The sequence below is a fragment of the Bactrocera dorsalis genome, chromosome 5 (assembly GCF_023373825.1).
Source record: "Bactrocera dorsalis isolate Fly_Bdor chromosome 5, ASM2337382v1, whole genome shotgun sequence".
NCBI lineage: Eukaryota > Metazoa > Arthropoda > Insecta > Diptera > Tephritidae > Bactrocera > Bactrocera dorsalis.
In genome coordinates, this window is record NC_064307.1 from 40,969,732 (window position 1) to 41,092,131 (window position 122,400).

General features: G+C 35.8%; 8 protein-coding genes across 10 annotated transcripts in view; 3 read left to right on the top strand and 5 right to left on the bottom strand.

Moving 5' to 3' along the window:
• The window catches only part of LOC125778640 (uncharacterized), a 24,614-nt gene extending 4,436 nt beyond the window's left edge, over window positions 1-20,178 (bottom strand). Inside the window, exons 1-6 of the mRNA XM_049457360.1 lie at window positions 19,942-20,178; window positions 12,061-12,184; window positions 11,878-11,963; window positions 11,631-11,789; window positions 7,918-7,995; window positions 3,106-3,271 (exon numbers count right to left, since the gene is read on the bottom strand). Of these exons, the coding sequence (XP_049313317.1) occupies window positions 3,106-3,271; window positions 7,918-7,995; window positions 11,631-11,789; window positions 11,878-11,963; window positions 12,061-12,184; window positions 19,942-20,046 (718 nt within the window). The 5' untranslated portion in view covers window positions 20,047-20,178. The remainder of the gene's footprint in view (window positions 1-3,105; window positions 3,272-7,917; window positions 7,996-11,630; window positions 11,790-11,877; window positions 11,964-12,060; window positions 12,185-19,941) is intronic.
• Window positions 20,179-34,428: 14,250 nt separating this feature from the next.
• On the bottom strand, window positions 34,429-35,142 carry LOC125778728 (N-acetylgalactosamine kinase-like; the record flags this gene model as incomplete). The annotated part of the gene is given in 1 exon segment (XM_049457863.1): window positions 34,429-35,142. A coding segment is annotated over 1 exon segment (714 nt), but the record flags the coding sequence as incomplete, so codon positions are not given.
• A 4,222-nt stretch (window positions 35,143-39,364) lies between these two features.
• LOC105229013 (xenotropic and polytropic retrovirus receptor 1) lies at window positions 39,365-51,547 on the bottom strand. Its single transcript, XM_011209053.4, has 6 exons — window positions 51,344-51,547; window positions 49,597-50,785; window positions 49,335-49,529; window positions 42,786-42,955; window positions 42,309-42,551; window positions 39,365-40,417 (listed from the first exon to the last, which is right to left on the bottom strand). Exons 1-6 carry the CDS (start codon window positions 51,410-51,412, stop codon window positions 40,280-40,282), a joined length of 2,004 nt encoding a protein of 667 aa, XP_011207355.2. The 5' UTR covers window positions 51,413-51,547; the 3' UTR covers window positions 39,365-40,279.
• Window positions 51,548-55,446: 3,899 nt separating this feature from the next.
• Window positions 55,447-77,705, top strand: LOC105229014 (motile sperm domain-containing protein 2). Of its 2 annotated transcripts, none has more exons than XM_011209054.4 (7): window positions 55,447-56,257; window positions 62,999-63,487; window positions 63,564-63,808; window positions 75,185-75,269; window positions 75,590-75,699; window positions 75,768-76,139; window positions 76,234-77,705. In XM_011209054.4, exons 1-7 carry the CDS (start codon window positions 56,167-56,169, stop codon window positions 76,426-76,428), a joined length of 1,587 nt encoding a protein of 528 aa, XP_011207356.2. In that variant the 5' UTR covers window positions 55,447-56,166; the 3' UTR covers window positions 76,429-77,705. The 2 variants fall into 2 exon arrangements, with proteins under 2 accessions (XP_011207356.2, XP_049313303.1); XM_049457346.1 differs by having other exon boundaries at window positions 55,475-56,257; window positions 75,185-75,275.
• LOC105229015 (regulator of chromosome condensation) lies at window positions 77,702-80,029 on the bottom strand. Of its 2 annotated transcripts, none has more exons than XM_011209056.4 (3): window positions 79,746-80,029; window positions 78,879-79,640; window positions 77,702-78,803 (listed from the first exon to the last, which is right to left on the bottom strand). In XM_011209056.4, the coding sequence occupies exons 2-3, from the start codon at window positions 79,558-79,560 to the stop codon at window positions 78,049-78,051; spliced, it is 1,437 nt and encodes a 478-aa protein (XP_011207358.1). In that variant the 5' UTR covers window positions 79,561-79,640; window positions 79,746-80,029; the 3' UTR covers window positions 77,702-78,048. The 2 variants fall into 2 exon arrangements, with proteins under 2 accessions (XP_011207358.1, XP_011207357.1); XM_011209055.4 differs by having other exon boundaries at window positions 78,879-79,645.
• A 307-nt stretch (window positions 80,030-80,336) lies between these two features.
• Window positions 80,337-83,522, top strand: LOC105229017 (transcriptional repressor CTCF). Its single transcript, XM_011209058.4, has 6 exons — window positions 80,337-80,457; window positions 80,524-81,025; window positions 81,087-82,029; window positions 82,097-82,836; window positions 82,908-82,963; window positions 83,046-83,522. The coding sequence occupies exons 2-6, from the start codon at window positions 80,722-80,724 to the stop codon at window positions 83,109-83,111; spliced, it is 2,109 nt and encodes a 702-aa protein (XP_011207360.2). The 5' UTR covers window positions 80,337-80,457; window positions 80,524-80,721; the 3' UTR covers window positions 83,112-83,522.
• Window positions 83,523-84,979: 1,457 nt separating this feature from the next.
• Window positions 84,980-115,748, top strand: LOC105229018 (alpha-tocopherol transfer protein-like). The gene is made up of 2 exons (XM_011209061.4): window positions 84,980-85,283; window positions 114,478-115,748. Exon 2 carries the CDS (start codon window positions 114,517-114,519, stop codon window positions 115,492-115,494), a length of 978 nt encoding a protein of 325 aa, XP_011207363.2. The 5' UTR covers window positions 84,980-85,283; window positions 114,478-114,516; the 3' UTR covers window positions 115,495-115,748.
• Window positions 115,749-115,754: 6 nt separating this feature from the next.
• Window positions 115,755-121,671, bottom strand: LOC105229019 (peptidoglycan recognition protein 1). Its single transcript, XM_011209063.4, has 5 exons — window positions 121,203-121,671; window positions 118,664-119,062; window positions 116,471-116,658; window positions 116,268-116,415; window positions 115,755-116,207 (listed from the first exon to the last, which is right to left on the bottom strand). Exons 1-5 carry the CDS (start codon window positions 121,207-121,209, stop codon window positions 116,002-116,004), a joined length of 948 nt encoding a protein of 315 aa, XP_011207365.2. The 5' UTR covers window positions 121,210-121,671; the 3' UTR covers window positions 115,755-116,001.
• Between the last annotated feature and the right edge of the window lie 729 nt (window positions 121,672-122,400).

Genomic DNA, 122,400 nt, shown 5'->3' on the forward strand with positions numbered 1-122,400 from the left:
AGAAACTTATGTGCTGGCAATATTTTTGCGAATAATCATTTTTCATTGCTAAGCTCAATATGTACTTGAGATCATACATATGTATGTAAATAAATTCGAAGGCAGAGGCACAGAAAGGGATTATTTGACGGTCGTTTCATTTAATCGCAAATATTTAAAATCCGCTTGGGGCACATGTGTGTTGTAGTTTTGAATATTAATATTATAAGTATAAACCCATATAGCAGTATAGTATATGTCTACATGCCGTAAGACGCCAAAATATCATTTGTAAAAATTTTTATTGGGAAATTATATAAATTTCGGGTTCATATTCGGGTTCATATTCAATTTTTTATACACTAAAACTATTAGTACCAACGGATAATCGTTGCAAAATATTTTACTAAAACCACTTTTTATATTATTGATAGCTTTATGAATTAATTTGGTTCACATAATTTTTTGGAGTAAAGACATAGTCAGACAGAATTAGTAAAACACATATCTAACATGTACACATGGATAGCAAAGTCATTTATTTAATAAAGGAATTACATCTGTTAAGCGCTTACGAAGAAATTATTGCGCAGTTATCCCTTCCAAAAATATGTCAGCTGCTTTTCAGTTCGCATTAAGAGCATTTGCTTTTGCTGTTTTCTCAACTTCTCCACACGTGGAGAAAATATATAACGTTTGGTCGTAAATTAATTTTAATTTTTTTTTTTTTTGAGTGATTCGGTTGATTTCAAGAGAGTTCATTCGAATTCACTCAGAAATTGTATACTGGATTGCGAGAAATATGTAAAAATTACACGCTTGATCATAACTTACAGCGGTTGTTTTTCACTGTACGCAGATATTGTTGGGAAGTGAAAAGCGGTAAGGAATGATCAACATGAACAAAGCGAACTTTGTGTATAATTACAGCGATTAATGGAACTCAGTAATTTCCAATTAATTTTACTATTTCAATACACATGTTAAAATATAATAATATAAGGAAGCTTTCTATGACATCTCGAAGTACCTTCTGCCCAAAGTTGACCAAGACTAACAAAAGTGCATTTTCATGCATTTTAAGAATTTCTTAGAAGAATATAAATGTACAATTGGACTTGCCACCAACTTTATACCGCCTCCAACTTCAGGACGCGGTTATAAGTAAACCCTTATTGTCAGTTACGAAAAAAAACTTTCGTGTAACTTCACATAAACTAATGTTAAAGATTTCTCCAATGCCTCTATCCTATGCCAGATATTACCTCTACTTGAGCAGTTTTTTTTAATTATTTTTTTAAGCTGGTGGTTAGAAACCTCAGAAATATATCTCGCAAACATATTTTTTAATCGGTTTGGTTTGGTGCCTAATAAAATGCAAAATAAAATATGTTTACATTTTCTATTGAAAGCCTTTTTATGAAATAAGTGGAGACCCCAAGCACCAAAACTCAATTGCAAATCTTCTTAACTAAAATTATTTATTTTAATATGTATCGTTTCATAATTTAAATTAAAATATTGAATATAATTTTCAAACAAATGGAGATAATTCACAACTAAAATTTCTACTATAAAATTTTTTGAGTCTTTTAAAATTTGATACACAGACAGTATATTTATATATATTTATCCAACGCGACGTAATTTGGGCGTGAGATATGTTGAGATTAAATGGTACATATTATTATTATTATTTCACTTAAAAAGAGCTTAAATGAAGGGCAGCATAGAACATTATTGCGGTGAGGTTTAAAATCACACTGAGTGAATTAACCTTAATTAAACTCATATACGGCAAAAGAGTTGTATTCCCAGTGGTCATTGTCACTGTGTTTCGAAACCAGTGAGATAGTCTGCAGATTAATTTTATTGTAGGCTGTAGTTAAAAAAAAAACAGAAAGTTTATAAAGATCGCAGTACTGAAACTGGAAAAATTATCAATACCTACTAGCGATTTAATCAGTGCTGATTCGAAAATGTTCATGGATTTTATAATTTCTTCGATTTTTCTTCGCTTTGAGTAGTTTTAGGTATCAACTTCGTCCTCATGGTTCACCGAATTCACAATAAGCACAATACCAAAGAGCAAACAACAAGTCAGCGATTTTTGAGGGTTTTTAATTAAGTTAAAACTTGGAATGACCTAACCTAACTTTTTATGTATATTTTAGTTTTGCAAAAATATAACCAACGACAAACAAAGCAGTCAATGATTTTTGAAAAAATAAATGTCATAATATCAGTCAAAATCTTAATCTAACTGTTGAACAGATATCGTCATATTTATGATAGGCACTGCGCTCATTAATAGGTCTATTTTATTATAACAGTATTAGTTTTTATACATCTATGTATATGCAAATATACTCTCCTAAAATATTAGTAGCATTAGTAATTCGCATATTCGGCATGATTTTACAGGTTTTCCCTTCACTTGCTTTTATAAAAATGTTTAGCGTTGGGTGTAAGAACCACAACTTAACCTTTAGCCATGAAATTTTCGCAAAATAAATACCAATACTTATTTACAAGCCTAAACGCAACAACATGTTTGAAAATTGTCCTAGTTAATACTTCGGAAGGATACTGGCAATCTGTCATGCCCATACTTTAAATTTCTGCGGGCGATTTGGTACGTGCCTCTTTCGCACGCAACTTTTTCCCAAACAACAAAGCAAATCACTGCAAAAGCGGCTAATGGTTTGCGGCAAAGGATGTGGCCAACTTTTGTTCACGGACATTTATACGTAAATTTATGTACATATGTATCTATTATACGGTTGTATACACCATATAAACACAATAACAATACTGTTTGTTGTTGCTTTGGCGTTTAAACGTTTCGACCTTCGCTATGATGTGTTTAACGAGACCTTTTATCAGCGTGAATCAATTATGTGAGTAGCGGTCGAATAGTTCAAGTTTAACAAGACAAATGACAGCCGCAAAACATATTTGAGAAATTACAGGCCTAAACCACTTAAATCGGTGATACTTACAGCTCATAGATATAATATAAATATATAATATAAGTGTATTCGCAATCTCTTTCTGATCATTTCGATGTATACATATAAATCCATATATATCTTGATTAAGTTTAAGGAAATAACCCTTTATTACCTGAATCCGTAGGAATTTTATGATTTTGGTCCATCTCCTCGTGTATCGTCGAAATATGTGTGTGTGGATTTGTTGTTACGTAAGGACTGGCTATAGATTTTTGTATTTTCGTTGCACGCTGACTCGTGCCGGCTTCACCATCAGCTGATTGTATCAGCACTTCGGTCTGTGAGAAGCAAAGAATTTTAACTTTACTTTAAACGCTTTTATTTGTGAACAATGGATAACAGTAAAATCAATAAATGTAAGGAATATTATTTTATGTTTTCCTCTACACGCCTTCGTATTCTCGTATTTGGGTTTTCGACTACATTTGACCTATCTCACATATTATATCTCTCACAAGTACCTTAATTGCATTCAATTAGTACCATTCCGCTTTTGTAACTTCTAACCCCAATGAATTTGCTTTTAAAATATTTCACTCACTTTACAATGACGCACAGGTATACAATATATATAAAGGGTGATTTTTTAAGAGCTTGATAACTTTTTTTTTAAAAAAAAACGCATAAAATTTGCAAAATCTCATCGGTTCTTTATTTGAAACGTTAGATTGGTTCATGACATTTACTTTTTGAAGATAATTTCATTTAAATGTTGACCGCGGCTGCGTCTTAGGTGGTCCATTCGGAAAGTCCAATTTTGGGCAACTTTTTCGAGCATTTCGGCCGGAATAGCCCGAATTTCTTCGGAAATGTTGTCTTCCAAAGCTGAAATAGTTGCTGGCTTATTTTTGTAGACTTTAGACTTGACGTAGCCCCACAAAAAATAGTCTAAAGGCGTTAAATCGCATGATCTTGGTGGCCAACTTACGGGTCCATTTCTTGAGATGAATTGTTGTCCGAAGTTTTCCCTCAAAATGGCCATAGAATCGCGAGCTGTGTGGCATGTAGCGCCATCTTGTTGAAACCACATGTCAACCAAGTTCAGTTCTTCCATTTTTGGCAACAAAAAGTTTGTTAGCATCGAACGATAGCGATCGCCATTCACCGTAACGTTGCGTCCAACAGCATCTTTGAAAAAATACGGTCCAATGATTCCACCAGCGTACAAACCACACCAAACAGTGCATTTTTCGGGATGCATGGGCAGTTCTTGAACGGCTTCTGGTTGCTCTTCACCCCAAATGCGGCAATTTTGCTTATTTACGTAGCCATTCAACCAGAAATGAGCCTCATCGCTGAACAAAATTTGTCGATAAAAAAGCGCGAAACACATTTCGAACCGAACACTGATTTTGGTAATAAAATTCAATGATTTGCAAGCGTTGCTCGTTAGTAAGTCTATTCATGATGAAATGTCAAAGCATACTGAGCATCTTTCTCTTTGACACCATGTCTGAAATCCCACGTGATCTGTCAAATACTAATGCATGAAAATCCTAACCTCAAAAAAATCACCCGTTATATATATTAGAGTGGGTCAATTTTTTTCTTGACAAAGCGGTTATCAAAATCGTAAACTACGATGAATTCTAAGAAAATTTGCCCAAGAAACCATGGGTCTAAAATGAAAATCGAGCCTCCGGTTTTTAGCGAGAAAATTTGTATTTTGTAAAAAAAAAAATCCAATTCCTATTCCACTGTCGAATGTTTGCTTGTTTTGTAGCTATCGAAGCTAATTTGCTCAAATATGGTATGTGATGTTGTATTTAAGCAGAAAATTCGACAGTACAGAAATTTTTTATAGGGGGCGTGGCACTGCCCACTTATGAGTTCATATGCATATCTCTGGAACCACCCCACCGATTTCGTTCAAATTTGGTATACATAATACACAATGCCTACTTAAGAGATATCTGGAAAATGATCGAAATCGGATAATAACCACGCCCACCTACCATATAACGGTAATTTTTGAAAACACTAAAGATCGGAAATTTTAATAACTGTTGAAGGGAAACATCTTGAGTTTGGTATTCGGTGTTGTATTGCAGCCAGAAATTCGACAATATGAATAAAAAAATAAATAAATTTTGACTGCACTGATTATGTTGAGATGATAAACTTAGATAACAATAGCATTTTGTCGGAGCCGCCCTTCACTGCAAACATACCCTATAACCATTTGCTCGAATACATAGAATTTGACAATCCTCCACTTCCGGATCCACAAATTCCTCCACATATTCAAGGAACCGAGCGCTTTGTGCAACTGCTGACTAGCGTTTCACGTCGAACTATAGAAAAAAATCGCGATGGTGTTATGGCAGTCACGGTTGCAAGTCGAAACGCAACATCTAGGATGGACAGCAAACAAGACCTTAAAACTAATTAATTCTGAACTTTAGAAGTATATTATATTTTGTTTGGCCCTTAACAGTTAAGTTTTTGCTTTATATATAGATATAAAATGATATTGTTAACTGCAATACGATTTCGCGGAAGATGAAAGCTATTAAAGTTTGAATTTTATTTATTATTATTTTAATTTTTATGGGTGGATAGGTAACATATACACACACCGACCACAGCGGCCAACGATCATACCACGCTGAATACATCGGTTCTCGTCCGATCACCGAAGCTTTTTAAAACCCGATCTAAATAACGGGTGATTTTTTTGAGGTTAGGATTTTCATGCATTAGTATTTGACAGATCACGTGGGATTTCAGACATGGTGTCAAAGAGAAAGATGCTCAGTATGCTTTGACATTTCATCATGAATAGACTTACTAACGAGCAACGCTTGCAAATCATTGAATTTTATTACCAAAATCAGTGTTCGGTTCGAAATGTGTTTCGCGCTTTTTTATCGACAAATTTTGTTCAGCGATGAGGCTCATTTCTGGTTGAATGGCTACGTAAATAAGCAAAATTGCCGCATTTGGGGTGAAGAGCAACCAGAAGCCGTTCAAGAACTGCCCATGCATCCCGAAAAATGCACTGTTTGGTGTGGTTTGTACGCTGGTGGAATCATTGGACCGTATTTTTTCAAAGATGCTGTTGGACGCAACGTTACGGTGAATGGCGATCGCTATCGTTCGATGCTAACAAACTTTTTGTTGCCAAAAATGGAAGAACTGAACTTGGTTGACATGTGGTTTCAACAAGATGGCGCTACATGCCACACAGCTCGCGATTCTATGGCCATTTTGAGGGAAACTTCGGACAAGAATTCATCTCAAGAAATGGACCCGTAAGTTGGCCGCCAAGATCATGCGATTTAACGCCTTTAGACTATTTTTTGTGGGGCTACGTCAAGTCTAAAGTCTACAGAAATAAGCCAGCAACTATTCCAGCTTTGGAAGACAACATTTCCGAAGAAATTCGGGCTATTCCGGCCGAAATGCTCGAAAAAGTTGCCCAAAATTGGACTTTCCGAATGGACCACCTAAGACGCAGCCGCGGTCAACATTTAAATGAAATTATCTTCAAAAAGTAAATGTCATGAACCAATCTAACGTTTCAAATAAAGAACCGATGAGATTTTGCAAATTTTATGCGTTTTTTTTTTTTTAAAAAGTTATCAAGCTCTTAAAAAATCACCCTTTACTATTATTTTATAAATATCTAATTTATTTTTAAGGGTCACAACGTTTTATTTCTTAAAATTACAAAACCCATGAGCTTTTACATTTCTTGTGTATTGATGATTTAATGGCCAATTTCATAAAAAACTTTTTTAACATTAAGCTAAACATCAAAATTAGACCGTTATCTATACAGCTTCTAAAGCTGTTGGAATTTCATTTCGAACAAATCCAGACATAACCACTACTGTTAGTTTTCTTAAAAGATTCAATAACATTTTTGAATGTTTTAAATTTGTGTAGAGCACTTTCTCAAAATTGCAAGTATATAGAGATCTTAAGATCAACTTGATATGCATCACAAAAAGAACGCTGCTGAGAAGGTGTAGCAGCACCTGTACGGTCATAGCTTGATGTTTTCGGCTCCAGTAGTTGTTACTATTTTCCATTTCATTTATTGAAAAAAAAAAAAACAAAATGAAAAGTTTCTCGTTAAAAACCGGAGGCTCCGTTTTGATTTTAGAGCCATGGTTTCTTGGGCAAATTTTCTTAGAATTCATCGTAGTTTACGATTTTGATAACCGCTTGGTGCATTTTTTTTGCTCCATACAAATTGACCCACTCTAATATATATACTATATATTTATGGACAGCCTCTTTTATATGTCAATACAGTGGTACTGAAAAGTAAAGAGTTTCTACTTTTCTACCAATAACTAATTATATACCTTCCAAGGGAATCGTAGTATTTAATGAATGTGGTTTACCTTTCAGTTTGTGATTTTCTGAATGTATAGAATTCCCTAGAAAATTAACTGTCAAAAGATAATAAAATCAGTACTGATTTTCTCCTAGCTCCAATATAAACCACCCAGAGACGACTGACTTTCTACCTGTTATGTTCTTAATTTGGTTTAGCGCTGAATATAAATGAAATGGATCTGAATCTTTAATCTAAGCTTCATTGGCCCGATTTAAGCCATTTTTGATACACAGAACTACTTTGCCAGGAAAGAATTATCTCTGAATTTCAATTATATATCTCATACGTTGACCCATATTTGCCGTAAAAAGTCAGCTCTAGACACTACAGTCCACATATTCCAAACCTAGGGGCGTGAAAAGTTTTAGTTTGATTTCAATAATGTTTAGTCATGGGATGGCATTATGTAAAGGCATTCTTCTTGCATAGATTATCCCTTTATATTAATTGCTTCTTGATTTATACACTTCAACTAGAAATCTCAAGTTAACTGGTAATATGTATGCCTATGTGTTAATAGATATATTTATATTGATTTGGAAATAAGACCCGTAGAAAATTGCTAATTCTTACCCGTATCTGTTGATTCCCGCAACCAAGTCCTTGCAGGTAATTTTGATATTGCGATATCACGCACAGCAAACAGTAAGACTAAGTGGCGATAAAATAAAGAAGAAACAATACGAATAAGGTTAAAATAGAAAATAAAAGGCAATAAGATATAGCATAACAATGACAGCAGATAAACGGTTGACTTATACTTATGGTGTGTGTATGTATATATGTATATGTATTTATGTCCACGTGAATACAATGCTACTTGCGATATATGTATGTTAGTATAGTGTGGATGTTTAAGAAATATTTATGCTCACACTTTTGTCCAACAATACAAAGCAAATGTGTTTAATATTTTTCTAACGACACCAGACAGCTGATGCCAAACAGGTGGTGATTCAAGAGGTCAAACGCAGCTAGTTTGCGCTAAACAATAACAAAACTAATGCGTCAACAAATATTAAATGTATTTGTTTTTTTCCCAAGCTGTGGTATATCTGTCAAAGCACCTTCGTCTGTGTCAAGTACAGTGTATGTGTGTGTATATATGCAGAGTTCTGCATTTAAATATTCGTGGAGAAATTCATAGGGAAGGAAATAATAATAAAATAATAAAATGCGAAATTCTTAGAAAAATTGGATTTAGAGCCCCGTACTACCTCGCCGGTGTGAGTTACGACTTTGTTGCACTGGACACTTTTTTAGAGTGAACAATTCTGAGAAATATTCTGAGAAATATGCGTCTAAAGTCAAAGCGATGCCATAAAATACCTCTGAACTGTACGTATTTAAAGAAAAAAACTCACGATTGAAGTGTATTTTCTATGGAAAGTTTTTACAGGCCTTGGTCCAGTTCTTAATGTTAATATTAAGAGCTAAAATATTCAGGCAATTTTTTTTAGGGTATTTCCAAGAAAATTTCGTGACGCGACTGAAAAAAATGAATAGTTTAATAAAAAAAACACCCTAATGTATACAGTATTCTCTACTTTTTTAGCTTGGCGAGTCCGGAAGTGAGCAGAATGGAAATATTTGCTGGACGAATAGTTTTGAAGAGACTCTCCAGGCACTTTTGCATCCCAAAATGTATATTGTTTGGTGTGCTTTACATCTTGGAAGCAGTAATTGGGTATACATCTCTCAAACAGAACTTACGGTGCCGTTAATGGTGAGCGTTACAGGGAAATTACTTTTTTGGTTTTAATTTGATTAACAATATCAATAATCTAACTGTCAACTCGATGCTGTTCGACAATACAACCAATCACCAACGAAGAATTAAATTTTCAAACTACTTTTGTGGCAATAAGATTGGATAGAACCCAATCCCCGTCGCCAAAAACATAGAATTATATACTGTCCAAATATAAAATTGAAAAATAATTGAGAACTCAAAACCAAAATAGTTTTTCATTTTTACGATTTTTCTTAATTGCCCGATAGAAAAAAAACTAAACTAATAAAAGTCAAGTTTGAACATATTTTTAAACAACATAAAGTAAAATTTGTTTGGTCAAAACCCACTTTTTTCAATTTTTAAACATTTTTTTAAAATTTTACACTTCTTTTTGAAATTTTTTTAGTTTAACTAAAAAATAAATTATTAAAAAACATGAATATTTTGGAATTTTTTGATTCCGATAGAAATTGCGATCTGCATCCTGCCCGCCGTCCGACAAATGCATGCGAAATACATCGGGCAATTGCTTCCAAAAGGCAGAATATCAAAGATTTCGTATCCAAAAAAGTTTGTGAATGATTTTTAAATATATAACTATAAGCCCTAGAAGTTTTTTTTAATCACTTATTTCTTTCCTGCGCAAAAAAAAATCCTTAAAAAAATTGATGTTTTGAAGCCTCTTAACCAGGCTCCCCTCTTAAGTGATGCGATTCAAAAAGGTAATAGGCGGCTTGAGACTTATCGAACTTGAGGGTGTTGAAGCTTATTACTAAGCAAAGTATATTATTTTTGCTTAGTAATTTATTTAAAACAAAAATGTTTAGTTAAGAAACATTACGATAAAATAAATATAAATTTGTAAATCTAGTCCTCTCATAAGAATTCGATTTTTATACTCTCGCAACAAAGTTGCTAAGGAGAGTATTATAGTTTTGTTCACATAACGGTTGTTTGTAAGTCCTAAAACTAAAAGAGTCAGATATACCAAAGTGATCAGGGTGACGAGTAGAATTGAAATCCGAATGTCTGTCTGTCCGTCCGTCTGTGCAAGCTGTAACTTGAGTAAAAATTGAAATATCATGATGAAACTTCTCTATAGAGTTTGGTTGACATAGCTATAGTAGTTTCCGAGATATGTACAAAAAACTTAATAGGGGGCGGGGCCACGCCCACTTTTCCAAAAAAATTACTTCCAAATATGCTCCTCCCTAATGTGATCCTTTGTGCCAAATTTCACTTTAATATCTTTATTTATGGCTTAGTTATGACACTTTATAGGTTTTCGGTTTCCGCCATTTTGTGGGCGTGGCAGTGGACCGATTTTGCCCATCTTCGAACTTAACCTTCTTATGGAGCCAAGAAATACGTGTACCAAGTTTCATTATGATATCTCAATTTTCACTCAAGTTACAGCTTGCACGGACGGACGGACGGACAGACAGACATCCGGATTTCAACTCTACTCGTCACCCTGATCACTTTGGTATATATAACCCTATATCTGACTCTTTTAGTTTTAGGACTTACAAACAACCGTTATGTGAACAAAACTATAATACTCTATTTAGCAACTTTGTTGCGAGAGTATAAAAACGATTAAATGGATTTTGCTTGGGTCATCAAAAATATGTAGCAACATATACAGCGCATACGAGGTATGACAATTAACTAATGAGACTAATTCCATAAAAACTGTATATTTTAAAATTATTCTACAACTCTGTCATTCCCTTCAAAGCGATTCCAGCGCGTTTTCCATGCTTCGTAGCATTTCTGGAACGCTTCGACTGGGATGTCCGCGGTACCCTCGTCACGGCTGCCTGGATGTCCGTAATCGACTCAAAATGATTTCCTTTGACCACCGATTTTATTTTAGGAAGCAAAAAAAGTCACAGGGCGAACCCTTTATAGACCTAATTCTGGGACACGCTGAGGGCGGTGTGGCACGGCGCGTTGTCGTGATGAAGGATCCAGTTACGAGCGATGTCTGGGCGCACCCTATTGACTCGTTTTCGCAATCTTTCGAGTACTTGACAATAGTAGACTTGATTCACAGTTTTCCCCGGTGGAACGAATTCTTTTTAGACGATTCCAAGAAAGGCAATAATCATCGTTTTCACCTTCGACTTGCTCATGCGAGCTTTTTACGGGCGAGGAGCGCGCGGAGACAACCATTGTGACTGAGAACACGACTAGGAGCACTATCAGCATACACCCTTACAATTTTAGCGTACGTTTCCGAAGCTGTTTCGCCAAATCTGGCTCAAAATTTTATCGCGACACGTTGCTCTTGATTTCGTTTTTCCATTTTCGTGACGAGCACTACAAACACACGTCTACTCAACTTGACGCAGCAGGCGAACTAAACAAACTAGAGCGATGGCACATACATATATTAATGGAGAGGGAAGGGGTGCCGGAAAAAAAAGGAATGTCACAGGTTTACCAGAAGCGCGGCAATAAAATCAGTCTCATTACTTAATTGTCAAACCTCGTACATACTAACATAAATATATTTTAAATAATATTGTATTCTTTAAATACTCACATTTAGACACATTATAAAAAAGTCGATAGTGAATATAAACCCAACTACGGGATCGAAGTTCACGATTTGGGTAAATGATAAATAGACCAAATGAACAATCTCAATGACCACATCGCAAAGCATGAAAACTATCCAGGGCAACAGAAGTTGACGACGATTCTGTGCATGAAATAAATATATTATCCATTAACATAATTTTATTAATGTTTTCTGTTAAAAGCTTAAGTTACAACCAGTTCACACTTACCTGCTTCAGCCCCACGAACATTAAGAGCGACGATATGACGATGAAGAACGAGCAAATCAGAAAGAGAATATTAAACACAACAATAGCTGAAACAACAAACACACATTTTCAATATATTATTACTAAAATTACATAAATTTTGATATTGATAAACTATTTTACTCATTTTAAACACACACTCACCTTGTGTTATCTCTCCCTTAGCCAAGATGCTTTCCCCTAATGGTTGCTCTCTGCTGCCAGCCAAAAACTCCTGTTCATCGTAAACGGTAATGAGCATAACAACGGTGGAAAAACCAAAGTACACCTGTATTATAAAATATTAATCAATATTCTGGCACTGACATGATTAATAAGAAATATTTCAGAGCAACTGTTACTTATAAATGTGAGGTAATATGGACTTCTGTTTTGCTTTTATAAATCTATATTTGTTTAATCAATAAAATTGCTGTAGCGTGTACAGTAACTATACATTAAGTATGACATATGTTTCGGTAGCAATCTATAGGACATTATGTGTGCGAGCATGTCTCCAACTACTAATAAATAGAAGCCAAAACCTAAATGTCCCTAATTGAAAGAGAATCAAAGGCAACACACCGGTCTTTCACATATCAGATTGAAGAAAACAAAATCAAAAATTAAAAATTCAATAAATTCAAATTCAAAAAATAAAAACATCATAAACCTTAAATAAATCTGTAGCACCCAGAAGTACCCACCCAGTGACCTTATAAATTATAAATATTTGGGTAGAAATGATCAGAAACTTTGCACAAGTCCTTTTCTCTTATGAGAGCCACTCAGTTGTCGGAACCGCCGTTATCGTTATCGGTTTAATAATAGAGAATTAGTAGGCTGATACTTCTTCCATTAAATGAAACGTTAATGTTTCCCCTTTATTACCCATTGATAGTTAATTTCAAGTACTTGTTAACTTTGTACAACTTTTGAGGTTCTTTTGCTGGATGAAACAAATTTTTAAATCGTGGAAAGAGAACACAGACTAATATTTTTACTCCTGCAACCAGTTGCTACAGATTATTATAGTTTTGTTCACCTAACGGTTGTTCGTATTACCTAAAACTAATCGAGATTGATATAGGGTTATATATATAAATTAATGATCAGGATGATGGGAGGTTAAAATCCGGTTAATCGTCTGTCTGTTCGTCCGTCCATGCAAGCTGTAACTTGAGTAAAAATTGATCTCGATGAAACTTGGTATGTGGGTCCCTTGTTTCAACCCCACATAACTAACAAAGCCTTATGCACCTGAAAGTATTTCCCTGGCTTTATTTTTATTGCAAATTGCAAGAATGTGAAATGTTCGATCTTTGACTTTTGTACTTGTTGTATTTAAAATTATGATAACGTAGACATTTTGGTAGCGAAACTAAGCAATTTAGTTACTTGTCATTGAGTTCAACTGATTTTCCAAGAACTGTTGTGTTGGAGCTAATTTGAGCAAGACATGTTCGCTGTTATTACAAGACATATTTTTCTTTTCCAATTTTAGGCATCCATGTCACGTTAACTTCCACGAAACATGTATTTTTAAGCTTCTTTATTTCGCCAAAAATTTGGTACTTGAATACCAACATGTATACTTTCTCGTTTATTTAAAATCAATATATGTGAATGCATGCATCTGGTGTACACTGCGTCTGAGTGCCCTTGTTTCAATTATGCACAACTGCACGTTGCAAGTCTGGCGTAGACAAAAACAAAAACATAAATGAAGAAAGTGCCATAAAAATGGACGTGTTGACAGTCTATTTGTGTAGTAGGCCTAAAAGGAAAGCAGTGTCACGAGCAAACGTTATTTCTCCGTAAAAAGCAAAATACTCTCACCAGAGAGAAGCTATTCCGAAGAATGCAGTGAAACTGAGCAATGTGTACATTGATATTGCAATTTCACATTTTTTGAGGCGGTTATAATGATTTTTCATTTGTCACTGAAAGCATTGCAATTTTACTTCACTCTTTTGCAACAGGATGGTTAATATTAATCGTAGCAGAACTTTTTATCAGCAGTCGGTCGTGTAAAAATGGTTAACATGCGTCACATAGAGGATTAAGTCCAGTTCATGCTATGAACAATAAAAAAATACTAAATATAAAAGTTTTGTTTGCCAGTACTATCGTCAGAGTATTACTTCCGACAGAAAACGCACATAATTTTTACTCTACAAGCAGAGATCTGGCTTTTTTGAACTTAATCGTCTTTAATAGAAATCTAAATTTCTATCTTATAAGCTGGACCAAACTCTTCCTTTGTAGTTATTAAATGAAGAATATCTTATCTTTAATTTCTGAGATACCATAGAAAATGTCGATTCCTTACTCCCGGATAATAAAGTTAATCTTTTTCTAGTCTGAACGAAATTGTTTGACTTAAATCTCTGAATATGGAATTCATCTTTTGATTGTAATGCCTATCACCCTAATAACTTTCTTGTATTGGCCCAAACGGTGTAAAGAGTGTATTTTAAGAGCTTTTCACTTGTTCCAAAACTTATTATTGCTCTGAATTGATTTTCTAAGAACATTAAATGGGTTTTTCTGGTTGCCCTAAGAACTCCTACGTCTATGTTCAAGTATATGCAGCTAGATAATCATGAAAATTCTGATTGGGAACACACTGGAAGCCTGATAAATGTTAATGGTGAAAGAAAAAGGAGACGTGGCAATTTCCAAAGAAAGGGTTAATTTAACGCGTTAGCTGGTTAAGATACATGATGAACTAAAATGATATCTTATAACAGTCAATGAATTATAGAGTTTTAGTTTAGTATTAGTTTGTGTTGGCCAAATCTTCAAAGCGCTTGTTCGATTCTAATATTTGACACACGTAGCACGAATTCAGACCATCTTGAATTTTTATCTCTACTTCTATGTCTGGGACTCATTAAGCAAAAATATTCTGGAGTAATTGCCGGAAAAATGCCAGTATTTTGGAGTTTGAGTTCCATGATCACTGAATATTGGAATCCTGAATATTATTTGGTTATCAGAACAAAAATTTTAGTCTGTTTATTAGTAAGTCACCGTATATCTGTGATAAATATAATATATATTTGATATACATATATTATAACGAGTGATTTTTTTGAGGTTAGGATTTTCATGCATTAGTATTTGACAGATCACGTGGGATTTCAGACATGGTGTCAAAGAGAAAGATGCTCAGTATGCTTTGACATTTCATCATGAATAGACTTACTAACGAGCAACGCTTGCAAATCATTGAATTTTATTACCAAAATCAGTGTTCGGTTCGAAATGTGTTTCGCGCGCGTGTTTTGTTCAGCGATGAGGCTCATTTCTGGTTGAATGGCTACGTAAATAAGCAAAATTGCCGCATTTGGGGTGAAGAGCAACCAGAAGCCGTTCAAGAACTGCCCATGCATCCCGAAAAATGCACTGTTTGGTGTGGTTTGTACGCTGGTGGAATCATTGGACCGTATTTTTTCAAAGATGCTGTTGGACGCAACGTTACGGTGAATGGCGATCGCTATCGTTCGATGCTAACAAACTTTTTGTTGCCAAAAATGGAAGAACTGAACTTGGTTGACATGTGGTTTCAACAAGATGGCGCTACATGCCACACAGCTCGCGATTCTATGGCCATTTTGAGGGAAAACTTCGGACAACAATTCATCTCAAGAAATGGACCCGTAAGTTGGCCACCAAGATCATGCGATTTAACGCCTTTAGACTATTTTTTGTGGGGCTACGTCAAGTCTAAAGTCTACAGAAATAAGCCAGCAACTATTCCAGCTTTGGAAGACAACATTTCCGAAGAAATTCGGGCTATTCCGGCCGAAATGCTCGAAAAAGTTGCCCAAAATTGGACTTTCCGAATGGACCACCTCAGACGCAGCCGCGGTCAACATTTAAATGAAATTATCTTCAAAAAGTAAATGTCATGAACCAATCTAACGTTTCAAATAAAGAACCGATGAGATTTTGCAAATTTTATGCGTTTTTTTTTAAAAAAAAGTTATCAAGCTCTTAAAAAATCCCTATATAACAGACAATTTTCTTACTTTTCTCGTTATGGCCACAAAGTACTACATACATATATACTATACATAGAAATTGAATGTGATTGTTATCTCATGTTATTAGCGCCAACAACGATTTTTTAATTCTAATTTCGCGCGAAAACTCGTTCTTCGAAATATTTTTGTATCTTGTGATGATCAACTCTTCAATAAAATAAAGAAATTAATACATGAGAATCGACGATTAACAATCAGAGATCTTACTAGGATCGTTGGAATATCGGTAAAATTAGTAAAAGCTATTTTGTACTATCATTTTGACCTCAGAAAAGTGAGATCATGATTGGTTCCAAATTCACTAGTTTTTTAGAAAAACAGCGTCGCGTTAACGTCTGTGAAACAGTGTTTTCCGACTACCAGAATGTTATAAAACGCATTATTTTTAGTGGCGATGAGTCTTGGATTTATGTTAGCGACTCGGAAACAGACGATCAATGGCAAAAGTAAGCCGAAGATGAAACAAGAAAAAACGTTAACTTCGGCTGCACCGAAGCATTTCTTTTAGTAACTATGAGTTCAGTTTGTATGGAAGCTATATGCAATAATAATCCGTTCTGGACAATTTCTTCGGAGATTACATTGATGCCTTATAATTTATACCAAATTTCGTGAATATATCTTATCAAATGCAAAAGTTTTCCATACCAGAATTTGATTCCGATCATTCAGTTTGTAAGGCTGCTATTTCTTCCGATTTTACATTATTTCCATGAACAATAACTCACACCAAATTTCGTGATGATACGTTGTCAAATGTGAAAGTTTTCCGCTCAAGAACTTGATTGCGATCGTTCAGTTTGTATGGTCCGATATCGGCAGTTCCGACAAATGAGCAGCTTCTTGAAGAGAAAATGATGTTTGTAAAATTTCAAAACGACATCTTAACAACAGAGGGACTAGTTCATATATATACAGACAAACGGACAGACAGACAAACGGATATGGCTAAATCGACTCAGCTCGACATACTGATCATTTATATATATACTTTATAGGATCTCCGACGCTTCCTTCTGGGTGTTACAAACTTCGTGACAAACTTAATACATATACACTGTTCAGGGTATAAAAATCACGTTAAAGGAGGTAAAAAATCAAGTTTATGTTGACAGTTTTTTTCGATTATGGAGGTGTGCCGACCCCGAATTCTTTCCGTCCGGCGAAACTGTCAACAAGAAATACTATTTGAGTGGTATGCGTTGTGTACGCGAAGCTATTCGGCCGGAATTATGGACCAATAACTCTTGGTTGGTTAATGCACATATACTTGTACGTAGGTATGAGCATGTTAATTCACTCATAAACAATATCAAAGCATCTGTCGTAAAATTTCTTGATTACCTCAGGGAGTTAGATTAACATAAAATGTATAATTCCATAAAAAATATCTCTAAGGAGATCTTTATTACTGGTTTGGTTAAAAGCATAATAAAATTCAGATGTTTAACAATATTGTGTTTATTGTGTTATGTATAGAAACTTTTTTTTGTGTTTTTTGGTGGTTGGTAACTTGAATTGAATTAAAGCCACAATAATACATCTCATGAGCTGCAGGTAAAAAAAGCAAGATATTTCCAGTAATCAGAATCAGATACTCAAACTAACTCAACAAAATCTGGATGTTCGAAGCAATTTCATACTGACGTCAATAATACAGTAAAATATTTTAAATCCTCACAATCATATCCCATCGTAAATTAACTATAATTCTAAAACTTATTTCATAAGCTAAGTTTAGGATCTTTCACAGCTGTTATTATGAATTTTCCATTATTGTCTCAAGTGTCTCATAGCGCTTTCTACGAAATACAATTTGCAGTCGAAGAAATAGAAATAAATCACAAATATTCCTTTTAGTATTGTTCGCGTGGAATAAAAAGTACATATTTATATATTTAGAAAACAAGAAATTAAATTTTTTTTTAGGATTAACTCGTGTTTATGGTTTTGTGAGCATGACAGGGATTGGTTTCATGAATCTTTAGCATCAGAAATACAATATTTCTAGGCTACCATGCAAATATCTGGCAAATTCCGTTATATATTCGACACACAATCGAAATAGGAAAAATATCGAAGGTCAGTACTTTATGTCTTGTGGACAAAATTTTTACGTTAGACGCGCCACTACATCCCTCAGAACAAATTTAAAATATAATAATTTTTTAAATGACTCCTAAAACGATAACCAACGAAATAACAGGAAAACTCGCAAAATATAGGTATATATTTTTACACTCTTGCAACCAGTTGCTATAGAGTATTATGTTTTGTTCACCTAATGGTTGTACGTAACACCTAAAACTAAGCGAGATAAAGAGTTGTATATGTATGAATGATCAGGATGACGAGAAAAGTTGAAGTCCGGGTGACTGTCTGTTCGTCCGGCCGTGCAAGTTGTAACTTGACTCAAAATTGATGAAACTTGGTATGTGGGTTTCTCCATACAAAAAAATTTCGAGTTCGTAGATGGGCGTAATCGGACCACTGCCACGCCCACAAATCGCTATTAACGAAGATCATACAAAGTACCACAAATAAGCACTAAATTAAGATATAAAACTCAAATTTGGCACAGAGGATCGTAATAGCAGGAGACGCTTTTGGGAAAAATTTTTGAAAAGGTAGGCATGTTCTCGCCTTCTAATAAGTTTAATGTATAATGACAGTGTACAAATGAATGAACGCGAATGATAACCCCGCTCACTCCCCATATAACGGTGTTAAAAACTACTAAAATCGCAATAAATCAATAAGTAAATACGTCAGAAATATTAAATTTTACGTCCGAGATTGTATGAGAGATGGGCGCGGCACCGCCTACTTTTTTATGAAAGTCCATATCACGGGACCCAACCGACTGATTTTCATTTTGTAATATAGTACGTGGCACTGTTCGCTTACTCCTATGTCATATGCGAAAATCGGACTACAACCACGCCCATTTCCACTACAACACAGTTTTAAATTCCATTTGCATCTTTCCTTTTGCAGTTTACAAATCAGCAAATATTTAATATATCAGGATAAAGTTATGCACAAATAGTGCCTTTGAGGTATGCCACCCTGTGACTAAAAATGTTCAAATTGAACCAAAACTGTTCAAGCCGTTAGGTATCGAATATGTGGATCTCAGTATCTATAGTAGATTTTATACCGCATATATCGGCCAATATGTGAATTATCTTAATAAAATTAAGAGATGGTGTTCTTTTTATAACGGTGCATCTTTGTGCTTGTAATAAATAAAATTGGGTGAAAACGCTAACAAGCCTTATGTGCCTGAAGGTACTTCCCCGGCTTTAACCTAGCAAGATGCAAGAATATGAAATATTCGGTTATACGCGAACTTAGCCCTTCCTTACTTGTTTTATTGTACTCTTTAGCATATGTTGAAATGCTAAGATGCAAACGTTTCCTTGGTTCTTTCGTTTTGTAAATTTAACCGAAGTGGAAACCACAAAGCCAACTGTTGTTGGGATTGTTTTTTTTTCGGCAGAATTCATATGTTACAATGATCCTCGGATGTAGAACTAAATAGCACTCAACTGATTGTTGAAAGTTTCTAGCGAAAATACAGCATAAAAATCTCTTATAACGGTCTTTTTTCTATATAGGGGAGCTTAAACTGCGATATGTGTATATATAAATGTATAAACACACACTGGCAATATTATGTATAAAAAACGTAGTGTTGATAAGCGTGGCTCGCTTCGCAGAATACCAACTACTTACTATAAGCTTTACATTTTTTGAAATTCTATGTAAAATCGCAAAGTCCTAACAATAAAAATATTTACTCCTCGTAAGGAACATCAAAAAGAAAGTTATGATATTCGCTTATCATTCTTAACATATCTAAGATATAATAATATTCGTCGCCACACAAATATTCATTTACTTCTATATATACATATATGTACAACTTGTGTATGTAAGTAAATACGCCAGAGACCAGAGATACTGTATATGTAGAGACTTAAGTACTTACCAAAGTATATGCGGCGCTTGCCATGCTGCCGGCACGCACTGTCTTCCAACAGCAACAAGATTGCAGTATAGCCATCTTCGTGTGGTTTCTCGTGTTCGTTACCATTTATTCTGCATACGCACAACTTTAAATCCACTTATCAGAAAGTGGACGGCGTCTTAATGGCACACAAATGAATGTTATCAATGTGAACAGATCAGTCACTTTTAAGTTTTCATTTTAAGGGAATACATTAAACGTGAAGTATGCGTTTTATGATTTAAAAAAAATTAATTTGATTTCCGTATGTGTTTCTGTTCGTCTGTATTTAACATACAAACAAATTTGTAAAATTTACGACATAATAAACAGCTGTAAAAAGTTGAATGTGTCAAACAAAACGGGTGAGTACATGACGTTTTACCATTTCTTACTATACTGTACATGGAGAGATAACATCACGCTCATCACTCATATAACAATTATGTTTGAAACTTTTAAAATATCGTACGTTTGTCCTTATGAAGCGAAATTAAGATCTGTTGCATATTTTTCAAAAATTAATTAATGTGCGCGATACCGCCTTTTATGTAAAGTACCATCTCTCTCACAAAGTAACTTGTGCGATATGAACAATTTTTTGTCGAAACGTCTATCATACAAACTGGTCAATCAAAATATAGTCCTTACAAACCTTTTTTTTTTGACAAGATTATTTCAAGAAATTTTGTAAAGCTTTTTACCGAAGGCAAGTCTAACATACAACCTCCAAATATATTGCTAAGGTCGCGCAGCTTTAGTGTATATAAAGAAAAAGTAAACAGGACTTTTTCAATCTAGCGCTACCTGGTAGCGCCATCTACAGTGCGCGAACTTTGGTTAGCCGTTTTTTGGTGGTTTAACAAAAGAGTTATTGTCAGAAGTAACTGAATTTAGAATATTTTCAATACTTCTTTATTTGTAAAAAAAGAGAAAATAGTTTTACATTTCAAATGTATTACAGAACCAAAAAATTAAAATATTGAAAATACAACTTAACTATACCCAAACTTTACTTAGTCGTATTACAAAAATTCAGATAATAAATAGGTTTTCACAAAAATTTAGCAAATTTTCCGCTTTTAATATGAAGTTGCACCCCTATTCTTATTAATTACTTGGAAAATTCAGGGTAGGTGCCTGCAAATTTGCTGTTTTTAGCTCCTGCGCGGCTAAGTACTGGCGCCCATTCGCATACACAGCATTTACAATTATACCCCAAACATTTTCAATGGGGTTTAAATCCGGACTTCTAGCTGGCCATCCTAGCCACGGTATAGAGCGCGAAGCAAAACATTTTTTTGCCTTCTTGGAAACGTGGATGCTGGCATTGTTCTGCTACCAGGTAAACGTAATTACGACGTTATTCTCTAAATACTCAATGAGCACATCATCTATTATCTCAATATAATTTTCTGAATTCATTTTCGTCGTAATAAAATATAGTTTGAGCTTTCCATGGTAGGAAAACCCACCCCACACCATCACAGATCCATCCACGAAATTACGGCTCATTCTAGGGGGATTGTTTTCGTGCAGATCATGCCAATAATAACTCAACCCATCATTTTCGTTTAAACTAAACTTTTTTTCATCAGAAAAAATCACATCGTGCCAGTAATCGGTCCAACTCATTTGCTCCTTCGCAAATTTAAGTCTGACTTTTTGTTTCTGTCTGTAGCTTAAATCTTCTGAACTGAAGTGAAGTTATTGCGTTTTAAGTGTCAGTATGTTTGTGTTATCGGTGCGAAAATGAGCTTCGAACAAAGAGCCAACATTAAATTTTATTTTAAAATTGGTAAAACTTTTACCGAAACGTTTCAATTGATGATACAAGTTTATGGCGATGATTGCGTATGCCGTAGCAGAGTTCACGAGTGGTTTCAACGTTTTCAAAGTGGTCGTGAGGACATAAATAACGATTAACATGTGGGTCAATCAAAATTCGTGATCACCGGAAATTCCATCGAAACTGTGTGTGAATTCATCAAAAATCAGCCGAAATCATGACTTAAATTCATGGAAATGGAAATGAACATCTCCAAAACATTGATTTATCGCATTTTGACCGAACATTTGGGTTACAAAAGGTGTTTGCATGATTTGTTCCGCACCAATTGTCTGACAACCAAATATTGCTCAGGATCCAACATTCGACCAATATCACATTTCAACCATTAACCACTCCCCCCGTATTCACCTGATATGGCACCGTGCAACTTCTTCCTTTTCGGAAAAATGCATTTGACCATGAAAGAAAAGCGTTATGTAGACGTAGAGGCTATTTGAGAGGCTTGCACCGGCATACTGGCGGCCATACCGACCAACGAGCTAAAACACGCTTTTGGACCGCGCAAAAAGCTGTATTGAAACAGAAGGAGACTTTGAAAAAAATAAATTGATTTTGCCGGAAAACCATTTGTTCTGTTTTTTTTAAGTCCACTTTTCTTTGGAACGCACCTTGGAGACCCATTATAACAAACAAACCTTATGTACCTTAAAGTATTTCCTGGGTTTGATTCTATCATGTTGCAAAAGTATACAAATTTCAGTTACATCCGAACTTAGCACTTCCTTACTTGTTTATTTTTTCTATTCTCTATTACAATTCTTTGCTTATCGTATATAGGGATATATACAAGGGATATATATAAGATTTAAAAAAAAATGTATGTTAATAAATACGCGCTAAAAATGAATGTATTTTAAATAATCATCCAGGGGCTTAACTACATATTTCACAAACTACCTGGCTTAATTTTCTATCAAAGCTATAACCACTATACTCGTATTACCATGTCAGCGACAGAAAAAATATATCACGGCTACTCAACCGATTTACCAGTCTTTAAATCCATAAACATGTCTCGTACCATGCAGACTAACACCTTCCTTGACTTTTCAATAAATACCTCCGACATTAAGAAAGATATTTCAACAAAATATTCTAATAGCTGAAGGCTCTGTTTAAAAAGTGGTCTATATCTTGATCTCCATATACTGAACGAAATCATTTTCTTCTCACCGATTGACAATTATGCTTTCCTCATTTGATCATATGGAGATGAATACCTATCTTAACTTATTTATTGACCCACAACTATTTTTTGGGGAACAAATCCTTTTTTGGTACAAATTTTGCATTAGCATAAAAATATAATAGAAAATTTAATACTTTCAGTTTTACACAAAAAGTAATTAAGGCCAGAGGGAGAGAGAAATCTAATTACTTATTAAACTAATTACGCTTTGTGTACGATTTTAAATCTTACAAGCTTGTCAAACACCAAATACCCGCTTATTAAGTAAGTAAGAGTAAGGAGTAAGCAAAGGATGTACTAAGCGCAGTTTTTGTTAACAAAGTATAAAAACAACAAAATCAGCAGGAAACCAAATTTATATTTCTGTGTATTTTCCGCACAGTTCCAACTTTATTTATTTACACATAAATTATGAAGATCTAAAATTACACAGAAACACTATTAGCCATATATCATTCCCAAACAGCACTTAAAGCAATGTTAGTATACACTCTTTTTGTTGTTGTTGCCACAATTTATATGGCAATAAAATTTTGGAAGCCTTATGTTTTAACATATTCACTTGCAGCGCCTGGCACAGACACACTGCTTTGTCAGTAAACTGTTGCCGCGTGTCACTTTCAATAAAAACACTGAACAAACAAGCAAAAAGCACTCTCATATATAGACCTCAACGGCACTTTTTCATAAAAGAGTAACAAGACTAATAGACGTCATAGTCGCAACGTTTGAATAAATCATTCAAGCAAAAACCGTTCCGTCACTTTCGTCTACCTCTTTGCAGGAGAACAAAAAGAAATTCGAAAAAACTATACGACAACGCAAACGATTATTCTGCGTGCTTCCGACTATCACGCGGTACGTCTAAATCGCACAAAATCAACGACAGGACTAACTTTCGATGACTCGCAACAGCGTTGTTTTATGCAACCCTGGTTGTTGTTGTCGCAGAGGATTTTTGTGAATGAAATCTTGTGTTGTGAAATGAGCAAATGTAAACAAATGCGTAAAAGCTCTCCGATCGGTGGATGTTCGTGCGTTGTCGTCCATCGCTGGTTGGAGCTTTCACTTAATTAATTGCATGAAGATGTATATACAAGTATATATACCTTTGCGTCTAAGTATCTTCGAATATACTTGTACTAAGCTTGTACTAATGGCTCTTGTACATATACCAATGAATATAAGCATGTCCTTACACTCTAATCTAGCGATGTTGCGGTTTCTACACAACGACTGTTGGGACTTTAAGTGCATACACTCGGTAGAAAAAGTTTGCGTGCCTATTTACATATGTACATATGTCTCTATTTTCGTTCTGCCGAATAAAGCTGTATTAAGTTTTACGGTAAATCAGATTATTTGCTAAGTATATTTATCAATTAAGAAGGTATTCTAATCGAGAGAACATAATTTCTGTACATTAAGCGTAAACATAAGGAATTATAATATTTAAAAAATGTTCTATGCCCTGTTCAGAAGATTTTCAATCTGTGCAAATGTCATTGTGGCGGAAGAAACTATAGAAAGTTTATCGTAAAATGGCTGCTCTTAAAATAACGATATTTCAGTAATTTGTTTAATTAATCTGAGTCAAGTCAACAAACCTTTAGTCACCTAGTCAACAATCTGAGGACAATGACCGCTTTGTTTACATTTCATAAGATTAATTAATCCTTTGTTTATATTAAGCCAGGTCCACAACCTTTGTTTACATTTAGCCAAGTCAGCAATAACTCTTGAGGTCAATGTCTCTTTTGTTTACACTTAGCCAAGTCAACAACCCGACCTAATTTTTGTTATTTGTTGCCAAATAAAAGCTTGAACAGAAATGCACAAACAGGATAGTTTAAAAGGCGTGATAAAGCAGTTGAGCAACCCTCTTTTTAATGGAGATCATTGTATCTTTCAGCAAGATTCTGCTTCATAACATAAAGGCAAAAAACATTAAACAGTGGCGTCAGATAAATATGAGTGACCAACTTGAAGTCCCGATATAAAGCCAAAGAACTACGGTTTGTGTACGGTGTCGGAGAAATGGATTTGTGGAATACCCATAGAAATTTGAGGGGTCTCAAAAAATGTTTGACTCAAGCAACATCATTAATACCACTAATGTGCCCTCCTATGACAAAATCTTCTGAGGCAATGTGAGAAAACAAATTATGATCATTTCGTATACAATTTTGTATTTCGCTCAATTAATAAATTTGAGCACTTTTGGCTTGGAAAGTTGTGATAAAGAAAAACAATTTCAAATTTCGAAATAAAAATTTTCTTTTGGGATGTTTAATGTATATGAAGTAGTTATGTATGAGTCGCCCTCTGCTTATGAAGCAGCTATTTTGTTGTTTTTATGTTGAAAGACGTTATATCAAAAAAGTTAACGTATTTCTCAACTCTTGCCGAAAAGAGGTTGTGAAGAACGTTCTTTCCGGGCGAAATGACGCTTATAATGCTTTGTCGATATAGAATTATAGGTTATGTTCCTTAAAAAATCGTACCTAATTGCCTTAGAACTATAATCAATTTCCACAACTTAAAAGCTTAATGTATTCACTATTTGCAACAGTAGCAAATCATGCAAATTATATAATATACAAGTACATACTTCCGAAAAATCGTTTTATTGCAAACCTAAATTAATATTTATTGTTCTACCTAAATCGAAATATAAATTGCGTTTATATAATCCGTTTAAAAGCATTAAAGTAATTAATTATTAATTGTGCAAAATGAAATTCAATTAAACTATTTTGATGGCTTTATTGATTTTATAGTTCTTTACGAGAATATATGAGTGTATATGGTACATTACCCATATAACACAAAATTATATCCCAGTCTGTTTCCGCGTTGTAAGTAACGAGTGGGCCATCTAACGTTTTAAATTTGAATTATCTATATTTCGACATTGGAAACGTCAAATACCATTCAGAAAGTGACAGATATTCCTTAAAAAGTCTTAAATTTACGAAATGGGTCGCTATTTACTAGAAGAAAACTGGAAAATATTAACAGACTGGGCAGAAGATCGTTTGACCGAGGATGGTCAATTTAACCGAAAAATCATCTTTTCGGACGAGGCTCATTTCCACCTCGATGGTTACGTTAACAAGCAGAATTGTCGCATTAACCGCCGTAACAATCAATGGTGAGCGATATCGCGAACCGAAATAAATTTTTCTTCAAGCAAATTGAAGAGGAAGACTTGGACAACATTTGGTTCCAACAGGACGGCGCTACGTGTCATACAACAAACGCTATACTCAATCTTTTACGCCCTATCTTTAAATTTAAAATTTTATATGGCTCGCCCTATATAAAGTATATCAAAGACTCATCTCTAGTAGTTTCAGTAGTCGGAAAGCGTTGTTTCACAGAGGTTAACGCGACGCGGTTTTTTAAAAAAATTGAGTGATTTTTTAATCAATCGTGCTTTCACTTTTCTTAGGCCCAAATGATCTTTCAAAATGGTTTCCACTGATTCTTTCGATATTGCAACGATGACAGTAAGTCTTCTGTCTGTTAATCGTCGATTCTCAAGCACCGATTTCTTTATATTATTGACGTGTTGATCACCAGTTGATCTCGTTGTCAATGCGCCCTCGAACCTCTTTGAATAACTTGTTCCGAAATTGTACCAAAAAGACTTGCTCGCAACAATTATCACCGATGGCCTTTTACAACTTTCTTTGGCACGAAACATTTAATTCCACTCTCAAAATTTTATCGAACTTTTTTGTTGAATAAGTTTACTCATCGTAGATCAATCGCCGAATGCACTTTATGTATTTCAGAAAGACAAGCGATACTAACAGTCACACCAACCTAAAAAAAAATAGTTCGAGGAATAAATTTTCGGTCGAAATTTAAATTAAAAAGTCTTGCTATTTTTTGCCAACAATTGTATTTCGAGCGACCAGAGATATTTCGCTTGCTGGGTTGTAAGGCACAAATATACTTTCAGTTGTACGAAATTTTGAATTTTGTAAGCCATTAACTAGTTCAAATTAAATTGTATTTGATTCTATAAATTCCAATGAAAATCCGCAATGAAAGCGACACTTATTTCCAATTTAAGCCTTGAAACCCTTTTCGCATTGCCAATATTATGTGACGCATATTAATTACTTGTAAATGTGTGTATGTGTGTGTGTGTGTGTAAATACAAGCTAAACTAATGGAAACAGGTTTAATTTGCATACAAATTTTGTGTGTTTGTATGGCTGAATAACTCTCTGACTTCACCGAATTTCCATTACAGTTATATTTTAGGCGCCTATACAAAAACACACATGCTTCCATGTGTGGTTATGCAGCTTTGTATGAAAACAAACTACTCACAAAACTAGAGTCTAATTATTATTGCTTACCTATGTATTAAATTAGTCAGTATGAAAATAAGCATATAACATGGGCTTATTCTCATACTAACTAATAGAAATCTTAATATAAAATTTATAATTGAAAGAAAATGAGTTGTTTTGGTAATTATATTTTCTCTACAGAAACTAATTTAAATAAAGCTGACATTAAAATTGTGTTGCGTAAGTTTTGTGTATTTTAATAATCAGAATTTGTATTTATTCCTAATTAATTTATTATAAGCAAGTGTGAAATCTAATAAACTACTCTTGGCTGTTTTCAGCTTAGATTTTAAGTTTTATATACAATATAATAAACTAATATTATATTAAAGATAGAAAATGAAGAAGAACATAATTATTTCCTTCTCGTATTCAGTATATCTAACCAATAGGTCGACATTTTTTATAACATAAAAGGATATAAAAAAATCCATGTTTTGATTTTGATAAATTGCTTTGTAAGGCAGCTTAGTGGCCTGATCTAAAAAATTTGCACAAAGAGCGTTGCTTTGGACAATAATTTGTTCCAAATTGCATGAAGATATCTAGAAAAATTAACATATTTTCTATAAAAGAACTTGAACTTCATCGTTCAGTTCGACAACAACTAAAAAGTTCTATAAAATCAAGATTTCTCAAAAAAAACTTTTGGTTTTAACGATACTAACTTTTCTGTCAGCTGGTAGTCTTCAATATAAAAAAATAATGTGTCAATTCCGTTCGATATAGTAATTTTTTATTTCATTATATGTATTACATTATAGATATATTAATAATGTTAGAAACATTTTATTATCTGATTCTGTGGCAAAAATATACGAACTGACCCGTCTGATAAAATTAAGACATTTTTACTATTAAATATTTTATTTTACTTTTCAAATAGTTTGCAATTCATCTGCAACACGAATTAAATATTATAAAATAGATCAATTTGTAAATTTGTATCCCTATCAGTAATAAATATAACATAATTATTAAAATCGTGTTGTTTAAATACAACATTTTTTATAGCTTAAGTACTCCTCTCCACAAAACATCAGATATTATAATATGTATAAGTAGAAGTAGGTAAATCTTTCAAAACAATACCCAAAAATAGTTTTAATACAAAAGGGTGTATGTGGTACCATATAATACTCAATAAATCACTAAGTATGTTAAATGTTTTCGTATAATTTAAACTCTCTTGATTAGTCTGAGTGGAATTAAAGTACAAGCAAGTCGAACTTTCAAACTTCTAAATTGACCTTTGGTCGAAAATTGAAGCGCGAGTGAAATTAATTTCCCAGTAGCACACATGCAAACACATATTTTTTGGTGCAATCTCACTCAATACCTGTAGCTTTTGTTTGGCCAGCACTCATACGCCCTGGTGGTCAACCACTAACCTGCCGTGGCTTTTGTGGCTGTGGTAGATAACTAGTTTGGCGAACCGGGCTGGCACAAAACGGCCACGGTTTATTAATGTTAAACAAAATGTGTGCAATAAATTATGAATATGCTCTCTCACGCACAAAACTTTTAGCCGATTTTAAGCGGAAATGTTCAATGAACAGAGTTGAACGTGCAACGTAGCGTATACGCGACATAATAGACGACGGTTATTGTATGCTTGAATGCAAGCGAGCATCCAGTTTCGAGTAGACAGCTACATTTGTATGTGTGCACAATTATGTATATATTTGCGGTTTGTGTAAAAGCGCATTCGAAAATATCTAGACAATCTGTTGCATAAACAATTCAAAGGAAATTTCAGGTCACTGAACGGTTATGTTCCCAGTGAAATTTAATCCATATGCAGTTCGCTGAAATGCTGATTACGAATGTTGTTGTTGTTTTTTGTTGTAAAAAAAAGTTCGAAGATTATGCCAACTTTTCTTTTTTTCCACTGAAATTGCATTTGTTTGCTTGACCTTCAGCAGCTTAGATCGTTTCAATGCAAAAAATGGCAAAACAGTTTTTTCACATATAAGCTCCAATCATCCAAAAGCACACAACATGTTAACTTCCAAGTGTTAAATCATTTTATATTATTCTTAAAACGTAAAGATTTAGGAGAAATAAGAGCGCACGCTACTGACAAAAGTTAAGGCCTGGCCAACATCTAGGACACATCCATCAAATAGAGGGAAAAGATTTACGAATTAGCCAATACTTCGCTACTAGAATGGTTCCTGAAGACTTTCTAAACTTATGTGCCACTTTTTTTACGCAACCGACATTATCTTTGCAACAATCCGACTAATGTTGTTATCAATTTATAGAAGCAACTGTTATGAGAGCAAGATCCCTTATATACGAGTACATAAGTCTATATTAACCACGAACATATTTAACCTGGAGCCAGCCTTCACTAAATATGCAAGTCAACCTTTCGCGGTGTTTACATTAACTGAGTCTATTAAACTGTTATGATGTGTCAAACTGCATTAGCTTAATGCATTTTTAAGTAACGTTAGCGGAAACATGGCTGAACACTTACCAGAGGTGCGGTTACAATTCAATGAAAAATAATGCGAAAAAATTTCATGTTTCATTGCATGTGTACTATATGCAAACAACAGTTATTAAATTTCGAAGTGAACTACAGCTTACTTTAGGGCTTGTGTTGCTAAGGTATTAGCTTCAATAAATATGCAGTACATTTACGAGTATATTATAAGGTCTTAAATGTATTGCCTGAAAGCATATTTCTTTACAAAATTTATTTCTCAGTATGCGAAAAAAGCTCGTAACAGATGTTTACACACTACTGTGACATATGAAAAATTCTATGTATTTGTAACAATTTCTTTTCATATCGCCCAACAATCTGTTATAAATTCTTGCTATCACTGAGGTGGTTTTGTAGTCCAATAAAACCCAGCTTAACTTCGTCTGACTATGTGGGTGGAATTCATCAAAATTCTAGACGATATTTGTGCATGTAAATATGCATATAGACTTTAAGATTTTCATATCCATTCCAAAAACCTTTCTCCTACCTTTTCTATCGAAAATATAAGCTTACGCTTGTATGTATGTATGGTATATTGCTCGAAAGTTCTATGAAAAGCTGTGATAGTACATTAATTTTTTTCTATAAAATAGTCAACTGCACGCCAAAATAACCCTTTCTAGCTTATGTAACCGAACATTTGGGCTTATGATTTTGTTTTCTGAGCAAACTTGACAGTTTAAGCGGCATTACCTTATTGAAAAAAACACGAGTAAATTCAATAAACAATATTAATTAACTGCAATATTATATCCAATAGATTAAGTAGCATCTACTGCAATGCAATTGACAATCAAATATATTTAATTAAACTTTTAGCAGCAGCTATCAATCATCTGTCAAATCTGAAAATTTAATAACTTATGCACCCCGCGCTAGAGTTGGGATTCCACCATTGTTTGAGTGAAAAGTCAATTTTGACTGATAATCCAGTTTAAGAAACTGTATGCTAGGTAAATACATGAGAGATGAAGCTTAGGTGTTCTAAATCTATTTACTTATATTCTTTTGAGTTAGGAATAATAAAGGGTTTACAGACTAAAAGTATCTACACACGACCCACTTTGGTTTTTGTTTGATCTTCTTTGATTAAATAGGTGCCAGAATAAAGTGGATGCTTTAGGTTTTTAGTTCTTGTGATGAACTTTATTATAATCATATTTATAATAACAAGCAAGAAAGGGCTAAATTCGGATGCAATCGAACATTTTATACTCTTGCAACTTGCCAGAATCAACGGCACGGAAATACCTTAAGATGTGTAACGTCAAACAGAGGATCGGAATCTAAGCAACCTTATATATACATATACTTTATAAAAGTCATACTCCGGCCGAGAAATTCGGCATAAAAACGCAAATTATTAGTATATGGGAGTTGGAGGAGTATCGTTCGGGGTTAATCGTATTTGTCGAAATGTATAGGTCGAAGATTTGGAATTTCACCAAAAAGTGGTCTGCGTCACCCCCATTGTACAATTTCCACACCGGCCCGCATAAAATCTTGTCATAGGTATGTGGGGGCTCAGGGAACTTTTACCAGATTCAACCCATTTTTGATTCAAAGAAATATTATTGTCAGGAAAGATTTCAGTCCAAATTTGAATTGTATATCTCACACATTTAGCGGGGCTATCTTTCGATTTCATTCATTTTCACACTGTCGGTAGGAATTAAAATATTTGAGTCCAACAGATTTAGTTGTTGTAGCTTTAGTAGTTTAAGAGGTATGTGCATTAATCTTATTAGAAAGCAGCTCCACGCCCACTTTTTCAAGATTTTTTGCCCCTTGCTACTGTGATGCCTTGTGCCAAGTTAGAATTTAAAGCTATCACAACATATATTTTTTATGTCCTGAGATATATGATTTAATTTTTCCACTTGATTACTTTAATTAACATCGGAATGGTTATTATAAATTGCACTGAAAAAAAAAATTACAACAGTTTGCACTAGCTTTGACTATGATTATCATTAAATTTGACCTAATAAAAGTCACATATTTAAGAAACTTAAACGTAGTACTGAATTTGATTCGATTCGTACTCTACACCGCTACAATAATATACATATTGTATATATAGGATACATTTTAGACGTGTGGTTTTCAAAGCGGCAATATTGTGAAGCAGAGTATCGAAAAAAAAACCAAAATGAGTCCATTCGCTTTAGCGAGCAATAATTGGAGCTGTCTCCGTTCACTTTTTAGGAGATCTTGCGGAAGGATCTTGGTTTGCGGGCTTACAAAGCCAAAGCCTACCCTGATATTCACAAAAAAATTCTAATCAACAGTGAAGCTGAACTTTTGATTGAATAGGTACTTGAATAAACAAAATTGTCACATTTGGAATGATGATAATGCACAAGCTATTGCTGAGGGAATCATTGGTCCCTATTTCTTCAAAAACCAAGCCGGTCATAATGTTAATGGGGAATGCCGTAGAGCCTTTAGAATTATTTTTTAATGCCTGAATTGGTGAATATTGAAGATTACCGCATTTGGTTCCATATGGCCAGCGAAACAACCAACTTATTAAAGGAAACTTTTGCTGATCGCATTATCGCGTGTCGTGAGCCAATAGCGCGGCTTCCAAAATCGTGGGATTTAACATCGCTGCACTATTTCGTGTGGAGTTATGTGAAGTCAATGGTCGAATATTCATCTTTATTTCACATTATCCACTGGCCTTACGGAGTTTAAAAAGATGTCGCAGCTGTTACTGGTACTTTCTATGTAATATAAGTATATTCAATATTTTTGTAGGAGCTTCTCAAATTTAATTGGGGTAACCTCTATTTTTAAAGTATCATAATACTGAAGTTCATATTATGAAATTTCAAAAGATTTTATTCATAAAAATTCAATGTTCAATTCAAGTTCCTCAAGATATTGAATAACTTGAATGTCTTTCACAGATATTTCACTTCAGGCGTTGCGTGTTACATAATATAAAATACAATAAACTACACAATAAAATGCTCTTACATTACATACATATGTAAACAAGTATTCAGCTAAGCAATGAGAATAAAGTCTGGTAAGAAATTAGATCGCTATAAAATATGTGTATATAATTTCTATTATTATCGCGCATTTAGCTATGCATGGGTATAATGTTGTCATTTGAACCTGTAATAGTCACGCAACTTATGGCACAGAGTTGAGTACCACCTTACACACGAAGACTTTTACCGCCCGAACCATTATTTGGAAACTTGGAGATGACAAGAAAAGACGAAAGGATCGTGCCACTCGAACTAGAGCGCCACGGTTTTTATAATATAATTTAAATATTTTAGAGAAGGGTTAATAAGGATAAAAATTAGCTAATCGATAATATATTTGTGCATCGGGTACATGAAAGGTACAAGAATTTGAAAATATGATATGAAAGGGAGTGCAGAAAATTGTTCGGCTCGAGTTGTTAAAGGCCTGTCTCTCGTGTGTATAACCAGTTTAACTTAAAATTTGCTTATAAAATTTAAAACTCCATCGCGATTAATAAAAGGTTAGCCCAAAAATAATTGATTTACGTATTTATGTTCGTCTGCCAGCTTTACTTTCAAGTGACATCTTAGTTCTGTTTGGTAGATGAGCAACATATACATTTGGTATTTATTGTAAAGCATTTCCAACAGGGTCATTATTTTGCTTCCAGACAAGTATATTGCTACATCACCTGTGAGTGATGTTCAGTGTTCAGGGATTTGCAATAAATTAAACATGTACTTGTAGCTGTTACTCCTGCGGCCACACTATAAATTAATAGAATGGCCTGGAAAGCAATTTGATGTTTTGACGACCCAATACCTGGTAGAAAAGGAAATATATTTACAAACATTTTCTATTAATCGAATTTTACTCTTACTATACGGCGTTTGGTTAGGACTAAACTATTAAAAATATATTTACCAGTAGAAACTATTAATATACAAACAAATTCATACACAATTTTAGAATTCGGAGATGCGTTTTTTACTATTCTTTTGTTTATTTTTAGTCGTTATTATTCGTTTCTCTCATATTTCCATTGTCCACGTTTTGCTGAGTCAATGTGTTACAAATTTTTGGCCCCATTAACAATTCTCTTCTTTTAAATAGCTGTCAATAAAGTGATAAGAAAGAAAAGAGAAGGTCCTTCCTCAACTAAATCGACAACAGTATACAATACGCTGACCAGACTTCGGACGCAACCAACTTCTGACATGCACTGACCACCATTCACAGTGGAGCCATAAACATCTTTACCGACTCCCACTCAGTGAATGGCGTGACCACTCATTGCAGAAAACGAACTCGGCGTGAGAATCGAGAGTGGCCCTTGCGCAGCAAGTGGTTCTGGATACGGTAGCAAGTTAAATTCCTACTTATTCAGAATCGACCCTGACATATAAAATATTTAAATATGCAGAATGGAACAAGTTCTGCAGGACACTAACTACTCTTTCCATGCCCAGCTAACCCTACACATCTGACAACCCTCTTTTTATGGTTCGACCAGAACATTTCGACTTCGAAAAATGGGGAAAAGAAAAGAACTAATTAGTCCAATACCCAGTCAAATGTCATATAGCGTTATGGAATACTCGGTGTGCGAACACTCGTAGAGCTGCTAAAGACTTTGGTGTGATTGAGGCATCAATTGTAACAGCAAAGTAAATAGCTTTGCGGCATCATTGACACCGTTACCGTTTGACTTTCCGCTCACGCCATTGCAGATATATTGTGGTATGGTATGGTGGCGCTCGCATATTTCGCGAAATTTCGCCGCACACTGTGAATCTGTAGTAAGATTAAGAAGAAACAGAGATTAGCAATTGCAATACAACCATTGTTGTATAACGTGTTGAGCGCGTTGTTTCAGTTTGAATTGTTTCATGTGCCGCGTATTGACGGTGAGAAATTTCCTCTCGAATTCCTCAGCGTCGACCTCCAACTCGCGCGCACACAACTCTGCGCGTGTGTAAATATCCTTTGGCAGCCATTTCAACACTAGTTCTTCCAGTTCGCCGAGCGTGCAATGCAACGCCTCTTGCAACTGCACAAAGCGCAACATGCCACGCCAATTGCTGAGCTTCATCTACTTGGCAATAATGCGCGCAGCCAAGCGGCATTCCACAACGCGTTTATTAAAATCCGCCAGACTGTTGGCCACAATGAAGCACACACCAGCCGGCAACTGTATGGGTGTGGCACGCAGCTCCGGATGGAATTCGATGAATTGTGCGCAACCAGCTTTGGCCAGGTAGGAGGTGTACCATTTTGCGGCAAATCAGTGCTATTCGCGGGAGGTGTGAGAATTTTGGTTTGTAAGTGAAATAATAAAAGTTGCGGAGATATTGCAGAAAGGCTTACCTGAGCGCACTCAAATCACATTTGAAGTTTTCATAACGCTTTGTTTCTACATTGCGTGGATATAGAAATATATTTTCTTCATTGCGGCCGACCGCCAACAGTATGTACTAAGCAGTAGCCATTGGTAAGACAGAGTAGCCGCCACGTGCTCGCCGATTAACTCCTGCCAACAGGTACAACTTCGGTCGCCTACTTAGACCGAGAATTGAGAAGTTAAGTCCTTTCTAGCCGAACAAAAACCAAACTGTACAAGTCACTCATTATTCCCGTCCTGCTATATGGTGCGTAGGCATCGACGATGACATCTGATGAGTCGACGTTGCGAGTTTTCGTTAGAAAGGTTTTGTGGAAGACTTATGGTCCTTTGCGCTTTGGCCTCGGCGAATATCGCATTCGTTGGAACGATGAGCCGTAGAAGATATACGACGACATTGACATAATTAATTCAGCGAACTAAAAGACTGCGGCTATGCTTGTAATGTCATCCGAAACTAACTAAACTAATATAGATTTCAATATTGATCTGACAATTATGTTGAATTATTAAGAAAAATTCCTTACTATTTGGGTGATTGTATTACATATCACCCTAATAACCTTATGTATTGGCTCACACACTGGATTGAAAGAGCTTTTCATATTTTCATAACGATAAAAACATTGCAAAATAGAACCACCATAAGAATATCTTTTATACGAGTAAGAATAAAACTTTGCAGAAACAATGTTCTCATTATAAGATGGTCGAATGTAGACCATGATATCTGAAGCTCCAGATTTTCGGTTAAATTTAAGATGCCATAATAAAAATAGCTCTTGTTTACTCAATATAACATACTATTGATCTTACCATCTACCGTAAATATTCGTCGATATCATAACTAAACATATTTTATTAGGTATACTAGAATTGTAAAAGAGAGAAGCCGAAGTACGTGTGTGCGAATAGCTTGACAAGCTCGCCGACAGGGGAAATGCTCGAAAATTTTACGAAACGAAGCGACGACTAACAGAAGGTTTTAAGATCGCAGCATACCCTCGTAGACCCTCCAAAGGTTATCTAGTGACTGATGCCCAAAGTATATTAAAATTTGGAAAGGAACACTTCTCCCGCCTGCTGAATGGCAGTGAAATTACAACGCCAGGAGAAGGCCTCAAGAATATTTTCCTAAATTTTCAAGTTGATCAGAGTAATATTTTCGGAGATAGGGCCTTGATAACTTGTTCAATGCAATGCTGCGAAATTTTAATTTTTGTGTAAAAGTGTCTGCCAAAAATTCAATTTTCACTTTTTTTTTTCATCCAAGTTCAATATTAAGGAAACAGGAAATTTACTGTTAAAGAAGTAGACTTCGTATCAGAAGAATGGGCAATAAGGGCTTGTGTACCTCAGGGTAGCGTGCTAGGCCTAACTCTGCACACAATATATACAGCAGACATTCCAACAGCTATTAACATATTGACATACACTTTCGTGGATGACACAGCTCTAGTAACCCGTAACAAATGCCCCATCAGAGCATCAAGAGTATTAGAGGAGCACTTAACTTTTGTCGAAGAATGGCTAGCCAAATGGCGTATAAATATTAATAAGCAGAAATGCAACCATGTTACATTCTCGCTAAAACCAGAAACGTATCAGACAGTTAAAATAAACAATGTCCTTGCAGCCCAAGCGAATAAAGTAACTTTTAACTTAAGATTCACCTGGATCGAAGGCTCACGTGGCGAAAACATATAGCGAGTTAAATAACTTGCATGAAATTAAAAGCTTAAAGTTTAAATTGGCTTTTAAACAAAAATTCTAAACTTAACCCAGTCAAAAAAACCTTATTATACAATGCAATCATAAAACCGATTTGGATGTAAGGCATTCAACTGTGGGTACGACCTGTGCAACCAACATTGATATAATACAAAGGTTCGAATCCAAAATGCTTAGAAAAATCATCGATTCACCATGGTACTTGCGTAATTAAAATATTCATAAAGTCTTAATATTTTTATGGTAGAGAAGGAGATAGAGGACAGCAGAATGAGATATATTTCCAAACTTCGCGAACATTCAAACCCATTGGCTAACGCCTTGGTAAATTCTGCAATCAAACACGCCTAAAAATAAGTGATCTACCAGCCTACTATAGAGCAACGTTCTACTAAAAAAACTCAACCAAATACTTGAGCTTCTTTAGATTTAAGATTTGAAAACTTATTGTTAAGCTTTACCAAGCAAATCCAATAAATAAAGAAATATTGTAAAAAAATGTTAAGGTTTTAACTAAAACAAGTATTTTTTCACTTTAGATGATCTTCTAAGGAGTTATCCTGACGCATATTTTTTCCGAGGGGTTAACGGAAATGGCGGCGCAATGGCCGAGTTTTAAATATTTTTTTCCAAAAATTTCAGAATTTCTTTGTAAATAGTAAACTTGTAAATAGTAAGTTGATAACAATAAAAAATACGAATAAAATATTTCATTTTTTATATGAGAAAAAAATTGTTGAAAAAAGGCTCGAGCAAAACCATGTAACCCCTTAATGAAAGCGAGGGAACACTTTTTTAGTATGTGTCGTGATAACAGTATAAAATATTCGCTTGCAGCCGAACATAGCCCTTTTTTCTCGTAAAAAATAAATTTCAGTGACCCTAAGACAATCAATAAAACTTATCTCACTTTTGGATGCAATTTAAAAGCTTTGATATTATAGTTTAGTAGATAAGTTATTCCAAAGTCAAACCATCTATCTGTTCAATATTTATGTACTCTCGCAACAAAGTTGCTAAGGAGAGTATTATAGTTTGTTCACATAACGGTGTTTTGTAAGTCCTAACCTAAAAGAGTCAGATATAGGGTTATATATACCGAAGTGATCAGGGTGACGAGTAGAGTTGAAATCCGGATGACTGTCTGTCCGTCCGTCCGTCCTGTCCGTCCGTCCGTCTGTCCGTCCGTCAAGCTGCAACTTGAGTAAAAATTGAGATATCATGATGAAACTTGTACACGTATTTCTTGGCTCCCTAAGAAGGTTTAAGTTCGAAGATGGCAAAATCAGTCCACTGCCACGCCCACAAAATGGCGAAAACCAAAACCTATAAAGTGTCATAACTAAGCCATAAATAAAGATATTAAAGTGAAATTGGCACAAAGGGATCGCATTAGGGAGGAGCATATTTGGACGTATTTTTTTTGGAAAAGTGGGCGTGGCCCCGCCCCCTACAAAGTTTTTTTGTACATATTTCGGAAACTACTATAGCTATGTCAACCAAACTCATTAGAGTCGTTTCCTTCAGGCATTTCCAAATAAAGTTTAAAAATTGAAGAAAACGGATAATAACCACCCCCACCACCCAAACAAAGGTTATGTTTAAAAAAACAAAATGTGCGTTAACCGACTAACAAAAAACGTCAGAAATACTAAATTTTATGGAAGAAATGGCAGAAGAACGCTGCACCCAGGCTTTTTTTTTAAATTGAAAATGGGCGTGGCGTCGCCCACTTATGGACCAAAAACCATGTCTCAGGAAACTACTCGACCGATTCCAATAAAATTCGGTATATAATATTTTCTTAACACCCTGATGACATGTACGAAATATGGGTGAAATCGATTCACAACCACGCCTTCTTTCAATATAAGGCTATTTTGAATTCCATCTGATGCCTTCTCTCTATAATATATACATTAAGAACCAATGATGATAGCGGAATAAAACTTTACACAAATACGGTATTTGAGCTGAGATATCCCTTGTGGAAAAGTTGTGGTGATCGAACTATAACTTTTCAAGGTCCCTGATATCGAACACGAAGAACTCAGTGCCTAACCTAACCTAAATTTTCACCGAAAATATCAGTAAATCTCTCAGAATTTAATTCTAATTAATTTTACAGTAAAATAAAAAAATATATAAATGACGGATAATGAAACTCTCGATTATAGTTTAGTAGATAAGTAATTCCAAAGTCAAACCACCTCTCTATTCAATATTTTTTTTTCGTTCACTGGCAGCCACATTTAAAATAATATTTTGCGCTGCATTGTAGATAAATACGTACTTGTACATAACATAAAATTAGTATTTGCTTACCTTTTACCTGCGCTCATCGAAGCGAAAAGAAGAGTCAAACTCTGTGAACAACATTTGGCTAAACATTTATTTAACATGTAAAGTTCTATTACATTAAATTGGTGTAAACAAACAATGTAAAAAAGAAGAAAAACAAACAAAGGAAATAGAATTCGTTTTGCGAGTACAAACAAATGCAAAGTATAAAAAAATATATAAATACAATAGATAAAAGTTAAATTTGTGCGCACCTTTCGATATACATAAGTGCCTATGAGGACATACATTTAGACAGTCACAAACTTACATGTACTTTACTTTACATGTATATGTATGTATGTTTACCATGCATGTTTCAATGCACACATGGCTATGTATGTCCAGTGTAAATATTCTTAAAAGTTGGACATGAGTATTATAACTTTTGTTGTATTAATTTCTATGACTTCCTTTATTAAATTAATTTAAAAATAGCAGATGTAACACTGATGAGGATATGTATTGCCTGTGCGACTTATTTTTTCGTTCGTTCCACTGTCACATGAACAGTATTTAAAATTTAATTATACTTTAATGTTTTGGCATATAAGAAATTTACATAAGTACATAAACTTAAATAAAATATGTGTATATACATATAAATATGTAAGGATATTTTGGTATATATGTATAAATATGGCTTTATATGTACGTAACTCGTGGCTGAAGCATGAAATTTACTTTCTTTCTGCCATTTTCGCTTCACATTACATAGACATACTATATGTACATATATAAATATTTTGTTTCCCCATTAATTGAAATTAATGACATCTCTAATATTACAACTTTGCTATCCAATTGCTAAGCTCCTTGTTATTTTATACACTAATTATATATATAGCTAAGTATATACTTTAACAAAACGTTTATGCTCTTACAATGATATGGCAACTACATACATACATAAATTGAATTTAAAACAAAATGCAAAGCCATTGGCCATTTAAGAGCATAAATCTTCGACAGATTCGCCTTGTAAAAGCAACAAGCGTTGCTGCTCCTTCTTCTTCGATAGGCCTTTAGTCTTGCCTCGTCGGTTGACTACGCCGTCCTCCTCATCCATCATGCGTAAAATTGTCGTCTAGCAAACAAAAAAATATATTTATATATATTTGCATACATATGTACACCATATAAAATAAGTTCAAGAGAAAGTCCAATATTGTACACAAATTTGGAGATGACAGCTTAGGAAAAAGATATAAGTGATGCCGAAATTGATAATGTTATGTAAATCGGTAAGTGAACTTCATAAAGAGTATTCTTCTTAAAGTATTTAATTTACAGGTTTTTCAGGAAATTAATAGGACTGAGTCGATTTAAAAAAAAAATTATTGGACCGATTGTAGCAATTCTTTAAAAACTTTCGAAATAGACTCCTTCTGCCTCGAGCGCGATTTTAAAGCATTGAAGGCAGCACAGAGGGACTCTCCGGATTAGCCTTGAGGGCCGAGGTGCATACTGCTATTCTCTCTGTCTTCTCAAAATGCTTTCCTTTCAACAACCTTTTCAGGCAAGGAAACAAAAAAGTCCGGGGGGACCACATCGGCTGCGGAAGCATTGGGATGCCGACCTTGGTTAGGTAGCTGTTCACAAGAAAGGAGTTGTGAGCCGGGGCGTTGTCGTAGTGCATCTCCCAATCGGCTGCTATGTCTTGTCGAACTCAATTGACCCTTCGTTTGAGTCTTTTGACGACTTCCATGTAAAACTTGGCATTAATGGTTTGTAGTGGACGATTCCTTTAATATCAAAAAAAAATTAGCATGGTTTTCACTTTGGATTTGCTCATTCTTCGGGTCTTCATCAGTGACCTCGTGTCACCGAAACACACCACTTCTTGCTAAAACAACATCTGGGTAAGCCTGCTCGATCATATCAAACGTCTCTGTCGCAGATTTACCGAGTTTCACACAGAATTTTATCGCGTACCTCTGCTCTAACGAACGCTCATTTTCGGCTTGCACCACTCACAGAAACACGTCGCGCGAAATATTTGTGCTGCCTCTCCAGCTGCTCGGAGACAACTGATCAGTCGCTCGTTCGTTAGCTAGGAACGTCCTCTACCGAATCCAATCGGTGCGCACACGCCTCGAAGTACAGTCGCGGTGGAAGAAAATCAGTCCAATTACTTTCCGGACAAACCCTGTACAAAAAACTTTAATTTTGGGAAAATTATAGTTTTTATCTCAAGACAGTTTCCTTTCGATAGGCGAGTAGTAGACTCCATGACTTTTCAAGCAATCTTGAAAAATAACTTTTCTTCAGGAGGCCTGCATAATAAAAAAATTCTGCCCAGTGAGCGACCTCTTCCAGTGTACAAACAGAAATAAATCGGGTGGAGAGTAATTCGGAGGATACGGCGATTGTGGTAGCACTTATAGTCTAATTTGACTGCTTTGGCCGTAGTGACGGCGGAGATGGAAGCCAGTACGTTGCCTTGTTAGACTTTTCTTTTCTTTCTACAACTTTTTCCTGAGCTTTCTTTTTCTGACGTCGAATCCGTTCTTACAATATTTCACGCAGAATTTAACCTACGTGGTCTTTAGAAACAGCTCACTATCTCAGTGATATCGCACATACAGTTTGCCAATACGAGATGATGTTTGTCATCAAAAACCAACGTACGATTTCATTAATATTTCAGATCGAATCACCGACAGATGTTGCTCATACACCGTTTTTCCAAAATCAGCAAACATGACCTCTTTCACAGGCTGTCAAAATGAAAATTCGGGTCTGCTTCGGCTTAAGCGTCACCATGGTAAACTTCTCTTGCACCTCGCACGGTGCTACGTATCAATATTGACTTATCGGAACGGCCTTGCAAATCCCTACCCCAAACTTAAAATGATTCTTCATAAATTTTTGTTTTTTCAATCTGAGTAACAAATTACTTTTTCAACTGTAATTTATTATCGTTCCCTGCATATAATAAATTATGCAATTAACGCACAAAGCCAAGAAGCACTCACCTGATCCGAGCAATCCATGGGCGCCACCGAAATATCACGTACTGCACGAAATTTACCGCAATTATTCAAGTGTTCGTTTTCCAAACGAAAATAGTTCCAAATGAAACGACGAAACACCTCCAATGGGCTGAGTATGGTCATCATTACGTCACCCTCCATATAACCCGCCTCAATTAAGCTCATCGATACGGTCCAACCGAAACGCAGCACTAAATCTTCCACAATGCCAAAGTAGTAGAACCACTGAGCAAGATAAATAAGTGGAAAATACAACATTAGAAACAAAGGAACGGTACAATACATAAACAATAAGTAAATAGCTGCCTAATTGGGCAAAAAATCATGTCAATTTACAACAGTGAAGTGTTTGGGGTGTAACGAGCTGTTGTCAGCAAATGACTCCAACTTGAAATATCTCTGCATATTTTTATATGAGTGTGCGTGTGTGTGAGAAAGCTGTAATACCAACAAACTTACCGTCGACGAGTAGACAATTTCTTCACGCAAAAAGCGATTATCACCAGCCTTGGCATCAAAGAGGCCCCAATCCATTTTAATGTCCCACGTGTAAGCATAACATGAGGACACAATGGCCGCCACTATCCAGCAATAAAACCAGGGATTATCCTTCGATGTGAAGTAGCCGTCTGTAGAAAAGAGAAAAAGAAATAAAGAAAGTGAGGAAATGAGGAGATGAGAGAGGTGGTAAAGTGTAAGGAATTATGTATGAAAATAAACTGTTGCTGCAAGCACTGGTTAATGTTGGTGCAGAAACGTTATTAACAGTCAATTAAACTTAGTACTGGAGAGGTCAATTGTATTTATTACTTATGTTTATTGTGAAGCCAAAGTAGACTTAACAATATACTTGAAAATATGTTAAAACACTTGATTATTTGTGAAAAAAAGTAACTCCATTGACTAAACAGAGGCATACATTGTGACAAAAGGCAAATTGGATTTAAAGTCAGTATAAATGATTTTTCAAAACAAGTAAGGAAGGGCTAAATTCGGGTGTCACCGAACATTTTATAATCTCGCATGATAAAGTGATAATCGAGATTTCATTATCCGTCATTTACATATTTTTTTTATTTTGCTGTAAAATTAATTAGAATTAAATTCTGAGAGATTTACCGATATTTTCGGTGAAAAATTAGGTTAAGTTAGGTTAGGCACTGATTTCTTCGTGTTCGATATCAGGGACCTTGAAAAGTTATAGTCCGATCACGACAATTTTTCCACAAGAGATACCTCAGCTCAAATACCGTATTTGTGTAAAGTTTTATTCCGCTATGATCTTTGGTTCCTAATGTATATATTATACAGAGAAGGTATAAGATGGAATTCAAAATAGCGTTATATTGGAAGAAGGCGTGGTTGTGAACCGATTTCACCCATATTTCGTACATGTCTTCAGGGTGTTAGGAAAATATTATATACCGAATTTCATTGAAATCAGTGGAGTAGTTCCTGAGATATGGTTTTTGGTCCATAAGTGGGCGACGCCACGCCCATTTTCAATTTAAAAAAAGCCTGGTTGCAGCTTCTTTCTGCCATTTCTTCCGTAACATTTTGTGTTTCTGACGTTTTTTGTTGGTCGGTTAACGCACTTTTAGTGATTTTCAACATAACCTTTGTATGGGAGGTGGACGTGGTTATTATCCGATTTCTGCCATTTTTGAACTGTATATGGAAATGCCTGAAGGAAACGACTCTATAGAGTTTGATTGACATAGCTATAGTAGTTTCCGAGGTATGTACAAAAAACTTAGTAGGGGGCGGGGCGACGCCCACTTTTCCAAAAAAATTACGTCCAAATATGCCCCTCTCTAATGCGATCCTTTGTGCCAAATTTCACTTTAATATCTTTATTTATGGCTTAGTTATGACACTTTATAGGTTTTTGACTTCCGCCATTTTGTGGGCGTGGCAGTGGGCCGATTTTGCCCATCTTCGAACTTAACCTTCTTATGGAGCCAAGAAATACGTGTACCAAGTTTCATCATGATATCTCAATTTTTACTCAAGTTACAGCTTGCACGGACGGATGGACAGACAGACAGACATCCGGATTTCAACTCTACTCGTCACCCTGATCACTTTGGTATATATAACTCTATATCTGACTCTTTTAGTTTTAGGACTTACAAACAACCGTTATGTGAACAAAACTATAATACTCTCCTTAGCAACTTTGTTGCGAGAGTATAAAAAATTAAAAGTTAATAAAACTGTTTTTAATTACTATACCAAATATGAGCGCGATCTATCAACCAGTTTGTTTACAGTAGCTGCTTAAGTCGGTACACCTCAGTAGTGCGTTGTGATTTTTACAATGGATAAAAATATAATACAGGGTAGGCCATTTAAAGTTGACCCATTTGTTTCTAAAAAAAAGAACAAAGAAAACAATGTTTTTTGTTCATTTCAAAAATAATTTATTTTGGTCCAAGGGGATTTGTTTCAGCTAATATTTAAAAATTAGATCGCGTAAATGGGCACCTTTAGCTTTGACAGCTAAATGCACTCTTTTTTCGACATTTTCCATGACTTTGGCCAATGTTTCGGATGATATGGCGGCTTTCAGTTGAGCTAAGGTCTTTGCCTTATTAGCGTATACCTCGGATTTCAAATAACCCCACAAATAAAAGTCTGGTGGCGTCAAATCTGGTGATCTCGGTGGCCAGTCAACATCACCATTTTTCGATATCAATCGCCCGATGGCCCATTTGCCAAAATTAAGGCGTCGCGGATAATCAGCTGGGTTTAGTTTTTGTGCCATTTGAATTTTATATGGAAACATCTTCAAATCTTTATGAATTATGCGTCGGAGAGTGGTGCGAGAGATGTCTAATTCCTGAGAGCGGCGATAACTCGATGTCGATGGAGTCTCCTCAATACTGGCTCGTACAGCTTCGATATTTTCATCAGAACGTCTTGTGCGTTGACTGGCATTACTGAGATTACCGGTGTTCACAAATTTTGCGTATAAAGAATTAATTGTGTTCTTAACTGGAGCACTTTTCACTTTATTTTTTTGCGAAACGCACGTTGAGTTAACACAATTGAAAAAGTTATTTTGAATATAAAGCTGAACAATTTCAGCGCGTTCTTTTGGAGTGTACTGTTCCATGGTATAAATTGTCTTCGAATGACGCTTCTAACGCGGTATGACATTAGCCGATTTGTCAGCGCTGTTAAAAGTTACAGCGTTGCCAGATGGGTCAACTTTAAATGGCCTACCCTGTACAATATCAAGCACGGAATTTGTCTCAAATTTTGTATTTCTAACTAAATTTCATATGCGGAATCATTGCGAGTATTGGAAAAGGCTTACGGCGATTCAGTCAAGCCCACGAGCCCACGAGCCCAAAGCCTTCAAAGACGGTCGAAAAATCGTTGAAGACATGCCTCGTTCTGGACAACCATCGACCACTGCAACTGATGAAAATATTAAAAAAGTGAAGGATATGGTGCTTGAAAATCGTCAGGCAAGTGTTAAAGAGATGGCAACAGAGCTCTTCATCTCTCGCAAGTCCGTTCGAATGACTTAGGGGGATATTTTGGGCATGAAACACGTTCTTGCTCAACTTCTCCCGATAGATCTAATTTTTTTCAAAAAGAGTACCATAAACAGGTCTCTTTGGACATGCTCGAATTCCGACTCCACATTCATGGGCGGCATTATAACTGTCGATGAAACATGAGTTTATGAGTTTGACAAGCGAACAAGTCAACAAATATTGGAATGGAGGGAAAAACGAGCCGGAACCAAAAAAAACACGCCAATGCCGCTGAAATATCAAGGTGATGCTCATTGCTTTTTCAATATTCGTAGGTTGATGCATTATGAATTTGTTCCGTAGAGACAGACGGTGAATAAGGAGTTCTATTTGACCGCTTTGAGGCATTTGCGTGAGAACATCTGTCGAAAACGGCCGAAACTGTGGAATAACAGTTCATGTATTTTACACGATGATGTTTAGAGGACTGGAAAAATCATTGGCATAAGTGTATTACATCGGGTGGGGATTACTTTGAAGGCGAAAAACTAAATATTGATGAATAATAAATGTTTTGTGTTTTATTTACAATTTCCGAGTACATTTTTGTCACAATACACCATACCATAAGTAAATTCTTTAAGAGTTAATGTTCCTTTATTAACAGTATGTTAACTGTATCATTTGACATTTGAGACCCAAGTGATCTTAACACATTACGTTCTTGCATTTGATATAAATCTCAAAAATATCCATAATTCGGAGTAATTTTCTACTAATTGCGATAAAGCGGTTCAAAATTTGTCAACTAAAATAGTTCAGCGATTAAAGGTATACAGGTGACGTATCATCCATTCATATTTAAATGATATTTTTGAGAGTTATAAAGCTTTTTTCCAAAACAAAACAGAAAATCTAATAAAATTGTCATATTTTGACAGTATAAGAAGTAATCATATTTAATGACATTAGGTTGCAATGTCTTGTGCAGACATTTAGTGTAATAGTTAACTAGCTCGTCTTAACTAGTCAGTATCCTACACAATTTAAGTGTCCAACTCATACCTACAAATTTTAAGTCCCTTCGATAGATAAGTAATTTTACGGGCAGCCTGTCTCTCGCTAAACACTTGCTCGGTTATTCAGCATTTCCTGTCGAGGGATGACCGTTATTGGGAGGAACTACATACAAGCTACTAATACATATTTTACGCACTCGTTGCCGGTTGTAATTTCGCACACATGCAAACATACATTTATAAGTAAGTGTACACAAAGTATATGGGTTTCCCAGCTTCAATTATTGCAACCAAGGCAACAAGATGGGGCACGCGAACCCTGTGAACTTTTGATTTCGACATTTCGTTCAACATTTCCATAATCCCAATGGGACATCTTCCTCCAAAGCTATGCTTTGTTGCCATTTTTATGTTTATTTTTAAATATGCATAACGGTTATGCGATGTTATTTCGGTTAATTAACATTTTTATTTAAGTTTTGTTTGTAAATAATGAATTAAAAAGGGGAAAAACGGTGAATTTAAGCACCAACCTTTCAGATACAAATGAAATTTTTAATTTCCTGAATATTTCTTATTTATGCATTTCTTGCCTTTCGCATTTTCACATTTAAAGAAATGAAATACTGCTGTGAAAGTCAGCAGGTGATTTCTTCCGAGAATTCCATTAACTAGAAACATACATAAATATTTATATATCTATAGGGTGTTTCAATTTGGATAAAACTATATTGGCAACTCTGCCAAGTTTTGTCCGCGTATTTAGAAAAATACAGCTATTTGGTTTAATGGACAAGGTCCGGCACTCGAAGTGTAACCAACTTCACCCCGTTCGCGCAGTTGTCGCACAGGAAATTTAGCTGGAAAATCGCAGCCAGTAATTGTTCGTGAGCACCTTAATGTCAATAAAGTTTTTGTTTATCGCACCATCACTCGTTACAATGATAGTGGTAGCATGGCAAAACGCCATGGGGGTGGTCATCAAAAGACTGAAACGTCGCGTGAGATGGTTCGGAAAGTGAAGAAGCGACTTGGGCGTAATCCACGACGTATCAAATGGCTAAAGAACTGAAAATATCAGACCGCGGCATCCGACGCATATTGAAAAATGAGCTCAAGGTCAAGCCTTACAAGTTCCAAAAGGCCCATGATCTCACACCGAAGCAGCAACAAGTAAGACTTGAAAGAGCGAAGTAGTTGCTTCGCTTGGCCGAAAGCGGTCAAATTCCGAACATTGTGTTTTCTGACGAAAAAGTTTTTTCAAATTGAGCAATTCGTAAACTCTCAAAACGATAGGGTTTACTTGACCGACCGTTCTTACGAGAATCTATGTCATCGGTTGGCCACCAGCAGGCAGCACCCGCCGTAAATAACGTTTCAACAAGACTCAGCACCGTCTCACAAAGCGCGAGTGAACCAAGGATGGCTGAAAAACAACGTTCAGAACTTCATTATGACCACACAATGGCTCTCGAATTCACCAGATCCGAATCCAATGGATTATTCTCTCTGGGCCATTTTGGAGGGCAAGGTCCGAAGGAAGAAATAACCAGTCTCGAGATGCTGAAGAAAGCCATTGTCCGTGAGTGGACCAAAATACCGGCAAGTCACATTCGGGCAGCTTGTAATTCGTTTTTTGACCATCTCAGGGCCATATTAAGGCAAAAGGTGGTCATATCGAGCAAAAGTGAATTGGTCCCGTATTTATGATTATTTTCACACATTTTGTACTTTAAAATAAATAAAAATTATTTTCCAAAGCGAATTTATGGTTTTTTTAAATTGCACTTCGAATGCCGGATATAACGAAAGAGAATATGTTTGCATACATATGTACATATACGAGTACATAATCGAAGTCTGATGAGGTAATGTTTTAGATACTACTTTGAACTATGTATGTCATTGTTTGGTTCTCATAAACAGTATTCTTTAAACCATCATTTCATATACTTCTTCATAAATGAACGTTTTATATTTCATATAGCATTTTAAGCTTTCCTCCTTTCCTCACACGTTCATATAGGAAGTTTTAGAAACGTACTATGAGCTTCGCCACAACTCTGTTAATTCCAAAGAAATCCCTTTCTAGTAACACACGTACCACTTCCAATATGACAACATAATAAATTCGTAAAGTTCAGAGTAATACCGAAGTATAGTCTCTACATGTGTGAAACTGTGGTGTGAAAATGGTCGATATTTCTTGACAGAAGAAAACTCCCGAACCTATGATTTTTCTTATAATATATGAAATATTAGTCAATTTGCGAGACGCTTTAGGGACGTTATACATACATTTCAAAGATATTTATATACATAACTACATATAACTTATTCGAAATCGAGAGATTAACAAACATACCGATGATACATGTTTCAAATATGTACCTTTGTTGGAGTTCAGTTTAAATTTACACACATACATACATACATACATATTTTTTTAAACCTTTTAAAAGTTCTAAAACATTTGAAATTCAACAATGCTTTCCACTCACCTGAGGTTATCTGAAACTTGTATGAGAATATCACCACAAAAAAGGATGTTGCGTACTTAGCAGCATTAACCAGATGCGGAAAAGCTTCGCGAGTGTCACGATAGCGACGAATACACTGAGCGAAGCGCCAATAAGCCGGCAAGATAGCGACAATTGGACGCACCATAGAAATATCCCGCACACAAGTGCTGCCACCTGTTTGAAATTCAATAATAATATAAAATAAAACTTAATTTTTTGTGAGAACAGGACACCAACTCACCATAACTCGTTTTGTGCCAACTGGGATTCTCGCCGAAAAAGCATATAATGAAGGGTATATCGAGGAAGGCTGGCACAATGCTGTTCAACTGGTCGGCAAGCCAAAAGTCGGCAAAAGTCACAAAGAAGAATGGTGCCATTACCACACGACTCAGCACGCGCACGGCCCAGTAACGCGCCTCGTGATGAAATGTCTTCGTTGGATTGAGCAAAAATGCAAGCATCAAGGTGTAAAGAAAAATGGGCGCCGAATATTGTGGTATGCCCAAAGGGTCACAATAAATATAGCAGAGCACACAAATAGCCCAAATTACGCCAAACACCGAAGCCACTTCCATTATATTTTGCTCGGACAAGTGATTACGTGGATCCAGTTCAAAGATGAGCACATGATTAACGCCTGACGAACGCCAGCCATACACATTGACGCCCCACAAGAAGAGAAATTCAATAATGAGAAAGGGACCACGAAACATGCGCAGACCTACGCGCCAATCATCGCCAAAGCCATGAAATATTGCCGACAAGATGACTGTAAGGAAGAGTACGACAAAAGCACCCGAGAAAAGACCAACTTTGAATGTGGTCCACGGGCTTTGTTGCTCGCCCAAAGGCGGTACGCGCAAACGTTTCATGGCCTTCTGTCGATCGCCGCCCTCAATGTCGTTGGTGAAAGCGCGCTCAGTTTCCTGTATCAGACGATCTATATCTTTGTTGACATAGAAATGTGCCGCCTCCACATACTCCTCACGCCACTTAACGCCATCGCAAACACTCAAGAGCTTGTCGTGTTTCTTGAGTATTTTGCGAAAACCGGTGAAGTTCAAATTCTGGTAGTTTTGTAGTAGAATGAGACCCAAATAAAATTCACTAAATGCTAATTTGAGATCTTGTATTTTACGCGCTGGTACATTCTTCTTGCCCAAGGGCGTTTTCGACTTCCAAGCAGGTTGTTTCTTGACCGCGCCCATCTCTAGCGTTTCGCTAAGTTCACTGCGGAGATTACCATATTTTCGCGTAGCCTCAGCCATCTTTTCAGAGTAGAATGTGTTGATTTTTGCCAACTCTTTGTCGCAGTAATGGAAGAATTGTTCGTCAAATTTGGCAAAGTAACGTGAGAGCACCTCTGGATCGACGAGCTCAGCGGACGGCGCTTGCTCCACGGCCGCGTACAGCATTGCCTTCATTTCCTGCAGAAACAGCAAATATTTTTGGGTAAAATCTAACCTTAATTACTTCTAAGATATAAAAGCTATATATAGTATAATAACAAACAATGCTTTTATAACACACATGACTGTATTATCAGAAATAAATTTGTATAAGTAACTGCAAAATCCACAGCGCTTTATATATACATAAATACATATGTAAAATAAAACCAAAAACCTCTCTCTCTCTCTCATATCCTATTCAAGTTGAAAGCTCACTCTGTTTACATTGATTGTTTATAAACAATCCACACCACAACACATGTTTTTCATTTTGTTTACATCTCCATCTTCTAAACACTCTGTAACAGGTGTCTGTTTGCGATCATGCGCACTACGCCCACCACATTTTCCCGCCAAAATAAAAGCTCCTCACTTTGACAGCTGCCCAACGAGCTTTTTGTGACGTCACCCACCCAACTGACAACAGCTGTCAGTGAGCTCCCACCCGCTGCCGCAGTATCTACAAGATTTTCACTTTTCACTGGCCGACATACCGAAAACGCAAATAAAATGCGTCGAGAATACCAATCATACCTCGTAATTTATGTACTGTTTCCGCCATTCCGGTGTTATATGTGCGCTCAAGTGTTCGGCAAATTTCATTTTAACAACCGCAGCGTGTTAATTCACTACAATTTCACTAAATAATTTAACAGCAAACGCTGCACACGCATCATTTTCACAATCACATTCAATACAAATACACACATTGAGTCCAAAATAGATGAAAAGTGAAAACTGTCGGAAACATATGGTCAGGGCAGAGCTTTTGTGCTTCGCATGGCGAACTTGCATGGCTTTTTAGTGGCGTTGAAGCTTTTGGAAAACAACATATTTGGTTTTAAATGTGAAAATTATTCATTTAGTGCAATTACGAGTTTCGAATCCTGGATATGTACTCATTTATAAAATTGTAAAAAAAACACTGGTCAACAGTAAACTCAAAATTTGAAGTTTATCGAATAAAAATTGTCGAAACTATTTGTCTAGCCAAATGGAAAAAAGTTGTTTTGAGGAAAACGCGGTGGTAAGCTGATATATACGCTTTAAGTAGTTTGAAAAAATTTCCTCAACACAAATGAACTTAGAATTTAATTTTAAATAGTGATCCATTTCGAGGTTCTCTTCTTTTTTCAAGAAAAAACACAGAAACCTCAAATTAATGGGGAATGTTTGTTATAATTCAAAAGAACATTCTTTGGCATTCATTTTTTGATTATTTCTTTCAAATTTTGGTCATGGCCACGTCTCAGATGGTCCATACGTTGAGTCCAATTTTCGATGACTCGTTCGAGCATTTCGACTGGTAACTGTCGAATGACACGCGTAATGCTTTGCTCCAAGGTCTGAATCGAAGCGGGACTGTCCGCATAGACTTTAGACTTTACAGATCCGCACATGAAAAAGTATAACGGTGTGACACTATACGATCTTGATAACCAATCGACCGGCCCAAAACATGAAATTATCTGCTCACCGAAGTGTTCTCTCAATGAATCCGTTGATGCATGCAAAGTGTGGCAAGTGCAGCCGTCTTGTTGAAACTAAATGTCGCCGAGAACACGAGCTTCAATTTCAGGCATCAAATAGTTGGTTATCAGTAAATTACCTACACACGATGACTTTTGCAATTTAAAATGATTTCATTGTGTTGTAAAATTGAAGATAAGGTCTTAAAAAGTAATCAAACTTCGACCGTTAATATCTTCGAGGTATGAATTTTTCTATCGGACAATACGAAAAAATGGAAAAAATGTAAGGCGGAGAACCTTTCCAATATAATTAAGAGCTTATACTTGGAGAGATTTTCATAGAGGTATTTAAGAACCTTTTTCTCAGAGTACCAAGCGAAAAAAATAATAATATTTTAGACCCAACCTGCTACAACATACATACATATGTAGCTATACTCACGAAAAGTGGACAGTGGTGAATCGCACAAACAATTGGTATAAATGCAATAAATTGGCATAATTAAATAGAGATAGAAAACACAGCGGCTATACACTCTCGCTTGTTGTAAACCATTCGAATAATTTTTATACTCTCGCAACAAAGTTGCTAAGGGGAGTTTTATAGTTTTGTTCACATAACGGTTGTTTGTAAGTCCTAAAACTAAAAGAGTCAGATATAGGGTTATATATACCAAAGTGATCAGGGTGACGAGTAGAGTTGAAATCCGGATGTCTGTCTGTCCGTCCGTCCGTCCGTCCGTGCAAGCTGTAACTTGAGTAAAAATTGAGATATCATGATGAAACTTGGTACACGTATTTCTTGGCTCCATAAAAAGGTTAAGTTCGAAGATGGGCAAAATCGGCCCACTGCCACGCCCACAAAATGGCGGAAACCGAAAACCTATAAAGTGTCATAACTAAGCCATAAATATATATTAAAGTGAAATTTGGCACAAAGGATTGCATTAGAGAGGAGCATATTTGGACTTAATTTTTTTGGAAAAGTGGGCGTGGCCCCGCCCCCTACTAAGTTTTTTGTACATATCTCGGAAACTACTATAGCTATGTCAACCAAACTCCATAGAGTCGTTTCCTTCAGGCATTTCCATATACAGTTCAAAAATGGAAGAAATCTGATAATAACCACGCCCACCTCCCATACAAAGGTTATGTTGAAAATCACTGAAAAAGCGTTAACCGACTAACAAAAACGTCAGAAACACTTAATTTTACGGAAGAAATGGCAGAAGGAAGCTGCACCCAGGCTTTTTTTTTAAATTGAAAATGGGCGTGACGTCGCCCACTTATGGACCAAAAACCATATCTCAGGAACTACTCTACCGATTTCAATGAAATTCGGTATATAATATTTTCTTAACACCCTGATGATATGTACGAAATATGGGTGAAATCGGTTCACAACCACGCCTTCTTCCAATATAACACTATTTGAATTCCATCTGATGCCTTCTCTGTATAATACGAGTATACACATTAGGAACCAATGATGATAGCGGAATAACACTTTACACAAATACGGTATTTGAGCTGAGGAATCCCTTGTAGAAAAATTGTCGTGATCGGAGTATAACTTTTCAAGGTCCCTGATATCAAACACGAAGAACTCAGTGCCTAACCTAACCTAACCTAATTTTTCACCGAAAATATCGGTAAATCTCTCAGAATTTAATTCTAATTAATTTTACAGCAAAATAAAAAAATATGTAAATGACGGATAATGAAATCTCGATTATCACTTTATCATGCGAGAGTATAAAATGTTCGGTGACACCCGAACTTAGCCCTTCCTTACTTGTTTTATTGTTGTTTTCATTTGTTTGTTTTTCACAAGAGAACAGTGCTCAAACAAAGAAGAATAGCAAATGAAAAACGATCTTCGGCTAATTGATTACGATTTACATTTTTTATGTATATATCTTTGATGATTTTACATTGAAAAATATCAAACTATCATTTATTATAATTTAGTTATGATACTCTCTTGAGTATCATCAACACATTACCTCAAGTCACTCAATGCGAAAATAAAAGTCCATAATCGTAATTTTATAGCATATCATTAAAAACGTAAACAAAGCAGACAGCCGGCATGGATATTATTATAGATACTTGTATACATACTTACATATATGAAAAATTTATCAATAAAACCTTCGAAACGAACCACATGCAACCATTAGCACACCTGCTGATTGTTTAGCATGAAAGCATTTCAGCTGAAACACGCGATGGATGCGGCGTCCAACAAATCAAGCCATGTATGTGAGCGAGCAAGCAACTGGGCGCATTCACAAATGCAACGGGCGCTCACTGGGCGCGCAGAAACGCTCAGCAGTGACGGCGCTTCATAGACAACCGGCTGATTGCTGTGTCAAGCAATCGCTTCGGCTGCAACGGTTATCGCAAAATACTTGCATACATACAAACAAACAGTTATATTATGAGAATACACTCAACCGCTGAGACAGCGCGTCAGCTTTGCTGTGACTCTTATATGGCAAACCGGTAAAGCGATCATCATGTTGATAGCCGTGAAGGCCAGCCGGAGAGCAAGCGCAAGCGAACCACACCGTCAACTGTAGAACGCGACTCAGTGGGAGCGCAGGTTGTCGATATGTATGTATGTAGGTATGTATGTAAGGGAGAGTATGTGATTATGTATGCGTGTATGGCATGCTCGGAAGCGGGTCGCTGTACCGATTCTAATTGAAAATTCAAAACATGTTTTACGCATTTTGCCGTTTGATCTATTTTCGAAGCTTCGCAGGCCATATCAGCTAGCTTGCCATATATTGCTTGTGTATGTGGGTCGCATACATTGTTTTACTATTTTCTAGTATTTTTTAATATTTTTATTTTCATTTTTTTTATTTTTTCATTTTTTTGATTTTTTTTTTTCGAGCGCTTGTTTGGCCTTTGGATTCTCGTTAATTGTTTTTTAACTTTTGATTATTCATTATTGTAGCGCATCACCCAATGCCGGTGACCTCGAAAATGGATTTGGTATACAATTAAGCTTTTTTTTGTCCATATTTTATAGTTTGCATTTATAAATGCATACATACATACTTACGCATATACATATGTATGTAGCTTCTTCATTTGGTGTCTACCGCATTCGCATGGCATTGCATTAATCAAAATCCAATTTGTCGGCAGTTCGGTTCTTGGCAGCAAGCGGCGAGCAGCGCGATCACGCGTCCGTGCAGCTGCACCATATATTCATTTATACATACTTGTATGCATACATAAGTATACATGTATATTGAAGCTCACTATATCAGTAGCGCGATCTTATCAAAAAGTGGTTTCTTTAACGATTAAATGCAAAGGCAAATTTAATGCACATTCGCACACATACTCGTACACATGTATTTAGAATACATATGTATGTACATACCAACATATGCTAAATTAATTTTCGATTAGATTTCGAAGCAGTCTATTATCGCCCATTGATAAGCGCGCGCTTTTCGCCGCCGTCAAACTGAAGCCTTTGAGTGAATTTCGGTAGTGCATACATACATGTGAGAATGTTTTGCGCCCTTACATATGTATGAACATATGTTCGTGCAATATACAAATTTGTTTTATGCAGTAAACACTCTTTACAATCAAATAGAATGGAGAATACAATTGAGTTGTAGCGATTGTACGTCGACACGGCGTAGTGCTCGCCGCCCCAGTACAATTTCGGCGCTGAAACGGTACGGATACGAGTAACGGAAGTGCAGTGAAATTCGTTTTTTTATGATCGACTAATTATTCGTTGTGCTCATTTATCATACAAAATTAAGCGCTAAATCCGCAAATTGTAGTGATTAATTATATTTTATAGTACTTGCTTGCTAAGTTTGTGGAAAAAATAAAACGAAATTAAAAATGTCAGTCAAAGCGCCAACACCCACCAAAAGTCAGATCGACGAGCTGCGAAATTTATTCAACGAAAAATACGAGCAAAGTCCACCCGCAGGTAAGCAAAAATGCAGTGACTTAATTAGCTTGCAATGCGCTTGTCAACTTGACGAAATTTCATGACTGAATATCGTGCTTTTGTTGTAAGAAAATGCTTTCACGTGCTGAATTATATAAAAGTCCAGAAAATAAATCAAATAAGTACACTTTTGTTGTATTAAATTGTAAGGTCACTTCCATTATTCAGCTAAAGAGATTTGTGTACGTATGCCAACAACAATAGCATAAGCGGATTTTTTTTTATCAAATATGAATGCAACACCTTGTCTCAGGGGGTCTTTCTCCTTTTAAGTCATAATGTAAACAGATAAATATAATAATGCATTTCATTTTTGTTCATCATAAATTTAAATTTTTGTATATGACAAGTAGCCACACAGTTGAAAAGTTACTTAAGTATGTGAAGCTTACTTGGTACTTTCTAGGTTCGTTCCGTACGTGAGAATAATATATCTAAAAATTACTTAGAATAATTATACATATTATATTACCTATATGATATAAAACCTTTAAGTATAGATATGAATTTGGGGGCTTGAAAAAGCTTCTCACAAAAGTTAAACAGCTTTTCAAATCTGGCTTAAGAAATTAGGTCAGTCTCGAATTTTCAAAACATCGAAATTTTTCAAATAGACCTCAAATATTCAATTAGACGAATAGTGAAAAAAAATGTTTTACATGTCTAAACCACCAAAGTGGGCTTTAATCTTTCACACGCTCGATAGTACCAGAAATGCGATGTTGAGGAGTCTTACCTTACGGTAGTTGGCACAGATTGCGAGAGCTCCCTTTTTGTGGATTGGGCAGAACACACTTAAAATCGAATCGTCGGGCATGCTTTCGTTCGACCATATTCTACAAAGAAGCTGATGTATGCTCCTTATCACGTATTTGAATAGCACGGCCGACAATCCATCGGCCCCTGCCGCATTGTTGTTCTTCAGACGCCTAATTGCTATTCGAACTTCGTCATGGCTGGGTAATGGAACGACTGCTCCATCGACATCGATTGGGGAATCGCTTTCAATACCATTCAGCAGGCTGGCGAAGTGTTCTCTCCATAATTTCAGTATGCTCTAGGCATCAGTCACTAGATCACCTCGGTGGGTTAAAATGACATAAAATTATCTGCAGAACAAATGAACACATAACCAATTTTGACCAAATTTGAGATTTTTGTTTTGTTTTAACTTCGTTCTTATTGCTAGACCCTTTATTTGTGTTTGAATGAGTAATAAACTATTTGCAGATAATAATTAATTATTAGAAATTTACTTAGTAATACAAATACTGCAGTATGTTTATAATTCTAAGTAAGGAATAGTTTCGTTCACTGCACAGTGGGCTTGTACTAACAAAATTGAATAAAATAAATACTTTGAAATCGAAAAAATAATATTCACCGTATTTTACTTTGGAGCATGATTCAAATAGTCAAAATTTTAAAATTAATATTTATTTGTACATTACCCGTATACCATGCGGGCTACAAAACAATTTTTTGGCAAAATTCCATTTTATTATTTACTAGAGTTAATGGTGAAAATGGCTATTCTCAACAAACCAGGCAGATATTGGAACTTTATATATTAACTTCGGATCCAGAGCAGGAATAGTTGGTACATCCCTTACAATCTTAGTCCGAGCAGAATTAGGACCCTTGGAGCTTTAATCGTAGATGATCGATTTATAATGTAATTGTAACAGATCATGCTTTCGAAAAAATTTTCTATATTTTCAAACTTTTCAATAACATGTCTGTTTGTGATACGATCGCATTTTGCATGAAAATAGGCCGTAGTCTCGGCGATAATCTTCTCAGTGTAACGAAATTTATATCTAGCGATTATACTCTTATGGTTTGAGAACAGAAAAAAAGAACAGTATGCTTAGTCTTTTTTAAGCTTTGTTTGTTTCGGCTATTGGTGCAGTTCTAGTTTTAGTTTTATTCCCCTAAAGGTTGTTTGTATCACATAAAACTAATCATATAGCTCAAGAGCCGCCTGACTGAATTTAACCGAATTCGACACATGCCATTTTTTGGACAATTGCGAAAATGAGCGCAATCGGGCTACAACCACTCCTCCTTTACTTATAACACAATTTTAAACTCCATCTGATCTTTTCACTCTTCAATATGGAAATCAAGCAGTAATACTTATTTTAATAGAACATAAAAATTCAATGGAAACAAAAATTATCCAAATCGGACTAAAATTATTCTAGCCCCCAGATACCGCATATGTAGATCAAATTTCTAATTCCCAAAAATTTTATAGAAAATATCTCTCTTTCTGTTAGATATATATTTTAATTTAAGAAAAAATCCTTTTCTAATTTAATATAAATGGTTTTAATCGGATCAATAATACACTTAGCCCCCAAATACCTAATATAAAGATTTTCGAACTTCCGGTTGATTTTATACCGTCTATATCGGCAAACATGTGAGTTATCTTAATAAAATTAAGAGAGCGCGTTTTTTCTAATAATGATTCATTTTTATGCCTAAAATGCATAAAATCGGATGTATACTTGCCCTAGACCACATATAACTAACAAGTCTTACGTACCTGCAGGTATTACCTTGCCTCTAATCCTGGCAAGTTGCGAGTGTATGTAATATGCGGCTACCTTAGCCGTTCTTTACTTCTTTTATTCATCATTTTATTCTCGTATCGCTTGGAGGTTATGTCTAACTATAAAACACGTACGTCTTTAGATGTCATAAGAAAAGTTCTTAGGTGCCTCAATTTAAATACATATTGGACGTTAAGGTATAGAAAGGTATAGAGTCTCTAAAAATTTGCACGTTTAGGTGTAGAGTTGCCACTTATAACAAAAGCAAAGCTTAGTAAATGAGAATTAAAAACAACTAAAAAAATGTGATGCATTTAATAAATCCTAATGACTCTATTCTTTAAGCTTTATTTAATTATATTATGAATAAATGAGTATGGGGATATTTGATGTTAAAGTATTTTTATCTGTGTGTTTACCATGTCCCACTTAAGAATTGCAATATAAACACTGACCATTTTTTAATATGCCGGCCGATTATATGTTGATCAGTTTCTTATTTATTAATCTTTAAATTAATTCTCATTTTATTTTTTCTAAAAGCTTTAGCGTATCTCCAAGCAAACAGGGTGGTTGCATAAACAGTTGGTCACTCTCATCATTATTCTCATTATCATAAAATGTAATCTTATTTATTATTAAAATAATATTTTAACAATAAATTGTTTTTTGATACCACTGTGCAGTTGATTAACTGAGTGTGAGTCAAAGCAGGTGCTACCACAAAGCTATTCCCAAGCTTATCTTTGCTAACCTGTTGTACTTTCTTTGTTAGGGGCGAACAAATAATTTGCATACATTTTTTTAGAAAACGATATGTTGAACTACAGCTAAGAGAAATTCAAGTAAAATTGATTATCATTTCATATCAAACCTTAAGTGATATGTGACAGCAATACGAATTTACTCTATCATAATTTAAGAAGAAAGAGCGCAGCTAAATTAGGCACCAAGTTAAGTCTAAAATCAAATACATGAACTTTCTAAATACGATGAAGCCTTGAATCCCACTTTAAGTCCAAAAAAATAAAATTCTTTATTTATCCAGATGTTATGAATATACCATGTGCTTATTCTCTTATGGTAGATATATTATCATGTGCTATCACAAACAATCGATAGGCAATCAAAACTTCTCGTAAACATAGGCGTTACTATTGAAAACTAAGTGCCTTCAATTCATTACTCATAACGAATCATTGAGTAAAGCTCTTGCACTCAAAAAATCATCCATGAAGGCTTTTATAAGTACATTGCTAATTTATCCAAATATTATACATTTATCTGATGATTAGAATAGTCAGCTACACGGCACACCCCTAATGGAATATTTATGTTTGTTCCATATGTGCTCAAATAAACAATTTGCGGGTTCGCAGTTTAAAAGTCAATCACACTTGCTTTATGGATTTGTCGTCTAACCCCCTAAACTTTTGTGTGATCTCCAACACATTACCTTGATGATAATTTCAAGCAAACAAATTATGAACTAAAGTGCATTTGTACGTGTATGTACTAGGTGTGTACCTAGTAATGGCTGTGTATTCAATTTATGAGTGTTTAAATTCTGTCATTAAGGAACTTATTGTTCAGCAAGTGCTCAGTTGTGACATTAGTTAATACGCTTTTTATTATCGTATTTTCACATATACATATGTACATAGATAGATAAGATTAACAGGTGGTTGAAAATGACATTCTGTTATTGTTTCGGTTTTGATGGACTTTGTATTGTTATTGCCACTAATTGGCGCTATAAATTATAGAGATACAATGTTAGAATGTGTTATTTTCAAATGCAAATTTCCAAATTTTAATGAGAGAGTAGAACTGGTCGAAAAAATTGTTACCGGTTAAAATATTCGATTTTTTCTACTAGTAAAAAGGAATACAAGACTAACCTTCAGTGACTGAATGATTACAAGTGAACTTTCTCAACCCGACAAAGTCCTTATTAAACAAGTAAAGAAAGGCTGAGTCACTAAAAGTACATTTCATACTTTTTTCACTCACCCGAATCAAAGCGAGGGAAATAACTAGCTTCAGATGTATAAGGCTTGTAAATTATATGGGGTCTAGGCAAGTTTTAACCTAATTTTATACATTTTAGATGCAGCGTTATTTGAAAAACACGCTCTCTCATTTTTATTAAAATAAATTACACACTTTCCGTTATAGACAATTGGAAGTTCGAAATCGTTCTCCCAGCTATATAGGGGCTAAAGAAATACTGAATTGATGTGATTCAACCAATTTTCGACACATATTATTATTAGAAAAAGACTCCCTCCGAATTTTTATAATATGTCTCATAGATTGACTGGTATTTTCGATAAAAAGTTCACAATTGGAACTTTTATCCACATTTTTGGTATCTGGGGACTTGAATCGTTTTGGTCCGAATTGTACCATTTTGGGTAATAAAGTGGCCTACTTTGAACGCACTATTTGATTTTATCCCGACACATTCAAAGGTGGTTAATTAGCAATCTAGTACATGATCGGCCAACTGGGCGAACTATTCGCCACACCACAACCCATCTTGAGAACCAAACCAAATAGACTAGGTCCAGCACGCAGTGAAGAAAATATAGCAACCGTAACTGAAAGTGTACACGAAAACCGTAGAGAATCGATTCGATGCCTTCCGCAACAACTAAGACTTGCGTATGGAATGACTTGGCGCATTTTACTTCGAGATCTTAAGTTGAAAGCATACAAAATACTGCTTGTGCAAGAACTGAAGCCGCTCGATCTTCTCACGCGAAATCACTTCGCTCTATGGACTCTTGAAAAGTTACACGAAGATCAGACGTTTTTGAGCCAAGTTTCGTTCAGCGATGTGGCCTATTTCTGGCTCAATGGGTATGTAAACAACAAAATTTCGGCATATGGGACGAGAAGCAAACTAAATAGTTTCGAGAGCTACCATTTTATACAGAAAAAACAACGGTTTGGTGTGGTTTGTGGGCCGATGATTACGGTCCATATTTCTTCAAAAATGATGCCGGTAAGAACGTAACCGTCAATGGCGACCGTTATCGCGCTATGATAACCGACTCTTTCACGTCTGAAATCGAAGCTCGTAATATCGGCGACATTTAGTTTCAATAAAACGGCGGCATTTCCCAAACATCGCATAAATCAATGGATTTATAGAGATAACACTTCGGTAATCGGATATGTTCATGTTTTGGGCCAGTCGATTGGCCACCAAGATCATGGTTCTGTGGGGATATGTAAAGTTTAAAGTCTTTGGGGACTATCCCACTTTGATTCAGGCCTTTATGCAAAACACCACGCGTGTTATTTCCCAACTACTAGTCGAAATTCTCGAACGAGTCATCGGAAATTGGACTCAATGTATGGACCCTCTGAGACGAGGACGCCGCTATCACTTAAATGAGATAATCTTCAAAAAAGAAACGCGAAATAATGTTCTTTCGAATGATAATCAACATTTCCATTAAGCTTGAAGTTTCTGTGTTTTTTCTTTAGAAAAAAGTAGGGAACCTCGAAATGGATCACATTTAAAAATGTCAGGGTAACAATGCTTTATACATATAGCAAATTTGGTCGATATTGAAAAATGTCAGGCCCATCGTCCCTTTTTAACCCCTGCTTCTATAAACTACTCTGGTATCAGTAAGATATGTGCGAAATGGCTGAATCGATCTCATGACCTTCTTAGATACATACTTCTTGATAATAATTTCGTATGATCAAAAGAATAACTTTTGAAAAATAATTTCGGCTTTTCACGCAAATCTTAATTATATTCATATATTGTTATAACTAGTTTTTTGGATTTTGGATTTGAGATAATTTTAAGCAGAGAAGTCTTCCTCATAACCAGACACATCTTTTCGGAGGTCCTCCTGGAAATCAGCTACGAGTACACAAAAAACTGTTTTTTTTTTTTCTAACTCCCAAGTTGATATATATATAATCCCATAAGGGAACAGATGGTGTTACTGTGGTGTGCTGCTAAATAATTTAAAATATCAGACTATAGTATGTTCCCTTAAACCCTTATACCCAATACAATATTTCCCGTCCTCTGTACCTTTAGAAAAAAATGATAATATCGTCAAAAAATCACTCAATTTGGTCGATAAAATCTCTTAAAACTTCTTGTCTTTCTTAATTTATTTCACAGTACCCTTCCATTACCGGGATCTCGAACGGATACGCGATGGAGATAAGTGGCTAACACGATTCCTCGAGATGTACGATTTGAACACGCAGACATCAATTGAAAAGCTTTGGGAAACTTGTATATGGCGGCAACAGTTCGGCACAAATGAACTAAACGAAAATAATTTGGTTAAGGAATACTTACACGATGGAGTAGTATTTGCACACAACAAAGACGTGGATGGCAAGGCGTTGCTCATATTCCGAACCAAGCTACATGTAAAAGGCACAAAGAATATGGATGAAGTTATTCGCGTTGTGGTCTATTGGATCGAGCGAATACACCGCGAAACGGATTTGGACCAAATGACAATTTTCTTCGACATGGCCGGCACCGGCGTAACCAACATGGATATGGAGTTTGTCAAACGCATCATCGAAACATTCAAACTATATTATCCGAATGCGCTGAATTATATATTGATTTTCGAAATGGCTTGGGTGCTAAATGGTAGACGCCAATATTAATTTTTTACTTCATTTTTTAAAGTGCACAAGTTCATAGTACAAAATTTTGCTTTTTGCAGCGGCTTTCAAAATCATAAAGGGTTTTCTGCCAGCCAAAGCGCTGGAAATACTCAAAATGATATCGAAGAAGGACATAAATCAGTACATCGACAAAGCGAATTGCCTTGCCAGTTGGGGTGGCAATGACCTGTACGAATTCAAATTTGTGCCTGAACAGTTGAAGCGGCCTACTACATTGACTGTGAAAAGTAATGGAGCGCTGCCAAGCGAGCCAACCAGCCCCGATTCGCCGAATGAAAAGAAGGTGAGTGAGACTTTGTAGTTTATGTTATATGAACTAAGACGTGCTGGCAAAATAATATTACCAAACTTCGAAAAAAAACTAATTTAGATAAGAATTCATATATTTAGTTTGTATGTTTATAAGTATAAACGGGTATAAGTCATCACAATGCATTAGTATTTGACAGATCACGTGGGGATTTCAGACATGGTGTCAAAGAGAAAGATGCTCAGTATGCTTTGGACATTTCATCATGAATAGACTTACTAACGAGCAACGCTTGCAAATCATTGAATTTTATTACCAAATCAGTGTTCGGTTCGAAATGTGTTTCGCGCGCGTGTTTTGTTCAGCGATGAGGCTCATTTCTGGTTGAACGGCTACGTAAATAAGCAAAATTGCCGCATTTGGGGTGAAGAGCAACCAGAAGCCGTTCAAGAACTGCCCATGCATCCCGAAAAATGCACTGTTTGGTGTGGTTTGTACGCTGGTGGAATCATTGGACCGTATTTTTTCAAAGATGCTGTTGGACGCAACGTTACGGTGAATGGCGATCGCTATCGTTCGATGCTAACAAACTTTTTGTTGCCAAAATGGAAGAACTGAACTTGGTTGACATGTGGTTTCAACAAGATGCGCGCTACATGCCACACAGCTCGCGATTCTAGGGCCATTTTTGAGGGAAAACTTCGGACAACAATTCATCTCAAGAAATGGACCCGTAAGTTGGCCACCAAGATCATGCGATTTAACGCCTTTAGACTATTTTTTGTGGGGCTACGTCAAGTCTAAAGTCTACAGAAATAAGCCAGCAACTATTCCAGCTTTGGAAGCCCGAAGAAATTCGGGCTATTCCGGCCGAAATGCTCGAAAAAGTTGCCCAAAATTGGACTTTCCGAATGGACCACCTAAGACGCAGCCGCGGTCAACATTTAAATGAAATTATCTTCAAAAAGTAAATGTCATGAACCAATCTAACGTTTCAAATAAAGAACCGATGAGATTTTGCAAATTTTATGCGTTTTTTTTTTAAAAAAAGTTATCAAGCTCTTAAAAAATCACCCTTTATAACGGGTATAAGTCATCACAATTGATTGCTATTAACAATGCACGTGCAGATGCATGATTAAAGCAAGGTGGTTTAGCAAGTTTTAGCATACTTTTAGGATGACTAATTGAGGTTCATTGCTGGGTTAGGTTGGATTAGTACAATACAAGAGTGCTTTTTAAAAAACTAAAAACTTCATTACGTGTACATTTATATCAGGCCATAAATAGTTATAACTCTATTTTAGTTGTGTGTTGATTGTAAACACTAAAATTAAATGCCTTGCTAGCCAAAACAGCAATAAAAATACACGCTTAAAGTTGAATTTGAATGGCCTGTCGGAAAAACAACAGCTTTTCAAGTAATCATGTATGTCTAATTTCACAACATATCTGTGTAAGACTTTGGCATTAGGACGGATTACATTACAGGGAGCCAAAAGCACGGAAAAATTGCGTACGCAGGAAATGTTCTACGGACCATTCTAAAAAACTTTGCCTAAGAGAGAACGGTCTGGAAGCGGTGTAAGGTTTTTGGTTTTAATGCGAAGTTTTTTTGGGATCATGGAACATTGTTCGTCAGTTTTTGATTGAACATCTATTATATATCACATATCTTCAATACAACCGATTATTCAGATTTAATATTTATTTATTAAATTTCGTCATTTAAATCGCTGGCTCGAAACCGTTTTTAGACACATACTTGTAGTCTCTTCGGCAAAGTTGCTTAGAATGATCCGTAGAACATTTAATTATAGAAAAAAAATCAACCCGCTCTACTGTATGTACATTTATATCACCGAAGTTCTGGAATGGAACCTGCTAATGGCTTGAAGATTGTCGGCCATCAACTTTTTTCTTTACATATCCCTCAAAGGAATGGTCTCTGGAAAGAAATCGGCGAAACAAAGCCATATGTTTAATCTGAGTTCGAAACTTCGTACTTAATGATATCGAAAAACTTAAATATCACTATAAACGGCATCGCTCTTAATGCCAACAGAACGATGGAATGGTAAAACTAAATTTTTCCGAAAAAGTGTAATTTTCTTTGAAGCAAATTTTCAAAAATTACCTTTTTTAAAATTAAACATTATATTCCGCCTAAGAGCAAGGGCATATCTATACATATATTGGGTAGTCGAAGAAGTCTTTTCGTATATGCAGATTTTAAGCATCATTTAACCAAAAAAAAATTAAATTCGAGGAAGTTGAAAAAAAGTTACAGCTGTTCAAAAAATGAAAAATTAATATATTTGTATTTTTTTGTATAAAAGGGAAGAATTCTACGCAAGCCACCAATGAAATTTGTGGTCTACCAAAATGGCACATATTTGTTTATTTATTTATTATTATAAATAGAAAAAAATATGTTGAAGTTTGATCAGAAATACGAAAAAAAAATTTTTCGACTACCTAACATTTCAGTTTGCACTTCATTTTTCCTACTGGTCATCCTCTTGAAATCAGTAGTCGGAGAAGCGCGTGCACTGACCGCGCCTAAAAGCTATCAACGCAAAGCATTAACTAAACACTATCGGATTGTGTGCGGCATATTGACAATAAGCAGAAACCAAAAACCGGAAGGGGACAATATTTTATGCGTAGCTCTGTGTTGCATGTTCTACATAGATTAGTACAAACAGAAATATATTGAAAAGTTATTTTCAAAGCAAAATGAGGGCATGCTTGTCGCTATCGTGTGCCACGAAGTAATATATGTATGTACATATGTATGTCTGTATATAACTGCAAATATTGCTCAGCTCTAATGCCAAATGACCACTGATTGCGGGGATGAGAGCAGCGACTATCGCAAGCCACGAGATAGTGGCTCCATTTGAGCACACAGCTCGGCAATTATCGACAATATATACAATGGAATCCATAATTTTTGTTGTTATTGGCGTAAAGTTGACTTAACTATTTTTGACACGCATTGCAATCGTTTTCGTTCTCTAATTGATTTTTGGCATTGAGCTAAAGTTATATAGATTCTTTGCAATGAATTGGTTTGAGTTGAAGATAGAGTATGTGTAATCGTATATGTTTGTAAATATGTGCTTGCATATAACTAATTTATACAATATATATTGGTCAGCTGGGATTGTATTCAACATCAACTCAGCATGACACGATAGCTTGATAAGAATTTGGAGCATGGAGTATCAGAGAACTTTTGGGTAATTGTTGCAGCGTATGTCGTTTTTTGTTGGAAGTGGAAGCTTTTTGCAATTCATATCAATTCAACTGCTCGGTTTTTGATAACAATTGTGGAGTATGTGACACTGCAATTATCATTCCGTTTCATTGCTAATTCACGGATAAAAGTATATGAAAGAGAATTATGAAAATCATTTCTGTAGGCATTTATTTGCCACTTATGTTTGGTGCAGCCTATACGGAATTTAATGGCAATTTTAAGCCACTTGCGAAGCCGATTGGTATTGAAAGTAGACGCTAAAATCTCATGTATATACTGTGTATGCACACAAAGTTTGGTTAAATTTTTTTTTAATTTCTCAAAACTCACTAGTGTATGCGGTTACTCGACAACCACACGTGTTCAGTCTACGACAGTCACTTGATGGTCGAAAGTATATTTCAATAGAGACCAATTTTAATAATAGAGAGGGCTCACAGTGAGAAATTAAAAAGAGTACTATATGTCATCTGATCAAAATTGACCCGGACTGACAAAAAAACTACATTTTCATTTATTTTTATACAAATCATTATTATCGCTTTCGAAATAGGCTCCAACCATCGCTTAATACAATACAATACACTTGTTAAAAGTTTCGTCTGGGATGGTCTTCAATGCCTTCTGCGAATTTTGGGTGTCGGTCCATTTTGAGAGTGCATTTCGCTAGATTGTTGGACAGTTTCAACGTTATATTCATAAAACTACGTTTCGTATTTCGTGTATTAAAACATCTTTAATCGGTTTTTGCAAAAGATTCAAATCTTTCGGCACGAGTCTGGCATTGACGCGTTTCGCATCTAAAACGTTAATAGAAATGTTTTGGATGGATGTATATAAGATGTTGGGATCTTTGGCTATTTTGCTGATACCAGCACGACGATTGTAAAACACTTTTTCTTTAGTGGGTTACATGGGATTTCATTGAGGCAGTTGGCATGTTAACTCCTTACAGGATCATTTAAAGTGAAAAAATACATGTTTTAGCTAAAACCTTAACTTAGAACTTGGACGAAGAAAAAAATTATTAGATTTGATTTTCCAGTGACCAAAAAAGAGTGTCAAAAAAACTCTTTTAGGATTATCTAAATTGAAATATACATGTTTTATTATTATTTTAATTTTTGTAGAAAAATTGAGACATTTTTTTTTGTCAAAAAATGGTTATAGCCCAAGTTTTTAAGAATTGTGTCTCCAAGACTTGTGTAAAATTGCATGAAGATCGGTTAAACAGTCCTCGAGAAACCTTGTCAACCGACTTCAAAAACACAGTTTCGAGATTTCGAAAGATTTGAGTGACAATAAAAGTGGAAAGCAAGTGCACAAGTTTTCAAGGCTGTATCTCCGAAACTATTACTCGGATCATCTAGAAAATTTAGATCTTCACCATCACTAAATGCTTTGTGCCACTCAAATACTTGTGTTCGCGTTATAATAGACTCCCAAAAACATTTCTGTAACATTTTTAATAATTATTTAGCCATGAATTCATTGGAAACTCAAATTGGCAAGCAATTTTGCAGTTCCATTTTTTTTTTTTAAATCTGCAGACAAACTTTTCAGGTCAAAGAGTTCAAACTCCATATGGAGTTCAAAATTCTCACGAACATAAAAAAGAGTTTACCCAACTACCAAGAAAATCTTATCAATTCGGTTTGCGCGAGCAGTTTAAATGGTCCAGTCCGAGTCAAATTTGATCAAATGAAATTTGTGTGACATTAGTCGTGAGAATTTATTAGCTCAGGTAAATCAAAAAATCAAAATGTGGCAAAGTTGCGCTTTTTATGCAAAATCCCTCGTGACTCTACGTAGAAAACCCGTTACACTTAGTCTAAAACCAAAATTATATACTTATGTACATATGTACATAAATATTCAAACGGTTTTATGTTAAAATTGATATTTTTCTTCGAAACACAACCGCAATGTGAGTACTTTGCATTCTTAGACTTAAAATATTAGAAATTTATGTTAATGATCCCGTTAAAATTTTATTTAAAATATACGAACCTATTTTTGTGTCTGCCCTTGCCCAAAGATAAACATATTAGAAGTATGTGTGTATGTAATTTCAAAATTTATTGATGCCAATCGCATTAACGCTTTGTAGTTCAACAGTTGGTGAACTGCAGAAAAATTCCCTAAATAATTTAACATACTTACATACTTATGTATGCACATATGTACATATACTCATATTCCACTCTGTTGTTCACTTTGTTAATCAATTAATATATGTATATACATATGTATTAACATACATACATACATATTTGTATCTTATTCATAATTTTTTTACATTCCAACTTCAATTCACAATTAATTGGTATTTAATGTTGGCTAATCTATACATACATATGTATTTATGTAGAAATATCATTTGCAAATGTTACCGCGGCTGCGTCTTACACAATTACAAAGTCCAATTTTGGGCAACTTTTTCGAGCATTTCGGCCGAAATAGCCCGAATTTCTTCGGAACTGTGTCTTCCAAGCTGGAATAGTTGCTGGCTTATTTCTGTAGACTTAACTTGACGTAGCCCCACAAAAAATAGTCTAAAGGCGTTTAAATCGCATGATCTTGGTGGCCAACTTACGGGTCCATTTCTTGAGATGAAATTGTTGTCCGAAGTTTTCCCTCAAAATGGCCATAGAATCGCGAGCTGTGTGGCATGTAGCGCCATCTTGTTGAAACCACATGTCAACCAAGTTCATTTCTTCCATTTTTGGCAACAAAAAGTTTGTTAGCATCGAACGATAGCGATCGCCATTCACCGTAACGTTGCGTCCAACAGCATCTTTGAAAAAATACGGTCCAATGATTCCACCAGCGTACAAACCACACCAAACAGTGCATTTTTCGGATGCATGGGCAGTTCTTGAACGGCTTCTGTGCTCTTCACCCCAAATGCGGCAATTTTGCTTATTTACGCCCATTCACCAGAAATGAGGCCTCATCGCTGAACAAAAACGCGCGAAATACATTTCGAAACGAACACTGATTTTGGTAATAATAATTCAATGATATTCCACTCTGTTGTTCTCTTTGTTAATCAATTAATATATACATATACAGATGTATTAACATACATATGTATTTGTATCTTATTCATAATTTTTTTACATTCCAACTTCAATTCACAATTAATTGGTATTTAATGTTGGCTAATCTATACATACATACATACATATGTATTCAAGTAGAAATATCAATGTATTTGCAAATTCAGCTTACACAATTGCAGCCAAACATACACACAATCATATATACATAGATACATATGTATGTACATATATTCAATTGTGCGGCGCGCCAATTTCTAGTTCTCCTTCAAGCATATTCGCCTAATAGAATGCATAAATGTAGGTATGTAAGCATGTACGCATGTGTATATATTTGTAATACTAACTTTGTATGTCAAACCCTGCAATCTGCCTCCATATCATTCCCATTTATTCATCTATTTCTTTGTGTGAGCTTTTCACTCCGTATGAAATTCTTTATTGTTTTGTTTATTATATCTTTTGATCGTCGTTTGCGTTGGATTGCGTTGAGTTACTGGTTTAAGCTTGATATGGATGTGTGTAAGCTAACCCAGTCGACAATTTGTGAGAGCAAGATTAACAATACGAGTATACGATTACCAGTCTGTTTTTTGTGGTATAAATTTTTTAATGTTCGAAGCTTGATTTCCATGTGCTAATTGGTATAGTGTTTACTACGCGAAAAGTTAGTCTAGCCGTTTTTTGACACGGTTCCCATTGAAAATATTTCGGAAACATTTTGAGGAGTCAATTTTATCATTAAGACACAATCGTCGAAAAATGCGAGTTGTCTATCCACCTCTGTTAGTGACGATAAAATCGAAAAAGCTAAAGAAACAGTGCTTGAAAATCATCTTTTGGAATACCAGGAATATATGTAGCAGAGGATCTCAACATTGCTTAAGGATCTTCTTAAGACATTTTGGTTAATGTCTTGGATATGAAGCATATCAATGCCAGACACGTACCAAAAGACCTGAATCTTTCGCAAAAACGACGTCGAGTAGAAGTCGCAAAAGAAATGCTAGACAACATAGCTGAGAGTCCTACATTCATCAGACGCTTCATTACTGGTGATAAGACGGGTTTTTATGAATATGAAGTCGAAAGCGTACAACAGTCAAGCGAATGGCGTTCCAAAATTGAGCTGAAACCGCAACAAACAAAATTCACTGAAGGCGCTGAAGGTCATCCCGGGACTCTATAACAAATGTGGGCTAATTAGATTTAGCATTGACATGGTTGTATTGGCGTAAAAGTATCCAATTTGAAGGCGTTAAAAAAGATTTGTATTAAAATATAAGAAAATGTAATTTTTTTGCGTTTTTTTATTAGTCCGGGTCAAATTTGATTTTCTCTCAAACGATATGTACAATATATACTAAATATCAGAAATTATAATTTCGTGAACTATATATCGTTACCTGAAATGCAAAATAACGTAACAACATTTTCGGAAATTACAGTGGCATGAATGAAACACGAAATAAAATGGAACATGAGTGAAACAAAATTTTAATATTGGTTAAAACTGATTTATATGTGACCGCAGAACCTGAAAATGTTGACCATATGTAATATTATGTATGTAATTTGAAGTAGTGAAGCGTAATCAATAAGACACTCAATTTCGAATTTTTTGATGATACGTTATTTTGCATTTTAGGTGACGACATGTACATATATATATTTTTTTCAAATAATTATTTGAAATTGAAATCCCAGACAACACAATGAAATAATTGCGGTTTTCAAGTGGCACTCACTACCTATCTATTGTTTACCTGAATCCATTTGTACCTGGTTGAAAATGCACCTGGCCATTTCACTGCTAGGCAAGGCTGTTTCTGTGTGTGCACACACATTATGAGATATGTATTGTTCTTGTTATTGGCATTAATTCTACTGAAGTGTTTAGTATTGTTGGTGCGCGTATAGCTGCTGGTGGTTTAGTTGTTGTATTGGCATTTGAAGCTTCTTGTCTTTTGTTTTTATTGCTTCATTTTCACATAGCACATATCAATGAATATATTTGTGTGTGTGTATTGTATATATTTCGTGTTTAAAAATATGTGCATACATATGTAGGTATCTAGTATTTACTCAACATGTTGGCCACTGGCGACCCTAATGCCGACGCTCTGGTGTCGTTTGTCGGTTGTTTTCAGTTGATTCTCGGTTGCCGCGCCGCTTTCATTAGTTACTCGTGAGTGGTTTGTGCCTTAGTATTATATTTATGTATTAACGCATGTTTTTTTTATAATTTTATATGAATAATTTTTTAAATAAATTCATAGCTTTGAGTGATAGAACGAGTTTCGTGTAATGCAAGTAAGAATCGTGTAAATTACTCGCCTTCATTAAATAATACTTTAGAAAAACGTAAAGTGCGGGCCAGTGTTCGAAACGCGATCGACTGAATTTGTGAAGTGTAAAAAAATTAAGAAATTATTTAAACGCTTCTATACAAAGTGTTCTGCGGTAAATAAAAGCACATACAAACATAAGAGGAATAAGCAAGCAGGCAACCAACTGTTGTGCGAAGAATCTAAGCAGCGTGTATAGAATAAGGAAACGAGAAACAGAAAAAATTAATATTCTGCCAAGATGCCCAGGGTATGTGATCACGTATATGCTAACTTTTTTAGCAATAAGTGCGGCTTAAATATGCTGACCTTGAGAGCTTATTTACATGGCTACATAGTATATGCATACCATTTGTATGTATGTATGTATATATAAGTACATACTTCCTTATGCTCCCCGATAAAGCTTTGTATAACTTCATGCATATTTGTAGGTATAAATCATATAAGGATTAAGATCACTAGAACTTAAAATTAGGAAATTTTTTAATAATAAATTTTCCAATAATGAAGTAAATTAAAAGGATAACATTTTCGCACCATCTGATCAGTTTTAAGAGACCGCTCGTCATAAAAGACAATGTCAATAGGTTACAGCACTCCCAAAACTATCTGGCCTGCCACATAGCTAGCGCAACTTTACATTTCTCTCGCCACGACCGATAGCTTTACTTGTGTAGGATGCTCTAAAACTAGCATAAACTTATTTTATGCTGTAACAACCATAACAACGCGCGCTGCATAATTCTCTAACTAAACAAGTTTACTAATATCATATTTTGATTTGGAAATTAAACAAAATTAAGAATTAAAAAACAGCTGATCTGAAAAAATTGACAGCTGAAGCCTTAAAAATGTACAAGACCCAAATTCACCATGAAAATATCCATAAATGTTGACTGGAACTATCATCGAAGAGTCGTTATGTATAAAAAAAGCGTAAGCACTATATAAAGTATATATATATATAAACCGTTAACTTCGTTTCATTACTTTGCAATCAAGTTTAAATAAATTAACTGAAATAACTTTCATACATCTGGCATTCTGTCTAAAATTCGAATTACTAACAGCTGTTTATTTTACTTACCACAACTATTGAGGTGAATATTGGAGCTGTAAAATTTTCTCGGCAAACATATGTGTGTAGTTTTTAGTATAATAATTTGTCGTCTTTTGCAAAAAATGTATGTTAAATAATTTGTAATTAAAAGTTAAATAGAGAAAGCTCACGACAATCAAACAATTTTTAAACAAATCAGACCAATTTATGTAGAAAGAAATATTTCTATTGCATTTACAAACGTTTCGCCGTCCTGACTACTCAAACTTTGCAGGACGTTTATTGAAAGTTAATTTAATACCGGTGCGTAGAAATCAATCAAAAGTAACTGAAATACTAAAATAAAAAGTTATTTTTCTTTAAAAAAATGTGTTGGTTTTTAACAATCAAGTTTGATTAAAATACATATATATTTCTATATAAAAATGTTGAAAATCAATTCACCAATTCATAGAAAATTCAATAAGGTGACCAAGTGCAGCTGTGGATTTGTAGAAAAAAGTGTAAACAAAATTACATTACAGCATGTAACATGTTTTTGACAAATATGTAGTTTCTTTGTTTCTTTTAAAATTTTCAACCGTTTCGACATTTTCAAAATTTTTGCGAATATTTTCAATTACAATTTACAAAACAAAAAAATTAAAAAAAAATATAAATACGAATAAACCACAATTTCGTGTAAAAAATACAAAAGGAAAAAATCATTAAAATAATGATTTCACTTAAACGTATGGCGTCCTCTCGCTGTGATATTACCAATGTACATTTTATTAGCAACCGGAATAGAAAAAAGAATAAAAACAATTTCCAGCCGTTTTGGATTTTTGGCAATGAAGATAATGAATGGAAGGGAACGGTAGCGTTATTAATACCTTATTAATTTGCTGTTAACCCCTTTTAATAGCAACTGAATATTATGTTTTAAACTACATGGAAACATATTTTATAAAAACGAATATGTGATGCAGTCAAACATAAATAATGATTTTATTATATTTTCTATATAAAGAAATAACCTGAACTACGTTATGACATTGATGAGATTATATATCAAAATATAATATTATGTTATCTGCTTTAAAAAACTTATACTTGCAAGTATTTCCTTGCAGGGATACCATACATGCCGTTGTTGTGTTTAGTATTGGTGTATCCATTTATACATACTTATGTGTATTTTATACTTGTAATAAAATTAAAAAAGCAAACTATGCCTAATACAAAAATAGAAAGTGTAAGCATTTAAACGAAACGTTTGAGAGCTCTTAACACAATGATGAAGAGTTCATTGAAATTGAACTAAAAAGACTGAGAGCGACAATGCACAAATTTGTAGATAAAAACCTACTTACATGTACATATAACGAATTACAAGTCTTTGCGCTGTTTTGCTCCTCAAGCAAAGTCCTTTAAAAAGTGTTACAACGTACAACATTATGCACATATGTATAATCTTACAAATATATGAATACACTGAATCGAACCCAATGATTTAGTAAATTGTCGATCTTTTAGCATTCAATCGCCGACAGTTGTGGTGGGTAATGGAAAGTTAATATGGTTAACAGATTATTTTAATGATACCGAATAGAAAAAATGTTTTACAATAATTGCAACAGTTACCTAAATATTGATTGAAATTATTAAAAAAAAAATTGTTTTCATTAGGTACATTTTGCCAACAACAACCGGATGTACGCGGGATCTGAAATGCCGGAGTGCGAGCGAGGCTATCAAACCTTGGACCCAATGAGTAAGTGTAGCCAAATGTTCTTATAAAATAGTATATATATTTTTAGTATATAACCCATTAAATTAAAAAAAAAAATACACAAATTATAATAAATTCTGCTCACTTTTATACTAATATTTTTTTTATATTAAATGCTTATGCAATTCCATAAAATAGTTAAGGTATTATTTTTACAGCGAATATTACACTTAAATTTGATTAATAGGCCATTGCCTGTAACTTCAAATAATCAAAAAATATACATAAAATTTGTCAAAATTGAACATACAATTTAGAATTTCTTCATTTATTAAAATTCAACAAAAATTCTTAACGTTTAGGCACAATGCTGCGAATTTCTCCAAACGATAATATATACTTCAATCGTGGCGAAAATAGCGAGAGCATAATAGAACTCACATGCATCGGAAAACAGGCTATAACTTATAAGGTAAGTTTCTTTTCCATTGACTAATCAACCGTCCTTAATGATATACACACTTATGTATGTACACGCAGATTCAAACAACTTCGCCAGAAAAATTTCGAGTGCGTCCACGTTGTGGCTATTTAGCGCCGTCTGAGACGGTTTCGGTGAACCTTATGTTGAAGCAGGACTATCATTTGGGTGAGTCGCCGAAGGATAAATTTCTCGTCATGTGTATGCCAGCACCTGTGGGTATAGAGCCGTCGCAGCAAAGTATGAGTGAAGCTTGGAAAATGAAACCTCAAAATGGCAATGATGTGGAGCAACATCGCCTAACCTGCAACTATAGAAGCAGTGCAAGTGCAGCAAGTACACCGGGTACTTGCGCCTGTGGAAAAATTACCGTGTTCAACGGTGGTCCGGATGAGGGTTTTTCATCCACGAAGAGTACCAACACTTCGGATGTGAGTAGAAATTTTGTAAATATAAGAATACTTCTGCATTTTATATATATACATATGTATATACTAATGCCATGCATCTACATTTTCTCAACAGCTGTCAACACAAGCTAAACACCTGGAGAGTCAATTGAGATTTACACAAATTTTACAATGTATTACGCTAGTATTTTTACTGGGACTCTGTGTCGCGGTTGTTTATCTACTGAAGACACAACTAAATCACCTGCCCGGCTGCATCGGTGATGAAGAATGTAGTGTTTCAGCCAATTGTCAAAGCCGAAATCTATAATATTTACTTTCAAAATGCAATTTGACCAAGCAGCACCTACTGGTACCCACTGCCGCGGAGAAGCTACGTAGACGAGGCCATGGTGGTAGCAGTGGCGAGCAGACAACTGCTTGTGACTGCAATACAGCAGCTGATGGCGACATTGACTGCGGTGATTTTGTCATCGATGACGATGCCATCGATTATGACGAAGCTGCTTTTGATAAGGGCGGTGTGGCTGGTGGTGGCTACCTGCTTGGTCTAATCGCATTTGCACGTAAATTTGCGCGTATCATAATTACAATTTCGATGCTCTTCTGTATTATATTCATCTCGTTCTATTGCTGCTCCGAGTCGAGGACAACAATTACTGCTTTAGCGCCGCCAATGACACCTCCAGCAACAACCATTGAGGTCCATATGAGAACACACGCGCAGCAAGCACACAGAAGTTGGCCAACAAATTGATGTAATAACGAACGAGCTCAACCTTTTTGAATATATATTTCTATATAATGCACTAACTTAAATATTTAACGCGGCAATATAAAAATGTCTATGTATGTTAAGTGTAGTACGTGGAAAGATTTTATAAATGCCGTCAAAATGTGTGCAAAACTGACATGCGTATGTAAACATTACATATGTGTGTATTTAGTATTGTGCCACAAACAGAAAAGTCATCGAGGGGTAGGTCTTTTGCATTTCAATATAAAGTGGAGCGAAATCATGCACAAATATTTTAAATTAAATAATATTAAAATTTGTAAAATTCTTTAGATTATTTTATGTCCCCAGACAATAGACTAATGTATAACTTAGTTTCATGTTTAACGTGTACCAACATGCGTTCACCCTTCCAAACAACGCAAAGGATTGCTATTTTAAATCTAATTATAGAAAATCCAAAATACCGGCAGCCAATTTTATATACACACGTTCATATATATAATATATACACATATTAACTGCTGGAATTACTCATATTATTGACTATTTAATAACTATACATAACATTGTACATACAAAATGCCAATATATACAAAATTTTATAAATACATACATACATACATATAAATGAACATTTTGCATAAAATCGAACTTGTCACACCACTATGGTTTATAACACTACACATGTATGTACATACATACCCATAAACGTTTTTTAGGGGGTTTATTTTGCGAAATTCTCCAGCTGTGGAGACAAACAACAACAATGAAGAAGCCAAATGAAGAGTAAATCGAAAAAATAAGCTAAAATAAATGCAATCTTTACAAATGTGAAACAAACATATTAATTACTCATTTTTTTTATTCATGCTTTATTAAGTATCCCAAATGAACTTACATATGAGATGATGTACGTGTAGTACAAAAAGTGTATATTGTTCTTCGAAATATATTATGTTCAATTGCATAATTGTAAGAGAATCAATCAATTTATATACCAATTTAAAAAACAATAATGTAGAGGCACACCAGTACGTAAGTGTGTGTGCGCTCTAGTCAATAACTAATTAATTTACGTTCTATTTTATTAACAGTCAACAGACGGAATATTAATAATTAAACAAAAAATATACAAGAAACAAATTACTTATAAATGATTTGTATTCTTGGGGAGTCTTTTTAAATAGTTCCTTATTTCTTTTTACGACCACGCTTTGCAGCACCTTTCCCAGTTTCAGTGTTTTCGGCAGTCTCCTTTTGCTCCACCTCCTTGGTACTTTCCGGTTCGTTGGTTTCCTCCATTTTACTGTCGCCATTTGTTTCAGCATCTGCGTTAGAATCTGTTGCTGGCTGTAACTCGCTTTCAACTAGAAATATACTGTGTTGACCTCCACTGGAAACACGTATGATTCGTTTGCCTTCAGTTTGTTTGCTAATGATTTGTACAGGCTCCAATGCGTCATCATCCGATCCCGTACCCAATTGGTAATTCGAACCCATGCCCCATGAATACAGTTTACCATCATCGGTTAACGCAAATGATTGCGCTTCACCACATGACACACAAACTACAAACTTATCGGACAATCCTTTGATTGATTGCAGTTCTGTGATATCACCCTTTAAGGTTCCGAGTCCAAGGCGACCGTAGTCACTGCGTCCAATAGAATAGCAAGAACCATCATTTTTAAGTACTAATGTGTGATGCTGTCCACCGGCAATTTGTTTAACGTTCTCAAATTTCGTATCTACTGGATTTATAATTGTTGCAAGATCTTTGGCATAGGCCAACTGCTTGTAATTGTTCAGACCGAAAGCCCAAATTTTACCCGTCTGTGACTCGCGCAAAAATGTACAGTAATTCGTAGCCCAAATAGCTTCAACGGGCTTACCACGTTTGATTATGACCTCACCTGGGCGCAGCAGCTCTGTTTTGCCACGACGACCTATAAAATATTTAATTTTATGTCAATAACGAATTTATAATTGATACATAATGGCAGCTCATTATAAATACTTACTTTCTCCAGTCGCCGACCGCAAGGACACACGGCCCAATTGACCTTGTTCAGCACAGCCTACGGTGAATACTTTCCCGCTGCATGTAAGTATAACTAAATGATCTGCTCCGGAAGCAATGTCGCAACATACCATGTCAGGTAAAACGTTTATTGGAAGTCTTTTATTTCCTTCTAATGTCAGACCCATATTTCCATGCGAGTCGCGAAATGATCCCCATGCAAAAACACGACCATCTTCCAACAAGCTAGCCGAATGTGAATCACCCGTTGATATTTTTAGCACTTTTCCTGGTAATTCTACTGGATGCGGTTCAAATTCTGAACCATCTTCACTGCTATCACGTCCCAGTGCACCTTCGTCATTACAGCCGAAAGAGTAAACCGTCCCCTCGAGTGTTAATACAAGATTATGCATGCCACCAGCTCTGACATCAACAACATTTTCTATAGAATCCACCAAAGCCGGTCTTTTACGTTCGAATTTCGACTCATCATCGCCTAGACCTAACTGGCCCATATCTCCTTGTCCACATACCAAAGCACGTCCCACCACGTGTGGTCTCTCAGGTAATGGCAATTGATAAGCGGTACGCTGTAGTTTACGTTTTGGAGCATCTAATTCTTCATTGTTATTGTTGCCAATTGGTGTGGAGGCCTTCCGACGTACTGCGATTCGCGGCATTTTTATGGGTAATTTATTTCGTTCGCTGGTATTATGTTTGTGGTCTTGCAGTTTTTACTAAACTAAATCTTGGATTAAGACTTTACTGAAACGAATTTAATACACTTTAAAGGTTAGACACGATCAAAAAGTCCCATTTGAAGATAAAAAGAGCATGTATAACACATTCTAACTAAACTACTTACAAATTTGGTCCCGTAGTAATAAAAAAAATTGAAGTTGACACCGCAATGATAATTTTCAGATAATTTTGTTAAATGGTTATTTGATTTATAGGAGTGGTGTATTGGTATTTTATATCAAGCAAATATTTTAAAACTAGAAACAACTTCTTGTGGCGATCTCGGCAGACTGCAATTTAGGTATTTCTAAATTTCAACGTTAAGTCTACACGCGCGGGAAAAACGGAAAACGGCCGGGTGTTGCAAAAAAATTCGGAATGCGGAATGCGGCTGCTGTTGTTTTTCATACACAGCCATACACAGGTACCAGAGAACGTATAATATATATTATACGTTCTCTGAGTCAGGGTTGTCAGTGCTTTGTCCCAAAAGTTTCTATTACAAATTGTTAACGATTGTAATAGAGTGATATGAGCTACATTCGGAAAATTTAATAAAATATTGCAAAGTATACGGCATTTTGACAGCTTTACCAAAAAATACTATTAAAATATAGATATTAAAAAAAGATAAATGTTAACAAGTACAGAAGGATCAAGTTTGTAGTTAAATAAAATCTGAAATTTAAATGTATCCGAGTGCAACCATGTAAACTTTGTACGCCATCTTTTATTGAAATTTAACTGCAGCTGTCAAAATGAAGGAACACTCATTTTTCCTCTGACGGCAAAAATATAGGATCTATATTTCATCTTTGTTAAAATTTGTGTAAACTGTATTAAATCGCATATTGATTTTAATGTGGCTACCAGTTATTAATTACGCATCGTAATCTCTATAGAAATCAATAAAAGGCAGTCATCCCCACCGACTAACCGAAGGCGAGCGTCGTTCTAGGGATCTTTGCTGCTGACCGCTGTGTGTCGCCCGAAAATCGGCTCAAAGCCTATAAAAGTACTTAATATCGCGCCAAACTCCGGGCGACCTCTGTGAAGAAAGTTTTTGAAAATATACAAGATCGTCAATAAAAAATTGAAGGATGTCTGCAACAATAGATGAAGATTCAGATGGACAAGATTTGGACACCATCATACACTCAATAAATAAAGAAATTGAAGAAGTAACGCTTTGCTTAACTAATGGGTTAGGTGGTGATGAGGAGGCTGAGGAGTCAGTAAGATTATCTCAAGATGGAGATAATAAAGAAGGTGAAGACAAACAATACTACCTGGATGAGGGCGGAAATTTGTTTTTAACATTAACTTCAAGCAAGTCGGATAATGTGCCGAGCAGCACCAAAAGAAAGGCAAAGCCTTTACTGGGAATGCAGACTAAGCGAAAGGGTAAGTTGCATTTTCAACAAAAGATTTTCATAATGTTAATTGCACGAAATTATTTTTTTAGCTGTTAAAAGCAGTACGACTGTCAGCAGTGGCAAGCTTAATATTGAAGAAAAATATATGGTTTATATTCCATCTGAGAGTATTAAAACAGAAAATGAGCAAACTGTTGACGATCCTGCTGCGGTTGATGAAATCTATGAATTCGATGAATTGGAAGAGCAAAGTGGATCTCAAGAGGAAGAAGGTGTGCAGTTGTCGCTATTAAAAGTGTTCCCGGTAAAAAATAAAGATTCTTCCGCTGGTGGTTCAGTCCAATACTCATGTCCACATTGTGATAATAAATTCGATAGACGATTTTTGTTATCCCGACACATGAAAAGCCATTCAGATGATCGTCCATTTATTTGTTCTGTATGCGATCGGGGTTTCAAAACCAATCATACCTTACAAAATCATATTAACGTGCATCTTGGCAAGAAACCACATGCTTGTTTGTCATGTGAAAGTCGTTTCACGACAACCGGCGATTTGGCAAGGCATGTACGCTATAAACACACGCATGAGAAACGTCACAAGTGCACCGAATGCGACTACGCTACGGTTGAGATGAGTAAGCTGCAGCGGCACATGCGGGCCCACACCGGCGAACGTCCATATCAGTGTCCACATTGCACTTACGCTTCACCGGATAGCTTTAAATTGAAGCGACACTTGCGTACACACACAGGTGAAAAACCATATGAATGTGATATTTGTAAATCGCGCTTTACGCAATCAAACTCATTGAAATCGCACAAACTCATACACAGTGTGGATGATAAGCCAGTCTTTCAATGTGCATTATGCCCAACGACTTGCAGCCGCAAAGCGGATCTGCGGATACACGTTCAAAAGCTGCATCATTCGGATCATCCCATACCATGTACCAGATGTGGCAAAGAATTGCCCGATCGTTATAGCTATAAGATGCATGTAAAAACGCACGAAGGAGAACGCTGTTACAGGTAAGCAAACGCACTTTACAAAGTAAATAAAGAAAAGCAATAACAATTAAATATTCTAACTAAACAGTTGCGATCAGTGTAATTACAAATCGATTTCCATGCGTAATCTGGAGATGCACAAGCAAATACATAGCGATGTCAAACCATTTGGGTGTGATGAATGCGGACAAACATTCCGACAGAGGCAATTACTCAGTCGTCATACAAATCTTTATCATAATGAAAACTACACACCGCCACCAAAGCTCAAAAAGACACATAATTGTCCATATTGTAGTAGAGCATTTGCGCACAAAGGCAATTTGGTGCGACACATGAAATTACATGACGCGGCAGATAAAGAATCGAAAACCGACAGAATTGTCAAACTCGGCGATGAGAATTTATTCGATATAGTAGATCCATATGTGTCCGACGTGAACGACGAAAACGACGAGAACGACGAAAACAACGATAACGACGACGAAGCGACCAACGATGAAAATTTCGAAGTATTTGGTGTTATAGAAGAGGTCGAAAAGAGTGAAAACGATTTCACTATAGAAACGATTGAACCGACCACTAGTAAGACGCACGTACCGAACAAAAGTACAGCAGCGACAGTGATATCTAAGGGCAAAGGAAAGGGGAAAAATATAGAAATTAACGTAGAAACCACAGGAAATGGGGATGAAAACAGCGCAGAGGATGATGTGAGTGATTTGCCTAGCTATATGGTGGTGAAAGTTCTAGAAACTGACGATGAATTGGATGACGATGACGGTGAGGGTGAATGTGTCATTTTAACAAATATAGACAACATTACAGGTATTGCTGCTATATAACATTATTTAATGCTAAATTGCCTAAAATGTGTTTTTATATGTTTTTGCTTTCAGATGAGAAAGCTGATGGTCCATCCAAACTAGATGTGGATGAATGTTTCGGTTTTGAAGTAAGTAACTGATGCTGACCACTACAAAGTTTTGTATTTATGTATGTATTTATTTATATAAATATTTTTTTTTTTTAATTAGGAGGACTCTGATAATGTTAATGATATAGAGGAGTCCATTTTGCTTGATATCATCGAGGAAAATTAAGGCGAAAGCATAGTTTTCAATATATTTTTAAGAAAATATATGTATTCTTATATGTAATTCCTTTTGTATTATACAATATGTATGTAATATAACATTTTCGTGTATCTATACATACGTACTATATATACTGATATTCTCGCAAAAATGACGTCAGTGCCAAAATTAAATTTTAACGAAGGTTTTTTTTATAGTTTATATAAATGTGGATTGGCGGATTTCCTTATATAATCAATAATATAAGAATTAAGTCTTAAAATTTGATTTGACCAAAAACTACTGTTTTGGCGCTTACGTCGCTTTCATGTGAAGGGTATTTTTGTAGATGCTTTTAATAAACCAAAATATACGCAAATGCGTACGAAAGAAAACTGCTGCACGAAATAAATATGCCATACAACCAAAGCAATATAATCGTTTTCGTGTCTTTTTTTATAGTTTTTTTTAATCATTTTTTTAATAAACTTTTTTTTTAATATTTTTTTTATTATTATTATTTTTATTATTATTATTATTTTTTTTATTATTATTATTTTTTGTAATTATTTTATTATTTTTTGTATTTTCTTTTTATTATTTTTTGTATTTTCTTTTTATTATTTTTTGTATTTTTTTTTATTATTTTTTGTATTTTTCTTTTAATAATTTTTTTTATTATTTTTTTATAATTTTTTTTATTTGTTTTATTTTTTTTATACATTTTTTATATATTGTTTTATAATTTTTTTTTTTAAAACCTTTTTTTATATTTTTTTGAAATAATGATTTTTTAAATATTTTTTTGAAATAATAATTTTTTAAATATTTTTTTATAATACCTTGTTTTTATATTTTTTTTAAGAATTTTGTTTTATAATACATATTTTTTTTAATTTTTTGGAATTTTTATAATATTTTTTTTTAATTTGTTTTTATAATTTTTTTTTATGTATGTATGTTTTTTTATATATTTTTTTATATACTTTTTATATATTTTTTATATATTTTTTATATATTTTTTATATATTTTTTTATTATAACATAGTTTCTTGTCTAAATTTGAGGCTGTTCCGCAGTCCGTGCCCAACAGTGATTTTGGAACTTATGAGCATTGTTGTTGTAGTACTGGTCCACAGTGCAGTGCTGATAAATTATTAATGTCGAATATATTTGTCTTTTAAATAAAAGAATATAGTTTCCAAAAAAAGTCAAAGCTCACTTTGATTATACACAATACTTTACAAAAGACTTAAGCAAGAAACTCGAGCGTCAGAGGATTGGCATATAACATTAGTTAACATATAGCATTTTGTCCTTTAAATTAACAGTTTTTCTTAGCGGTATATTGAGCTTCAGAATAGTTATAAAAATAATTTAACACGTCATGCTTCGAATAACGAAGATATGTATGTACCTATTTGTATATTAGAGCGGGTCGATTTTTTTTCTATAAAATCTCCTTTGAAAAAATTTTGACTACACCACTGTGCTCAGCCAAGTTCTGCTTTGAAAATTTAAACTCAGCATTCAATATCCGTATACGTGTAAATATGTATGTCTTCCGAAAAGCTGTAAAGGATAAGAAAGCTAGCGTTGTTGCATGGGTTTATCTGCTAGACACTCCTGAAGAGAAATATTCGCACGAGAAAGCTTTGAAATATTATTGTTGGGGCGATTGAATGATACAAAATTTATACTTATATACCGACAAATATATATATATGATGCCTTAAATGTGTATGTGTGTGTGTATAATTACGTTGACGCGTTGACATGTGCTTTTTGGCGTTTCTTTACTTAAGATGCTTGGTTACTTGCTTGTAAAGCCTGCATACATATATACATAGACAGTTATCTATGGTATATTCGTAGTTATTTTTCTTTGCTAGGGTGACTTGTTGCTGCGGGAGGCATCGTGCCATCAAAGCGCTTGCGCAGCAGCCGCAATTCATTCCGCACTTGGCTGTCGGGCGACACAGACGTTTCGTTGATTTCGATTCAAACAAAAGCGCTCAATTCGGATAGTTACTTGCAGTTTGTTGAATAAAATTGTGCACAAAGTGTATTTAGCCACTCTATCGAACGATCCTCCGACCGATCGAGTGAGCGAACGCAGTTAGTGAGCTTTTTTCAGTTAATTTAATTGACATTTTTTTCAAAAGCTGGTGATTTTGAGTTTCAAAATTATTAAACGAGGTATGTAAAAGTGAAAAAGACAACAAAAACAACAAAAAAAATGTATGTATGTGGCTTAAAAACACTGTTGCAATAATAAATGTTTAAAAAATAATAATAAAAGCGTTAAAAAATAAAAAAAAAAATATTTTTTTATTATAAAAAATAATAATAATAAACACGTTAAAAAATTAAAAAAAATGTTATTTTTATTAAAAAAAAAAATAATAATAAAAGCAATTAAAAAAAAAAAAAAATATTTTAATTTTTAAAACATAATAAAAGCGATAAAAAATTTAAAAAATATAGTTTTTTAATTATACAATTTTTTTTAATTATAAAAATTTAAAAATATGTTATTTTTATTACAAAAATTAAAAAAAAAGATACTATAAAAAATTATATTTTTTTTTTTATTAAAAATTTTTCAACAACTTTTTATTTGTTAAAAAAGTGTGTAAATTTCAGTATGAGCAATTGCTTAATTAATAATTGCGCTACGCTCAATGCAGTCGCTTTTAATGAACACCTCAAAGATAAAAGAAAAAAAAAATTATGAAAATCATTAAAAAATATAATTAGTGAACGCCATTAAGAAAATCACTTACAACAATCAATAAAAATATTTGTTGTGTCATATACGCTTTTTTAATAATGTGACTTTTTTCATAATTATTTTCTTATGCAACGCTCTTTGCGCAGGACCTCGTTTAGAAATTTATAGCATTTGCAAGCAAACATCATTTATATATACAAACATTTACCATGTACACGCTTGTATATGTGTAGGTATGCATTTAGCCATCAGATGCAATTGCATGCGACTGCAGCCGTTGCAACGGCGCATGCTCCACTGCATAGCTGGCTTATGTAATTGGTGCTCGATCGCTCCGCTGCTTGCCAGCTATTTTCTATGAAATTTCTATTTCGAGTTTTGGGATTGCGGCAACAACCTGACTCGGCGCACAGCAATGAAAAAATGTAGCACATATACACATATACATATGTATGTATGCATGTATATAAAAAATGCTACTTTGTGGCCGTTGGATTAATCCAAGCGAGCAGAAGAGGCGAAATGTAAACACACAGCTGTACGAGTACAACAAATACAAAAAGTATTAATATAAAGTTGCAAGCAAAATCAAAGTGTCAACTTGTTGCAAATAAATTTATATTTATGCTCACAAATTAGACTGCAGGCAAGTGAAAGAATTGGTTTTTGTTGTGTTTGTGAGCAAATTTTATGACTAGACAATGCTCGTTGTAATGAATTTCAATTAAATATGAAAAAAATCAGTTAGAGAGCGAAAGAGCAGTATTTTAATGTAGTCAGTGAATTGCGTCTGAGTCCGAAAATTGCATCGACTGCCTCATTCCTGTTTCTAATTGTGTCAATTACCACTTTTATATGTGCGAAAATTATGAAAATCTGAGCAATTTTTAGCAAGAGTTTACCAAGCGATTTCCCTTGCTCAACTCTTGTTGGGGAATTATGTTTGGTTTACAGCATTTGGCCAAATATACGAAGGCGGTACTTATCTTACAAAATTAAGTTCGATTCTTCCTCTTCTTTACTGGCGTAGACACCGCTTACGTAGTTTCTTCTTTTCGCCTTGTGGCACCAATTGGAGATTCCTACCGAAGCCTATCTAACTGGTCTTTTCAACGTCTTTCCAACGGAGTAAAGGTGTTGCTAATGTAGCGACAGAACTCTGCCGATTTGAAAGTCCTTGATCGGATAAAAATCCAGGTCCCCTCTGGTTACATAGACCTGACAGTCATGAGAACGAGAGCGCAAGTATTCCTCTTCCCTGCTTCCCGCGGCGGGTACTGAGTCGAATACTTTCAGATCTGGAGTGCTTTCGTCCATTTGTACGACATGAGCTATGTCAATGGGGTTGTATATCTCACACAGCTCATCGCTGCACCTTCCTACGTCGACTCATCAGATGTTGTCATCGTCCATGACTCCGTTTTGCTATCTAATTTTGATACATCATCTAGGCCCTTGGTACTTGTGCCATCTCATCAGCGAATTATTTGAAAAACTGGCAATTTATTTTTTTTCTTTTAACTCGACGCATTTGACCACGTGATGGTACAGTTTCTATAACCGGCACAATGTCATGAACCACAGATTTTGATAAATTTAACATCTGGGGAAATAAATGAATATTTCGACGACGGTCTGATTTCAAAGCTTTGGGCACAGCAGTCAGGCTAAAACAACATCTGGGTAAGCCTGCTTGATCATATCAAACGTCTCTGTCGCAGATTTACCGAGTTTCACACAGAATTTAATGGCCTCTGCTCCAACGAACGGCTTGCACCACTCACAGGAACACATTGAGCGAAAATATTTGCTCGGACATAACTGACCAGCCGCTCATTCCTAAGCTAGGGACGCCCTCTACCTAATCCAGTCGGTGCGCGTACGCTCCGCAGTATAGTCGCGTAGAAAATCAGTGCTTACTTCCGGTATGGAAACAATGGTGGGTGAGGGAACAGACTGTAGCCTAATACAACCAATTTAGCCGTGGCGACATCGTAGGTGGCAGCTTATGGGTTGTCAAAGCCTTCACCACTTGCCATTCTTTCGCAAATTCGACGTCGAATTAGCACAGAAACTCAGCATAATAGACCCCTCCTCCAGGTAGCCGATGTAGATTACTATATGTGTATTCTAGAAAACGGTGGTCTTAAACGGTTACATAACGATGCAGAAACTCAGTCGGATTGCGCTGAAACACTGCTATAAAATGGTCTCACGTTTGCTATCATTTTCCTTTAATGAAACCGAAAGCTTTCTCGTGTCCAATATCATGCGTTAAATTGATACGACTATTACTAACCAGGTCTTTTGAGATACTTACGATATCAGCTATCCCAAGCACCTTCAATTGCCAGTCTGTCAATACGAGATTTGTAAAAACCATTTTGAGATCTCATTGAAACTCCATAAATCAATTTTTAAAGACTACGGTGGATGCAATAACAGTTCCTAGCTAGTGCGACCTATTAAGCCAAAGCGAAGATTTTCTACGCCGGATGAGAATGTTATTTCTGCAACTCGGTGTCATCGAATCGATTCGATAGTTTGGTGCACGTTTTGACTGTTCCTTAGTATCTGGTGCATACCAGAAGGTCCGTGTTTTGTTAACGTATACTCAACTGTGCTTTTCAAAAATAAAAATCTATACAATTGAAATTGCTCTGTTGCCATTTTTCTAAAATCTGTGGATGCCCGCTACCATGCGTGATGAAAACATAACCACCTGACCGATACGGCTGAAATACTCGTATACATTAGCTGTCTAACAGAATGAAAATATTTTTGTGAAAGTACATTTTGTACAAATTTAGCATCACTTTTTTCCTCTAGCTGGCCTCTTGATACGAAAAATTACCAAAAGTTCGGCCTTCTTTGTCTTGGTCTGTAGTCTGCGAGTTTTGGAAATAATTCTTTACGGGTTTTATTATTCAATCTTCACTTTACGCGTAATGGCAACCTTATTCTGCCATCAAAAGGCATATAGATACAAATATTATCACCACTCGTAGGCGGTAAAAAAATTCTGGGCAAAAGTTAGGTTGTATAAAAACTGCTCTACTCAACCGCCAGCGATTCCATGAATGCCATTTTAATGTATATATATAAATATACATATGTATATGTAATACATAACTATTAAATACGTAATGGTTAATAATTCAAAACTTGGCACGTGCCAATCTGCAAAGCATCGAAATTTATTTATAAGTTTGCGCTTAAATTCTAAATAAATGTTTTAACAGCTGAAAGGGTTAAAGGCGGCCCAAATGTATACGTGCCTAAATCAAATTACCCACACATACAAATCACATTTCATCTAACATTCTAAAAATGTATATCTTCGAAATTCGTATTTTATGTAAAATTCTTGTTCGACTTGCTTTTGGTAATCTTTTTCTAGTTAACTCTTTGCTAGTCTCTATTTATAAGATTCTTCTCGTTACTTAATTTGATTGCAGATGCGACAAAGGAGACTTGTATTGAAGTTATCTTTCCCAAAATACCATATAAATAGCAACAATAAATTTGGCACGCACTTTTTCGTATATTATATGGTGAATGGCATATTGACTTTAACTAGAACATACTTTAGCCAAAGGCTTAGTAAAGGTGATTTTTATAAATATGCTAATTTATGCTGCTATTTGTATATACATATACAAACATTAATAAAGGAAGATACGAAAATACACTTATATACATACATATGAGTATATCATTAGTTACAACCTGTTTCTTATAAACCTATGTATGTACATATATATATAAATGTATGTACTATATGTATATATTTTTTTCTGTTCTCTAATCGATAACTTAAAATAGCATCATTTTGCTGAATCATTACCATAGGGGCACAATTTATCTACAAGTATTAACGTCAGTGTTATTCTACTAATTTCTACGAAGCGATTTCAGGATTTTAGAAGTTAAGAGAAGATTTAAAGATATAGAGTTCAAAGCTACTGCAAGCTAATGACAGAAAATTAAACGTTATTTGTCGCTCTTCAAAGTTACGCGATATGTTTTTCTACCTATTTCTGCAATTTGCATGTCTCCTTTAAAATATTGGTTTTTTTTGTATTTCAACTACTACCGGGAGAAATTTATCGCTACTGGCTGCTTGTTCTCACTTGAGAACACCGCCTTGAAGCTATGGCAGTGGACAAATTGTGAGAAGCCTTTTCTTGGAAGTTATTTAGGATTTAATTTCTTATTTTCTTCGGAAAAGAGATCGAACACAGCTTAAATGTCATCTGTCTAGACTCCGATTGTGACCAAACACAAAATAATAAAAGAAAAAGAGTTATAACAATTCTTATTAATTTTAATATGGGCGGCAGACGCCTTACAAAACCATGTGGAAGACTAATATTTGCAATTCTCAAGTCTACTCGATAAAAGCCGGGTCAATGTTTTGAGCTTAAGGGGTTTTAAAATGACGCGAGGTTACCATGTTGTGCAGATATAGATGATTTTATGTTTGCTAAACGAACCTAATAGTAGATTACCTATAAGAGGCTACTTATTATGAGTTGTATTCCCATAAAGTCTCTAAATGTAGCTAATGAGGAACTAGAAAACTGATTTTCGACACTATTGATATTGAAAGGAAGATATTCTTTAATTAAGGTGTTGGTTTTTACAACTTTAGTCCATTGAGAGAGTTCTGCGTAGACCAAAACAAATGGTAGTCTGATGGTGTGTAAGATCAGGGCTATATGGTGGATGCATCAAAACTTCCCAGCCAAGCTTTCCCAGTTTTTGGCGAGTCATCGAAGATGGGTGTAGTCTAGTGTTGTCCTAATGGAAGACGAAGCGCTTTCTGTTGATCAGTTCTGGTTTTTTTCGATTGCTTGCTTCAATATCATAAGCTGTTAACAGTAAAATGTAGAATCGATCGTTCGACCATGCTGGAGTTGGAGCAGCTCATAGTGGATGATTATTCTCCAGTCTCATCAAACACTCAGCATAACCTTTCGAGGCGTCAATACTGGCTTTGAGATCATTTGTTGGGCTTCACCATGCTTGGATCATGATCTTTTTCGCACATTATTGTGACATTTGATCCACTTTTCGTCTCCTATTACCATTCGCTTCAGAAGTGGTTCGATTTCATTTCGTTGCAGCAAAGAATCGCAGATGTTAATTCGGTCCATTAAATTTTCCACAGACAATTCTTGTTGTACCCAAACATCTAGCTCCTTTTTGTAGCTAGCCTTTTTTAATTGGTTCAAAACCGTTTGATGATGAAGGTTAAGTTTCTTAGCGATATCATGGCTGCTTATGTGACGCTCCTGGTCAATCCTTTCCATAATTTCATTGAATTTTATTTAATGATAGATCGACCAAAGCGAGGGTGCATCTTTCACATCAAATTCCCAGAACGGAAGGAGCGAACCATTGTTGTGCTACACGAACTGATACAGCATCGTTTCCGTAAACTTCACAAATTTCATAGGTGGCTTGTGTGGCATTCTTTCTTTTTTTATACAAAATTTTCAAAATATAACGAATTTCTTCATTGTTTTCACTCTGTTTTGAACAGCTGTAACTGTAACTGTATTTTCAACTTTCCCGAACTGAATTTAAATGAAGCGTAAAATCTCACCTTCATCTCTAACACTACAAGTGTATGGTATGACACGATGTGGTTGGTAACAGTGAAATACGAAAATACTTTTATTACTCGACTACCAATATTACAAAACTGTCTTCCGAACAGTTTAAATGAAGTTTTAAATTTGAAAAAATTTTATTATTATTTTCTATTTAAAGTAAGGTAAGAGTCAATATATATTTATTTCCACCGGCTTAGGCGAGACTCGATAGAGGAACCAGTAGTTTAACACATAATAAAATTACAATTTTCAACTCGGTCCTATTAACTCGACTTTATTAATATTAATTGCCCATAAAATTTACAGAGAATTTTGAATTGTTCTGTGGAATACAGCAAAAATGTCTGTTGAAGTTTAATTGCTAAGATGCAAAAATTTTGCTTTTTTGGAAATTTATTTCGTTTTGTCTATAACGCCTACAGAAAACAATTAAAAATTTTAATGCAAATGCTTCAACAATAAAATTGTGTCAATTATAAAAGAGACTATGAAGTGATAATATTTTTTATAGCGGAAAATCAGCTTCTTTGCCAATGAAGGCTTTTGTACACACATATTAAATATGTACGGCTCCATATATGGTAAACGTTGCTCTGGTGATAGAATGCAGATGCTATTAGTAAAGCTGCTAACAACTGTCAAAAAAAACTGTTTAAAAAAAAATTAAATACATACATACATGTCCCAAGACAGACATAATTAAGCACGAATGCATTTCGCACACCGTGCGCATTTAATTATTTAATATTTTTCTCTCATTGCAACTTTACGGTCCCTTAAGCCCCATTTAGTTACCAAGGCAAAGGTCACCGGCGATTGCTTCACAAATAGTGGAGTAGTGGAAATGTTAGTATTTCCCCAAATACCAACAACAAATTGAACTTCGATTTTATTTTCTGTTTTGTCACGCTTACGCTACTCATTAGCTCTAGTAGATTGTTTAGCGTACTAAATCTACTGAAGCTAATGAGCAGCGTACAAAAATAAAATAAATCAAACGCTTGTGGAATTGCATAGGCGAAGCTGGCGAGTAATTAACGTGAAAAATTTTCATTATAAATATTAAAAAAAAATTAAACCAAACTAAAATTATATATATACAAAAATTTATATACTCATACCCCTATATACATAGGTATATGTTGTAAGGCGTATTTTAATTACTTTGAATATGTAAAACATATCTACATACGCACACTTGTAAATAAGTTAAGACTTGTTTGTTTCATGTAAATGCATTTAACATCTGTTTACACCTGTGTTATTGTATAAACGCTCACACAAAAAGCAAAAGGGCACCGCATGCGCTGGCTCTTAATTATATACTTATGTATATACATATAATAGTATATAAAACGCATTTTTCAAAATCGAGCTCACTGATAAACGTTAACGTTTGAGTAATTTTACAGCGTCGCTGGATTTTCAAGGTCATCAGCGTATCCGTAAAAGATATCGTCACTGCGCATGCGCATGTTGTCGAAAATGCTATCGTGATGATGGCAGTGCCTAGACATGTGGTATAAATGCATATTATTATAGTTGTATATGTAGAGATATGTAGACAAGAGTATTCAGCGTTTCAGTTGAGAAATTGATTGCACCGTTTTGTATTTTCTGGTATTTGCTGTTGTTTTTACAATCATGTGTATATACTTACATATGTATAACAAGGTTTTGTTAATTATTAAAGAAGCGTAGTCTTATTATTTCCAATTTGCAGAACAAATACAAAATAAAGACTATCTTAAAGCAAAATTTATGAGGAAACAAAAATAATAAAAACAAAAGTGTATGAATTTAAGAAAATGGATTGCCATTAAATAAAATGAATTAAATCTTTATATTATTATTCAGATATTAGGCATAGGTTATGAATATTTGATGATATCAGGAAACGGAACCTATGTAATAATCTAACTACGGAAGCTTACTTGGGTTTCTTCTTGTAAAAAACAGCCGTTTATCCAAAATTTTTTCTCATATAAAAAATGAAATATTTTATTAGAATTTTTTATTGTTATCAACTTACTATTTACAAGTTTACTATTTACAAAGAAATTCTGAAATTTTTGGAAAAAAATATTTAAAACTCGGCCATTGCCACGCCTTTTGCGGTGAAACGATCGGAAAAATGCGCCTGCATTGGCCAGATAACTCCTTACAGGATCATCTAAAATGAAAAAAATACATGTTTCAGCTAAAACCTAAACTTAGAACCTGGACGAAGGAAAAAAACTGAAAATTTGATTTTTGGCAGACACTTTTACAAACAAATTAGAATTTCGTGTCATTTTTTTCAAATAATTGTAATCAAAAAAAAAAGTTCTTCCTCCAAGTCTTTAAGAATTGTTTCTCAAAGAGCTGTGTAAGATTTCATGAAAATCGGCTGAATCTTGTCAACTGGTTACAAAAACACAGTTTCGAGAAAAACGCCTTTAAAGACATCGCACTTAGCTTAGCTAGCTTCAAGAGAAGTTCTCAAGGCTATATCTCCGAAACTTTTACTCTGATCAACTTGAAGATTTGGTACAATATTCTAGAGGTATTATAGAATAGTAAAAATTTTAAATTCGTAAACCCATGTAACTCCAAAAATCAAAATCAGTTTTGAGCTATGTTCAAACTACTATACTTGTATGTACTACCAGTTTCGTCAAGAATGAATGTGAGAGCTTATTGTGCACTAGGAGAACTGAACTAGGTTCTCAGCCTATATATGTACATATACGTAATGTATTGTTCGGAAAACAGAATGTTCTGTTCTCTCTACATCGAAACAAAATCTCTCTTTTTTCAAATCTTTTCAAAGAAAAGAGTCGAAGGGGTTTAATAATCAAGGAAACAGTAAAGCGAAATATTTTTTACATCTATTGCTCAAGGTGTTTTTAAATCAGTACTCGAACAGTTAACATTTACAACAGAAGCAACATATTTACAAGTGCTACTGAGTAGCGGAAGTTAAGTATTCTCTTTTGATAAAGGTAAGGTTAGGTTAGATTGTTTATCCTCTGGGATGTCAGGGGTATCAAACACAAACTGTTAAATCTAGTATTTTGTCAAGCTAGATAAAAACTCCTGTAGTTGTAACTCGCGGGAAAGAGCTTATTGTAAATCTATTTTGGTACTTTATTTCAATATCTGCTTTTTCACCTGGATGTCTAAAAATGTGCGATCCGAGGAATTTTAGCTTGAGCTAACAAAGGTGGAACATCAGGGAAGGAAGTACTCAGATGACTCTATCTTATTCTCTTTTTCTAGTTGCAGCTTATGTAACTACAATCCGTCCAAATTTTCTATCTTATCGCAACAATCGATTGGATAGAGTCTAGTTCTACGTTAGAACTTCTATAACTATTTAAACTTCGCTGAGATCGAATAGCTGACCAGACCTAGCATGATATACCTTGTACCAGAAGGTATCTGATCAGAGCTTACTGATCTCGCCCGATGTCTGTGGAGCTTTTACCCATTCCTATTCTGTAGCTAATAGAACTAAAATATCCCTTCGTTTGTTATAAAAAACAACAATTTATTCTAAAATAGGAGACGAAAACATCAGTCAATAGCTATATATTTATATATGTATATGACATATGGGACCTTAGATTCCTTTCCGAAGAATTTTTGAGAAATGACAACATTGGATGATGAGCTCATAAAGTATTTTTCAAATTAATCTTGACTTAGCAACTTGGTAATTGGTTAGATAGAGAGATTATAAATGGGTAGGAGTAAGATTCTTCTCGCAAAAACAATACAAAAAATTCCAAGACGAATATTAAATAAGAATTATAGGAACCTCAAGACCAATCGTGGATTAATCAATAAATAACTATCTTGGCGGCTACCTGGTAATAGTGGTCAGAGATGCTCATTACCACAAGGTCTTGTGAATGCAAAGATTCTTCCTCGAGTATATAAAATTTGTGAGCTCTTTAGCAAGACACCCGCCACAAATAAAAGGATAAGTGTCTAAAATAGCTGTGGTCTCCAAAATCTTGGGTGAATATCGAAAGAGACAGAAATTACCTGTAGACTCTAAAGTCTATGCTTTGGAACAACAAGAACTCTTAAGAGCATTGAACTTTTCCACTACCAGAGTATGATACTTTTCAGATAATCTTCTTTTTCGCCGAGTGCCGACTCGATTTTAGAATAGTTAATGTTCATTACACCCACTTTACAATCATTACATTTATGTCTTTTTGACAGATGTAAAATGCCCACATCAACGATTATCATCTTGGATATTGATCGCCACTTACGAGAAACCGGTACCTCAGACGTTTATTGCTGCATTGCTTACACATATTTCCTGTTTTTGAATCATTTTCGAAGTCTCTGAAGTGTTTTTCTATAACATTTTGCGTTTACACACATACATGCATATATTATTTATACATGTACATAAACACATATCTTATGCACCACGAACTATTGCCTTTGCTCGGCTGCTATCGTCCAATAACCTGCTTTCTGGCTGTGTGTAAGCTTTGATTTTGGTTCGAAAAACAATTGCCCAACTGCATTTTTTTCGAATCTAGACTGAATTATTTTCGGACTTTGTGCGGCGTTCACAAACACATAATCAACGATTAGTGACCGATCGTATGACGGACGGTGGCTGTCACAAAGCCAGTAAGTACCTTTAATGGTCGGTTGGCTGCAGCGAAAAACAAAGCGCCAAATTACATACATACAAAATAATTACATATATATGTATGTATGTATGTATGTTTAGGAGCATGCGCATGCGTACACATAATATTTACTCAATTGTGTGTGCGGCTTTTCTGTTGTTCGATTAGTTTGTAAATTGTTTTTGGTTTATGGCGTTGATAAATGATTGTGCTGCAATAAGCGGTGGGACTTGGCTATTCATAGACATTTATACATACATACATACACTCTCGCCAAACTTACTAGTCTGCATGCTGAAGACGGGGATTTCTTCAGCCCAAGCGAAAACTTGTTCAGGCCCGGAGTGCTCCGAACACTAAGCACATACATATGTATGTAGTATACATGTGTATGTACAAAGATATTATACTCACTATCATTTCTTACCACCGCTGGCAAAGATAGGAATAGTTACACTGTTGTTGTCTGGTGGTTCCACCACAATATTCGCTAAACTTCAAGTTGTTTATTAATATGTATCAAGAAACAGCAGGCAGCCAAGAGAATGCTTTTACTACGTTTCTACTCACAGAAAGACTAAAAGTTGTGCAGACGAGTTTGTAACGAAAATTGCGAAATTTCTTAAGTCTAGCTCAAAATTTGACCAAAAAACCCGCTTGTGATGTAACTTTCGCCTTACTATCTGCAACTGTCTTTGATACAGAAGAGCTTGCAGGGTGTTGATTTGAACAAACTACTAATCTAAACTCAGTTAGGCTTACAAAATCAAATTCATAAATCACAGGCAGTTATACATACTTACTCTAATAGACAGTTATGCCTTTTTAATGTAGATATCTCTTTGTTAAAAGTAATATCTCGAGTAATAAATTCGGCAGAAGAGCGTTGTTGTTGTTTACACATATGCATCCTTGCCCAGAGAACAGAGTTTGTATGTAGCGATCAAGCAATAACGTATCGAAAACATTTATGATTCTAATGATGAGGAACCTTTTATTTTCTTTTTTACTATGCAAGTCTTAGCAGATATCGCTGAGCTCTATGTATCTTAGAAGGTTAGATAGCTGAAGTGAATATTACACTTAAATTGAATTCATTTGTCATATATAAACGATTATGATTTGTTTTTAGTTTTAATTTATACCTCTAAAGACTAATATTATTCTAGAATAAATACAATATCATATGATCAAATTTGACTCGGATTAACAAAAAAAACCAAAAATTCAGCTATTTTGGTACGAGGCAGGTCTTTACACGCTTCGGACCCACACCATTAACAACAAGTAAGGAAAGGCTAAGGTGTCACCGAACATTTTATACTCTCGCATGATAAAGTGATAATCGAGATTTCATTATCCGTCATTTACATATTTTTTTATTTTGCTGTAAAATTAATTAGAACTAAATTCTGAGAGATTTACCGATATTTTCGGTGAAAAATTAGGTTAGGTTAGGTTAGGCACTGAGTTCTTCGTGTTCGATATCAGGGACATTGAAAAGTTATAGTCCGATCACGGCATTTTTTCCACAAGGGATACCTCAGCTCAAATACCGTATTTGTGTAAAGTTTTATTCCGCTATCATCATTGGTTCCTAATGTATATATTATACAGAGAAGGCATCGGATGGAATTCAAAATAGCGTTATATTGGAAGGAGGCGTGGTTGTGAACCGATTTCACCCATATTTCGTACATGTCATCAGGGTGTTAAGAAAATATTATGTACCGTATTTCATTGAAATCAGTGGAGTAGTTCCTGAAATATGGTTTTTGGTCCATAAGTGGGCGACGCCACGCCCATTTTTAATTAAAAAAAAGCCTGGACGCAGCTTCCTTCTGCCATTTCTTTCGTAAAATTTAGTGTTTCTGACGTTTTCTGTTAGTCGGTTAACGCACTTTTAGTGATTTTCAGCAGAACCTTTGTATGGAAGGTGGGTGTGGTTATTATTTGATTTCTTCCATTTTTGAACTGTATATGAAAATGCCTGAAGGAAACGATTCTATAGAGTTTGGTTGACATAGCTATAGTAGTTTCCGAGATATGTACGAAAAACTTGGTAGGGGCGGGGCCACGCCCACTTTTCCAAAAAAATTAGATCCAAATATGCCAAATTTCACTTTAATATCTTTATTTATGGCTTAGTTATAACACTTTATAGGTTTTCGGTTTTTGCCCATCTTCGAACTTAACCTTCTTATGGAGCCAAGAAATACGTGTACCATGTTTCATCATGATATCTCAATTTTTACTCAAGTTACAGCTTGCACGGACGGACAGACAGACATCCGGATTTCAACTCTACTCGTCACCCTGATCACTTTGGTATATACATATAACCCATATCTGACCCTTTTAGTTTTAGGACTTACAAACAACCGTTATGTGAACAAAACTATAATACTCTCCTTAGTAACTTTGTTGCGAGAGTATAAAAATGTGTTGAATTGATCCATAAGGGGCGTTGAGGTCTTTGGTTACCGCACTGATGGCAACAAGATTATTTTCAAGCACTTTTTCTTTAACTTTTTCAAGTTAATGACGATAATAAAAGAGATAGTTGAAGAATTCGCATATGTAAAGAAAGCTTTCGATGAGTTCACTGAATGTTTAGTGCTTTCAAGGATTTCCCCACGTAATAAAGTATACAGTCCAAAACACTTCTACACCATTTTCGACGATTACGTAGCAATAATTCCACTGGAAACACAAGACTTTAAGAAAGGAGTACATTATGCTCTAATCCATTCTTCCTGCACTTTTCGTTCGTTCTTTAGACACAGAATTCTGTTAATCACATTGTCATAGTGAGCCAGATATTAGAAAGGTATGAAAATATATATGTCTAGGAACCAGAATCGTCACAATGTCAGCGTTTAAGTCTCGCTCTTAGGAATAATGGCTGTCAGAAGTATATTTAAAAGTGAAGTCCGCTCTCGATAATTGAAAATGGTCCCAAACACTTTGTAAGTTGGCGGGACTTGGCAACCCTAGTGTGGCAAACTGTTATACATACTCAGAAAATTTTGACATACCATTTGTGTTCCTTACAGTAACTTAAAATATTCTTCCCGATCAAAAAATGAAAGTAAATCGCGAGGATATATTTTCAATTGCGTACGTGGATTAACTCAGCAAGAATGAATCGAAGAGCTTAATACAGTTTTTAGCGGTGAAGCTCCATCAAGGGGCTAGTGTTTATAGATGGTATGATGAATTCTATCGAGGTCGTAGATTACTCCAAGACGGAACTGACTTGGAACCGAACGACTTCTTTTTATTCCCTACGTAATATGTATTTGCATACATCTATACATGCGCCTCAAGCACGATAAAATTTTCAGCAGTTCTTATTGCTTACTTTGTCTGTTGTAGCCGCTAAGGTTAGCTGTATTTTTATGAGCTTGGTGATTTTTGTTTTCAAAGGAAATAGATCAAAGAATTTGTTCGTGAACTCTTGGCCAAAAACAAAGTCCGGCACTCGTGTAACCAACTTTACACCGTTCCCGCAGCTGTCGCACTGGAATCAGCTGTTTATAAATTTGCTGAATGACAGTTCGGAGTATTGTTCACAAGTGTACAAAGGCGTTTTGCCAAAAGTGAATGCAAAAAAAGTGATCAGCGATGGAATTCAAACGTAATAGTGTGATTACTTTATATTTATCTGGAAAATCAAAGCCAGCAATTGTTCGTGAGCTCAAACATCTTAATGTGAATAAAGTTTTTGTTTGTCGCACCATCACTCGTTACTATGGTACTGGTAGCATCGCAAAATGCCATGAAGGTGGTCATCAAAAGACTGCAACGTCACGTGCGATGGTTCGGAAAGTGAAGAAGCGAGTTGAGCGAAATCTACGACGAAGTGCCAATCAAATGGCTAGAGAACTGAAAACATCCGACTGCAGCATCCGACGCATATAGAAAAATGAGCTCAAGGTCAAGCCTTACAAGTTCCAAAAGGCCCATGATCTCATACCTAAGCAGCAACAAGTAAGACTTGAGAGAACGAAGCAATTGTTTCGGTTGGCCGAAAGCGGTCAAATTCCGAACTTTGTGACGAAAAAATTTTTCCAATTGTGCAATTCGTAAACTCTCAAAACCAAAGGGCTTACTTGACCGACTGTTTATACGAGAATCTAAGTCATTGGTTGGCCACCAGCCACAAATAATGGTTTGGGCCGCTGTCACCGCAGATGAGCGCTCTCCAATTGTTTTCATCGAGCCTGGCGTCAAAATAAATGCGACATATTATCGGGAAAGTGTTCAGGAGGCTGCTTTGAAGCCGTGGGCAAACAAGCATTTCGGTCGCAAACCATGGACGTTTCAACAAAACTCAGCACCGTCCCACAAATTACGAGTGAACCTAGAATGGCGGAAAAACAACATTCCGAACTTCATTATGACCACACAATGGCTCTCGAATTCAAAAGATGCGAATCCAATGGATTATCCTCTCTGGGCAATTTTGGAGAGCAAGGTCTGAAGTAAAAAATACGCCAGTCTCGAGAGGATGAAGAAACCCATTGTCCGTGAGTGGGCCAAAATAACATCAAGTCACATTCGGGCAGCATGCGATTCGTTTTTTGAACGTCTCAAGGCCATACTTAAGGCAAAAGGTGGTCATATCGAGCAAAAGTGAATTGATCCTGAATTTAAGATTATTTTCAGACATTTTATTCTTTAAAATAAATAAAAATAATTTTCCAAACCGAATTTATGGCTCTTTAATTGGTTAGACTTCGAGTGTCGGACCCTGTAATATATAATATCAACGCCACAGCTTCGTATTCACCTAACATGGCTCGTGTGACCTTTTCTATTTCCAAAAATAAAGAGATGTCTAAAAGGATGCCGTTTGACAAGAAGGATAGAATTTTTTCCATCACTGACAAGATAAAAGAATATACTATATGTTTGAGAAACTGATTTTTTCCACATTGGAATATGGCAAAAGTTCTTAACAAGAAGGGTTTTCTTCGATGAACTCTTGATATTATATATGTACATCATGAATTCGTTAAAGTTAACTGTCAAAGGCGAATGGACTACAATCAAATGCGTTTTTTTTTGATTTCCGAAAAGTTGTTCCAATCGAATACACATGCTAATCGTATAAATATGTTCAGCACTACAAACGTTACTTCCATAATGATTATGGAATTTTTAAAGAGAATAAAAAAGAAACTTAATGGAGCAAGTGCGTAACAGCTCAACTGTCACTGATGTTTTAAGGAGACCTTCAGCGCATTTTTATAAAAGTTGAGCATTCTTTAGCCACTCGATTCACAAAAGTGATATATAAATAAACCTTTTGTTAACTAATTAAAAGCAGAATTTAAAAAATAAAATCATTGCAAAGTCTGCAGCTCGAGGGTCAGGCATTGTACTCACCTGTTTTTTATTAAGAAATTTTGTGTCTTTGTCTTTTGTAAGTGTAAAATCGGCTCAAGTTCAAATTTATTTACAGAAAGCGGGTCAGTATATTAGCTTGTACGCATGTACATATGTATTTGTAACACAAAAATTCGGTGGTTAAGAAAAGCATACAAGCGATGGTTTTGCCAAGATCTGTCGCTGTGCGCCCAGTGTGCCGTCGATGACGTGCGTTCAATGCAAATTTATGCAAAAAGAAAAGATACATTCCAACACACATACATACATACATACTTAAACAATAGATACGTTGTGTATTTGCGAGTACATGTGGCTAGATAAAATGAAAATAAACCCTGGCTAATGAAGCAAAAACTGAAGCCAAACCCAAAAAGCCGAAAGGCAATGAGACTCATTGGGAGATTTAAGCAAAAATATTATAATTATTTTCGCATCAGATAAGATGCAAACATATGTATATGTGTATATACTTACTATTATTTGATCATACATATGGATTTAGTTGTTGTATGCAATACGAGTTCGGTTCGATAAGTACATAACACTTAAATGAAAATCAAAAATTTTGAAAAAAGGTCGCTTATTTCAAACATTGTCTCTAGATATGCATATTTTAAACCCCGACGAAGTGGAACATTCTCAATCCATTTGGGAAGGTTTCATCAGGAAGGCCGAATTTGCCCACCGTTGTGCCAAAGATACCTTCTTTGCCTACCCTGGCGTTAAAGTCGCCAAGCAGCTCTCATAGGTCTGCTCCAAGCGCTCATAGAAGGCAACTTCGCTCGCATCGTCCTTCAAATCAGCGATATGTTGAAGAACTTTGCTTTGATGCGGATTGTGGCCAGACGTTCATTCACCGGAGTGAATGATAGTACTCGGCGACGGAGTCTCTCTCCCACCACGAATCTCACACCGAATTTGCGCTCCTTTATACGTGCCGGGTCCCAAACCCAACGCACAGTCCTGTGGAGGAGATGTTTTCGCCTTTTGACTTTAGCTCGCCTTCAAATGGATGTTTTTTGAATCGTGAAGATATGTCCTCAAATAAAAAGTTTTTCCCATAAGGACTTGATTTTGATCGGTTAGTTTGTATGACAGCTACCTGCTATAGTGGTCCGATAGCAGCGCTTCAGTCAAATGAGTAAATTTATTGAGAGAAAGGATGTGTGCGAAATTTCATATCGATATCTCAAAAATTTAGGAATTATGTATTTCGCATATGGCTAAATCGACTCATCATGCTGATCATTTAAGTATGGATATAACTTATAAAGTCTCTGACGTTTCCTTCAGATCGTTACAAACTTCATGTCAAACTTACAATACTAAAGCCTGTTCAAGGTATAAACATCATATTCAATTAACTTTAGTTCACGCTGACTTGAATATCGCACATGAGAAGGAAAAACCGCAAGTTGCTGAAAAATAAAACAAAACTACACTGTGGATAAAAAAAAATGGCACAACAATCAACGTCAAACCTTGCTAAAAGGTATTGGAGCGAGCTAAGACTCACAGCTAATAACTACAAATGTGTGTACATAACTATTTTGTACCTTTCAATGGTTGATGGGAGATGTGCCCATGGCTTTTTTCGCATTCAATTTTGCTTCTTTGATGGGAAATCTATGAATGTTTTATTGTTGTTGTTGTAGTTGAGAGTAGTCAACAACTGCGTTGAACCTTAATTAACATACCGCGCAAAATTACAAAAGAAATCATGGATACATACATACAAAAGCAGCATACTGAAATTGCCTACTGTATATACATACATACATATGTAGGAGTGCTAAATTTGCAGTTACTGGAGCGTCATGGAGACTTAGTAGATTGTCAAAGTGGGGAGAAGAGCGGGAAATTGGTGTCAAAAATGTAAAAAAAAACAGTCACATGAAAATACTCAAGCGCGTCAGTCATTTATGGTATATACGCGCATTGTATTTCTGATAATCGATATATGTATATTAATCTGACAATCAAGTCAGGGTTGAAGGCCGTAATGACAGGTTAAAAAAAAAAAAACTCGAGCGCGTCAGATTTTTCTAAAAAGTGTACCATTTAATATTCTGACAATTTCGACGTGGACAAAAGTCATTTATTGATTTTAAAACTTGTAAAAAAAACTCCCCTACTATATGTACGTTGCTCTATAGTAAATACATATGTATATCTATGAGCAAAAAATATATATTTAAGAGTGCTAACCAAGCTTACATTGTAAACTACGCTAATTTCGCGTGTAAAATGCCTCGTTTATCTATTTATACCATATTTGTCATGAGAATTATTTCAATTTTGCGTTGATAATTAACGCAAAAATTATTAAAAATTTGTTTATACAAGTAAAGAAAATCATAATTTCGAATAAGAATAAATTAAGTATCGGAATTTAAATCTTTAGTGCTTTAGAGATATCTATACTATATAAATATATGTGTACATATGTATGTATACATATATTTTGGCTGGGTATATGCTCTGCTATCACTTAGCTGGCTTGACGCATTTGATTTACAAATTCGATTTTATTCAATTTGCGTTGCAAATAAAGGTGTGCACAAAAATGCTTCGATATCTTAGGGATTGTAAAATATTTAGCAATTTCTTTTAACCTAAAATTTAATCAATGAAAAATTTAATGTCGAAACCTAAATTTCTATTTTTAAATTTCGATTCAAAACTGAATGGTTTGGATACAATTTTAACTAAAAGCATTTAATTGCGACGTGAGTAAATTAATATTCATATAACCCCATTATACACATACATATGTATGTACATATGCACGAGTAAAGAAATAAAAAGGGCTTAATTTGAGATGCACTAGTAAATTGTGAGAATTGAAGGCATTTTTATAACGAGTTTTTCAATATTAGATCGTTAGGAACAGCAAACGACGCCATATTTTTCCTGCTCTTTTGACATTTCTCTCGAGTAAAGGTTTGCCATTTCATCACGGAAAGATATACGATACAGCAACGAGTGGAAATTATTAAAATTCAGATCAACAATTGAACGTCTAGTGGAAAATATTGAATCTACAGGCGAATTTTTCGAAAACATCTTGACCTACATCCTTACAAGGTCAAATTGACTCACGAACTGAAGCAACTTCACCACCAGAATCGTCATATGTTCGTCAATTAGGCTGAGCAACCAGTTGGAAATGATCCGGATTTTCATTCATTTTCATCGAAATATCATCTTCAACGATGAGTCTTATTTCTGGCTGAATGGCTTCGTCAATAAGCAAAACATGCGTTATCGGGCAGGCAGCAATCCACACGTACTCCATAAGTCACCATTGCATCCCGAAAAAATTACGGTTTGGTGCGGTTTATGGGTCGGCGCCATCGTTGGGCCGTACTCCTTTCGTGGTGATCAAGACCTGGCACGTCTATCGCTGCATGATAACCGAATATTTTTCGCCCAAACTGGATGATATGGACTTGGACAATATGTGGTTCCAACAAGACGGCGTCACAAGGCACACAGCGAATGTTACAACCGATTTATTGACAACCAAATTTGGTGAACGTGTTATCTAACAAAAGTCAATTGGCCGCCTCGGTCGTGTGATTTGACGCCAATAGAAATTCCTGTGGGGCCACGTCAAGTCTATAGTCTTTACCAACAAACGAGTGGCGATTGATGAACTTCGTACGAATGTCGAACGTGAAATTGCAGTAGTATCGTCCGAGTTTTGCTTAAAACCGTCGAAAATTGGGTTCAGGGTCTGAACTTCTGCAAGCGTGCCCGTGGTGACCATACAAAATTACAAAAGAAATCGAGTTTCATAGATAATAGCATAGAACTTTTTTTAGCGCTCTTAAGTAAAACCCGTTACTTAGATAAGTAAATATACGCAATATTAGTTTTTAGACGGAATTGTGAACCGGAAATCAATCATTTATTTATTAAATCGGATATGTAGGCGGAAGGGGAAAATCGGACCTATTTTTTATAAAAGTATACCATTCGATTTTCTTAGCACACCATACATTTTCGATATGAAGTAAGCCATTTGAACGGTGGTCATCACATTCTGTATCTGACGTTTAGAAAAAGAATTACCACTTTCGAGTGGAAACGGGGATTTTGACGGCCAAAAAATTACTGCTTTCACCATTTTTTTTATATAAAAAATTAATTAATTTATTACAACTTTCGGAGATTTCAAAGCAACTTTTTGATAATATTTTGTGGATTTTTCACAAAAAAAAATATAAATTCAGCAATGGCAGCGGTCTATGCCCTCTAGGTTAGATTAGATTAATCAGGTAGGCCAATAAGCCACGCGTAGAAAAGTTTTGATCTTTTGCGATGCCAGATGGTTGCTAGGTGCAAGAAGAGTAGTCATCCTTTAGGATGCCTGTGCTTGACGCGAATTTCAACAGACTCTGTGTCCCCACTATCGATACCTTTTCCAGTGTATTCCAGACCTCAGATGCTTACAGGGTAGTCTCGTCAATGCGAGACAAGTGCACAAGAGATGCTCTCTTGCTTCCCTGGTACCCTGCTCTAGACACTTCCTGCAGTCCTCTCGATCTGTCAGCCCCATCTTGCGGGCGTATTTCGCCAGTCTCTTCTATCAATTGCCAATAGGAATTCCGTGTACTTCCGATCAACCGTTTTTCACATAGCTTTTGCAGTTTTGCAAATAGGTAGCTCTTTCCAACGGGTTTTGATTTTCTTTACCATGCTTCTTTCGGAATCGTCATATAAATGAGTTCAAAGTTGATCACGTTTTCTGTGGTTAGCTGTACACCATCCTTGCAATCTCGTCCACTATTTTATTGCCCTCGATGCCTTTGTGGCCTGGCGTCTAGTAGAAGTCAAGTTGGTTACTTCTGACAACACTTTCCACTGCTACCCTGCTTCTCAAAACACTTCTGGGCGATATGTGATTCGAGGTTACTGTCTTGATTGCTGCTTGGCTGTCTACGTAGATGTTGATTCTGGAATTGCCTGCAGGTACATTAGAGGTCAGCTCCGCGGCTTTTTCAATAGCAAAGGCCTCAGCTTGAAATATACTACAGTGGACCGGCAACTAGAAGGCTGCCTTATGCCTAACTCTGGACAGTATATTCCTGAACCAACTTCATCGTCCGTTTTCAAGCCAGCAGTTTGCTGTCTCATACTAGTCCAAGGTACTTGGTACGGTCTTTTTCTAAAAAATAAAATTACCAAGCGAGCTTAAAAGTGACCTTTCACGGGAACGAGGCGTACATATAGCACAATCCAAAAGTTTCTTTAAAAGAGGGTGGGTATTCCATGTTTCTACCAACAAAAAAAAAGAAATAAAAATTTTTCGAACAAATTATTCCCTTACCATTACGTTTGCAAACCAAATTTAAAAAAAAAAATGGTTCTTAAAGCAATACATTTCCAAATATTAGCCTTCATATTTAGCGATAATTCAAAATTATGTGTATATTACGCGTATTTATGAGTCAAGTGGAATAAATTTTGAAGTGGCCTCTATGCTCACCCTTGAGTAAGATATGATCATCCGTATTGATCATCAAACATTTCCCGTATATTTAAACGTAATTTATATATGTTATAAATATATATAAATAATATATAAATATGTAAGAATGATTGATATATATGTTTACATGCTACCTTGTGCAGCGACAAGGGCATTTTTGGTGTTCCAATACAAGGTCACATTTTGCCGCCGGACTTGAATGCTGAGTATAAAACAGAAATCGTTGAGATAGATAGTGCATAAAAATATATGTATACATATATATTTAAATAGGAGTATATAAAAAAGTAGTTGAACACCTAATTGTAACAAGATTTTGAAGATATTTATTGAGATTTATTCGACTTGATGCCTTAAGGCTTTTGCTCTTGAAGCTACTGTTTGACATTTTAAGTGTTTTGGAATTGAACTCGCACAGTGGCTGTTTAAATGTTAAATATATATGTATATACAGTATACTATATGTGTATATATATATGATGCAATTTAAGTTTTAAACGACCACTGTGTGAATTCATTTGGATAGTCGTATACACATATTTATAGACACAGCGCAGCAACGAATGGGCAATTAATGCTTGCCCTACTTTGGATAATTCGATTATTTGTAATTACTAAAAAAATTACAATTAAATTCTTATAAATTATTAACACAAAATAACCGTGGAAAATGCATTTGTTCTCATAGGTTTTTATATACTTACATGTGTACAGTATGTGCCTTGCGGTGAAGTTAACTGGTTATTAGTTATTTTCAAACTAGTAACATTGCGTACTAGTCAGCGAACTTTTTATCCGGGTGTTTCTTAGAAACTTGTTGTTTTTAAATAACTTACGACAAATGCCAAATCAAGACATTTGAAAAAGAAATGCCTTACTCATTAGTGACTTTGTTTATGTGTCATATACTGTTGGTTGTGCGAATATGTCCGATTTTTTTACCAAATAATCGTCTTTCAGTCAAAATAACCGGTTGCTGAAACAAATCGGGAAAGTCACGGAGGCCAAGTGAAACAGGTGGCATAGTAGATTTCGTCACTTCAAAGACGGCGATTTCAATATTATGGACTGTCCGCGTGAAGGAAGAACAAAAACCGTCGAAGACAGTGAACTGAAGACGTTGCGATGAGAACCCGTGTTTAAATGCCACAAATTGCCTAGCCAATTAAAAGCCACTACATGCGCCCTGAATTCTTCAAAAACAAGAATCTCGGCGTTCCTATGTCCTTAGTACCAGGCGATGCACGAAAATGCGATTCTGCTGCATGACGTTGCTAAACGTGAGGTGTGGGACATGGGTTAACTAGCGATTGGCAATAGTTCGCATAATTCATTTGTAACCATTTCCTTACAATAAAATAACATTTTCATTAAAAAACAGCGATAGAGTTGCACACCTAATAGTTTATTTTCAGTTGGAAAACTCTACTTCTACAGTAATACTTTCTGACTAGTAGAAGTTAGAAATACAGTACTTTTATAACCACTTAGACTTCTTACGGTATATCCATAATATACCATACATAAAAATACTATTCAATCTCAATCAATTGTATAAAATATGGAATAAGGTTGTTGCCGGCTTTTAGCTCAATTTGTTCATTCACAGTTCGCTATTTTTTCCCTCTTGTTGAAATTGTTGAATTAAAATGTTTTGTATGTTAGATATTTGTGTCTACTTGATTATGTCAGTGTATTTGATTTATACTAGTTGTTTTTTCGATTCGCTAAGAGTGGCTACAATTACTAATTACAAAGTAATAGAGACACACAAATAATACAAATATTTTCAGCTTATGAAAAAAAAAATAAATTTATTCTGTTCAAGTCAGGCCCGTAGCCAGCTTTTCATTTCGGGGGGGGCTGAAGTAAAAACATATATGTATAAACTTTAAATTTTCTGTTTATTAAAAAAAACGATATAAAGTCATATACATATTACTTAAATGATTTGGTAGTTGTAACTTAAATAAGTAAGTAATATTTTTCTTTTCTTCTTGTTTGCCATATCATTAATTACTTCATCTGGATCTATTTTAATATCCCAGTGCACTGCAATAACAGCAAGTGCACTCAGCCGCTCATTGCCCATCACACTGCGTGGTAAAGTTTTTATTCTTTTTAAGGTTGAAAAAGTTCTTTCAACGGAAGCGGTCGTCATTGGAAGAGTTGCTAAAATTGTAAGCAGGTAGTGAATATTTTTAAAATACGTTGCATCGCAATGTTGCAGTAATTTCAACACTTCTATGGTTGGATCTATTGTTGATAAGCTGGCACACCACAATCGATACTCTGATTTTAATGCTGTCATTGATATTTGCTCCTCGAAGTAAATAGTTAAATTTTTTAATTCTTCGGCATTATCAATTGCAGCAAAACCTGGGAGTAGAATTTGAAATGACGAGAGTATATCCTCATTCACTAATAAACGTTCTGTCATCTTTTGAATCAGAGCATCAACGCATGGAATAAATATTGTAATTGTGAAGTGGCTTTCAGGGGTTGTGCAAGGTGGATTAGCACGAGTAGTTTGACGCGAAGTGTCAAAAAGATCTTTAGACGTTTGTGATGCTGTTTGGAAAATATCGTTGAAAAAACCATCCGCTGTTTCTGTTGTAGTTTGTTGTTTTAACGGTTAGCTAATCCCCGTTAGGATGGTAAGGGTTGTTTGTGTTGTCGTCGAGATCATCTAACGGTAGGCCCAAGAAACGTGCTGTTTCGACGGGGTCGGATCAAAGGGAAGAGGGTGTTAGATGGGTGGGGTTTGTGGGGCATGCAAAGAGGTCGCCAGTGTCATGCGGAGACTCGTTGCATGCAGGACATACATTAATACCTAATGTCGGGGTCGATTCTGGATAAGTAGGAGTTTAACCTGCTACAGTACCTAGAACGAAGTTGTGCTAGGGTCACTCGCGTTTCTCGAGGCAACTGGAGCTCTTCATCTGCAATAGGTGGTGCTTTGACTCCAAGAACGCCATTCACGGGAAGGGAGTCGGTGAAGGTGTTAATGGCTCCACTGTGAATGACGGTCAGTGCCTGTCTGAAGTCTGTAGCGTCCGAAGTGCGGTCGGCGTACTGTACGATGTCGTCGACGTAGTTGAGGAATGACCTCTTGATGCTCCTAGGAGGCGGCTCCGCTCCAAGCAGATGGCTGCAAGGGTGATTCCTACGGAAACACCCCAGCAGGAACTGCCTGGAGAGAAGTTCATTATGCTCCTTTACAAGAAGCATGCGCGTCTCACTATGGAGGTGTTCGATGGGAGACATCAAGAGACATCCCGTCGTAGTCCGGAGTGCTGTGTTCTGGCAGGTCTGTAGTTTCCTCATCTGCGTGCCACTGCATCCAGGCGACCATATCGGTGCTGCGTAGTTGAGGACCGGCCGGCCGATTGTCTTGTAAGTTGCCAACAACGTTTCTTTGTCTTTTCCCCATGTGCTGCCGGCTAGCGACTTGAGGATCTTGTTGCAGCTCTGTACTTTGGCGATAATCGCGGTCGTATGGGGAGAGAAGGAGCATAGACTATCAAGGGTTACGCCTAAAATTTTAGGGTTATTGACAGTCGGAATTTTGACGCCGTCGACTGCAATATCAAGCTCAAGTCTATACTCCTTCGTCCAGTTTGTGAATATGGTCGCTGTGGATTTGGTGGGGGAAAGTTGGAGATTCCGTGCAGTGAGGAAACGAGAAAGGTCGGAGAGGTAGCTGTTCACTTTCGAACACATGCCATCGATTCCATTGCCCGACGTCAATATCGTGCAGTCATCAGCGTACGAGGTTATGGAGACCCCCTCTGGTGGTTGAGGAAGTTTCGAGATATAGAAATTAAAGAGTAACGGGGAGAGGACACCACCCTGCAGAACCCCCAGTTTAATTCTTCTAAGCTTAGATGTTTCACCTCGAAATAGTACGGATGACTGACGACCGTTCACCGTTCAGATAGTTCATGGTCCATCTCTTAAGCCCTGGAGGGAGAGTGGTTTTTCAATGTCCTGCAGTAGCGTTGTTGTGGTTGACCGTGTCAAAAGCTTTTGACAGGTCCAACGCTACGAGGATCGTTCTTTCGCAGGGTGGTTTCTGGTTGAGGCCACGAACTATCTGGGCGTTTATGACGCTAAGTGCTGTGGTGGTGCTGTGCACTTTGCGGAAACCATGCTGGTGGCTGGCTAGGCTCAGGTGGTAAGTGAAGGTCGGGAGTAACAAGGCCTCAAGTGTCTTCACTACTGGGGAGAGGAGAGTTATCGGTCGATAAGATTCCCCTTTGTTGGCGGGTTTCCCAGGTTTCAGTAGTGGGACCACTCTTCCGACTTTCCACACATCGGGTATTTGAAGAGTGGTGCGCGACAGGTTGAGGACCTTGGTGAGATATTTTACTTCCGTCGAGCCTAGATGCTTTAACATTAGCATGTTGATTCCGCTGTTTCTCTTATCTGGTGCAGAGTTCTTATTAATTCTTTGGCTCGGTTCACTGCTGATACAAAATCCATAGATTTTTCTTGGAGTTGCACAGACAATGGCAGCGTTAAGCTGAACAATTGCTCACAGACGAATAGGCTAAGCAAAAAATCGCTTTTCTCTACCGCTGCTAAGAAGGCTGATGCTTTAGACGAAATGGACCATGTCTTACTCGAAATTATTTCCAAACTTAATACAATGAATTTGAAAAGCTCCACAAAGCTTATAATGCTTTCATGCCTTTCTATAAACCTTGTTTCACAAAGGCGAACAAGTCGTCTTTTTTTGCTTTCTGGTGCGTGCTTCTGTATAACGTCCTGGAAAGTTATGTTTACATTTGAATGGTTTCTAAATAAATTTTCTATTTCATTGACAATACCAAGGCAGTTCCGTATTGAACGTGCTTTTGGATACAGTTGTCTTATCCTGGTTTGCACTCCACTTAAATGCCCTGACATGTTTGCTGCTCCGTCATATCCCTATCCAACCAACTTTGCCATATCAAGATGGAGATCTGTACAACGCTTAAGTATGACTTTTGATAAGTTTTCAGTCACCGTCTAGTGTAGTTGCGTACGACTGTTATAGGTTTGAGCTGAGTTGTGTATAAGAGTTTCAAAAGATTCAGTCAGTGATAAATCTTTTTTATTTGCGATTTATTTAAAAAATTTCCTTATTTCGGGGGGGGCTTCAGCCCTCTAGCCCCCCCCCCTGGCTACGTGCCTGGTTCAAGTCTAGTCTCTTCCTCAATTATATTGTACAATATATAGTATATTACACTTTTTACGCAAAAATAAGAATAGAAACAATTTGCGCAATTATGATCCCATTGGTGTGATTCACGGATGACGAAAATAAGTTGATCGCAAATTATCTCATCAGGAAGTCATCAAATTTCAATTATAGAAAAAAATGTAGTAGAACTTATATGAGATAATATTCAGATTGGTGTATTTATGCAAAATCTAAAGTATGAGGCTACATTGGAAAACAAGAACAACTGCTTTTAATTATAATACTGGCATATAAGGTATCTTATATATCTATATCTTATCTATATATTTACCGGTTGAAGTGTGAAAGCTTCTGTAGTTCCTTTTAATGGGTTATCCAAATGAAGGTCCTTTTTTCAATAGTCTTTTTTGACAGATCATGAGTGAGTCGTATCAAGCTGTCACGTTATTTTTGTTCAGTATTGTATGGCTTTTCATCATGGAAAGACTTACGCCTTAAAAATTTTTACAAATCGTTCAACTTTGTTAAGAAAATTCACGTTTTGTAAAGAATGTGTTTCGCACGCTTCGCCCAACTTATGGTCAAGATAATCGGCCTACTGAGCGTTCTATTCCCAATACCATCACCCTTTTTGAGATCCAGCATAAATTATGGAATAATATTTAACCGAATAGACCACGTCCAGCACGTAGTGAAGAAAATATAGCAGCCGCAGCTGAGAGTGTACACGAAGACGGTGAAGAGTCCATTCGGCGCCGTTCGCAGCAACTTGGTCTGACGTATGGAACGACTTGGCGCATTTTCCTTCGTGATCTTAAATTGAAAGCGTACAAAATACAGCTTGTGCAAGAACTGAAACCGTTCGACCTTTCTAAGCGACTTCTATTCGCTACATAGGCTCTTGAAAATTTCCAAGAAGATTCGACGTTTTCGAGCCAAATTTGGTTCAGCGATTAGGCCCACTTCTGGCTCGTTGGGTACGTAAACAAGCAAATTGCTGTATTTAGGACGAAGAGCGACCTAATGAGATTCAAAGGCTGCCATTTCACCCAGAAAAAAACAACGGTTTGATATGATTTGTTGGCCGTTGGAATCATTCGTTCAAAAATGATGCCAGTGAGAACGTAGCCGTTCATGGCGACCGTTATTTCGGTATGATAACCGACTATTAGATGCCTGAAATTGAAGCTCGTGGTCTGGACGTCATTTGATTTCAACAAGACGTCTCCACTTTTCACACATCGCATCAATCAATGGATTTATTGAAAGAACATTTTGATGAGAAAATAATTCATGTTTTGGGCCGGTCGAGTGGCCAGCAATATTGTGTTATATCACAACATTAGACTTTTTCCTGTGAGGATATGTAAAGTCAAAAGTCTATGCGGACAATCTCGCTACGATTCAGGTCTTGTCCAAATCATCACGGGTGTCAGCCGCCAGTTACCCGTCGAAATGCTCAAACGAGTCATCGAAAATTGGAACGAATGGATCATCTGAGACGTAGCCGAGCGCCTAACATTTAAATTAGATAATCTTCAATATATAAATGCTAAATAATGTTCTTTGTTTCTGCGTATATTCTTTAAAAAAGTAGGCTACAGAACTTTTATTCTATATGAAGTACCCAAAAATTAATGGAATAACATATATTTAACTTTATTTATGAATTCGGAAGGGACTTAGTGTTTGAATGAATTTTTGGGCATATGCTATGGCCATCTCGACATCCTGTTTGTCGAGTCTTAAACGCCTTTCTTTTACACAGCTCTTCTTTATTTGACAGTAATGTATGTTAGTTCCTCAGTTTTAATTTGTTGTATCTCCCCATAACATGACTCAGGTATTCAATTAATCCAAATTTTTGCCTTGATTCGACGACTAGCTTGCTTAGTTTAACTTGCTGTAAAGCTTATTTCAAGACGGTGGAAAGCATTTGGGCCTTCGATTGATATTTAAGTATTGAATCAAAAAGTGTGCATCATTTTGTGGTTTCGCTCACCATTGACGGTAACAAACGTTACTCCATCTGGAGTGAACGCTTCAATTTTGAAAAAGTTCAAATCATATTATCTTAAAAATATAAACCACACTAGGTTTAACTCTTCATGTTGAGAGCGGCCTAGAAAAAATTCTGAAAGCAAACACTTTTTAATTTATACTTTCGGGGTTAAGACCGAATTTCTGGCGATCTTCTACTAATACCTTCATAGTTTTCGACTTCAAATCCCTTGTTGTAAAATATATTCATTATAAATATGAAATGAAATTACAAACCATTTAAATTTACGTAATTGTTTTTTATATTTGTAGCTATTTCTCCAGTGAGCGCTTAATTTTGAACACTTAACCATGAAGCAAACCATCGAACAATTGGCAGATGTCGAGCTAACGGAAAACATGCTGAAGATTGCGAAACGTGAATTGCGTGAAGATAAATGCTCGCGAGAACAAAGTCTGGAACAAATGCGCAACTGGGTACTCAAACACGAAGACTTACGAAATGTACGACTCGACGATCAATTTCTACTACGTTTCCTGCGTTGCAAGAAGTTCAGCGTGCCTATGGCGCAGCAGACACTACTCAAATACCTAAATGTACGACGCACCTTCCCGCATATGAGCACACAGTTGGACTTTCTAGATCAAAAGTTGAATGATATTATCAGCAGCGGCTACATCTTCGCCTCGCCGAATCGTGACAAGCACGGACGTCGTGTTGTGGTCATCAACGCCAAAGGCTTCAATCCAAAGATCTATAATAGTAGTGATCAAGCGCGTGCACATTTTCTCACCTACGAGTGTCTCATGGAAGATCAGGCTACACAAATTTGCGGACTCGTGCACGTCGGTGACTTTTCCGGCGTCACCACGACACACGTGACCAATTGGAATCCAACCGAATTTGCCCGCGTCTTCAAGTGGAGCGAACAATCGCTCCCATTGCGACACAAAGAAATCCACTTGGTCAATGTGCCAGCGACGCTGAAATGGTTGATCGATTTCGTAAAGGGGCGTGTCAGTTCGAAAATACGCAATCGCCTCACACTCTATACACAAGACAAAGAATTGGCAAAACATGTTGATCCAGCTTGCCTGCCACAAGAATTGGGCGGTCAAATGCCGCTTAAAGCGATAGTTGAACTGTGGAAGGCGGAATTGCTCGCCAAGCGTGAAACTATACTCAATTTGGACAAGATTGCGCTGTTAAGCGATCGCGGCATCTTGCGCAAAAGTAATTACAGTAGCGAGAAAAGTAGCAACGGCATGAATTTTGTGTCGCAGATCGAGTCAATTGAGGGCAGTTTTCGAAAGCTGGAGTTCGATTAAGCTTCCAAGGGAAGTGGGTTATAGGTTGCAAAACGAAAGTGGTGATGTGGTAGACGTTTGAGCCAAGCTCACAGATGCTGTGTTGATGTGCGTGTTGTGTTAATTTACATTACTTAATGTTTAAGTTTAAGAGTTTTCGAAGAGGAAATAATTATAAACGATTTAGCTGGCGGTCAGAGAAGCGCCTTGTGGAGTGAACGCTTCATTTGGTGGCTTTGTTTAGTATTAACTATAGATAGTACGTGTGAAAAACATTGAATTATATATGTGTACAAACATATATTTATACTCATGTATATTGTTATACATATGTACTTTAAATACAAATACAATGCTTCGTGCTTTTGTGTAACTGCGTAATGGCTAAATAAATCATTTGCTTACTTTTTAAATAGTAAATTAAATTGTTTTAAATTTTTTTCACTTGATCTGGCATGAAAGAATTACTTGAGTACTCTACTGAAATCCATAATATCTGGAGATAGACACACAACCGTTGTGGCAAGCTCAGAGCACCTGTATGAGCCCTTTGAACTGCGTCCACTGGCTAATAGCGCCGAAGAGCGCTTTGCCATCAACTTCGCTGTTTGTTAAATTTTGTAAGCCGTAAATTTTGTACTGACGCTGCAGCTTCTTTTGTCGCACCGACTCCGCAATAAGTGATAATGTTGAACGCAGCTGCAAAGCGTTGGGCGCCAGTGTTGTATAGTTGCCTTTAAGTGTGATAGAATATTACAAAAACTTGGAAGGCACAGCATGACAAACAGTCCTACCTATGAAAGCGATCACCAGCGTTGCATTTTGCGCCACCCAATTGAGGCCGCTTTCGTAGTTCCAGCCGCGTGCTTCATATGTCTGACGATCACCACCGATTAGGAAGTTAAATGGCACCTCCTGCGCCATGCCAAGCTGCTTTTGGTACTGTTAAGTAGAAGATTTGTAAAAAATAAATATTATTACTATTTATAGTATCTACCTGTTTTTGTAGTCCCTGCAGTATTTGTAGACATTTGTCCAGTTTTTCACAACCGGATCCACCCGTCTGCATTATAACGATATTTATGACGTTGGAAAAGTTGAGGAAGTCTGCAAGTGGCACGGAAACATTGCTCCAAATGTCACGATGCACGAGATCCAACGAGAATTGCAAGGCCGGTATACGCGCTAAAAAATAGATTATAGAAAACTGCTGTTAACGAATAACTCTACTAATTAAATTTTTAATAGAAATTAGGAAAAAATTAAAGAATACAACTCCATTCTAAACTTTCTAAATGTTTTGATTTTCAGCGTTGTGTTCAACTAAAGAATGATCCATTTCGAGGTTTCCTACTTTAGACTTTACATATTCCCACAGGAAAAATTCTACAGTCTAATAGACCGACACAAAACGTGAAATTATCTGCTCACCGAAGTGTTCTCGCAATTAGTCCATTGTTTGATGCAATGTGTGGGAAGTGTTACCGCCTTGTTGAAACCAAATGGCGCCGATATCACGAGCTTCAATTTCAGGCATCAAATAGTCGGTTATCATAGCGAAATAGCGGTCGCCATTGACAGTTACGTTCTCACCGGCATCATTTTAGAAGAAATGATTCCACCGGCCCACAAACCACAACAAACCGTTGTTTTTTCTGGATGAAATGGCAGCTCTCGAATCTCTTCAGGTTGACCTTCGTCCCAAATGCAGCAATTTTGCTTGTTTACATACCCAGTGGGGCTCATCGCTGAACCAAATTGGCTCAAAAACGTCGGATTGTCTTGGAACTTTTCAAGCATCCATATAGCGAGACGAGGTCAATTGGAAAGGTCGAACGGCATAAGTCTCGATATAAACTGAGCAAAGTCGTTCCATACGTCAGGCTGAGCGGGTGCGAACTGCGCGAACCGACTCTCGACAGCCTTCGTGTACACTCTCAGCTGTGACTGCAATATTTTCTTTACTGCGTGCTGGACGTGATTTATTCGGTCGAATATTATCCATCTTCTGACCGATTATTTACTTCAGATGGTCCAATGACCGCTAGGGACCAGCTCGCAGTAAATGACTCCCTGCCAACCCACCATACCCATAGCTAAACTTACCCGACCCTTAATCCTGGTTTAGACACCGTTTACACTGTTTGCTGCATTCAATCAGGACCGCTTCAAAAGTGGATCGGACATCAGCGATACGCAGATGGATATTGGCCCATAAAATTTTTTATGTTAACTCGTGTGACAGCCATATATCAGGTTTCTTTTGTATTCAGTCTTATTTCAATGGTACCAAAAGTTACCAATACTGAGCGAAGCAATCTCAAAGAGATTTTTTAGTAGAAAATACTTCCTTTCTATCACCATATAACGTACCCTCTAAAAAATTAATTTCTTTACAAGTTCGGTTGGTCTTTGCTTGACTCTATAGTCGTTTAAAAGGGTTTAGTCGACTATGAAGTAATACCGGATATGTCGGATAGCATCTGGCTATTAAAGATGTAGCCATGTTTAGAAGTTCACGCAAATGAGGAAAGTTCTCTGATTGCAATGGCGTAGCCAGAAACGATTTTTTCATATGGCTCACGACTTTCGGTCTTAAACCAAGTATCCTCTGGGTATCCAAAATCATCCGTTTGAAGACAAAACATGCCCCCCCAGGATTTGGGCGCCGAGTCGCTGGGTTGTAACCGAGTAAGCAGTGTCTACGCCAATAAAGAAGAAGAAGAATAAGAAGAGGAAGATAAGAGCTATGCTTCGCATATGTCAACGAGGATTTCTGCTTTTCAATTGCATTTGGTGAATTAGTTGACTTGAAACCTGACTGACTGACCTTTACTTTTATCAGCTTTTACCCGAACTGTCCTATCACAATGAAAAAGAGATAACGCACGTACGAAAGATAATGGATCTTGAACCCACTTAGTAATATGAACAACGCACAGTCTGCGAGTATTTGCCTTGGACTATATGTATGTATTTGTATAGGTGTAGATTAGTGCCATAGATACCTTAAATACTGTTGCAATATACATACTATGTAAACTTATGTACTGAATGCGTTATATATTATACGAAATAAAACAAAGAAATTACTTCTACATGCATTCGCACTCAAATCTAACAAACAAACAATTCATTTGTATACAAATGTTAAGTAATTATTTTTTTTTTTAATATATTCGAAACTTACATTCAGCAATCAAGAGATAAGTGGCGATAACACAGCCACCGGCTAGAATCAAAACAAATGTCATAATTTGCAAATATGAGCAGCAATCCCTTCTATGTTTTCCCATCCCGGCGTGCTCATGTCCAGCATAATCGCCTTTGACACTCGAATTATCATTATCGCTGCCATAGCTGCTGTCTGCTGCACTCTCACTCACATAGCCATCACTGAAAGCCGCCGCTGCCGCCAACGATGTGCCACCATAACTTTGACCCTTCTTCAAGAGCGGTGTCCGCTCGTTCGCATTCATAGCGATCAACGTTGATTTCACCGTCGACTGTGCTCCGGGAGATGGGCGCGAGATGGGTGCATAAAACGAACCCCATGGCATCACCAATCGCTCGCTTTGACGTACAGCATCTTTGTCAAAATGAATAAGAGTTATTAGTAGAGTACGTAGTAAATTGAAACCAGTTATTAATTTGATTAGACGCCAAAAGTTGGTTAGCAACGTTTCTAGCCGCGCGAAGAGTTCCTCATATTTCTGATCGTGTTCGTAATAGTTTATGAAATTGTCAATACTGCGATTGCTTAGCTGCAGTGGCATACTCGAACTGAGCTCAGAATTATCACTGCTTGGCGTGAGAATATTTATGCCCACAACTTCGTATCGCTATCGTCGAGGACCGACAATGGAGCGACAATCTACTATGTGCAATTTGTAAATATTTGATGGGAGCTTTAGAGACATATGATAGCGACGAGATATCTTCGCACTGTGTGTTTCATATGCCAGTTTATATATGTTGTATATTATAAACATATGTAATAGCGTAAACAAATATATATGTATAACATATGTACACAAGAATGCACAAAGTACATACCTATATACATATTTGTTCCAGTTTTTGATGAAAAGATGCACAAAGGTTCAAGAAATACAGATAGAGACTGTACTTAACTAATGACCGCATTATCATTAAGAAGAGATATTTACTCAGAGTATTTTTTTTAGTATTTGTAACTGTTTAAAAATTCACTTGGAAATCTTCACTCACTTTGACTTCATACTGGATCACTTGGATCATGGAGTGGCCAAACCGAACTCTTGCGGCTCTTTCTCCACCCATGTACCGGCGAGGGAGTTATGGGTGGGAAGAAGCCGTTGGAGGAGAGGGGCAGTGAGCTTTTTTACGAATGGGTCAAAACTTAGGAGGAAGAATGGTGGAGGGGTTTACTGTCAGGAGCTCTCTATCAACTCCAGCTTCAGACTTCATGACTATTGCAGTATCTTCCAGGCTGAGGTTGCAGCCCTTAAGGTAGTTGTAGATTTACTGCAGCTTTCTTCAGTGAAGTGTGGATGGTCACTTCTCAGATAGCAGAGCGGGGATACTAGCCTCGAACTCATTGACAGGGTGTTCAGGGCTGGTCAAAGAGTGTCTAACCTCGCTAACAATAGTATCGAGTGTCTTTATGATAAGACTGGTATGAGTGCCAGGCCATAACGGAATCACAGGAAATTGTAAAGCTGATGAGTTGGCAAGAAAAGGCACCCTAGAACCGGTATCGGTAGAATAGAAGCGGGTCGGTGGTCCCGTATCTTCTTGCGTTCTACTAATAAATAGCTAGGCTCCATCAGCGCTAGGCCACCATCCGCACATGCACTGTCGCAAAAGCCTTTTGGCTCAAAATCGATTGCAAGAGATCTAGTGATCTCTTTGCCATCAGCAAGGCTAGCCTTTCCCTACTTTTGGGGCCTTTAACGGCCATTGCTCTATTGGCGTCCACAAAGTAAGGCTGGGAATTCTACCAGACGCCTGAAGATAAGGTGGAAACAACTCAACACTTCCTTCTTGACTATCCCGCCTTTGGAAGGTCAAGACTTAAACACCTGGAAGCATATACCTAGATCTCCTAAGTATTTAAGCTATTTTTCCTCATTTTTTTGCTTCCTGAAAAGTGATGGAAACAGTTCAAGCCCTGCTGGATTTTATTTGACGTTTCTTTTGTGGTTTCTCATTTTCATGTAGATTCGACATGGTCTACTGAGGCGTGGATAATTTTGAGTAGAGATAATAATTTCTCTTCTCTATAATTTTAGTTTCTTCCTCTGTTGTCATTGTTGCTGCCGAATAACGAGTTGACAGTTCTTTGACTGACAAAAGCTCGAGTTCATTTCGGTTCCGTAAACCCGATTGTCGTTAAAAGAGTCACTTTCTTCATCGATCGATTTGGTTAAGTTTTACAAAATTATATTTTAAAGCACATTCTTTATTGGTCAAGGAACAAGTCTCTGGAACTCCTATATATCGCTTTTTCCCAGAATAAATCTTATGCATCACAAAATTTTCCTGCTGGGAGCATAGTCTGAAACTAATTATGCAAACATACGAGTATGTACATACTTATATACCCGTAAGAAAGTTATTTCTTTCATTTGAGGTACACTGATCAGCTGGCCAAATGATCATAAATCAAACGTTGCTGAACCTCAAAACTAACTAAGTAACATATACCACAGACTACAAGTGTATAAGATAATTCAGATAGCACTCACCTGCCATATCGTGAAAGTAGAACTCGAACCGCGTCTTCGCAAAACTTCAAAATTTGATCCTCAACTAAATTATTGTGTTATTTGCACTTTCTTGCCCTTTGCTAGCTTTTGGAGGCTACCCAGAGGCAAATAATTATATTGACTATTATTGTTGAAATTTGCTGTTTGTAGTTGTTGTTCTTGCTGTCAGACGTCAAACCGCCAATTCTGATCCGCGAAACCAATTGTTGTGAAGTTGTTCATTCTTTTAACAAGCGAATAAGCACTCATCAGCGATTTTTTGTTTTAACACGGCTGCCTGTGTGTAAGTTAGCAGGAATAAGAAAAATATTTGAAACGACACGGGCTGTCTGGTCCACACTTTTCGAGAGCAATTGTGTTTCTGTGGTGACTGTTGCTGAGCGCGACTTTAATGAGTTTGAAATGAGCGCGTTGGCGGACAAGTGTTTTGAATGCGGAACGCTGATGAATTGATACCGTTCAATGACTGACAACAACTTCTGATTCTACGGGATGCATGTAAACAAACGCACATAAACAAACTAACAAATTCTTTATGCATATAACAAACACACACTCGCACACACAAATATTGCATTTGTACATTAGGTTGGCTCATAAATGAAAATTTTCTAATAACATGTTTACCTTACATAACCCGTCTGAAGCACAACAAGTGGCGGGCCGACCGAGCTATTCAAATACGGCAGCGATGAACTGATAAGGAGGATGCAATCAGCGCCAACTACAATGGGATAAGCCTTCTCAACATCGCATATAAGGTTCTCTCGAGCGTTCTGTGTTAAAGATTAAAGCCTACCGTCAACAAACTGATTGGGCTTTATTAGTGTGGCTTTAGGCCTGGAAAATCGACAACTGACCCCTTACGCCAAAACTTGAAAAAGTCCCGTGAAAAGAGGATCGACACACACCACCAAAGAGTTGCTGCTTTTGGCAGCAGGAAAAGGAGCTGACTTTATACCGATGAATTTGGTGTCCCCGCAAAACTAAAATGGCTGATAAACTGACGTTGATGAACATCTCCGAGCCGTTCGATACAAAACGAGGTTTCAGACAAGGAAACTCTCTATCATACAACTTCTTCAATCTACTCTTGGAAAAAATAAATCGAGCTGCAGAACTAAATAAAAATAAAGGTGTACAGCGGCTGGCGCATACGCCGATAGTTCTGCTTCCT

What these genes read in the sequence shown, in the direction of transcription:
- LOC105229013 (XM_011209053.4), bottom strand. Translation starts at nt 51,412, where the DNA reads ATGAAATTTGCCGAACACTTGAGCGCACATATAACACCGGAATGGCGG. An exon ending in TTGGCACAAAACGAGTTATG is followed by an intron (nt 49,530 to 49,596) that starts GTGAGTTGGTGT and finishes AATTTCAAACAG; the next exon opens with GTGGCAGCACTTGTGTGCGG. An exon ending in CAAGTTTCAGATAACCTCAG is followed by an intron (nt 42,956 to 49,334) that starts GTGAGTGGAAAG and finishes TCTTTTCTACAG; the next exon opens with ACGGCTACTTCACATCGAAG.
- LOC105229014 (XM_049457346.1), top strand. Translation starts at nt 56,167, where the DNA reads ATGTCAGTCAAAGCGCCAACACCCACCAAAAGTCAGATCGACGAGCTG. An exon ending in AATGGCTTGGGTGCTAAATG is followed by an intron (nt 63,488 to 63,563) that starts GTAGACGCCAAT and finishes TGCTTTTTGCAG; the next exon opens with CGGCTTTCAAAATCATAAAG. An exon ending in AGAGTACCAACACTTCGGAT is followed by an intron (nt 76,140 to 76,233) that starts GTGAGTAGAAAT and finishes TTTTCTCAACAG; the next exon opens with CTGTCAACACAAGCTAAACA.
- LOC105229015 (XM_011209056.4), bottom strand. Translation starts at nt 79,560, where the DNA reads ATGCCGCGAATCGCAGTACGTCGGAAGGCCTCCACACCAATTGGCAAC. An exon ending in GCGGTCGGCGACTGGAGAAA is followed by an intron (nt 78,804 to 78,878) that starts GTAAGTATTTAT and finishes AATATTTTATAG; the next exon opens with GTCGTCGTGGCAAAACAGAG.
- LOC105229017 (XM_011209058.4), top strand. Translation starts at nt 80,722, where the DNA reads ATGTCTGCAACAATAGATGAAGATTCAGATGGACAAGATTTGGACACC. An exon ending in AATGCAGACTAAGCGAAAGG is followed by an intron (nt 81,026 to 81,086) that starts GTAAGTTGCATT and finishes TTATTTTTTTAG; the next exon opens with CTGTTAAAAGCAGTACGACT. An exon ending in ATGAATGTTTCGGTTTTGAA is followed by an intron (nt 82,964 to 83,045) that starts GTAAGTAACTGA and finishes TTTTTTAATTAG; the next exon opens with GAGGACTCTGATAATGTTAA.
- LOC105229018 (XM_011209061.4), top strand. Translation starts at nt 114,517, where the DNA reads ATGAAGCAAACCATCGAACAATTGGCAGATGTCGAGCTAACGGAAAAC.
- LOC105229019 (XM_011209063.4), bottom strand. An exon ending in TTATCTCTTGATTGCTGAAT is followed by an intron (nt 116,659 to 118,663) that starts GTAAGTTTCGAA and finishes TCTATTTTTTAG; the next exon opens with CGCGTATACCGGCCTTGCAA. An exon ending in TGCAGGGACTACAAAAACAG is followed by an intron (nt 116,416 to 116,470) that starts GTAGATACTATA and finishes TCTACTTAACAG; the next exon opens with TACCAAAAGCAGCTTGGCAT.